Source organism: Notamacropus eugenii, chromosome 5 (genome assembly GCF_028372415.1).
Source record: "Notamacropus eugenii isolate mMacEug1 chromosome 5, mMacEug1.pri_v2, whole genome shotgun sequence".
NCBI classification, from domain to species: Eukaryota; Metazoa; Chordata; class Mammalia; order Diprotodontia; family Macropodidae; genus Notamacropus; species Notamacropus eugenii.
In genome coordinates this window covers 78648141-78770036 of record NC_092876.1, presented here as the reverse complement: position 1 = coordinate 78770036, position 121896 = coordinate 78648141, and the positions used below count along the sequence as shown (strand labels likewise).

At 43.5% G+C, this 121896-nt stretch overlaps 2 protein-coding genes across 4 annotated transcripts; one reads left to right on the top strand and one right to left on the bottom strand.

Annotated features, from left to right (window-relative positions):
• The first annotated feature begins 7607 nt into the window (after nt 1-7607).
• On the top strand, nt 7608-63154 carry ZMPSTE24 (zinc metallopeptidase STE24). Of its 3 annotated transcripts, none has more exons than XM_072609930.1 (10): nt 7608-8216; nt 12482-12628; nt 27151-27237; nt 30890-31006; nt 31856-32008; nt 36499-36640; nt 45289-45473; nt 53303-53407; nt 57796-57939; nt 61345-63154. In XM_072609930.1, exons 1-10 carry the CDS (start codon nt 8097-8099, stop codon nt 61567-61569), a joined length of 1425 nt encoding a protein of 474 aa, XP_072466031.1. In that variant the 5' UTR covers nt 7608-8096; the 3' UTR covers nt 61570-63154. The 3 variants fall into 3 exon arrangements, with proteins under 3 accessions (XP_072466031.1, XP_072466032.1, XP_072466033.1); XM_072609931.1 differs by lacking the exon at nt 7608-8216 and adding an exon at nt 8673-8865; XM_072609932.1 differs by lacking the exons at nt 7608-8216; nt 12482-12628 and adding an exon at nt 15200-15293.
• Nucleotides 63155-72432: 9278 nt separating this feature from the next.
• COL9A2 (collagen type IX alpha 2 chain) lies at nt 72433-100239 on the bottom strand. The gene is made up of 32 exons (XM_072609929.1): nt 100052-100239; nt 97301-97375; nt 95462-95497; nt 95299-95361; nt 91756-91809; nt 91488-91523; nt 91242-91265; nt 88337-88390; nt 87607-87660; nt 86847-86894; nt 86416-86472; nt 86214-86267; nt 85839-85892; nt 85289-85342; nt 83897-83950; nt 83533-83586; nt 82278-82331; nt 81889-81942; nt 81634-81687; nt 79903-79947; nt 79659-79712; nt 78875-78928; nt 78359-78412; nt 78057-78128; nt 77756-77791; nt 77024-77068; nt 76813-76845; nt 75981-76127; nt 75394-75448; nt 74851-75039; nt 73855-73932; nt 72433-73407 (listed from the first exon to the last, which is right to left on the bottom strand). The coding sequence occupies exons 1-32, from the start codon at nt 100121-100123 to the stop codon at nt 73208-73210; spliced, it is 2067 nt and encodes a 688-aa protein (XP_072466030.1). The 5' UTR covers nt 100124-100239; the 3' UTR covers nt 72433-73207.
• Nucleotides 100240-121896: the final 21657 nt, after the last annotated feature.

Below are 121896 nucleotides of genomic sequence, written 5' to 3'. Positions count from 1 at the left end.
CTGCTATGCAATTTATGTGTTTAACTGTTTCATTGACTGTGTTATAGTTTCTGTGTTTGTTTCTCTTCTTGGCATCTATGTTTGCTTTTGCCTTACTTGAAATCATAGTTAAAATTTCTGTTTTTAAGATTCAGCTGGCACATAATAGAATTTATTTGCACTATTAATTTTGAATCTGCACTATGTTTTATTTACTTTTGTCAATGGCAACAAATTGGAGTGGTTTTTGTTGTTTTTTCCTAATCTATTCTGTTGTTAAAAGTGGATTTTTAAGAGCTAAGAGTGGTGTGTTGAGTTGATATAATTAACTCCATTTTGTTTTATATTCACCATCTTGCTGCGCTTTGCCTCAGCACATAATAGCAAGATCAGTGTACAACAAAATGAATCCCTTCTGTCTCTCCTTTCAGCCTCTTTTAGCTAGGTAACCCAATGGATAGAGTGTTGGCGATGGAGTCAGGAAGACTCATCTTCCAGGGTTCAAATCTGTTCTCAGATACTTACTACCTTTGTGACAATGGGCACAAAGTCACTTAACCCTGTTTGCCTCAGTTTCCTCATTTGTAAAATGAGCTAAAGAAGGAAATGGCAAATCACTCCAGTATCTTTGCCAAGAAAACGTGGTCACAAAGAGTCAGACATGACTGAACAGCAGCAGCAAATTGCAAAGGAAAACTTTGACAGCCTTAGGAAGTCTGCTCCTTTTTCATTATGTAGTCTCAGAAAGGATGTTTGGTTCCCTCTCACCTATGCTACGCTATTGAGCTATGTGTACAAGGATACATTCCTGCTTGCTTTTGTAATGAGTGATAAGCATTCTCTTCTGTTGGAACAAGTAGGCCTTTCCTCCCTAGTGACCAAAACTGCTTTATAACAAGTACCCTCTTTGCTTTACTCACTGATCAGTAGCATAGTATAGATATTACTAGCTGAATTATGAGACACACCTGTCCATCAATTTCTAGTTCCATGTGTCTTGCTCTGAGTGAGTTAACTGCAGTTGTCCTGTTTCTATCTTATACTAATTTATTGACTGGGGCTAGCCAATAAAAAGAAAGCTCATGCCACACTATAATTTGATTTATTTTTATTTGTAAATTCATTTCTTTCACATTCAAGGTTATACTTAAGTTTATTTCCCTCCATTAGCTCCTATCATGTTATTTTTTTCTTTTTATCAGCACAAAATACATGATGCCTGTTTAGTAAGATTTAGCCCATCTTTACTCTCCAAGTTAACACAGTTCTCCACCCTCACCTCCTATTCATGCCAAGCACAGAAAAAGACATCCAATATTAATCACCCTATTCTCTACTTTCCATGGAGCACCACAGACAGGTGGTAAGATCCTATTTTTACTAGTATGTGTTTTATTATGAGCTATAAAATCATTAATAAGGGAGGCCAAGTCATCGGTCAACTAACATTTATTGAGTGGCTACCACTTTCCAGGCACTGTGCTAAGGGCAGGGATACAAAGAAAGGCAAAAAACAATAGCCTCCACAACAACAGTTTTTGCCTTTAAGTAGCTCACAGTCTAACGGGGGAGACAACACGCAGGCAACTATGTAAAAAACAAGCTGTGTACAGGATAAATTGGAAATAATCGACAGAGAAAAAGCATTAGAATTAAGGACTGAGAAAGGCTTCCTATGTAAGGTGAGAAGTCAGGAGGTGGAGATGAGGAGAGAGAGCCTTCCAGACATGGGGGATAGCCAATGAAAATACTCAGAGTCAGGACATGGTGGCATTTCTTGTTTCAGGAGCAGCAAGAAGGCCTGTGTCACTGGATCTCACAGTGTGTGTGTGTGTGGCAGGGGCGGGGACAGATATCACATGTCTAAAGTCCAGAAAGTTAGAGGCACCAAGTTATAAGGGACTTTGAATGCCAAAGACGGATTTACTTTTGATCCTAGAGACAATATGGATAGCTGTGCTCCTTCTTAGGAGGGCATTGCCTACTCTAATGCAGGTCTTTATCATCACTCACTGGAGCTATTGCAATAGACCCTTAATTGGCCATCTCAGCCAAACTGATATCCCTAAAGGAGCTCTGATCTGCATACGGAAGAATCTTCACTGATTCCCTGTTGTTTCTGGGATAGAATGCAATCTCCTCAATTTGTCCTTTAAAGCCCTTTTTAATCTGGCTTCAGTTTACCTTTTCAGATTTACTTGACATCATTTCTCCATGTATTTCAGCCAAATTGGCCTACTCACTATGCCTAGTTCCTCCAATTGTCAGGATGTTTCTAGTCTTGGAGGTAGCCTCCTGAATTCAAGTGGTCAGGAGTTCCTGTGTTCCTCAAATAGAGCTGTCAGCTAGAGAAGCTTTCACCAAATATGCTTTTTATGCAAAAGAAAACCACTCACAGGAAGATAAGTCCAAGTCCTGGCCTGACTTGACACAAGACATGGATCTTGAGAGAGCTGGGTTTTTTTAAGATCAAGGGCCATCTGAGTTTGTTGGTCATGGGGAAGGTTCTAACAGATCAGGAGAGAGCAGGAATACTAAATGGAGCAAGCTCTTAAAGAGATCTGATGAGAGGGGATCCCAAGTGGAGGCATTAACTTTGGCAAGAAGGATAACCTCATCCTCAGAGACTGAAGTCAAGAACAGGAGGATAGATAGAGATATAGAGGTCAAGGTGTTGAAGAGCAGAGATAAGGGAAATCAGGAGGACTGGTTTCACTTTTCTCACTAAAATAGGACATCTGCTAGGATGAGGCATGAAGGTAGAGGTAGGGGATTGAAGAAAAAGGGGGCTTTGCAGTAAAACTGAGTATAATACTTCAGGGGAAAAAATGGTCTTTCAATGAAATAGAGGACTTTCAAGCATTCTTGATGAAAAGACCAGAGCTGAAAAGAAAATTTGACTTTCAAACACAAGAATGAAGAGAAGCATGAAAAGGTAAACAGCAAAGAGAAGTCATAAGGGACTTATAAAAGTTGAACTGTTTACATCCCTACATGGAAAGACAATATTAGTAACTCTTGAAACTATTCCGTATCTGGGTACTTGGTGGGATTACACACACACACATACACACACACACACTCATAGAGACAGAGTGCGCAGAGTGAATTGAATAGGATTTGATCATAGCTTAAAAAAAAAAATGAAATCAAGCAGTGAGAGAGAAATATATGGGAGGAGAAAGGGAGAAATGGAATGGGGCAAATTATCGCTCATAAAAGAGGCAAGCAAAAGACTTTTTAGTGAAGGGAAAAAGAGGGGAGGTGAGAGAAAAACATGAAGTTTACTCTCATCACATTCCACTAAAGGAAGGAATAAAATGCACAGTCATTTTGGTATGAAAACCTATCTTACAATACAGGAAAGTGGGGGATAAGGGGATAAGCAGGGTGGGGGGGATGATGGAAGGGAGGGCACGGGGAGGAGGGAGCAATTTGAGGTCAACACTCATGGGGAGGGACAGGATCAAAAGAGAGAACAGAAGTAATGGGGGACAGGATAGGATGGAGGGAAATATAATTAGTTCTTACACAACACTACTATTATGGAAGTCATTTGCAAAACTACACAGATCTGGCCTATATTGAATTGCTTGCCTTCCAAAGGGAAGGGGTGGGGAGGGAGGGAGGGCAGATTGGCAGACAGGGGCAATTAGAATTCTCGGTGTTTTGGGGAGGGGGGAGGGGACAAAAGGGGAGAAAATGTGGAACCCAAAATTTTGTGAAAATGAATGTTAAAAGTTAAATAAATTAATAAAAAAAAAAAAGAAAGAAATAACGAAAAAGGGGGCTATGGAAGAACACAACTATGAAAAATATGATAGAACAGAATAATGGAAGAATTGATTTTTGAACAGGAAAGGACCCAGCTGGGGTCCAAATGAATGTGTGGCGAGATGCCCTCATCTGTAAGATTTTACGTCTTCCCCAGCAGCATTTAGTAGCTCAAGATGAGTGCCATTGTTCCCTGCTGATTTGGTTAACTATGAAGACACAACTGGAAACAAAAGGAAGTGGGACTAATGCCTGGGAGAATGGGTACTTGGGCTCTTGGTGAGGCCTTGAGCACTGGATTTGAATTCAGAAGACCTTGACTCAAAACCTATTGAAAGTTATGCAGACGCAACGACCCACGGTTCATCAGGCATGTCAATCAATGTTGGAGGAGGTGTCAGTCTGTAGCTTTTTATTGCCTGCTACTAGTCACATAGGAAATCACCCCTTACCTGTTTGTATCTGGCCAATTGTTATGCACTTGCTACCCCTTTTATTGATGTGGACCTATCCAAAGTGTCTTTATCTCATTATTAAAGCTGGCTCCATCTTAAAACCATTACTGATCCCTAGTGATCAGTCCATCAACATGTTGCTTGTATTGTTCAGTCACGTCCAACTCTTTGTGACCCCATTGGGGGTTTTCTTGGCAAGGATACTGAATTGGTTTTATCCTTTCCTTCTCCAGCTTATTTTACAGATAAGGAAACTGAGGCAAGCAGGGTTAAGTGACTTGTCCAGAGTTACATAGCTAGTAAGTCTCTGAGGCAAGATTTGAACTTAGGAAGATGAAATCTTCTTGACTCCAGGGCCAAGTTCTATCCAATGCGCCAACATGTTGCTACCTTGACATATTTAATAAACTCCTTTTAATTCTCTTTGTCCTGAATTTTGCCTCATTAATCAGGATAAACAATTCCCCTTTTAACACTACTTTCTTTCCATGTGACCGCGAGCAAGACGTTCTCCTAATTTCACTCTTTGGACTTCACTTCCTGTTCCTCCTCTGCCTTCTTACCCTGGAGAAACCTCCACTGTCCTGATTGGTGACTTCTTGCTTAGACTTCTATTTCAGGAAAAGCCACTGTCATGGCTCACTTTACTCCCAACTCAGCTTTCAGGATTTCACCTCCTTATCATCTGCCAAACTCCAAAGGAAAGTACCCTTCCCTTCCACTTTTTCAGCTACCCTTTCTGTGTGGTCTTCCTGCATTAGAATATAAGCTCCTTGAGGGTGGACACTGTCTTTCTTACTTGTATTTGTACAATGCCTGGCACATAGCAAGCACTGAATAAATTCTCTGTGTCTCTCATTTATTTATGTCAAATGAAGTCAAGAAGCATTTATTAAGTGATTAGGCTATGTACCTGGATACAAATACAAGCAGAAAGATTGTTCCTGCCCTCAAGGATCTTACACTTGGATGGTAAAAGACAACATCTAAAAAGTAACTGAAAGGGGGGCGGGAGGTGGAACAGGGAAGGCAGAAAGGAAGGGAAGGAAGACATGGTTCATGTGGACATCCTCCTTAGATTTGGTGAGATTTGGTGAGAAACCAACCAACCAATTAGAGGGCAAGATTTCAGGCGTGGTGAGTACTTGAATGTTTGAAATCCAGGGGTCAAGTGAGCTTCTGGAGTGAAGAGGATTCTGTAGCATGGTAGAGAAAGTTTACAGAACCAGGAGTGAAGCCTGGAGAGGAATTCAACTATATATTACCCTTAGAGCCTTACTCAGTCCCCTTCAGGACTCTTCAAGTGATGGTCCCCTTAGGGATTCTTTGAGTCCCAGCCTCTTCTGGCTTCCAGTTTGAGAAGGAAGATGGAAAAGGTCAAGCCCATTTAGATGGCTGAAGGAAAAGACATGAAAAGACATGTGGGAAGACATGAGAGGAGCCAGCAGTTTCCATCATATCCCTATCCCCAGCTTGCTACACTAAAGACTTTGAAGAGTTTCCCATTAGGTGACATCTCTTTGTTGAGCTATCTTCCTCCCTATGAGAGAGCTCCTTCACTTTGTATTTTTTGGTATATATGCTCCTATGTATGCCTTCTCTGATTTCTGTTTTGCTATGGTTTGAATAAATGGATTTCTTTGTTATTTGCTACATGTTAATTGTTGAATTGATGTTTGGTAGGAAAGGGGGTTAAGCCTTGGGTATAGAGCTTGGGGTCCTCCCCCATGACAAAATGATCAGATGTTAGATTGAACCTGATCATATTCTCTAGACTAATAATATTGAAGGGAGAAGACAGATATACTTCTAGTTTAGTACGCCTTTCTCTCTAAGGAGATCAGAGTAGTCTCCTGCCCAACCTTCTGTTCCCTGCCTTCCCCCCACCAGTCTCCCTTGGAGCAAGGTGAGGGATACACTAGAGATGTCTATTCTCCTTCCCTTTGAGTCACATAAAGACAGGTTTTTTATACTTAGAGTTCTTTCCTTACATACTTGAGACCCCCTCTCCTTCATTACCTTTCTATCTAGAATGTATGAAGTGTTTAGAAGAATTTGCACCTCTGATGTGATGGCTCGCTGATCCCTTTTTAGGCCTGCTCATCTACCTTTGGTGTCCACCTGATTCACCTACCTGTAGCTCCAAGAAGTATCCACAGTGGCCACACCCTGGTAAACCTTCTCAGCAGACAGGCTAAAGCAGGTTGAGGGTAACAAACCTCAAACCTGTCAGTGAGTTAGCAAAATGTGAAGACTTCCCCTGGTAGAAGAGGGAAATAAGAACAATTCATTCTAACAGCCATGAAGGCAGCTGAAGCAGAAACTGTGGAGCACTTAGAGCTTGGTTACACAAGGAAATCCACTGGATCCCAGGCCATCAACAGTCATCTTTTTTGTCCTGCCAATGGACTTTGAGGACTCTAGAAGAGTGAGGATGACGACATGGAGCAATTCTGCCTCACTTAAATTCAAATCAACCATGGCTTGTGATGTCATGGGTTCTCTTCAAAAACAAAGGATAACAACAGTATCTATTTATCTCTATCTAGATCTCCATATCTATTCCTATCTATCTATCACTCCATTTCTCTCTCTCTGTCCATCCTACCTGTCCATCCTGTGTAACCTCTGGGAGCCTCAGCTAACTTGTCTTTAAAGAGACTGGACTTGATGACTTCTACAGTTTGCCCAGCTCTAAATCTGTGACCTGTGATGTACAAGAGGCTCAGGAGGAATGAACCCATTCCAATGAATTCAACAAGGATTCACTTGCTTACCGGTGCGGAGCCCTGTAAAACGGAGGGAGAGAAGGAAGGGGAGGAGATTGGGTGCTGGAGGCCAGTCATGGAGGTGGCAGAACTTGGGGTAAGAATGAGCTGTCTAAGGCCACCCACCCGCGGGTGGAGGATGGACAGAGATCTTTGTCGTGGCTGAGATGGAGTAGTTGGGCCGAGGGAGATGAAGGGGGCCAACTGCAGGCGTGCCTGGGTATGAGGACATGGGTTGGGCTAGAGAGGGAGACTGAGGCAGGGCTCCTGGTGCGGGGGGAGCAGACGAATGAATGAATGGATGGATGGATGGATGCAGAGTGTAATGAAAGGAAGGAGTGAGGACGTGAGCCAAGGTCCCCGCCTGGAAGAACACCCGGGCTCCGGGACGCGGGAGAGAAGCAGAGCATCCACTTCCATACGTCCAGGTGCTAGACCTGGAATCGACCCCTGCAGGGAAATTGACTGGGGGGGAGGGGAACAGAGGAGGGACCGCGAGCGCGCTCAGGGCGCTGCAGGTGTCGGGGGCGCGCGGAGCAGGGGCAGGCGCAGGCGCAGGAGCAGCTTTGCAGAAAAGACCGGCGTCCCGAAGGCGCGCAGGCGCAGCTCCGCTTAGAACGAGGGCCAGGGAGGGGCTGAGCGGAAGTCGAGGGGCTATCCACGCTTTCTCTGCTCGGCTTCCGGACCTTTTCCTAACCGACGGGGAAGGTATTGGATTGACCCCGGAAGCTCGGAGTGGAAGGAGCTGGGCTAGCGACACAGCCAGCGAGCTGGGGTGGCGAGGGGGATGTCCTTCTAGACCCTGAGGTGGCCCTTGTGGGTGCGTGACGCAGCCGGGTGCAGGGAACGGATGTGAAGGTGCCGTCTCGGCTTGGCCAGAGGCCGGGACCGTTTGGGTGCAACACCGTGGGCACGCGGCCGCGGAGACGGATGTGGGCGTAGCGCCGGAGGCTGAGGCGACGGGGACCGATAAGCTTGTAACACCGCGCGCCCCTGAGGAGCCGGGGACTGCTGTGGCGGTGACACCTCGGAGCCGGGACGGATGTGGGTGTGACTCCGCCCGTCTTTCCCCGGCGGGCGCGCTCGCGGAGGGGACGGAGGAGGCCGGGAGGCCGCCGGGATGTGGGCGCCGCTGCCGGACGCGCTGTGGGCGCTGCCGCTGGAGAAGCTCATCTTCGGCGCGGTGCTGCTCTTCTCCTGGACCGTCTACCTGTGGGAGACCTTCCTGGCCCAGCGGCAGGTGAGCGCAGCCGAGGGGGGAGGAAGGCCGCACCCCCCTCCCTGTCCACGTGGGCCGAGGATCCGGCCGCGCCCGGCCTGGGGCCCCTAGCGCTAGGCCCCGTCGCAGTCACCCCCCGGCCCCAAATAGCCCCCCACCAAAACGGCGTCTCAGGCTTCTGCCACCGCCCCGCCCCAGTCCTTGGCATGCTGTGGACGCGTAATAAACGTGTGATGGATGCTTGGATTGAGTGGCTCCCCCCGAGGCTGGCTTTGGGGACAAGACCCTCTGCTCACGCCTCCTGAAGTGACCTTGCCCAGTCTCACCTCCGAGCTTGTTTTCTTACCTGTAAGATGAGAACCTTGGGCCGGACGCCCCCTGGGATCCCTTCCAGCTGCGGGCCTGGGACCCTGCACGCCCCGGGCGGCCCCTCCCCCGCCTCCGGGTGGCACGTGGCTCTGGAGCGTCGTCATCCTTCCCTAGCGACGGGCATTGAAAGGGAGGATGGGCACACTCTGCTGGCCCCAAGCCCGGGGTTCTTCACGCCGGATCAGGGGGATTTTCCCCCCAAAATGGTTCTTTCCCCATAACATCTCCATGAGTTCGGTAGAATCAGGAATAGCAGACCCATTTTGCTGATGAGGAAACAGGGCTGAAAATGATCTTTGGCGTAAGGCCGAAAGCCTCCTCGGACCTGAAGGCTACCCTGCCCCAACCGCGGGGTCCCTGCAAGACCTGGAGCCCTGACTTGGGAGCTGGCTTTGAATCCTTTCCCTGCCTCTTACCTGCTCTTGACCTTGAACGCTTAGCTTCCTCTCTCTGTCAGAGGAGGAAATACAGAACCGTATGGTCATTGATTTAGAGTTCGAAAAACGCCTTGTTAGGTCTAGTCTGCCCACCTCATTTTTGTGCAAAAAAACCACTCCTCTGAAAGATTGAATGGCTTGTCCAAGATCACTCAGATACTAAATTGAAGAACCAGCATCTGAGACCAGGGACTCTAATGCCAAGTCTTTCTGCTGGGCAGGCCTGAGGGTTGTGATTGGATGATCTCTGAGGTCCCTTCTAGCTCGACATCTTATATACCTGTCATTTCTGTTGCTTTTCATCTCATTGGACCATCACATTTTGTGGTTGTTAGTGTGAATCCCTAACATTAGAAAATTATTTCCTGAAGCTTGATGCAGTTCAGTTCTATTCAGCTTACTTTCTAAGCATCAGTACTTAAGGAATCCAGAATTTCCTTGGTGTGGGCACTTTTCTCCACCTACACTGATTATAACCCTTCTGTGACAATATCTTAGAGTTGTTGTGACTGAAAAACTCATAAACCCTGCCCGGTGAGGCACCTCTCAGAGCTGCTAGTCTGGGCCTCAGATGACAGCTGTCAGTGGCTCACTGGGACCTGTCTTGGAAATCCTTTCATTCTGCTAGAATAGTCCAGAGTTTGTGCCTTGCTGTCTGAGTCTTTGAGGGTTACCTTTGAGCCAGGTTGGAGGAAGGACTTTAGATGTCAGGAACTTGAGAGGATCTATAAAGGTCAGGCAAGATATGCACCACTTTCTTGAAAGGCTTATGTGAGCCATTATTGAACAGTGGCAGCCCTTTCCATGATATTTAGAAAATTCCTCTTCAAAATGCAAAACCAGTTAATATTCCCTGATGTTTTCTTCTTTTGTCCCCACCTCTTTTTTTTACTCCTCTCAATTTCTCCCTCCATTTCTGCCTTGTACCTACAGATCCTCTTTTACCATAAGTATTGCTACCTTGCCGTGTTTTTATGTGTGAGGGAGTATGTAGACATACAAAAAATAGATTTTTTATCTGGAAAAGCAAAGAATTAGGTGCTAAACGTAGTGTAGTGGAAAGAGTATGAGTCAGTAGACTTGAATTTGATTCCTGGCTCTGCCACACCCTATAACTTTAGACAGTTCCTCAGTTGTCTTTCATTTTCTTCTGTAAATACCCCTGACTCTAGCTACTTCACAATTCAGGTCAATTTAGCCAACATTTACTAACAGTTACAATGTGCAAGGTACTGTAGATACAAAGGCAGAACTTAAATAATCCCTGCCCTTAAAGAGTTTACATTTTACAGGGGAGGTGTAGAGTACTGTATGTGTAAAGATAATTTGAGAAAGTAGGTAATGCTAACAGCTGGAAATATTGGGAAGGATTTCATGGAAGAGATAATACCTTGAATTCATCCTTAAAAGAAAATGAGAATTCTGAGTTGCAGAGATGAAGAGGGAAATATGTTCTAGTCCTAGTGAACAGCTTAGTGAATAGGAGATGGAATGCGAGTTGGCTGGAATTTAGAGTTTATGCAAAAGGACTTTATGAAGTTAGGATGGAAAGGTAGGCTTGAGCCAGGCAATAGAGGCCCAATACATTAAATAGATGTCTCTAAGATTAGGTAGTGCAATGGATATAGCACTGGGCCTGTAGTCAGAGTTCAGATCCTTCTTCATACACTTCTGAACAGTGTAAACCCTGGGCAAGTCACTTAACTGTTCTTTGCCTCAGTTTCTTCATCTGTAAAATGGGGATTACAACAGTTCCTACATCCAGTGTTGTTGTGAGGATCAAATGAGATATTTGTAAAGCACTTAGCACAAATGCTTATTCCCTTCCTTTTAGAGTGGTAATAGACCTTATAGATCATTTAGTCCAACCCCCTTGTTTTGTTTTTTCCAGATGAGGAATTTAAGGCTTAAAGGAATTAAATGACTTGCCCAAGGTTACTTGGGTAATAAGTGGCAAAGTTAGTGTCCACTGGCATCAGGCCAACAGTCAGTACACTGTATTTATGCTGGCAGTTTGTAAACTATACAGTGCTCTGTATTAGTAAGGTTCTTTGTTGAAGCCTTGTCTCATACGAGATCTTTTTCTCATCAAATAAGTTTTCCAAGAGTAGGCCATATTTCCAGAAGTCCATGTATGAGTCTATTACAGTTACTATATAAGTTCAGGCTTGCTTACATAATTCCTGGTGACAAGTCTGTTACCCAACAGTGCAGTGGTATGCAGGAGTTTTGCCATGCTGGCGTAACAGTAGACATGAATATGTAGGAACAATTTTAAGGAGGAAAAATTTTCACCAAACATCACATACTGTGCCACAATCCTGAGATCAATCACGCTACGTTTCACTAGCATGTCACATTCTGGATATAAGGATATATTTTAATTAAATCATATTAAATTACATAATTTAATATAATGTATTATATAATAGTATATGTAAATATATTTATATAAATTATTATAGAATCTTAGGTCTAACAGAGCTTTTGTGCAAAGTATTGAGAGATATTTTTAGTGATAGACACATTTTTCTTGCTGTTAGACTAGTCTGTGAGGGACAGCTAACTGTGTTCCAAAAATTTCTTCCCCATTCACATAGTTCTGGGTTATTTGTGTGAATTGATGTCTATAATAACCATATTTTGATTCGACTGTCCCCAAACTCTTTGTATCTGCTCATTTCTGGTAGAATGTAAGCTCTAGCAAGGCAGGGACTGTTTCACTTTTTGTCCCACTTCCATGCATTAGGTGTACCCTAAGGCTCTGTCCTAGTATAAGAAAAAAATGACAGTACTGTGAAAAGTTAGTTTATGGTCCTTGTTCTATTGCTCTACCAGTTAGATCAAAGGAATACTTTACAAAACTTTATAAAATAATAACAAAAGTCATTTGGAGGAACAAAAGACATAGAGTATCAAGGGAGATAATAGGGGAAAAAGAAGACTGAAGAGTATTTCCAGACCTCAAACTATATTATAAAAGCAGCAGTCATCAAAACTGTTTTGATATTATTAAGAAAATAGAGAAGTAGATTAGTGTAACAGACTAGACAAGGGATAATATAGTGAAATTCAATAACCCATTGTTCATAAATCAGAAAACAAATTATTTGGGAAAGAACTCTTTGATTGACTAAAAACTGCAGGAAAAACCAGAAAGTAGTCTGGTAGAAATTAGACTTAGCCCAATATCTTTTATCATAATTCACAAAAAATTCTAAATGGATTATACCAAAAAAAAAAAAAAGAAGAAGAAAAGCAGATCGTATACTTTTCACAAGGGCTATTGGTAATGAGACTATGTACTATTATCAGTATGCCATACTTATGTGTTTTCATATAGACTAGATTAAGCAGATACAATTGATTGGACTTAGTCTTGCTGTAAAGATAGGACTCTTAAAAGATTATTTTAAAGTAAGCAAGTAAACTGAGATTTGAACGTTTATTAAAGTATTTTTGTTGCTACTTTTATTTCAGAGACGTGTCTACAGAACCACTACCCATGTACCAAAAGAATTAGGACAAATCATGGATTCGGAAACCTTTGAAAAATCTCGACTGTATCAGCTGGACAAAAGTACTTTCAGCTTTTGGTCAGGATTGTATTCAGAAACTGAAGGCACTGTGAGTATTCTTTTTTTAAAATATAATTTATTTTTCAGTTCTTAACATTCACTTCCACAAGAATTTGAATTCAAAATTTTCTCCCCATGTCTCTCCACCCCCCACCCCAGGACAGCATGTACCCCATCCACCCCTTTCTCCAGTCTGTTCTCCCTTCTATTACCCACCCTTCTTCCATCTCCCTTCCCTTCTGTTTTCCTGTAGGGCAAAATAGATTTCTATATTCCGTTGCCTGTATAGCTTAATTTCCAGTTGCATGCCAAAACAATTTTTGACATTCATTCTTAAAGCTTTGAGTTCCATATTATCTCCCTCCCTCCCTACCCATCCTCATTGAGAAAACAAGCAATTCATTATAGGTCATACATGTGTAACAATGCAAAGCACTTCCATAATAGTTATGTTGTAAAAGACTAACCACATTTGCTAGGTAGGTGATTCTTGGTTTTAATCCTATCTCCTTTGACCTCTGGAGGTCATATTCCAAGCACTTTGATCCCTTAGTGTAGAAGTAGTGTAGAAGCTGCTAAATCCTGTGTTACCATGATTGTATTTCCACCATACTTGAATTGTCTCTTTCTGGCTGCTTGTAATATTTTCTCCTTGACCTGGGACCTTTAGAATTTGGCTACAATATTCCTAGGAGTTTTCCTTTTGGGATCTCTTTCAAGAGGCCATCGGTGGATTCTTTCACTGGCTATTTTACCCTCTGGTTCTAGAATATCAGGGCAGTTTTCCTTGATAATGTCTTGAAAGATGATGTCTAAGCTCTTTTTTTGATTATGGCTTTCAGATAGTCCAATATTTTAAAATTGTCTCTCCTGGATTTATTTTCCAGGTCAGTTGTTTTTCCAATAAGATATTTCATATTGTCTGCTATTTTTTCATTCCTTTGGCTTTGTTGTCTTGATTTTTCATAAAGTCATTAGCTTCCATCTGCTCTATTCTAATTTTTAAAGAATTATTTTCTTCAGTGAGCTTTTGGACCTCTTTTTCCATCTGGTCAGTTCTGCTTTTTAGGGCATTCTCCTCCTCATTGGCTTTTTGGATCTCTTTTGCCATTTGGGTTAGTCTATTTTTAAAAGTGTTATTTCCTTCAGCATTTTTTTGGATCTCCTTAAGCAAGCTGTTGACTCCTTTTCATGATTTTTTTGCAGCAGTCTCATTTCTCTTCCCAGTTTTTCCTCTACCTCTCTTACTTGATTTTCAAATTCCTTTTTGAGCTCTTCCTTGACCTGAGACCATTGCATATATTTTGTGGAGGTTTTGGATGTAGAAGCCTTGACTTTGATGTCTTCCTCTGATGGTATGCTTTGTTCTTCCTCATCTGAAAGGATGGAAGAAAATACTTTTTCACCAAGAAAGTAACCTTATATAATGTAATTTTTTTCCCCTTTTTTGGGCGTTTTCCCAGCCAGTTGCTTGACTTTTGAGTCCTTTGTCAAGAGGAGGGTATATACTCTAGGGACCTGTATACCCTCTAGGGACCTGTAAATTCTCAGTTCATCCAAGGTGACGCAGTCAAGAGAGAGAAGTTTATTCCTCTCATGGCCTGTGCTCTGGTCTGTGAGCAACCACAAGCATTCTTTTCTGCCCTGGACCTGTGAGTAGGATTCTCTCTTCACAGTTACCACCAGCCCTACCACACCAGCACTCTTCCTCACCCCAAAACTGCCATTGAGAACTGAAACCCAGATAAGCCAAGTCCAAGACCAGTGCTGCTGCAGTGGCTGTTGCCACCCTGGGGCCAGGCCAAATTTCACTCCCCTCTCACCCAGGTGAAAGAGCCTTCTTACTGACCTTTGAAGCTGTCTTTGATCTTTGTGGGTTGAGAAATCTGGGAACTACAGCTGCTGCCCGTGATTCTGTGCCTTGAAGCCTCCTCCAGTCCTGTCTTTGCTGCGACCCAGGCTGGGCTGTGCTCTGTTCTGAGCCCAGTAGGATAGACCTTTCCTGTCAGCCTTCCGGGCTGTCTTGTGCTAGAAATCTCTTTCACTCTATCATTTTATGACTTCTGCTGCTCTGGAATTTGTTTAGTCATTTTTTACAGGTATTTTATTGGCTATGGCTGGAGAGCTAGAGCAGGTTTATCTTTCTGCTCTGTCATCTTGGCTCCTGAGTATTCTTTTAAGAAAAGATCTTAATGATTTTAGCCTAATTATCACGTTTGATTTCACATTTATATGGCACAAATGCAAATATGAGTTTACAGATGAGAAAGTGTTCAGTGCTAGCTCCTGAGCTGGTTTGGTTTGTGTTTCCCCTGGACGGTCAGAAACTCTGCAGGATTCACCAGAAGTGTATTCACCCTATTTGTCTGCCCTCACATCCTCTCCAAATGTAGCCTTTGGAAAAATTTTCCTGTAGTACCCAGAAGTCAGTTTGCCAATGATTTTGTGTATAAACATTTTCAGTTACTTTTTAACTTATTTGATTGATTGGTTAATTAGGAATTCTGGGAGTTTTCCTATCAGGATTACTGGACCATTTATCCTCTTGCCCCTAAAATTGCCACATCAGATAAGTAACATAGCTAGGGAGATTAGAAATGTGACTTAAAAAAATTATCTAAGTAGTGCATCGGGAGTGAGGAAAGCAGAAACATGATAGTTCAATGAAAGAAGAGACTTGGAAAAGTTTACACATTTCCTGTTGGAATCAAGGCGTGAGTAAAAGAGAGAAAGGGCATGTGAATTGTGTAGTCATCTGTGAGTTGATCTTGAGAACCTACCAAACAGAAGAACCTGGCAGTGCTAAAGTACCTTCTGATGGATTTGAGAAAGATGAGAGCGAGAGGGTTCAGGGCACACTTGCCATGGAAAAAGTTAGTCCTTACTGGATATCTGATGTAGGCTTATTCCACTTCAGGGGAAAGGGAACAAAAATGGAATTTATGCTAACTCCCATCTGTCCCCAAACTATATAGAAATGGTGGAGGGGAAAAAGAAGGCACATGGAGATTTATGATGGTTCTCAGGGACAGTGTGGTAAACTAGGAAAACCTGAGAGCCCTTGCTCCGCCACTGTGACTTTGTGGTAGTAGAGACACAGACCATGATTTCTCTTTAGTATATTGAAATTGAATAGAAATTCCTAGTAATGTGATATTTCTTTAGATGAATTTTCAAGAGCAAACTCATTAATTAGGACAGTTGAAAAGTGTAGTTTGGGGGAGTATTGACTATTGTGTTAAAGAGATATTTTCAGATATACTAGATTTTCTCCATCTTGCCCTTAGTAAGTCAACCAAAGTGCCTCTGTTATCTGAGCTGGTAGTTAAGGAATAACAGGAATGTAAATAATACTAAGTGGTGATTCATTTATTTGGTTTAAGAGAATGGTGGTGTGCTCACTCAAGAGGAAAAGCTGGGATCATCAGGTTTAGAACTAGAGGAGCTTCCTTTGGGGTTATCCAATCCACCCTCTCATTACACAGGTGGAGAAACTGAGACCCACAGAGGTTGAGTAAGTTGCCTAAGGTCCTTCATTCAGACTGTTAAGGCAGCAGACCCAGGATTCAAGTCCAACTCTTCTGATTCTATATTGAGAAACATTTTGGGATGCCAGATTCAGATATTTTCATGTGCTCCTTGGATATGGAGTCAGAGGATTTGGCTTCCCAGTAGCAGTCAGTCCACAAGCATTTTGAAGTACTAATAAGCATCAGGTCCTGTGCTCAAAGCACAAACCTACTCCCAGGGAATTTGTTTTCTAGTAGAGGAGACAAGACCATATATAATTATATACAGAATCAATAAAAATGAATGTTAAGTAGTTAAAAGCCAGGTTCTTTGGGAAGGTGAGCATTAGCACTTAGGGGACTTGGGAGGGGCTTCACATAGAAGGCAGTGCTTGAGGTGTCTGTGGTCATACGACTGGCACACAGTCCAGCTTTATATTTGCTGTGCCACAGTGCTTGTCACATGACGTGTTACCTCTCACAAATAGCTGAGGACACATTACAGCTGTTCCACTTGAGCACTTCTCTGGCAATTAGAATTAGAATCAACAATTTGTGTTGATTAAATAGCTGTGACTTTGTTGTTTTTTGTGGGGGGGTTGGGTTGGGTTTTTTTTTTTGGTAAAAATACTACAGAAGTAGTATTTGGAATATCTATGCCTCTCTTTAGTGCTAGATCTGTTGATATTGAAATTAAGGTAAACGGAGGCACAAAATTCCAACCACATTCAGTCTATTGGTAAAGCTAGCAGTTCTTCGAGTTATCAAAAAAACGCACCAAAAAACAGATGGGCCATAGTTTTCCAACCCCTAGATAAGATGATCAGGCAAGTCTTCCAGCTAAGGTATCTTTTAGTTCTAAATCATAGATTTGTGAGCCCTAGCAGGTGGATAATCAAAAGTTAACTTTATTTCGTCCTTCATCTCTTAGTGCTCTTAGAATGAGACTTTTGGCATTTAGAACATTGAGATTTATAATATTCTGGTTTCTAAACATATTCCTTCATAAAATAACATTCACATTAAACTCCCCATGATGGTTGTTTAAAATGCTTGGATTTTAACAATAGAATAGTAGTTTTGCTTAGCCCAACAAACTGTAAGGCACCATGCTTGGCCCTGAAAATGAAAAACACTGTAGTCCTTCCCCTCAAGGAGCTTACAGTTTAGTGGAGAGAGTTGACATTTACACAAGTAATTATACTATAAGAGAAATTAATTGGGCCAAAGTGGATCGAGTTCTCTCGGAGAAGCTAAGGAAAAGATCACTTTCAGTTTAGGGGGATTGGAAAGGAAGAAGTCAAAGAGACAACATACATGGGAGCCAGGGAAGGTAGAATAATGGCTCTCTGGCTGCCTGATGCTGGATCTACACACCCATAGACAGTACTCCAAGGGGGATGTGCTCTCAATGGAACCACCTCTGCAGACTGTCATCCATCTCTCTTGGTTGGAGACCTTTCTAGAGCAGGAATGTTAAATCTGATTGAATGACCTGAATTGTCAGAACTGGCTGGATTCTTTTTTTTTTTTTAATTCAATTAATTTGTTTTTAGTTTTCATCAATCACTTCCATAAGTCTTAAATTTTCTTCCCCTCCATCTTCCTTACCTTCCTGAGACAGCATGCAATCTTATATGGGTTCTACACATTCTTATTAAGTTCTTATTAAACGCATTTTCACATTAGTCATGGATTCTTCTAAGATGAAGTTCCACCTGGCAGTCCTCTCCTCTGCACCCTTGGGTTGACCAAGAGGCTTCAGATGCCTTCTAGTGCAGTCCTCTCATTCACAGGTGAGGATTCTGCTGCTTAGAGGCGAAGAGCCTGGTGGTGTGGAGTAGAATGAAATGAGAACCTAGGATTCCAGGCCCAGCCCTTTTTCTCCTATACTTGTACACTTCTCTGTCAGTGTCAGAGGCCTTACTCTGCAGGACTGATTCCTAGGAGGCACTGCTTATGACCCCAAGTGCCCATTTGTGTTCACCACTGGTGAGTTGCTGACCTCTGGTTCCTCTTCCTTCTCCACATTCTGGGTCACAGAGTGAGTCTCTTTGCCATTCTTTGTTTAGCTCTACCTCCCACAGCTAAGCAAATAGCTTGGTACCTTTCCTGGAATAAGACATGACTTTCTGTGGAATACATGATTTTAAGAGTCTTGGATCATAGTCTCTCACTGCATTTAGAATCAGAGGACCCAGCTTTGAATCAGCACTGTTATGTACTTGCTGTGTGACCTCAGATAAGTCACCTAACCTCTCTGGACCTCACATTTGTAAAATAAAGGATGGACTAAGGAACTAATGTCTATCAGTATGTAAACATTCATTAAGTAAGCACCTAGAAATACAGATACAGTAAGTGAAAGAATCTCCACCTAAAAAGAGCCCCTGTTCTAATAGGGGAGACAGCCAGGACATAGGTGAGAACATACAGAGTAAATGGGAATGTGTTTAAATAAATCAACCTAGTTAAATACAACTAGCAGTTGCGGAGATCAATAAAGCCTTCACATAGAAGGTAGTACTTGAGATACATCTTAAAGGAAGATGGTGATTCTGTGAGATGGAGTCAGGAGACAGTAAACATTTATTAAGCACCTTCCTTATGCCAAGCCACTATGCTAAGCTGAGGATACAAATAGGAAAGAAGGAGTGAGTACCAAAGACTTCTGGATTATGCAAGCTCATCCCAAGGTTGAGATTCCTGGGGCTGAGTGAAGAAGTGTAGCAGGAGGAGATGAGGAGCGTTTGCATTCCAGGTTTGGAGAAGGTGAGTGTTTGGGAACAAGGCCAGGATCAGCTGGATCTCAGAGGGCAGGAGGGAGGAGTATGAGGTTGGAAAGTCAAGTTGGGTTCAGGTAGTGAAGGGCTTTAAAAGCTTTTATTCCATATTAGAGGCCAGAGGCATCCACTGGAGTTCATTGATTAGAGGAGTGACATGGTCAGAATTGTGCTTAATTGTAGCAGAGTAGAGAATGGACTTGAATAAGAAGAGGCTTGAGTCAGAGAGACCAATTTGGAAGCTGTTGTTATAATCTAGGCAAGAGTTTATGAGGGCCTGCACTAAGGTGCTAGCTGGGTAAGTAGAGAGAAGAGAATGAATTTAAGAGGTGCAAATGTAGAAATGGCAGGGTTTGGCCATTGATGAGTTAATGTTGGGGCACGGGACAGAAAAGATTCAAGGAAAATGGCACTGCTGCGAATCCAGGGAACTGAAAAAATGGTGGTAATCTGAGTAGAAATAAGGAAAGATGTTTGTAAGAGGCTGGGTTCTACTTTTAAATCCTGTCTTTTTTTTTTAATAGGCACTTAGATTTATTAGCCTATTCCTTTGATAGATAGTAGGCCTCACCTGGCTTTGGTCATTTTAGTTGATTTTTATAAAGCTTATCTAGTTCCATTTTTTAAAAGAATTTTTATTTTTTGGTGTGACATCTGGATTCACCCATAGTGGTAGAAGTTCCAGATAGAGTGTTTTTTCTTTTATGGTTATTATCATTTTTAAAGGTGCTTAGTATTTGCTTGGGCTTTCCCTGCCAGCTAGCATTCTATCTCTTCCCCCATTGGACTAAACTCTTTGAGAAAGTTATTTACACTAAGTGCTTCTTCTTTGCTAATCTTCTTTTGTAAACCCCTTTAATTTGGCTTTCATAAATTTCATTATTCAGTGGAAACTGCTCTTTCCAAAGTTATCAGTGATCTCTTGCCAAATCTAGTGGCCTTTTCTCAGTCCTGATCCTTCTTGACCTTTCTATAGCATTTGATGCTCCTTTTGGATTACTCTCTTCTTTTAGGCTTTTGTGACACCATTGAATCTCCTGATTCTGTCTGACTGCTCCTCAGTATTTTTTGCTGGTTCTTCTTCCATGTCACAACCAGTGACTATGGGCATCCCCCAAGGCTCTGCCTTGGGTCCTCTTTTCTCTCTACACAGTCTTACTTGGTAAGGTTGTGGGTTCCATGACCATTTTTGTGCAGATGATTCTCAGGTCTATAAAATTCAGCCCTTGCCTCTCCCCTGAGTTACAGTCACACATTTTCAACTGCCTCTTGAACATATTGAACTTGCGCATCACAAACGCAAGATATCCAATGTAGACCCGACTATATTTCTCTCAAATCTTCCTTTTTTTTTTTTTAATAAATTAGTTTATTTATTTTTAGTTTTCAGCATTCACTTCCACAAGATTATGAGTTGCACATTTTCTCTCCATCTCTACTCTTCACCCACCTCAGGACAGCATGCATTTTGATTACTCCTTCTCCCAATCTGCCCTCTTTCAGTCATACCTTTTCCTTTCGCTTATCCTTTTCCCCTCTATTTTCTTGTAGGGCAAAATAGATTTCTGTACCCCATTGCCTGTATGTCTTATTTCCCAGTTGCATGTAAAAACAATTTTTAATATTTAGCATTCATTTTCAAAGCTTTGAGTTCCAACTTTTCTCCCTTCCTGTCTCCCCACCCACTCCCATTGAGAAGGCAAACAATACAGGTTATACATGTGTAGTCATGCAAAACACTTCCATAACAGTCACATTGTGAAAGACTAACTATATTTTCCCTCCATCCTATCCTGCCTCCCATTTATTCTATTCTCCTTTGACCCTATCCCTCCTCAAAAGTGTTTACTTCTAATTACACCCTCCTCCCATTTGTCCTCCCTTCTGTCATCTCCCCACCTCCTGCTTATCCCCTTCCCCTCAACTTTCCTGTAGTGTAAGATAGATTATCATACCTAAATGAGTGTACATGTTATTCCCTCCTTAAGCCAAATCCAATGAGAGTAAGGTTCATTCTTTCCCTCTCACCTGCCCCCTCTTCCCCTCCATTGAAAAAGCTTTTTCTTGCCTCTTTTATGTGAGATAATTTGCCCCATTCTATTTCTCCCTTTCTCCTCTGAACATATTCCTCTCACCCCTTTATTTTTTTAGATATCGTCCTTTCATATTCAACTCATCCTGTGCCCTCTCTCTCTCTTAAAATTTGTGTCCTCTCCAACTACCCTAATACCGAGAAAAGTCTCAAGAGTTACGAATATAAACATTTCAACTTTATTAAGTACCTTATGAATTCTCTTTCCTGTTTACCTTTTCATGCTTCTCTTAATTCTTGTGTTTGAAAGTCACATTTTCTATTCTGATGTGGTCTTTTTATCAAGAATGCTTGAAAGTCCTCTATTTCACTGAATGACCATTTTTGCCCATGAAGTATTATACTCAGTTTTGCTGGGTAGGTGATTCTTGGTTTTAATCCTTGCTCCTTTGACCTCTGGAATATCATATTCCATGCGCTTCAATCCCTTAGTGTAGAGGTTGCTACCTTATCTTGTGTTATCCTGATTGTGTTTCTACAATACTCAAATTGCTTCTTTCTGGCTGCTTACAATGTTTTCTCCTTGACCTGGGAGCTCTGGAATTTGGCTACAATATACCTAGGAGTTTTCCTTTTGGGATCTCTTTAAGGAGGTGATCAGTGGATTCTTTTAATATCTATTTTACTTTCTGGTTCTAGAATATCAGGGCAGTTTTTCTTGATAATTTTTTTTCTTTTTTTTCATATATTTTTTTATTTTTAATGTTCTACAATCACTACCATAAAACTTAGATTTCTTTCCCCTCTATCTACCCCCCACTACCCCCCTCCCTCCCCAAGACAGCATGCAATTCTATGTAGGATCTACACATACTTTCCTGTTGAATACATATTCACTATAGTCATGCTGTGTAGATAAACTAAAGTAAATGGAAGAAGTAATATAACAAATCAAAACATAGTACACACACACACACATGCACACAAATGATCTGCTACATTCTGTGAATGAATTGCATTTTTCTTTCTCTGAGTGTGGAAGACATTTTGCCTTAGAAGACCATTGGGAATTTTTTTTTTAAGTTCCTGCGTTGTTACAAAGTTCCAAGTCTACCAGAAAAAACTCTTGTACACTGTGGTCATTGCTGTGCACAAAGTTCTCCTGGCTCTGCTCTTTGCACTCAGCATCAGATCATATAAATCCTTCCAGGCCTCTCTGAAGTCTTCTTGTTCATCATTTCTTAAGACGCAGTAGTACTCCATTACATTCATATACCATAATTTATTCAGCCATTCTCCAATTGATGGGCATCCCCTTGATTTCCAGTTTTTGGCAACTACAAAGAGTGCTGCTGTAAATATTTTTGTACATGTGGGACCCTTTCCCATTTTTATGATCTCTTGGGGATGCAGTCCTAGTAGCAATATTGCTGGGTCAAAGAGTATGCACAATTTTGTAGCCCTTTGGGCACAGTTCCAAACCACTCTTCAGAATGGTTGGATGAACTCACAGTTCCACCAACAATGAATTAGTGTTCCACCTCTCCCACATCCTCTCCAACATTTATCATTTTCCTGTTCTGTCATGTTAGCCAATCTAATAGGTGTGATGAGGTACCTCAGAGTTGTTTTGTTTTGCATCTCTCTAATCAAAAGTGATTTAGAGCATTTTTTTGTATGATTATAGGTATCTTTAATTTCTTCCTTTGAAAATTGCCTGTTCATATCCTTTGACCCTTTATCAATTGGGGAATGAGATAATTTCTTGAAAGATGATATCTAGGCTTTTTTTTTTTTATCATGGCTTTCAGGTAATCCAATAATTTTTAATTTCTTGATTTTTCTTAAAGTCATTAGCTTCCATTTGCTTCATTCTAATTTTTAAGGAATTATTTTCTTCAGTGAGCTTTTGGACCTCCTTTTCCATCTGGCCCATTGGCTTTTTCGATCTCTTGCCATTTGGGTTAGTCTGCTTTTTAAGGTGTTATTTTCTTCAGCATTTTTTTGGGTCCTCTTTAGCCAGCTATGATTTTCTTGCATCACTCCCATTTCTGTTCTCAATTTTTCCTCTACTCGTCTTACTTGATTTTCAAATTCCTTTTTGAGCTCTTGCATGGGCTGAGACCAATTCATATTTTTCTTGGAAGCTCTGGATGTAGGAGTTTTGATTTTGTTGTCTCCTTCTGGTTGTGTGTTTTGATCTTCCCTGTCACCAAAGTAACACTCTGTAGTCTGATTTTTTTCCCCCACAATCTATGGGCCTAGAGCTCCAGAAACAACAACCACTGCTTCTACCCCTGCTGCTGCTGCTGTGGTGGCTGCTGAGGACTCCTCTGCCTCTGCTGCCCTGGGGTTGGGGCAGGACCACTCTACTCTTTCTTTTCCACTGACTTTCCAATTTGTCCTTGTCATTTTGGGGTTGTGAAGTCTGGAAATCACCACAGGTGCTAATGATTCAATCCTCTGAGGCCTGCACAGGTGCCTCTGTGTTGGCACAGCTCACATTGGACTACACTCTGCTCCCAGCCCGGCACAATAGACACTTCCCATTGATCTTCCAGGCTTCCTTGGGCTGGAGATTTGCTTCACTCCATCATTCTGTGGGTTCTGCAGCTCCAGAATTTGTTTAGAGTCATTTTTTACAGGTATTTGACTGAGTTTGGGAGGAAACTAGCAAGTCCCTGCTTTTACTCCGCCATCTTGGCTCTACCTTCTCTCTCCCAAAATCTTTCTTCTTTCAGAATTTCACTATTAGTATTGAAGGCACCAGTAGTCCAGACTCACAAGTGCAGTATCATTCTTGACAGCCCCCTTACCCCACAAGTCTTCTTTAACTTCAGTTATATGTCCCCTTTTCTACCCCCATACCACCATAACCCTAGTTTGGGTAGGCTCTCATCTCTTGCCTTCATTACTGAAAAAGCCTTCTTATCTCCTTGCTTCAAGTTTTTCCCCCACTCCAGATCAATCTTCCACTAAGCTGCCAAACTGATATTTCTAAAGCACAGATCTGACCATGTATTCCACTTTACTGCTGTGCCCCTACTGGCTGTGAGCTCTAGGGACTCCTGTCACTTTCAGGGTCAAATCTAAAATCCTTTTTGGTATTTAAAGGTCGTTGTAATTTGACTTCTTCCTGGCTTTTCAGCCTTTTTATACTTTATTATCTACTGTGCACTCTACAGTCTAGTTATATGTGTCAATCTGCTGTTTTGCAAACAACTCTTTATCTCTTATCTCTGGCTTTCACTGGTCCCCATTCCTGGAATGTTCTACCTTCCACCCTGCCTCTTAGTTTCTCTGATCTCCTTCAAGATTCAGGTTCAGAGCTCATCTTCTGTGACCTTTTCTGGTCCCATCTAGCTGGCTTCCCTTTTCAAATTACCTTCCATCTGCTCTGTATATATCTTGTATGTGCCTAATTCTCTCCCCCATTAGAATATATATTATTTGAGAGCAGGTAATGGGTTTTTTTTGCCTTTTTTTGTATTCCCTGCACTTGGCATAGTACACAGCACATAGTATATGGTTAATAAATGCTTGTCAATGGATGTGTAAAAGTAATATCCTAACAGTGATTCTTAGGCTCTTTCTATGGACTCTGTTAAAAGTGTATTGTGAGCCATTGTACACATGGCCAGGTCCATTTAGTGGTTCACTAAGGCAAGATCCTTGCCCTTTTGAAGTTTTGTGTCTGACAGACAGATATGACACACAGACATCTGCAAAACAGAACAAGACAATCAGGATTTTGTCTGGGAAGGGAAAGAATGAGTCAGAAGACTTCCTGGTGGAAGTAGTTAGTTTTTAAAGTGTGGATAAGGATTCAGTGAGCCCAAGGGGGTGGAGTTGAACGTGGGGTGTAGTAGAACGTGGGGTGTAGTATACTCTAAGGGAGCATACAGCATGAATAAAGGGAAAGTACCAAGAGCATATGTCCAGGGACCATGCATAATTGGTTAGCTAGAACTTCTAGTACACAGGGAAATAGCAGCAATCAGCAAAGTAGGATGGCAGCAGATTATGGATGCTCTTGAATATCAGAGGAGTTTTAACTTGGTATAGAATTTCAGAGTTGGAAAGGGCCTCAGCCCCTATCCAACCTGTACCCTCAGACAGATTGCCATTATAACATATCCAATAATTGGTCATTCAACTTTTGCTCTCCTGAGGGAAGGAATTCACTGTTTCTGGAGGGTCACTCATTCCAATATTGGATAGCTTTAATTGTTGGAAGTTTTTCCTTTCATCAAACCTAAATCCCAGTCTTGGCAACTTTTACACATTATTCCTAGTTCTGTCTTCTGGGGCCAGACGGAACAGATCTAACCCTCACCTTTTCACATGACTCATTTTCAAGTACTTGGAGACAGTGATTATACTCTGTTAGGGTCTTCTCTTCTCCAAGCTGAATATCTCCACAACCATGAAGATCTTTTCCTCATATATCACATGAACTTGAGGCCCTTTGCCATTCTAATTGTGTTCCTCTGGATGCTCTCCAGTTTATTAGTGCCCTACCTAAAATATTGAACCCAGAACTGAACGCAAAACTTCCTATGTGGTTTGCACAGGTCCACGCACAGATCCTAGGGACATTCTGTTAGAGAGCTCTTTTTAAGCTGATATGGAACTATTAATGGACTCCTCTTCAAGTCTGACCATTCAATCAATTCCAAATCCATCTAACTGTGCTATTGTATAGCCCACATTACTGCATATTTCCCAAAAGAGTAGCATGAGATATTTTGCCAAAATATGGACAAGCCATAGCTACAATGTTTCCCTGATCTACCACTTAAGAAAAGGAAATTAAGTTATTCTGGCACGCCATGTTCTTGATGAAACCATGCTTGTGTGTTATCTTTACTTCCTTTTCTAGATGTAGGCAATTGAGAGCCCCTGAAGATTTTTGAATTAATGTGAATTATGACTAGCTTTATGTATCAAGATTAGTTTGATATTGGTATGAAGGGCTGATCGGTGGGAGAAGACAGCTGGACTTGGAAGGGCTGTTGTGAGGCAACTGAGCTAGCCCCAGCAGCTGGGACTGAGGGTCTGTTCTAGGGTGGTGAGTGGACCATTAAACAGGTGGAAACAACTGATAATGTTTCAGAACACAACATTCTCTATAATTTGGATTTTTTTCTAACTACATTGCATTGTACTTGCCCACACTGAAACTCATCTGCCATTTTCTGCCCACTCATATAACTTTAAATAGTCTCTGCAGTTTTTCCCCCTATTTCTGGCTTATATTACCTAGAATGTCATCAGTGATCTTGTACATTTTACTGCATAATCCCTTTCCCAGAACGTTTCAGAGGATACTAAATAAGTCTGCTTATTCTTGGAGATGTCTTTTTACCCCATTCTGTTTTGTATATCTGAGCTAACTCTCAGTCTCTTAAAATTAAAAGTCCCATAAGGATTATAGGGATTGATAGTACTGGATGCATTTACCTCCCAGTACTATTTCTCTGGATGTACTTCCTGGACAGCACCTATGTGAGTCTCCTTATAAGCTCTGTTTGACAAACCTGTCACTATCCTCTCTGTCCTTATCAGCATGGTTTTGAAAAACATTCCTGCTTTTGAAAAGTTTGTGCTTTTGTGCATGTGCACGCACACAGAGATCAACTCCCTTGTTCAGCACTTTGTCCTCTACCATCACACCATCCACCCCATGCACAAACTCCTCTTCTCTTAGGGACTGACTGCCTAGCCTACTGTCACGTGAGAAGCCTTCCCTGGTGCACCTAGTCTGTAACAAGGTTCACTCTTAGCACTTGCATTGTACTTTGTACTTCTCAAATGCAGCTGTTGTCTAATGTGGTTTATGATAGTGATCAGTGTTTGTATTTGCCTTACACTAGAATGACCATGGAGGCAGAAGCTACATTGCTAAGCACAGTGTATTATATGGTGTAGAGAATAGAAGCCCCTTGTAAGTAGGAAATGCTTCGTTTGTTGTAACCATCCTCAGTGCTTAGCACAGTGCCTGCCACATAGTAGTTGTTTAATCAGGGCTTGAACAGTTGATCCTCGTCAAAGATATTTTAAAATTAAATGTGTTGTCCACTGATTTGATATTAGTTTGCATGTAAATTTATTCCCTTGGTCAATTTGATAGGTAAGATTTCCCCTTATGAAAGCCAAGTCATCTTCTCTCCATGAGTGGTTTATACTATTGAATGAGAGTTTCATATGCTTTTGAAAAATAGCTAAGATATGTTTTCTTTTATAGGTTATTCTTCTTTTTGGAGGAATTCCATATCTCTGGAATCTTTCTGGAGTATTTTGTAGGCGTGCTGGATTTGGGCCAGAGTATGAGGTACTTTTTCTTATGTCTAAAAAATATTCCCCCCCCCCTTTGTTAACTTGTTAGTAATTAAATCATTCATTATTTATAGTTAGGACCTTGCATGAATTGACAGTGGCATGTAGAGCATTTTGCCATGAAGTAACTATTTGAATTAGCTCTGTGCCGTAGCTGTGCAGGGATGTGGAATATCACTCTAGAGGAGAATGGCAAGAATTCTTGGAGAAAGGAGCCTTTAGGAAGGGGAGCAAACTACTTCCTAGCAGAACCACGTTGGGTTTCAGGAAGCATGGAGAAGTGAGCAGTAACTCAAGAAATGATTTGGAGGCCCAGCCTTGTGGGATGGCAGTAGTCAAATGTCCTCCCACTTTCTCCTTAATTTATAACAAAAGTCATAGGACCATAGGGTCATAGACCTAATGCTATGGGCCCTCAGAGGTCATCTACTCAGACCCCAGTTGAGGAAACTGAGGGACAGAAAGGTTAAGTGATTTGCCTGAGGTCACATAGGCGGTAAGTGGCAGCACCAGGTTTTGAACTCAGATCCTTAGACTTCAAATTTCCACTGCATCATGCAGCCTTCCTGTGCCAGTCCTTAGGAAGTCCCATGCGGGACAGAGGCTGCTGTTTCTTATCAATTTTTGTCACTTTCAGAAGCTAGACTTTATTGGCTTTGGGTCAGAGGACATACTTAAACTTAGGAATCCAGGGGCAGTGAAAACAAAGAGAAGTGGTATTAGTAACATTGTTCTGCAAGCAGTTTGTAATTCTGCTTTGATTCCAGTTAAAAGAACTACAGAGGTTTGTCCATTTGGCATCTTGGGTAGCTTTTTCTGTCTACCGTAGCCATTCCTTTGCATCACTGTCTGGGTTCAGATGGGAGCACATGCCCTTTCCCTGATCCTGTCAGAATGACTATACCAGGAGAGAGGACAGTGGCAGGGGAGGGGAGGGAAGAGAAGAAACTCTTCAACAGGAATGAGTAAAATCACCATTAACTTCGTAGAAAGAAGTTACAGTGTGCATATATACTTAAGTATAGAGATAAGCATACACAAATATGAGGAGATAGCGATAATATTCATGTTTTCTGTGTAACATAGATGTCTATAATGTTATTTTATTTTTGAAAAATAAAGAAGTAATCTTGCAGAATCTTTCTTGTGGGCAAGGTTTTGTTTTTTGGGTTTTTTTTATTCTCCCTAAGTAGGTGTCTTCAAGCCACTTTCTCAGAAGGGAAAAGCAGCAATATTTTAATAAATAAAGAGGTTTTGAAATACTTGTTCCCTTGCTGATAAATCTAGGCTTTCAGTAAGGGTGGCTACTGACAATAATGTTTCACATTTCTATTTTGAGTAGTAATTGATAGAAGGAACATTTGGAGAGGACTGCCTTCTCTCTCAGCAAGGTCACAGCTACAGAAACAAAGGCTTTTCAAAGCAAGAAAGGATATTAGAAATTAGTGAGCAATAAGGTGTGCAGTTTTTGCACCTTTTTTAACAGAATCACAAGGAGTCTACATAGATGGATGGGGCTGTCCATTTGCATTACTTGATGTAAGATATCAGGGGGTATGTGTCCATCTGTCCAGGACTGACTGCTGCAATAAGATTTTAAGTAACGTGATCTCTTGAGGTTCATTGATCACTTTTTTTGAATCACTTTCTTAATCAGTCTAATTACCTTTAACCTGAGTTTCTCCTAAGCTAACTTCAGTTAAGCTAACTACTGTTGAGGCATGTGGAAATAGGCTTTATAAGTACTGTGAAGTATAAATTTTCATAAAAAAGCACCGTGAAGCATATCTATATCAATCTATATGTATATGTTATATGTATGCATGTTTGTATATATGTATATGTATGAATGTATTTCAGGGGTCAAATATGTAGCAAGAATTTATTAAGCACCTACTGTGTATATTTCAGGCACTTTATAAATATCTTATTTGATCCCCACAACAACCATGCAAGTGCTATTATAAGTACTATTATTATCCTCCTTTCACAGAGGAGACAGCTGAGGCAAATAGAAATTAAATGGTTTGCCAGGGTTACCCAACTAGTGTCTGAGGCATCTGAGGCTGGATTTTAACTCAGGTCCTTATCATTCTAGGCCTGTTGCTGTATCCACTAGAACAGCCAACTGCATGGGCTTTTTCAGATCCTACAGCACTGTGTATTTGCAGGCTGTTAGTGGAGAATGTGATGCCACAGAAGGCACCATGATATGAGATGGGGGTGTGCAGCTAGAACTAGACCCTCAATCTGTGTGTCCCTTCTTTGGTTTCAGAGAGAGAGAGAGAGAGATTTTTCTTCTTTAACGTTAGGTGTAGTCTTAACTCTCATGACTTTTTGCCTCTTGTACTTGCTTTTTCCACTCTGGCCTACTCTTTTCAGCTCCCTTTGCCAGTTTCTTTTCTTCCTCACCTTCCCCAGGAATGGCATTCCTCAGAGATCTACCCTCAGTCCTTTTCATGCACTCCTTTGGCAGTCTCATCCACTTCCTTTTGCTTTAATATGTTACCTTCCATACCATTATCTCCAGCCTGAACGAAGCCCTGTAGAAAGAGGATTCTGAAGGGCAGAGATGAGGAGAGAGGGCATTCCAGGCATCGAGGACACTATTAACCATAGTCCAAGAGAAAAGAATGGAGGCCTGAACAAGAGTTAGAGTGTTGTGGGTGAATGGAAAGAAGAGGACAGATTGCAGGAGGCATTATGGAACTAAAATCAGTTGTACTTGGCAACTGATTGGATGGTGGGGGCAGAATATTGACGGGTGATGATTCCAAGGTTTGGGCCCTGGTAACAAGTAGGACCGTACTGCCCTCAGCAGGAATAGGGAAGTTGGGAGGAAGTCACTAGCTTAGTGGAGCATGAGAGTTTGAAGTGACAGTGGCACATAGAGGAGGAAGTGCACAGCAGACAGTTTGAAATGAAAGACTGACACTCAGGGGAGCATTTAAGGCCACATAGATAGATTTGGACTTCCTCTGTGTAGACATATCATGAACACATGGGACAGGGGAGCATAAAGAGAGGAGAGAATGGGGCCAGGGTCCATTGCTTTAGTTAGACACCCTCATGTAGGATGAACTAGCAGAAGATACCAAGATGACCAGTCAAAGGAGAAGGAGAAAAGGGAAGCCCAGGGAGAAGAGGGTCAGCGCTGTTGAATATGGCAGAGAACTTAAAGGAGAATGAGGACAGAAAGGAACATACGATTTAGTACTGACCTTGATGTCATCAGTGAGCAGGAAGTCAAGTTGCAGGAGCTTGATGAGAAGCAGAATGGCTCATGAGATGGTAGAGTGAGTGGGAAGAGATGATTGTTTTCTGGGCTGTTGGCATTGAAAAGGAGGAGAAAGAGAATTTAGCTTTGAGGAGATGGGATCGAGGGAAGTCTTTCTAAGAACTGAGGAGGCTGGGACATGTTTTAGGCATCAGAGAGAGAGCCAGTCATAGGAGAGAGTACAGTTTAGCAGGGACAGGAAATGATTGTTAGGGTAAGTTCCCTATGGAGAAGGGAGGGGAAAGGCTTTAGGAAATGAGTGAAGGGAGTTAACTGGAACAAGAAAATAAAGGCTATCTTGGTTCTGAGACTTAGGGAATTGTGATGTTACTTTGTAGAAATAGTCATTGTCTTTTCCTGTTGTCCTTAGATCACTCAGTCCTTGGTGTTCCTGTTTTTGGCCACACTCTTCAGTGCCCTCACTGGCTTGCCTTGGAGTCTTTACAACACATTTGTCATAGAAGAAAAGCATGGTTTCAACCAACAGGTATTGTAGAATGCACGGACGGTGTTCATTGTCCCGTAGAGATGACCTTCCTTCTTTTCCATTGTGCCAGGGGTCTCCACTTTTACTTATACATACATCACTTCACTTACACATGTGACTTGACTTCTGTTGCCTGAATTATTGGAGAAAGTGTATTTTTCTCTGTAAAAACTTTCTGCATTAATAAGTTCAACTATTTCTCAGGTGATGAATTTCAAACCAGTTCTTTTAAGGGTGTGAGGAACAAGTGCAAAAATAAATGACCTGAGGCAGGAAAGAAGACTTGCCCTCTAGACTCAGCCCCACTTAATGAGCCTGCCCCCAGAACTGCTGGGGTGGCATTACCTCTGATGACACCTCTGATCTCAAGAAAGAAGAGCGCTCAGAGCTGATTGCTTTACCATTATTCCAGTTATTGTAGAGAAAGTAGAGAAAAGGGATTACTACCCAAGAGGTGGCTAAACAGAATCATTGCATGCTAATGCTTCATATTCTTTTCAGTACTGCAAGGATTCTGGATTTCATTGGTGGGGGATTACTTGTAGAAGATTTTAAAGAGTTGCTGTTAGCAAAAATACTCAGTATCTGGTGGTCAATATTCTGCCTAAGCTAGGCTGCCCTTCAGATGAGGGTGGTCCTTCTCTGGGCCACAATCCCCTGCAGGCTGGTAGGACCTTCCAGAGATTGTGCTTTCTTGCCATAGCCTTAGAAACTTAGGGGTATTTAACAGTACATTGAGCCATCAGAGTAGAACTTGAGTGGGAAAGGCGTCAGCAGCATTCTAAATAATAGTTGTATTCAGTTGGTTGTTTAAAGGAGCAGCTTTCTGTCATGATCTCTTTTTTTCAGACTTTAGGGTTCTTCATGAAAGATGCAATCAAGAAATTTGTTGTGACTCAGTGCATTTTGTTGCCTGTTACTTCACTTCTGCTTTATATCATTAAAATTGGAGGTGACTACTTTTTCATCTATGCCTGGCTGTTCACATTAGTTGTTTCTTTGGTGAGTAAAGTCTCTCTCTCTCTCTGCCTCTCAGCTTTAAGCGAAATAGTTGCTTTAATTTTAATTAGCATGAAAACAGTTTTATTTTGAAAGTAATCTTTAATGTGATTTCGCTAAGTTAAAATTTAAAATTTTGTTTTTTACTCTGAATTTGACAGAGATCTCCTTAGAGAGAACATTTCCATATGTGAAATCACAAATACTTACTATGTGTAACTTGCTTCAAAAAAAGTGTATATAGTAGATTATTTTTTAAAGTGTTGTTTTCTCAATTACATGTAAAAACAGTTTTTTATTTTTTATAATTTTTGAGTTCCAAATTCCCTCCTTTACCCATCCTTAAGTTGATGTAAATTATACGTGTGCAGTTTTGCAAAACCTTTCCATAGCCAAACTACTCTTAAGCAACAGGTGAATTTTGAGGTGAATGCTCATTAAGCTGCCCTGTTGACTCGGGCTTGTGTGGGGCACTTGGGTTACTGCGGCTCATCAGAGAATCGGGAAAAGTTTCTTTTGGCTTGTATGTTAGTTCTTTCCTCTCTAGCTAGGAAGGCAAGCCAGCAAAAGAGAACAATGACATGGGGGCTGAGGAAGGGGAGAGTGCCAGGGAGGGGTGGTCAGTGCTGACACGTGCTGCCAGGGGTCACCTGGAAAGAAGAGGGGTGAGAAAAGGCCACTAACAGGTCATTGATGCCTTCAGGGAAAGCTGTTGTAGTGGGGTGGTGAAGAAAAGCCTGCTCTTGCAGGACTGGGGTGTGCAGCAGTGGTGAGGCAATGTTCTCCATGCTGGAGCAAGGAGGATCACTTCAGACCTTCTTACTGGCCCTCTGTACCTAGGATCCACAGATAGGCTGAGAGGAGGACAGGAGGGTTGGGGAGGAGAGTGCAGAAGTAATCAATACATATTTATATAGTGTGTACACACACACACTCATACACACGCATAAAACCACGCAACTACACACTTTGCGACCTTATTTCTCACTAGTACTCATCTATTCTGTTTTAGTCCAACTGACCTATTTATTGTTCTCCTGATACACCATGTAGAGTTTCCTCCTGTGCGGGTCCTAACTGCTCTTCAAATCACAAGTCAGATTTATCCTCCGTGAAGCCTTGCTTCCTGCTGTGACACATCATCCTCTGTGTCATGTAATCACACATTGCAGTACAACATCTCTCCTGTTACATCATTTTTATTCAGAATCATAAAACAGTAGAGCTGTGGAAGTGATCTTAGCCATTACAATGATGGGTTTTTAGCATTTATAAAAATTAAGAAACATCAGAGGTCATCTAGTCCAGATGAGGAAGCTGAGACAGAGAGGGAGAGAGATTTGACCAGTCACACAACTGTTACATGGCAGAACTGGATTTTTAAACCTAGATTTTCTGACTCTTAGGTCTGTTGCTTTTTCCACTGTGTTATGCTCTTTTTCAACACTGAAATATATTTCTCACCTACCTCACCAGTGTCCTTAGGAATTCTATAGCCTATACTTATCTTCTCCCCCTGCTCAGTTCCTGGTATAGTGTAGTGTACATGAATATTTTGTAAATGAAAGTGAGTAGAGTAGAGAAGCATTTGTTTTCTCTGCCATCACGTCTCTTTCCATCTGTTTTCATCCTTTCCCCTATACATCTGAGAAGCACTTCTCATTCACTAGGCTTAGAAATATCTGCAGCGCCTAAGCAATAGGAAAGATGTTTCTGCATGGTGATTTTCTTGAAGGACAGACACAAGTCATTGATCATGATATTTTGCACAATAGGTGCATTGTTTAAAGTCTGGTTAAATCTGAAAACAGTGGAGGCCCTGAACTAGTCTGCATAAGGGATAACTCTTAAGAGCTGCCAAAAACTTTAATTATCAGTGCATCACTAAAAGCAGGTGATGAGTTTCCCTCAACTAACATACTGCAGTGTTCAGAGACACACCAGGGATGTGATCCCCAAAGTCCAGCTTGACCCTTGATAAGTGGACATGCAGTACATTTCAGCTTCTGCTTGGGCTCTCATTAGGAGAGCACAGTCAGGTAGGCAGGTCACATCTTGGGGCCACTGCTAGCTCTGCTGCACTCCCATCCTATACTCATGTCCTAGATGGCGGCCTGCTTTTTGGTACACGTTGTGGTCCATCTCTTGACTTCTGAACACTGCTCTTTCCCTCTCTGTCCCAGACTTACTTAACCTAGAGGCTAGCCATGTCCCTCCTCTATTGTTACTGCTCCACCCAATGGCAGCCACTATTGGAGCTTGGCTATGAACACTAAAGAACCACAAAGCCATGAAGCTTGAGTTTAAACAGATGCCAAATCTTAATTTTGGAGCAGCTTTATCATTGTCGCTTATGGCCCCTAGTAAACATAGTGGGTTCACCAGTGATGTAATTCCAGGTTGACTGGACGTGGCCAGAATTTCTATTCCCTCCAGGATGAAACATGAACTATCCTGCTTGGCATTTAAAACCACCAACAGTCTGGCTCTCACCTTTCTGGACATTTTCATTTATTTCCCCCCCCAACATCCTTCATTGTGGTAAGATTATTAGTTAGTCCACATTCATTTTTTCAGCCCTATCTCAAGGCTGCAAACTAATCTATAGCATTTCATTGTGAGTGTCATATACGAACATACTAGTTTTACATGTATCATTGTACACATTTACTTACCTAAAAAAGAGTTAGGGATGTCAGAACCCTAGAGCCCTGCACTAGCAAGTACTAACTCATTTGTTTTTGTCAAGAGAAGATGGACCCTGATGAAATACCTGGCTGTTGGGCAGAACCTGTTCGGGCTGTTTGAACTCTTAAGGAGTAATATGTCATTTATTCACTTGGGCTTCTTTGCAGTCAAAGTGCAAAGAAGGAAGCCTGGACAGGTGAAATTCACTTCACTTCATGTGGAAAGAGTAGTGGGTCAGGAGGGAGGAAACCTAGTTTAACAGCCTAACTCTTATTTATTGGCTATTAATTTCAGCAAATCTTTTTAAACCCTTGGTTCTCCAGATTCTCCATTTGTAAAGTTGGGAGGTTAGACTTGATCTCTAAGATTCCTTTTCTTTCTGATAATCTTATTATGAATCATTTTATTAAGTGCTTACTACATTTACAGAGGTAGGCACTAAAGATAAAAATTTAGCTATCAATGCATTATTCTCCAGGAGTTTACAGTCTAATTCTGAGAAGGCATATGCATATGTTACTGTGATACCACAAAGAATGTGATAAATGCAAAGGAGAGAGCCTTGATCTCCCCCTCAAGCATCATGCCTGCATTGCCAGCTGTCTGGTGAATATACCAAACGCTCCTCAAATACAGTGTGTCCAAAACAGAACCCATTTCTTCTCTATTAAAACCCACCTTCTTCGCAGCTTCCCTTTTTCTGGTTTTTAAAGGCACTGTCATCTTTTCCATTCGTAACTTTAGAGTCATCTCTTATTTTTTTCCTCTTCCTTACTCGTCCCGCCCCTCCATATCCAGTCAGTTGTCTGTTTTATGTAGTCTGCATCTCTGTAATGATCTCCTTTTCTCTGCTCAGGCAGCTATCACCCTAGTTCCAGCACTCCTCTGTAGTCTGATTCCCTCCTCCTTTTTCATCCTGATTTCCTATGCACACCTTTGCCAAGTCTGCATTTCAGTTAAACTGGAGGACTGTTTTCTAAATTTAGCATTCCATCTCTACTTGCCTTTTCATGAACTGTGCTACCCTTGTCTAGAATATAATTTCCCCTCATCTCTGCCCCTCAGAATCAGTTTCCCCTCAGGGACCAGTAGTTTTCTTGGATCATTCTATGCACCCTAGGTTTTAGTGTTCTCTCCCTCCCTTGGATTCCCTTGTCTTTTACTCATTTGTGTACTCTTCTTTTTGTTCCCCATTTCAAATTCAGGGAGTATTTCTTTTTATCCTCATAGCTAGCACACTAGGTAGCAGGTGTTTAAAATTTATTCAACTATATATTATAGCACAAAGTATAATGAAAACTTTGAGGAGGGAAAGATTCTTTCAAGTTAGGGCTGCCGAGGTCACGTCATGGAAGAGGGTATTCCTGAGATGGACCTTGAAGGAAGGGAGGGGCTTCAGCAATTGTAATGGGAGGCAAACCATTCCAGGCCTGGGATGAACTAAGCACTGTGATGGGAGAGGTTAAGGTGGTGAGAGAATGAGAGGAATGTAAGAAGGGAAGGTGGAGGAGATAAAGTCAGAAAGGCAGATTGGAGACTGTTGTGGGGGCTTACACTTTGTTCAGTAGGCAGTGGGGAGTCACTTACAGGTTTAGGGGAGAGGAGGGCCATGATCAGACTTGCCCATTAGGAAGAGTCTTCAGGTCATGTGAAAAGGGTGACCTGGAGAGATAAGGAATAGATCCATCACAGAGCTCTGGTCAGAGGGGCTTTTCTGCTGGGAACCTACCACACTTTGTAAACCTGTGTGTGTATTTCCTTCTTCCAGAGACTTCTTAGAGGTTATTTTCACTTTTACATTTCAGGTGCTTGTCACTATCTATGCTGACTACATCGCCCCTTTGTTTGATAAATTCATTCCTTTGCCTGAGGGAACCCTCAAAGAAGAAATTGAAGTAATGGCAAAGAATATTGACTTTCCTCTGACTAAAGTGTATGTTGTGGAAGGTAAGGCTTTACTGAGGGTAAGAAGCTCTTACCTTTGAACCTTGTCATTGAAGTTCAAAGATGTGAATGAAGGAAACTTCAGCATTTAATTTTAGAGTTCATCTCTAAATTTTGGAATCTTGAATTTTCTAAGAATCAGGGATACAGCAGAATCCTAATGTTATTGGGAAGTAAGAACAAGATTTCCCTTGTTGTAATGAAAAATATAAACAGAATATGATTTAACCTTCAGCTTGTAAAGATAGTAATAATTAGCTAAGTCCGAAGCACTGTATTCACTACATCCCATAAAATGGGTAGGAGAAGCTCTTTATTCACTACATCCCATAAAATGGGTAGGAGAAGCATTTTTAATCCCCACTTTACGGATGAGGAAAGTATGTTTTAAATTGGCATTGACTTGCCCAGTCACACAACTCCTAGTATTGGTATCAAGTCTTTTGTTTGACTCCAAGACCTCTTTCTACTCTATCACACTCTCTCAATTCCCCCAAAACAACAAATATCTCATTTGGTTCTCAAAATAATCCTCTAAGGTTGCGAATACAGGTATTATCCTCATTGTATAGAAGGGGAAACTGAGGTCCAGAGAAGTTGTCACTTAATAAGGATTACACAGCATATATAGCACATTTTGTGCCTGTTTTTGTCTCCCAAATGGAAAGAGTGACTTGCCTGGTGATGACTTGACTGCCTTAACTACCCTGAAACCAAAAGTCACTTGAAGAAAGAACTGAAGGCATGCACACTGTAAAAGATGCATTGGGATCTGTCAGTTCACTAGCCAGAGCAGCAGGGTGAGCACTGGACTGGCAATCAGAAGAACTGGCTTCACATTCTCATTCAGCCTTAGTAGCTGCGCAAGTGGCTTAACTTCTCTGAGCCTCAGTTTTTTCACCTAGAAAGTGAGAGAGTTGGACTCTTGACTGCAGAAGCCCCTTCTAGCTCTAAATCTATGATCCTATAATCTCTGTGGGGCAGTGACTAAGAAAACCAAGCCCCTTATATCAAAGTTGAGTGTGCAGGAGGAACCACGGCTCCCACACATCTGCTGAATACACCTCTGACCACGTCAGATCTGTTCAGTCATTCCAGTGGCTCCTTGTGACCATCATCTAATGTCCAGCACAACCTGGCCTCCTCCTACCCCTTCACACACCCTACAGTACAGCCCAATTAGCCTTTTTACTGTTCCTCCGATGTGGGATGCAATCTCTTATTGGCATGCCTTTGTACCAGCTGGCCTCCAGCCGTGGAATACATCCCAATCTTGCCATTACCTCTTAAAGTCTCAATCTTCCTCCAAAACTCAGCTCAAGTAGTTGCTGCTTGAAGCCTTTCCTGATCCTCCAGCTGCTATGATCAGGTGTTGTGTTCCTCTTCCCCTCCCCCAAATTATCTTGCATCTACTTTGTGTATACATATGTGTGTGTGTGTGTGTGTGTGATCTCCCCTTACTAGCTTGTGTGTATGTATATAGGTATGCACACACACAAACACACATGCACACCCTCACCCTCTCACCCTCAATTGCTCTCAAGGGCTGTATTTTGCTTATCAAGATCACATCCAAACCGTAGTACTTTGCAGTTGTTCATTCAAAGGGTAAACCAAGTCACACTATGTTCTTCCTTGTGCTGCCATGCTGAAGGAGCACGGTCTTCACATGCATAATGAGCATCATAGTGCTTGCTTTCTCTATGGGGGGCACAGGGCTGGAGGGAGGAAGAACATTTGGAGCTCACAAGAGCATTTTTAAAAATAATCGCTTAAAAAAAGAATGTAGTCTAATGATTCTGAGAAGAGTGGGGAAGCCTACTCACTTCAGTACTTATTGTTCACTGAATATCTGTTGAATGTCTACTGTGCGTTCATCGTTGTGAGAGAAACAAAAACATAGGACATAGTTTCAATCTTCAAGAGGTTTACAGTATAATTGAGAAGAAACTAGCATGAAAACATGAGTAAATATTGGGCGAAGTGAAGCAATCACAAAACACTACAAGAAGAATGTAGTTATGTATTAAATTATAGGAGGGCTGTAGGAATTCAGAGAAGGGTGGGCTGTCACACCTGGGGAATCTGGACAGAAAACTTCATAGAGCAGGAAAGCCTTGTCTTGAAGGTTGGGCAGGATTGAATGAAAAAGAGATTTCATCAAAGAAAACAACGCAAGTGAAGTCATGGATGTAGGATAGAGGGTGGTGCTTCCTGTGATCCATCCATCCTTGCTAGCTGTCATCCTAGTTCTTGTTTCTCTTTTGTGACTAAACCCTTTGAGAAGGTTTCTTTTCCTCACAACTCTGTAGTCTGGATTCCAATTAAATCTACTGCTCTACAAAGTTACCAGTGATCTCTTAATTTCTTATCTATTGACCTCTTTTCAATTCTCATCCTTCTTGACCTTCATGAAGTTTCTGACACTGTCAATCACTCTCATCTCTTGAGGATTTCATGGCAGTCCTCTCTATTTCTTATTCTAGCTGTCCAATAGCTTCTTTTCTCTTTTGATGGTTCTTCACCCAGATCATTTCTGTTAACTGTGGATGTCTCTCACCTCTTTGTCCTGGGCACTTTTCTCTCTCTAAACTATTTTGCTTAGTGATCTCATCCACTCTCATAGATTCTGGTAGCTTCTCTAGATGATCCTCAGATTTATTTGCGTAGCTCACACCTTTCTGTTGAACTCCAGTATCACATTTCTTTTTCCTCCTGTGTTTTAGACATCTGGAACTGTATCTCTCATAGACGTCTTAAGTTCAACATATCTAAAACTGAAGTCATTATCTTTTCTCCCAAATTCTCCCCTCTTCCTAAATTACCTATTATTGTTGAGTTCCCTAGTCCCTCCATCTTGTGACGTAGGTGTCATCTTTGACTCCTTATTCGCTTAGCTCCCACATGTAGTTGGTTGCCGAGTTAGATCATTTGTAGCATCTCTTGAATGTACCCTCTCTGACATTGCCGTCACCCTGGTGCAGGTCCTCATCACCTCATGGCTAGACTATTGCAACAGTTGCTAGTGCAGGCCTGCACAACCTGCGACCTGCCAAAGGATTTCAGGAGGCCTGTGAATGATACAGAAGATGTAAAACAAGCCTGTACAACATGCCGCCTTCGGGCCATAGATTGTGCAGGTTTGTGCTAGAGGGTTTGCCTGCTGCAGGCTTTTCCTACTTCATTCAGCCATCAAAGTGATCTTCCTAACTCTCAGTTCTGATCTTGTCATCTTCCTACTCAGTCAGTGCTAGTGGCTTCATATTTCCTCCAGGATCAAATAGAAAATCCTCTGTTTGGCTTATAAATCTGACCCATCTCCCTTTCCAGCCTTCTTATACCTTACTGCCCTCCACATACTTCATGATCGAGTGACACTGACCTCCTAGCTGTTCCTCACATGAGATCCTCTATTGAAGTTTTCACTGGCTTTCCCCTCTACCTAGAATTCCTTCCTTCCTCTCCACCTCTTTGTTTCCTTCAAGTCTTGGCTAAAGTTTTACCTTCTGCCACAAGCCTTTCTGAATCCTTCTTAATGCTAGTGTCTTCCGTCTGCTTATTGTCTCCAGTTATCCTGTCTATAACTTGTTTGTACAGAGTTGTTTGTGTATTGTTCTCTCATGTCATACCATGAGCTCCTAGGGGGAAGGGATTGTCTTTTACCTTTCTTTGTATCCCCAGCACAGTGCCTGCCTGGCATGTAGTATTTGCTTAGTTAATGCTGATTGACTGACAGGGTAAATGTGAGAAATAACTCATTCAGGCTCAGGACGGGTGAAGATAAAATAAAAGTTTATTAACGCGACTACAGTGGTGAGTGCCCCATAGAAGTGCCCCATAGAAGAGACACACTCTCCAGAAACAAATGTAGGCCTTAAAAACCTATGCCCAACCACAAAGTCTCTCCCCTGTTTCCCCGTTGACTGGGTAATACAGGGTGTACAACTTTCTGGTACACTTACCACCCTGACATGTTTCTCCCTCCCACTACATATATTGTATGACCATTAAAATGAAACTTTAACCCTCCCAGAGAAGTTAATATTCATAAACTTATTATGCATGAGTTTTCCAAGCAAGATTTAACTTTTACTCTGTTTAGCTGACTTCTAACATCAAAAAAGTAAAAACCAGTTGGATTCTTGCTTTGCCTGTTATCTTCTGCGTGAGATACAACTTCATTATGTCTCCCATTCTGCTGATTGTTGTTCTGAATTTATGGAAACAAATTTCTCCATTATATCTTGCTATTTTCCCTCTTTTTCTGCTAATTTTTCCACAATCCGTTTATTTTCCTGCATTTTCTGCAGATCAAAAGACTTTCTGATATATATGGGTCCCCTGGATTTCATAAGTCATATATTACATAATTTCTGTGGAAACAAAAGTTTTAATCACTCCTCACAGTAAATACCTTGAAAATAGTAAGAACTTTAAGGTTTGTTGAATCGAATTGTCCTGTTTTTCAGGATAATTTCATCCATTCTTTCACATAGTAAAAAAGTAAAAGTTTCCAGAAAGTAGCCTAGGGAGGCCCTGGTAGGGTAATGGCATACTTGGCCATAATAGAATATATCCTGTGATACAATATTGTAGTCTGTGCCTACATTAGGACTTTAAAAAGTCCATGATTTCATCATTATGGGTACTCTTCCACCAATATGGATCACAGCCCCATAATCAGTGGTTTCTTGACACGTGGCCTAGAGAAGTCAGCATCTGGTAGTCAGTTTCTGGTGGTGAACTTTGTGGCTGTGATTTAGATGCATCCCTAGACAAAGAGAGACAAGTCCACCACCAAGTTTTGCCAGACTGAAAGTCTGCGTACCCCTGGCCTGTTGTCTGGAAACCCAGAATATCAATAAAGCCTATCCTTTTTTTGCTGTGGGGAACTCTGGGAGAGGAAATTCCCTCTACAAATGCAGGTTCTTAGAGCGTTGCCTGGGGAACTGAGGAGTTGAGTGGCTAGCTTGGGTCGTGCTAGTGTGTGTGTTCGCGGTGAGACCTGCAGTCTTCCTGACCAGGCTAGCCCAGCGCCTCCACATGAGGACATGGTTTGGGGATTCATGGAACAGCTCCTCCCATGTGTGTGATACTTTATGATCCTCACGGCAGCCTGGAGGGCAGCTCTTCTGCCTCTTTGCTCCTCTTTTTCCCTCCAACTTCCACCCCTTCTGAGATTTGTTCGACTTCAGATTGTTACAGAACATTTATCTGCTCTTACCTGCCTGTGTCTTTTTCAGATTTGTGTTTGTCAGAGAGTTTCCTGTGTATCCACATTGATTGTTTTTGTCTGACTTCACTTTTTTATATTAATATCCCTTGTTCATCTTGCTTGGCGCTATTACTCGGAACATTTGTCTATAAACATTTGAGTTGGTGAGTTTGGTGTCTGTCATTTCTTACATTTTCTTCTGTGAATTTGGGAGCATTTGTATTGTGTTTCTTACATAGTAGTAAGAATTCCAACTTCCAACTTGGTAGCTGTGTATAGGTAATGGTTTTTTTTTTTTAATTTTCTTTTTTTTAGTTTAAAATCTATTTGATTAGATTTGTAGTATTCTAGGAAAATATATTTTTATGAACCTTTGCTAGGTATATCCTGGGCCAAGAATCCATAATGCCTGTATTTTAAAATTCTCTTCTGTGTCTCTCTTTATCATATTGTGCTTTACAGTTTTAAAGCACGTATCTCACATTATCTCATTTGATTGTCTTTGAAGCATCCAGCTGAAGACCAGAGCTAGGTGTGCTATAGAGGCCCCTGTGCTGTGCATTGTCTGCTGCCTCTGGGGAAGAAAAGAGCGAGAGAGACTAGGAGAGTTCTGTAAGCTAATACATATGAGGAAATCACATGGGATTTGCATTTCACAGTTAGGATTAGAAAATCAGATCTGCTCAGTGATACAATCACCAGGAAGGGAACCTGTAAACAGTTTGGTTTTTTCCCAAAGGAAATAGAGCTTGTAGTCCAGAGGCCGTGCTGCCCTGAGTGTCAGGTCCTCACTTGCCACTTCCTTGCAGTGTGACCGACCAGGAGCCGGTGGTGCAATTTCTCAGCATTTCTGTTTCTTCATTTGTAAAAATGGGCATACTAATGCTTGTGTTAGTTTTCTTGTGATGTTTTTGGTTTTCACAGGATCAAATGAGATAAAGTTCATAAAAGTACCTGACAGTCATAAAGGTAACCTAGTAGTAATGGAGCCTTTGATGAAATTGGTCTGTTTTTTTGATGTCCCTATCTGAATTGCCTAGTACTTACTGTGTCTGTGTGTGTCTGTCTGTCTGTCTGTCTGTGTGTCAGTGTGTGTGTGTCTGTGTGTGCTGATATGAATGCTGCCCGTATCTGAATTGTCTAGTGCTTACTGGGGATGTGGGTATGGGTGTGTGGGTGTGTACATGTGTACACAAATGAGGGAGGGCTGTGCAGGGTCACCAACGTCACTCACTTCTCCTGAGCCATCTGGGTCCAGTGGCCTGCTGTTCGTCAGGACAACTGGAGATGGCTCACGATGCAGTGGGAGACTCTGGTCCTTTCAGTGTAAGGTCATATCACATTATCACTCTTGAGTGAGATACACCCATTCAATGAATAGGCTTCTTTAAGTAGTTACTCAAGAGATCACCCCTTTAATTTAAAAAAAAAAAAGTCAGACTGGGAGGGGAAGACTATTAGGGTTCCTGGGTAAAGGAGAAACAGTTACTATTTAGTAATTACATTCCATCTCTGCTAGGTGAATGGAGACGACTTGTCAAGTCAATGAGCTCAAGTGAATTGGGTTTAAGGCTTCATCTTTGAGCAAGAAACCTAGCCAGTAAACCCAAAGGAAAAAAGGCAACTTTGACATTTTCTTGTTGCTTTACAAAATATGAGCCAATTCATGAGCCAATCTTTTGTTTTTTCTTTTTAGTTATTGGTTCCAGCATATTTATGTATCTGTTGGCAAGGGGCGCTTCAGAGCCATAGGCTTACCTGAAGTCAGCAATATTGTTTTGCTAAATAGTTGTAGAGTTTAACTTAAGAAAGTAGTTAGTGTATAATTTTATATTTTATGATTTCCCTGCCTTCCGGTGTCAGGTCATAGATTTAATTATAGAGAAGAATATCTCAATTTATGTTCACCTACTTAGATCTTCATTACCTTTTGTATCTCCCTACTTGCACAGATGTTCTAGACTCTTCCCTACCTATATCAGTCTTACTTCCCTTCATGCATTAAGTAGCCCTCTGGCCTCAACCTCTTACATGAATCTATAGTATTAACTGGAATGTTTAAGGAGGAGAAATGCTGTTACTGGTTCTCAGAAAATAATTAGGCTAGAACCACATAAGTAGGCAGCTAGAGGGCACAGAGGATAGAACTCCAGGCGTGGTGTCAAAAAGACCTGTGTTTAGATCAGGTCTCAAATACTAGTTGTATGAGATCCTGGGCAAGTCATCTGTGTCTGCCTTAGTTTCCATATCTGTAAAATGAGAATAGCAAACACCCTCGTTGCATGGTTGTTGTGAGGAACAAATGAGATGATAGATGTAAAGTGCTTTGCGGACCTTAAAGTACAGCTATATAGAAGCACCAGTTAATAGCAGCTGGGCTGCCTATGTTGATTGCCATTTACATAACAACTTAGCATGGAGTGTTCCTTGGAATCAACCCAGTGACCCATACCTTCTTCATCTATAGCAGAAATGTAAAATCTAATGTTCAAAATGATGACCTTGAGTCATTGATTAAGGGTTAAATTATGTTGTATGTATATTCTTTTTTTCTAGGATCAAAAATTGTTACAAATTTTCACAAAAATTGTCTAAATCTAGAAAATATTTCTAGTAACTTCTATGTAGCTCTGCTTGAAACATCTAAATATTAAGCAGTACAAGTCAAAGAATATTAAGTGCTTTAATATTCTCTGGTGATAGGACTTTTTTAAAGTCTTAGCATGGTACAGTGCTAAAGAGTGCTGTTCCTAGAGGTGACCAGCCTGGGCTGTTGTGCCCTCTCCCATCTTGCCCTGGCCTGCCCCATCTTGTCCCATCCTGAGCTGGCCTGACTTGTCTCATCCTGGCTCCAATGCTTAACCTGTCATGGGGCCTCACTGGGCTTCAGTTGCCCTCTAGAAAACAGAGAGGACACATCTACTGCCTCTGTTGGAATGCTTAAGGGTCATGCTTTGTAACCTAAAGGCAACCATATGTCTCCTAAGTTATCACTTTTAAAGATCATTATTCTATCAGAGTGGGTTCCCTCCACTTAACGCAGAACACAGCTTCTCCACTATTCTTTGTGATTTGCTGTGGCCAGAGTATTGACCACCTGGTGACTGATGGTCCAGGGCTGAGCCTCTTTGCTTCTCTCCTGTCACTGGGCCTGTCTGCCAGGCCTCTTAGCTTGACCCAGCTTCCTGGAGCTCATGGCTCTCTAATACACTGATTTCTGCACTGAAGATGTTTTGGTGTCCAAGACAATAAAGTAATGCCAAAGGTGTGGCATGTTGACAGTAATTTTAGGTCGTTGACTGAATCCTCTTAGGCAGAGGACTAACATGATAGAAAGATTTTTTTTGTCCATTCTTCTCTTAATGACACTGAGTAGAACCGGGCAGTTTCAGGCCCCAAAAGTTTAGTTTCTCTCTCCCTTGAACTCTCCCAACAGGATCAAAGCGCTCCTCCCACAGCAATGCTTACTTCTATGGCTTCTTCAAGAACAAGCGGATAGTTTTGTTTGACACGTTGCTGGAAGAGTACTCAATGTTGAATAAAGAGCCACCAGAAGAGTGTTCCTCAGAATCTCCCAAGAGTGAAGATGGGGAAAGCCCAGAAACAAAGACCAAAGTGAGAGTGAGTTTGACTTAACTCTTATCCTCTGTTTCAGTATCTGCAACTGCTGTTGGCAGCCTCAGGTATGCAGCCCCTGTTTAGAGAACATGGAATATCCTAAGACCCGTCCACTGCTTATCTAATTGCCTCATCCCTCTCGTTCTGGGGTTAGAGGCTGCTGGGACATGGGGGCTTTGCTTGCCACAGGGAACAAGATCTATTTGTGACACAGCCACAGCCCCTTACTAGCAAGTTAGGCTTCAAATAGAGGTCCTATGTTTTGGAGTGATGCCTTTGTCTTTGACAAAGATGCACCTCATTTTCTGGGATAAGGGAATTCTGGAAAACCCCAAGAAGATGAGATAAGTAATTGAAACTCTGTCAGCACACCAGGTCTGGAAAGGGCAGTAGAAATGGTACATTTAGCCTAATCCTCAAGCCCATAGTAGCTGGACTGCCATCATTAGCATGTAGAGGCAGTATTAACTGGAATGTTTAAGGAGGAGAAATGCTGTTACTGGTTCTCAGAAAATAATTAGGCTAGAACCACGTAAGACACCTGGTGGAGCGTTGGATAGAGTGCCAGGCCTGGAGTCAGGAAGACGTGAATTCAGATCTGCCCTCAGACACTAACTAGCCAAGTAACCTATATCTGTTCACTCAGCCTCAGTTTCCTCAGCTTCAAATGGTGATAATAAGAGGGATGTTGTGAGAGGCGAATGACATAGTGTTTGTAAAACTCTTAGTGCAGTGCCTAGCCCAGGGCAGGCTCTACATTAATGCTTATTTTCTTCCCTTCCCCCTACTATGGCCCAGGCACTATTTTAGCACTAGGAACACAAATACAAGCCTCTCAGGCCTGCATTGTTTGGGGGTCCAGAGGCCCAGCTGACTTTTCTCCTCAGTGTACTGAGAAGCAGGGTGTTGTGTTTTTATGGCAGAGCTTGGCACCTTGTCTATGTTGGGGGGGGCGGGGGGACAGTGTTCCAGGAAGGGCTAAGTCCAAGATAAGACCATTGGAAAGCAGGCTGGCCAGTGCCTGAGTCTCCAGTGTGTGTTTGGGTGGAAGGCAGAGTCCCAGATTAACTCTGTGTTAGCAGTGAGTTGAGACCAGGCTGCTCAGCAGTGCTCAGGGTGCTCATGGAGGGATGACGTACTTTACAGAGTCACTGCCTTTCTTTGCCTTTTCCTCCCCTGGCCCCACATGTCCTGGGAGAGAATCAAATTTTTTTTCTACATACTTTTTTTTCCTGCTATTGTCATCAAGGCAAACAAAGGGTGAAATTAAAGTTTCATCTAAAATATTGTCAGGGTAAGACCTAAGGACAGGTTTGTAAACAGTCATAAGATCATAGGATTTAGGGTGGGAAGAGGCCTCAGAGATCATGTAGTTTGAACTTGTCCTATTATATAGGGGGCGTCTTTCTCTCCACGCTGGCGAAAAGACTTGTCCAAGGCCGTGTGTGATAATTAATGGAGCTCAGATCCAGATTTAGGTCCTCTGGCTGGTTACAGGGCTCTTTATGTTACATCTTGCAGTTGCAGTCCTCTGCACCTACCCATCTGCCTCAATCTTCATTCTCCCTGCTGTAAAGAGGTACATTCCCATGAAAAGGTACAGAAAATGCTGGGTCCTCTTTTCCCACAATTTTGTGGTCTTTAGACCTTTCTCTAAAATGTTAAAGAAAAACTAAATACCTAATTGGTTTTTTTTATTATTTGTTTTCAGTTTTCTACAATAACTTCCATGAGTCTTAGATTTTCTCCCTCTCCTTCCCTGAGACGGCATGTAATCTTATTAAGCACATTTTCACATTAGTCATGTTGCATGGAGAAATTAAAATGAATAAGAAAAAGACAAACCAAAACAGCACAAGAGAAAATAGCCTGCTTAATTCTGTGTTCTGGTTCCATAGTTCTTTCTCTGGATGTGGATGGCATTTTTCCTCAAGAGTCCTTTGGGAATGTGTCAGGCCCTTGCGTTGTGGAAATTAACTTTAAATTTTATCCTGAGGTTAGCAAGCATCAAGTAAAATTAAGCTTTTCCATAGAGATATAACACAAAAGGAGGATTATAGGTGAAATGGCAGGCCTCAGCTATGTACAGTTTGCTTTCCTTTTTAGGTGTGTCATAATATCAGCCTCTTGCTTTCAAAGCTGTCTGGCTGGTCTGTCTTTTCTGTGCTTCTGGGTTTGTTTTTTTTCTCGTCATTTAGGAATTTTACATTCACACTTTTGTGATTTATCTGTTTTTTGCACATGTGTACGCACACACGTATGCACGTACGCAGAACCTTCCCTTAGTATCTTTAACTCTGAAGCAAGGACTTGTTAAGAGGGGGAAATATTAGTTGCTCTAGATTCTGTTTGGCTTAGCTCAGTGCCTGGACAACATAGTAGGTGCTACGTAAATGCTTCTTCTCTTCCCTTTCCCTTTATTTATTGCTGTCAACTTTACCACTGCACTGTGCTGCTGCCTATCGCAGAACATCTTTTCTGTCTTTTTAGAGTACAATAGAGACCAGGATCACAATAATTTCTGGCTTCTTTCAGCTACTCCCCTGCGTTAATCTTTGGGGGCTGGCTCAGCTAGACAGCTTCTGGAGAGCTGTTCTCTGATCACTTCTTTTACCTATGTTTTGGGGCCCAGACCCCCCTTTCTGCGTGCTGAGTGTCCATAGTCCTGTCTGTTCTACTGCTTGACCTGGTTGTTAAGTAAAGGAGATTGTTTCCAGTAGCCTCCCCCTCTCCCCAACTCCTTTTGGGGACCTCTTCTCTTTTTTTTTTTTTTAATTTAACTTTTAACATTCATTTTCACAAAATTTTGGGTTACAAATTTTCTCCCCTTTTATCCCCCCCCCTCCAAACAGCAAGCTTCTAATTGCCCCTGTGACCAATCTACTCTCTCTTCTATCATCCCTCTCTGCCCTTGTCTCTGTCTTCTCTTTTGTCCTGTAGGGCCAGATAGCTTTCTATACCCCTTTATCTGTATTTCTTATTTCCTAGTGGTAAGAACATTACAGTTTATCCTCACACTTTGAGTTCCAACTTCTTTACCTCCCTCCCTCTCCACCCCTTCCCTTTGGAAGGCAAGCAATTCAATATAGGCCAAATCTGTGTAGTTTTGCAAATGACTTCCATAATAGTTGTGTTGTATAGGACTAACTATATTTCCCTCCATCCTATCCTGTCCCCCATGACTTCTATTCTCTTTTGATCCTATCCCTCCCCATGAGTGTCGACCTCGAATTGCACTCTCCTCCCCATGCCCTCCCTTCTTTCATCCCCCCCACCCTGCTTGTCCCCTTGTCCCCCACTTTCCTGTATTGTGAGATAGGTTTTCCTACCAAAATGAGTGTGCATTTTATTCTTTCCTTTAGTGGAATGTGATGAGAGTAGACTTCATGTTTTTCTGTCACCTCCCCTCTTTATCCCTCCACTAATAAGTCTTTTGCTTGCCTCTTTTATGAGAGATAATTTGCCCCATTCAATTTCTCCCTTTCTCCTCCCAATATATTTCTCTCACTGCTTGATTTCATTTTTTTTTTTTAAGATATGATCCCATCCTCTTCAATTCACTCTGTGCACTCTGCCTCTATGTATGTGTGTGTGTGTGCATGTGTGTGTGTGTGTACTCCCACTCAGTACCCAGATACTGAAATGTTTCAAGAGTTACAAATATTGTCTTTCCATGTAGGAATGTAAACAGTTCAACTTTAGTAAGTCCCTTATGACTTCTCTTTGCTGTTCACCTTTTCATGCTTCTCTTCATTCTTGTGTTTGAAAGTCAAATTTTCTTTTCAGCTCTGGTCTTTTCATCAAGAATGCTTGAAAATCCTCTATTTCATTGAAAGACCATTTTTTCCCCTGAAGTATTATACTCAGTTTTGCTGAAGTGTAGGTGATTCTTGGTTTTAGTCCTAGTTCCTTTGACTTCTGAAATATCCTATTCCATGCCCTTCGATCCCTTAATGTAGAGGCTGCTAGATCTTGTGTTATCCTGATTGTATTTCCACAATACTTGAATTGTTTCTTTCTAGCTGCTTGCAATATTTTCTCTTTGACCTGGGAACTCTGGAATTTGGCCACAATGTTCCTAGGAGTTTCTCTTTTTGGATCTCTTTCAGGTGGTGTTCTGTGGATTCCTTGAATATTTATTTTGCCCTCTGGTTCTAGAATCTCAGGGCAGTTTTCCTTGATAATTTCATGAAAGATGATGTCTAGGCTCTTCTTTTGATCATGGCTTTCAGGTAGTCCCAAAATTTTTAAATTGTCTCTCCTGAATCTATTTTCCAGGTCTGTTGTTTTTCCAATGAGGTATTTCACATTATCTTCCATTTTTCCATTCTTCTCTCTTTGTTCTGTGATATCATGCTTTCTCGCAAAGTCCTTAGCCTCCATCTGTGCCATTCTAGTTTTGAAAGAACTATTTTCTTCAGTGTGCTTTTGAATCTCCTTTTCCATTTGGCTAATTCTGCTTTTGAAAGCATTCTTCTCCTCATTGGCTTTTTGAGCCTCTTTTGCCAATTGAGTTAGGCTAGTTTTCAAGGTGTTAATTTCTTCAACATTTTTTTGGGTCTCCTTTAGCAGGGAGCTGATCTGCTTTTCATGCTTCTCTTTCATCCCTCTCATTTCTCTTCCCAGTTTTTCCTCCACCTCTCTAACTTGATTTTCAAAATTCTTTTTGAGCTCTTCCATGGCCTGAGCCCATTGGGTGGGCTGGGACACAGAATCCTTGATTTCTGTGTCTTTGCCTGATGGTAAGCATTGTTCTTCCTCATCAGAAAGGAAGGGAGGAAATGTCTGTTCTCCAAGAAAGTAACCTTCTATTGTCTTATTTCTTTTCCCTTTTCTGGGCATTTTCCCAGCCAGTGACTTGACCTCTGAATATTCTCCTCACACCCACCTCGCCTCCTCTCGACCCGCCAAAGAGACTCTCTCACTGACCCCCGTCACCTGTGGGCGGAGGGACTTGTGCGGCTGCTGGAGATCCCGTCCCTGAAGCCTACTCGGGTCTGTTTCTCTTGGTGCCGTGGCCGCAGCAGGTCTGGGCTGGGCTGGGCTCCGCTCCGCGTCTGCAGCGCGACGGACCTTTTGCGAGAGGTTTGCAGGTCCCTCTGTGGGTGGAGGGACCCGCATGGCCGCTGGAGATCCCGTCCCCGAAGCCCGCTTGGATCTTTTCCTCTCGGTGCCGCGGCCGCAGCAGGGCTGCCCTCAGCTCCCAGTCCCGGCGCCTAGTCCACAGCGCTAAGGACCCCCCGCGAGAGGTTTGCAGGTCTCTCCGGAACAGAAATCTCCCTCACTCCAATGTTCCGTGTCCTCTGGGTGCAGAATTCGCCGTGAGTTACTCCCCTGTAGCCGTTCTGTGGGTTGTGGGTTCGGAGCTATGTGTATGTGCGTCTTTCTACTCCGCCATCTTGGCTCCGTCCCCCAACCTCTTCTCTTCTTAGTGGAGTCTTCAGAGCTTATGCATCTGAGGACTAAGCACCAGTGTGCCAGGAGGAAGGTTGAAGAGATTTTCTCCATTGGAAAAATTTAAGGAGTGGTCTGAATTTGCTGTTGCACACTCCGCCCCAGCTTTGTGATGATCCTCTTGGTAACTTCTGGATCATTCCCCTGACATCTCATGATTTCAGGGCAGACCTTTGTCACACATCCATTGAATGCCATAGGGCATCCCTTCTCCAAAGACACAGAGTTGGGATGACAGCTGGTATAATTCAGACAGACAGTTATAGGATCCTCTTCTCCAGTTCTAGGAATGTTGTATATGGTCTTGGGCAGCAGGGACCATAACCAGGATCAGTGACAGCAAAGAAGAGACCCAGACTCCACACCAGGGGCACAATAACCACACTGCCCCGTCAGCCTCAGCCCTTCTTTCCTGTGCTCACTCTTACCACCTGCCTCTCCCATGTACCTGAGGTATGCCCAGGCTTTTCTTCATCATCTGGCTTTCTTAAATCCCCTGAAAGGTGTCTAGTTCAACTGTTCCCAAAGCCTGCTATAGCAGGGATATCCTGGGGATGCCCCTCATCATGAGCTGGGGGCCAGTTTTTCCTTTCCTTCTTCCAAGCCCTGTTAGGGTTACTGCATTTTCTGTCCTCACCAGTCAGCACATATTTATTGAGTGCCTACCCTGTGCTAGGTACAGTGGATACATATGCAGAAATGAATTGGTCCCTGTCACCTCTCTAGTCTAGATATGAGACCAGTTCTAATTCAGCAGAAGATTTAATGAGGGGTTTTTGGCTATCATATCACATCATTGATTAATATGATGCTTAAAATCTACTAAAAGCTCAGTCTTTCAAAATAAACAACACTGTATCCATGGCTCCTTCTTTCTTACTTTTGAGTGATTGATTTTTTGGATGTCAGGGATATATTTATCCCTGTTAATTTCATCTTATTAGAAAACTCAGTTGATGTTCTAAGCAGCAGCCATTTTTTTAGATTCACATTCTATCATCTAAATCAGATTTTTCCTATCTGCTCTCTGTGGAGAGACAGGCAGAAGAAACTAGCCTCAGAGCCAGGAAGCTGCCCATAGTCCCACTGGTCCTGTGACCCTGAGCCAGTAAGTCCTTCCTCTCTCTGGACAACTCATCAAGACGAATTCTCAAAGAAGGTACCCGTCTGTTCCAGCAGAGAGAAGTTCCCTGTGCCAAAGAAATCATAGATGAATCCATGGTAGCTGTTCTTCCCCACTTGGGGTCATTTGCAGGTTTGATCATTGCTCTTTATGCCTTCCTGAGGCATTAATGAAAAATGCTAGCTGAGCTACCGCAGAGTCAAGAGCGATCTCCCTAGGGCATGTGGATAGAGACCCCATTTGGAGTTGACAAACCAATGGCCTCTCTTTGGGTCCTGTCTTCTATTTCCACATATACCTATCTGTACTCTTGTACAGCCCGTATGCCGTATAGTATCCAAAAATAACATGAGAAACTTCAAGTGCTTAAAAATATAGATAAGCAGTTTCTGTAGCATTCCCTTAATCTCCCAAATTAGTCACCCTCCAAGACAGGAAATGAAGTTGATCTTGTATGATCTGTTCTTGATAGGGCTTTGTTGTCTCTTGGTGGTGATTGCGTCTCTTTTTAGATGTTCACTAATTCCTTGCCATCTTTGAAGTCTCACCTCAAATGCCTGCCCTTCAGCTGCCTTCCAAGATGCCTGTGATCTGTAACAGATGTTTTCCTTTAGACTTCCCCCTCTGGTGCCTGATCGGGAGTCATGGGGAGGAAGCTCTTCCTGGAGCAGTGTCTGACTTCACTTGTTAGTAGCTGTGTAATCATGAGCAAGTTTCTCTGAGCCTCAATTTCCTTATCTGCAAAATAAGGGTAACAATATCTATCGCTGCATGCCATATGGGATTAAATCTGATCTGACCTTATAAACAAATGTTAAATCTTTATATGTGGATTGCAGCTGTTATGATGATGGTATCTTATAATTCTCTGTGTATCTTATTCTTCTGCCAGACTCTAAGTTCTGCAAAGGCAGTGACTTGTCTCTCTCACCCTTGCATTTCTCTCCTCCCCAGGTGCCCCTTTGTGTAGATTAGGCACTCAGTAACAGCAGCTATTTCTTACAGGAAAGACACTGTGCTAGGCTCCTTCAATAAGCCTACATCGAACAAAGGAATGACTGTTGGCTGAACAAACGTTGCTGAGGGTGACACCCCTCCTCGCCTGCCTCTTAGGAATACAAAGAGAAAAAACCCCGGGCTTATCATGAGCATGAGCTGAGCTTGATGAGGCTCTCTTAGCCATATTCTTACTGTTGATTCAAGAGATGTTCCTTAAAATAGATTCCTATGCTGATTGTTATTTTTTTTTACTCAGAATAAGAAACAAGGCTGCAAAAATGAAGAAGTTCTTGCTGTTCTTGGCCATGAACTGGGCCACTGGAAGTTAGGCCACACTGTCAAAAATATTGTTATCAGTCAGGTGAGTGTGTGCGCTTTCTGGTTTGCTTAGAGGGCCTGCTCTTCCAACTTCTCTGCTCTAAGTCAAATGTATACTTGTGCTTTCTCCTTTCCTGGAGAGGATAGCCAGGAATCACTATTTTGCTGCACTTCTCCAGATTCCTTTTCAGTTACTGGCATTGTGGAAGTCATTGACTTCCAAAGGCAGAGGTGAGGAACCTGCAGCCTTGAGGCCCCATGTGGCCCTCTAGGTCCTCAAGTGCAGCTCTTTGACTGAATCCAAACTTCACAGAAGAAATTCCCTTAATAAAAGTATTTATTCTGTAAAACTTGGACTCAGTCAAAAGATCACACCTAAAGGGCCACAGGTTCCACAGGCCTCAAGGCTGCAGGTTCCCTACCCCTGACCAAGACTTTGACAAATGTAGCCATTGAGGGGAAGGAAGACAGAGGAGAGAAGATCAATGTATGGAGTGGGAATTCTTTTTTTGCAGAGTAGGTGTCCTTAATCTTCCCCAGGCTGTAAGTGCAGCAGCCTCTCATGGACCCACTCCTCATACTGATCTCTACAAAAGCTTTAAGGTTAAAACTTTTTTTTCTTCTGACTTGGACTGATTAACCCCTCTTTGGACAGCCTGGTAGTCTTCTCTTCTGGGAACTCACTATATTGTTACTAGAATTAATGTCTCTCGACTTTATCCTGTTGCAACTCAGAACTCCTGAACTCAGGCAATCCCCAGCCTCAGCCTCCAGAGTAGCAGGGATTTATAGGCGTGTGTTACCACTCCTCACTAACCCTGGAGTGGGAATTCTTGCAGGGTTTGGGTCTTTATCCCAAAGTTGGGTTTATAAAATTTAGAGTTGGAATGGATTTTAGAGATCACCTAGTCTAGAGAGTCTTAGCCTGGGGTCTAGGAATTTTAAAAATATTTTCATAACTATTTCATTATTATTCATTTTGCTTGTAACCTATAGGGCATTTTATTTTATCCATTGTTTTAGAAAACCTCACTATTCTAAGGAAGGCTCTGGACTGCCCATGGGGTCATGACACAAATAAGTCTGAGAAGCCTCTGATTTTACAGATATGGAGAGGGAAGCCCAAAGAGCTTGGCCAAGGTCACAGAGCCAGGATGTGAATCCAGGTTCAAAATCCATCATTGTCTGCACACCTTGCTTTAAAAAAAAAAAAAAGTTATTATTATTCTTCATCTTGATAAAAGAAACACACATGCTACAAATTCACCAGACTGTTTGTGCAGCTCCAGAACATCTTGATATTCAGGCAGAAGATTAGTATAGGCATGCTTCACTTTATTGCAGTTTTTTACAACTTGAAGGTTTGTGGCAATTCTGTGTGAAATCTACAGGTGCCATTTTTTCAGCAGCATGTGCTCACATTATGTCTTTGTATGATCTTTTGATAATTCTCACAATATTTCATACTTTTTTATTATTTTATTATATTCCGATCAGTGATCTTTGATATTACTGTTGTCATTGTTTTGGGACTTTATCAACCATGCCTGTCTAGATATATATAAGCCGACAAACTTAATCAGTAAATGTGTATGTTCTGACTGTTCAACAACCAATTGCCTATTCCCCAATCTCTCTCCCTTCCCTTGGGCTTCCCTATGAGGCAAAATCATATTGAAACTAGGCCTCTAAGTGTTCAAGTGAAAGAGTCAGTTGATGTGGCAGCTTATGCCCTCATCAGTCAGCAGCCATCAACATCAAGGCAGGACCCTCCACCAGCAGAATGATTCAGACTCACTGAAGGCTTAGATGATGGTTAGCATTTTGTAGTGATAAAATATTTTAAATTTAAGGTATATACAATGTAGGGTTTGGGTTTTTTTTGACAGAATACTAGTGCACACTTAGTAGACTACAGTACTGTGTAAAGATAGCCTTTATATGCAAACCTCAGAATTCATGTGACTCACTTTATTGCGATAATCACTTTGTCGCAGGGGACCAAACCTGCAATAACTTGGTCTGTGCCTGTACCTTGAGAGCAGCACATTCTTGTCCTTGTCCTCATCACTCCTGATATGTCATTTTGTTGGCTTCCAGGCATGAGGAGGAAAGCCGCATGAAATGAGGCACTGACGGATTTTGTCATTTTTCCAGCCAGCATTTCACAGCAAAATTTTCTTTTCCACCATCATTTTTACCAGTTTTGCCCCTAACCACAAGACGATTTTGATCCATTTTTATAACATTTTTATTGCTATCTTGCTTTTGTATCTCCTTTTTCCCTTTCTTTCCCACAAAGCCATCCCATACGGCAAAGAACTTAAAAAGGTGGGGGGGAAAGCAGCCTAGCAAAACTAACTCATTACTCAAGTTTGTCGTTATATTCATCATTCTGACTCCCTAGTTCCCCCTCTACTTAAAAAGGGAGTGGGGTATATTCGAATGTCCTGTTGGAGTCACTTTGGTCATTGTAATTACAGAATGGTCAGATTTGATTGTTACTAGCCTTTCCATTACATGTGTATGTATAATAATATACATATATACATATGCATACATATTTATATGTATGTGAAATCACAGGACCAAACAAAAAAAATAAATTCTCTGTCCCCTCCTCTCTTTCTCACTTTCTGTCCCCTCTTCTTTCATCCACCCTTCTGTCCTCTCCCTCTTCTTCCCTCCTCACCTCTACTACTCTCTGTTTCCCCCTATGTCTCTATATATGTGTATAAATAAAAAATACATATGCACATTATATATAGTCACATTTTATGTATATATTATCTCATAGATGCAGATATCTTTACTTAGAGAGAAGCAGGTAACTTCTGCAACTTCAGGGTCTTGAGAGAGTTGCTTAGGCTCATGAGACGTGGTGACTTGTCCAAGATTGTCTGACCTACCTGTCAGAGACAAAACTTGAACCCAAGTCTTCCTGACTCCAGAGCTCAATTCTTTCTTCACTTCACCATGCTGCCTCTGTGTATGTTCTTTCCTTGTTCTGCTTTACTTTTTATCAGTTGTCTTCTCATACTTCTCATATTTCATTACAACGCAGTAGTGTTCTACTGTATTTATATGTACTACAATTTGTTTAGTAGTTTCTGGTCCCTTTTTGTTTGAATTCCATTAAAACCTGTGTCATAGGCAGCTCCATTTCATCATTTAGTGACAGGATTCAGAGATGCAAGGGATCTTAGAGATAATATAGATCATTCATTACTAGACAAAAAGCCAATTTTTTTGAGTCCAGCAACATGGGAGGCAGTAGAAAAACAGACATGAAAATATTGGTAATTGTGGGTGAACTAAATATACATTGAGTGGGATAATATTTCTTTACAAATGAGCTAAAGGCTGTATGAGACAGAAAGTGAGAACTAAAAAAGTCACCCAGAGAAGAGAGTTAGGCTTTGAATAAGGATCAAGAGGTCATATGAATGAAGAGGCCCTAGGGAAACAGCATCTGCCATTGAGGCCACACGGCTGCTGCTGGAACAAGGCTCAGATTTGAAATTTGAATGATAACATGTAAGTTGGCAGCCAGAGAAGTTAACGTGGTCTTAGGCTCCATAGCAGCTGGTTTTGTATAAACAGAATTAATGTGGTTGGGATAAGATGGAAAACTGTCAATTGGGAAAAAATTTTTGTATTAGAAAACTTTGATAATGGTCTGATATTCAAGAACCATTCTCTAATGGACGAGTGGTTAAAACATGTAGAAATGGAAAATTAGTAACCATCATATGAAAGATAGCTTGAGATCGCTAATAAGAAGTTGCTTTGACAACTTAGAGATTTCACTTCACACCCAAAAAATTAGCAAAGCTGACAAAAGATCAGACTGACAGTGTTGAGAGTTGTTGAAACACAAGGTCCCCTTTTACATTGTTGGTGAAATTGTGAATTGGTTCAGTTTGCCCTCATGCATACTTGAAAGAGATAGCATAGGGAAGTGGGGAGAGCCCTGGGCATAGAATAGGCAGACCTCAGTTCAAGCGTTGGCTTTGTGATTGTTTTCTCTGAATTTTGGAAATTACCTTATTTTGCTCTGTGTTCGTTTCCTCTCCTGTAAAGGGAGAATACGAATACTTAGGTTAGCTTTCTCATTGAGTCATTGTGTAGGGATCAGGTAGAATCATGGTCTTAAAACACTTTTATCCTTGAAGTGCTATGAACATTTTAAGTTAAGAATATCTCCAAGCACAGGACTGGGAACCCTAAATACTTGCAAGCTTTTTTTTCCCTTGCTGTCTGGGGCAGAAGTGAAACTAAGCACATGGCCTTTTCTGTGATCACATTTAATGTCATTCTTAAAATGAGAGTATGTGTTAGAATTTAAAAATGAAATCCAGGCCATTGAATGTCACCCTGTGCTGAGATCATTCTAACCATAATTTGGTATATCTGTCTCTTCCATTTTAGATGAATTCTTTCCTTTGTTTTTTCTTATTTGCCGTATTAATTGGTCAAAAAGAACTCTTTGCTGCATTTGGTTTTTATGATTCTCAACCCACTCTGATTGGACTAATGATCATCTTCCAGTTTATTTTTTCACCTTACAATGAGGTAAAGTATGACCTTTTAAATGTGTTTACATAATTTACTGAATCCTGGACCTCTAGGACAGTCTTTGAAATACTACACCATTCCCCATGAAAGGCCTTGAAAGATCAGCAAATCTGTTTATTCAACATGTACACTAAGTGATGGGACATGGGAGGGTGATTTTAGGTGGTCAGGTGCTCAAGGGACTCTTTTTCATTGTAGGTGGAGTGACTACGCTGTGAGTAGAACAGGCTGTTGCCTAGACCAAAGTAGTAACTAGATGCTGGTATTAAACATGAAAAAGACAACGGAACGATGGTTAAATTTGAGAAAAGACAAAGTTTGCCAAGAGATACTAGAATGGCCAAGGGCCCTACCATAGTGGTCAAGAAAGAAACTCTTAATAATACCTCTCAAGCCCTTGGAAAGTGGACAAGGAGACCTTTAGCAACTGGGAGGAAGTTATGAGAGGCAGGCCTGTACCTAGCTTTTGGCCTTCTGGAAGTAGGAGAAAAGCTTCCCCAAAAGAAGATCTGAGGAAACAGGGAAGCAGCTTGGCTAAAGAGGGTCAAATTAGGATCATAGATGACCTCAGCAGCCAACCAACTAACTGAGACCTTCCCCCTTCAGAGACGATTAGTGACCTGCCCATGGTCACAGAGACAGTGAGCAGCAAGGCCAGCATTCAGACCCAGGCCCTCTGGCTTCAGGCCTGTTGCTATTTTCACTATGCCACATGGCCTATAATGGGTGCAATTTAAAGAGAAGCAAATTCCAACACAATATAAGGAGAATGTTCTAATGGAAATTCTCTGAGGTTTTGAGAGCTTTTTTTTTGGAGGCTGGATGATCCCTCATTAGGGGGCGGGGGTGAGGTTATCGTTCAGCAGTGAGTTGGACAAGATGCTCTTGGAAATCCTTTGTGGCTCTGACATTGTACTGTTCTCTAAGGGTATTCTATGCTTGACCATGGTGAGAGTAGTGAAATCTGCCTTTGGAATCAGCAGTTAACTCAGCAGAAGAGTGGAGCCAGTGCAGACAAGACCCCAGCTTAGAAACCTGCTAGAACAAATCAGGAGACATTCATTGACTACAGATCCTGATGTAACTGGTATCCCAGTCACTATGAGAATAGCACTGGCAAGGTATAAACTACACAAAGGAGGAGATTGATGAGGTTCTATTGAATGTGAGGTTCAGTACAAACAAAGAACAGTCATCTAGAATTTATTGGGTATGGGCAGTACTATGGGATGAACACAAAAGTAGGGTGTCCTTCAGCCAGTTTTCTCAGAGTGAGCACTACCTCTACCAGCACAGGCCCCAGTGTTAGAGGGTACACTCTTCATAAGAATGGTGGGCAACCTTTTAGTGATGAGCCTCTTTGCACTTAGTGAGGCTGGTCCTCAGAGGTCAGACACACAAGCTTAGCTTACAGCCTTTCCAACCTGACAGGAACCTGCCACAACTTCGACTCTCCTGGCACAGCCTGCAGGAGCCAGGCTTACAGTCACACCCTGATTGAGCAGCATTGCATAACTCCCTACTTAGTAATAAATGGGATCATTAAACTAAGCAAGACTATGATGATCAGAATGATAAGCTGAAAATGTTAAAAAGAAAGAATTTCAAAGCTAGGCTAAGTAATAGTGAGGTGTTTCATTGATCTCTGCATAGATTGGCAGAACTTGAAACAAGGCACAAACAGGGGGTTCCTAAATAACTCAAAGAGCATTGTTTGCATTAAAGCAGTTGTGTTGGGAGGCCATACATTTTCCTCAGTTATGCTGTTTCAAAATACATTTGGATTTCAGTGGTAATGAGTCTTTAATCTTTGAAAATGTATTTGATTTTTAGAAATGGCCAGGCTTGGAGCTAAATCTGATGTGTAAAAGTATACGATGAATGAATTGAGTAGATTTCATTTGAATGGAAAAAAAAGCTTCAAAATAACAGAGTAGATTTTCTAACTTTACTTATGAGTGGAGTCTGGGATCATTTCCCAAAGAGAAGTTCCAACAGTCTTTTGAGCTTGGAATACTAGTGGGCCCCATCATAGTTTTCTATAAAATTATTAATTTAGATCTTTAAAGTCTGCTAATGAAAGAAAAAGTCCTTGGTATTTGAGAGAATTATTCATGCACAAAAAGGGAGAGATGTAACTAGAGGGGCAGTTTTTGTGAGAAGGATATAGAGAGCTTGGGGACCTGGGAGCTCAGCCTGGGACAGCAGTGACAGGGCAGCCAAAGAGCTAACTTAATGTTCAACTCAGCAAACATTTATTAAGCATTGACTGTATGCAAGATGTTACACTGGCACTTGGGAGACAATGACAGAAATGACATCCCCTGCCCTTCAGGATCTTAGATTCTCTGTGACTGGAGGACCTCTTCTCAGAAAAATTCTTTGAATTCAAAGTGAAGAAAATGCTAGAGGTTAGGGAAAATATATATATATATGTAAATTTCTTCCTTCTAGACTCACAGACACCAACCACCCTCCCTCCACCCAAAATCAGTGCATAAGAAAAGTGTAGGCACAGAACTGCTGTGGGACTTTTAGATGTTGGGAGCATCATAGGAACCCCTTGTCTCCCAGGGGTGGAGGGGAGGTCAGGGTGAACTCTGGAAAAGGTGGGTGAGCTTTGTGGAGGATGTTGAATTTCCCATCACTGAAGGTCTTCATACAGGTTAGGTGACCAAGGAGAGTTGTAGAGGATTTGTGTGCTTCCTTTAGGTGGCAGAGTAGGTGCCCTCCCATTATCCTTTCTAGCACAGAAATGCTGTTGTTTTCTTGTTTTTAAAACATTATTTTCCTTACTTTAGCTGACATTTATGATCACTGTCTTCACAATTTATTATGATGCCCGTGTTATAAATGAGAAAGCTGAGGCTTAGAGAGGGTGAATGTCAGAGGTAGGATTCCCGACTCCATGTCCAACGTTCTTTCCATTATACTCAACTGCCTCATTATTTTTGAAGGGTATTTAAATATTTTGTTGCGACCCTAGTATTTGACATCAATCAGTACGATCGTCATTGTCACTTCAGAGCTGGAGTGACTTACCCTGAGGAAAGACTCTTCTTTTTGAAGAGAGTAAGATACAGTGAAAGGGGCCTGAACTTGGGGCCCAGTCCTGCTGCTCACCACTTCTGTGACCCCAGGCAAGTCATTTAGCTGTGTAGGCCCTTCTTCTCCCATCTGAAAAATGATGGGTTAGAGATGTGTTCTCAGACATGTGGACCCGAATAGGACCACCTTGTTACTTTGTAGAGATGCCCACTCCTGTTCCGTATCCTTGAACTTCACTGTATTCACCAGGCCCTACTTTGTCACTTCCTTCATGATCTCAACATCACTACATCTTCAGTGAGAATCAAAGCCCTGCTCTCCCAGTAACCCTTTCTTTCCCTTCCCTTCCTTCAGGTCCTTTCTTTTTGTCTCACAGTTCTGAGCCGAAGATTTGAGTTCCAGGCAGATGCATTTGCCAAGAAACTTGGAAAAGCTAAAGACTTATACTCAGCCCTGATCAAACTAAACAAAGACAACTTGGGATTTCCTGTTTCTGACTGGTTATTTTCAATGTGGCATTATTCCCATCCTCCACTGCTAGAGAGACTTCAAGCTTTGCAGGATTCAAAACAAGACTGAGATGCCCAGGGCCTGTGCTTGAAGACAAGTTTCCGAAAGTTTCTGTCCTGGCAGCATGTTCTAGCTCTTAATGTTTTTACCTTTTTTTAAGACAGATTAAGTGCAGGTGGGTGCCCCAATTTAAATGCATTTAATATCCCATTCTTAAGTTGATTGGAATAATCATTTTTTTAAAAAAAGGAAAATACCAGATGGGCTTTAAAAACATTGTACATAAAGTTATTTTTACTTTACTGTTGATGATATAATTTATCCCCATCTTATTTGAACAAACATAAAAGTATTCATTTTCATGCCTGTAATTGAATCTGCCCACTGGATACTTCAGGCACATCTTTGGAGGGGTTATCTCTTCCTCTGAAACCTTTCTACAAGGCTGAGACCATGGTCCTAAATCATTGTGCTCATACCAAATTTGCATCTTTGAATTTAAATAGTTCAAATTGTTCATGTTTAATCTGATCAACCAATCAGTGTTTTAAATAATGAGGAAGGTACTTGTCATTACAGCTGGCATTATTCTGATGAAATATGGTTATAAATATGTTTTTGAGTTCCACCCCTGTATTCACACTGAGGTGGGCAATTCTAAGACATTTTTGTTACTTGTTGTTTTATAGGATTTTATTCATCAGGATCTATTCTACAGTATATAGGATATCACAATTGACTGAAGACTTAATGTCATTTGGGCAAAGCCATGTGCTTCCAGTGACATGTTAGGCAAATCAGTAGTGTTTTTCAAAATACCCTTTAACTTTTTTGCATTTATAATCCCTTCCTAAAATCCCTGACTTTAACCAGGCCCCAATAAGGAAAGTTATGTGTTCCTCTTTTGGGCAGAAACAACCATATTATGCAAGCTTCCATATTTAAAAAGGGACAAAATTTGGAGAAAGGACAGAATGGAATTTTTACAGACCTCCAAGATGACAAGTTTCTTTTTGTGCTTAGGTGAAGCCCTATGAAATCAGTAAAAACTACAAAAGTATTACCTGTTTGGAGAAAACCTCCTCTGTTTACACTCTCTTCCCCACCCTCCCCACCCCCCTTTCCTCAGGAAGTGACCAGAGCTATGAATCAAGCCTAGCATCCACTTAGACCAGTTGTAGTAGTTGTCAATGGTCAAGCTATTTTTATTTCAGAACAGCCTTCCACCCTGAGGTTCTTTTTGACATTTTAAAAGAAATGTGTATGTGACTACCTGATAATTGTGTACAAATGCCTGAGGAAGCCCTAAATTTTTGTGTCTGAAGTCATCCCCTTGGTACATGTGCTTTCTGGGTATCTGCTCCAAATGGGAATGGAACCAGCCTTTAGATTTCTGTCAGTAAAATTTTGCACAGCTGAGGTTTGGGATGATTTCTTCACATGAAAATATGATCAAAGTCAGTATCACTGTTTTAATGCATTGTTTATTTCCTTAGGCAGAATGCGAGTGGGGAGGGGGGGTTCCTACAGTTTTATTCTTCCAGCCTCCCTTGTTCCTTATCTCTTCCTTCTCAGTGACATTCCCTTCCTCCTGTGCCTTTAAACTCACAGTTGAATCCAGCACAAGTCAAACATTAAAAATTGCCAATGGAAAGTTGTATATTCTATTTTTAATTTGTTGGGGAGACTCTTTGTTTTATCCACTTCCCAGGCTCATGCTCTGCCCACCAGAGCAGCCTGCTGGTGCCATGTGAAGAGGTGGCCCCCAGGGTTTACACCCTTGAGGCTGTGTCTGAACCATGTTCCCTGGCCTAGTCTTGTAGTCGTGTGTAGCTTCTTTTTACTCCCCTCTGATTGTATTATCTCAGGTTTGAGGCAGCTCAAAGATCATGAGCCTAACTGCTTTCAACATCAAACTTACTAATTGGAGCCTCCACTCAGAACCACTTCAGTCTGCCCTCCTGGAAGTCAAATTAAACTTCCTTAGATGTTTTGATCATGTTCCCCTGCTGTCATACAGTGAGAATTGAGTTGGTCAAGACTTGTGGAAGGGGGTCTAGCAGACAGCAGAAGTCTAAGCAGCTTAGGGATGCAGTCTGGGGAATTAACCTAATTCAACTAAATGTTTATTAAGTACCTACTGTACAAACATTTACTAAAGCATTTTGGTAGCTGCTAGGAATACAAAAGATTTTTAAAATAATCTACCTTCAAGAAGCCTATTTGTTACTATACCAGATACAAGTAATATAAATAAAATACAGGTTAATATGTGGTGAGTGCAAAAGAGAGACCCGAAATACTCTAAGATGACTTGAGGAGGAAAAGAACACTTGCACCTGGGGTGGGGAAGGGGGAAATCAGAGGAGGCTTCATGGTGAAGCTGTTCTATGAGCTGAGTCTTGAAGGAATAGCCTTCTGAAAGCAAGAAATGAAGATGAAATGCAATGGGGCCAGCCTCCATGGAGGTTGAAGGTGGCGTGTGACATTCAGAGAACAGCTAGGTCACTGGACGAAGCTGTGCTGTAGACTGTGAAGGGCATTTATGTCCTAAGTCTGCGAGAGAAAACAGGTTGGAGTCAGACTGCTGGGCTGAAAGTGTCAGGCCTAGTGAAGACAGGAAGGTTCTAAAGGATTTTGAGGTCTGTGGTTCATGGATGGTGAATAATGGTGGCTACAACTACTGTGGTGACTGTTCATGGAGAGACAAAGAAGCTGAGTTCACACAGAGATTAGGACTAGATATGTAGTTTTCTTAACTCAGGAGCAACGAGACCACCAAAGGATAGATGCAGAGGGGTTATTACCCTGGGATCTCCTGCCCTGAGGATAGATTTCAGGAGGTCTTAGAAGTTAGATGAAGAAAAAAATTCCTCTTTATTTTCTCTGACCTCAAAGTGAAATTTAGCATTTCCTTTCATTACGAGTAGACATAACGCATTCTGACAAGAGGCTCATTGGTCTCATCAGACTTCCAAAAGCAAAAAGTAGACAAGCAAAGAAAGCCTAGGACAGAGCCATGTAGAACACTAGTGCATAGGGTTGGACTATGGATGATAATTAAGGAGAGGAAGTGAAAGAGTGGTCAGGTAAGTAGAAAGAACCTGGAAAAAGCAATCTTAAAAAACCAGCTAGAAATAAAGACTGTGAGACAGTCCAAAGTCTTCAGTTTGGCCGATGTCACTAGCAACATTTGAAAAAGCAGTTTCAGTTGAATCAGGTTGCAAAGGGTTCAAGGAGTGATGGGTGGAGAGGAAGCTGCTCTAGGAGTCTAGCAAGGAAAAGTCATCAGGGTCAAGGCCACCATGTAGGACACATTATAGTGAGCTCAACATCAAAAAGCTTACTGCTCAGAAGTGACTTCAGCACCACCATAGGTACTCTACAAGGGGGAGTGTTCAGACCCAGCCTTTCCAGGGCCTTGTGACAGACAGTGCTTCCTCAACTGCGACATTATTACCACAGCCTCCTTCATGTCTGCTGAGGCAGCTTTTCACCTGCTGTAGACATTTCTAATCCATCCTGTTCCAGTTCATTCAGTCCATTGCCCCTTACCTGGCCTTTACAGTCAACTACTTAAGCATAATCATCATTCCATTAAGTTTGTGCTGTGTCTTGCCCCTAAGAGTTCCCCACCACCCACCACGCCTGAGTCCTATCCCTGGACTGTGCAGTATAACTGTATGTGAAATCCCTTTTTTAAAAAAAATTTATTTTTAGTTTGCAACATTGAGTCTCATAGGCTTTTGAGTTTTAAATTTTCAATCCCTCCCCAAGAAGGTGTGCAATCTGATATAGGCTCTACATATGCATTCATATTCAACATTTTTACATTAATCATGTTGTAAAGAAGAATTAGAACCAATGAAATGAACCACGAGAAAAAAGAAACAGCAAAAAAGAGAACAAATAGTCTGCTTTGATCTGCATTCAGATTCCATAATTCTTTCTCTGGACGTGGACAGCATTTTCCATCATAAGCCTTTTGGAGTTGTCTTAGAACCTTGAATTACTGAGAAGAGCCAAGTCTATCAAAGTCATTGCACACTGTGTCTGTAACTGTGTACAATGTTCTCCTCATTCTGCTCCCCTCACTCAGCATCAGTTCATGTAAGTTTTTCCAGGCTTTTGTGAAGTCTGCTTGCTCATCATTTCTTACAGCGCAGTAGTATTCCATTACATTCACATGCCACAACTTGTTCAATCATTCCCCAGATGATGGGTGTCCCCTCAATTTCCAATTCTTTGCTATCACAAAAAGAGCTGTTATAAACATTTTTGTACATGTATGTCCTCTCCCCATTTGTATGCTCTGTTTGGGATACAGCCCTAGAAGTGGTATTGCTGGGTCAAAGGGTATGTACGTTTTTATAGCCCTTTGGGCATAGTTCCAAATTATTCTCCAAAATGGTTGCCTCAGTTCGCAACTCCACCAGCAATGCATTAGTGTTCCAATTTTCCTACATCTTCTCCAGCATTTATAATTTTCCTGTTTTGTCATATTAGCCAATCAGACAGGTGTGATTGTTTTGATCTGTGTTTCTCTATTCAATAGTGATTTAAAGCATTTTTTTATATGACTGTAGATATCTTTAATTTCTTCCTCTGCAGACTGCTTGGCATGAAATCTCTTTCAAGACTCCAGCCAAGTCCCATCTCTGTAGGAGCTTCTCTTAAATTTTCTTACAGAATTTATATCTTACCTCATATGCGTGTACCTATTCTCTTGTGTACCTGTGTATGTGTGTCTTCTCTTACGGTCTCCCCATTTGATTGTAAAGTCTTGGATGGTAAAGACCCATTTTTCCATCTTTGTATCCTGACTGTCTAAAATGGGGCCCTATATTGAAGTCATCACTTCAAAAAATGTTAAATTGAATATAAAGTCATGAAACTTTTGATCCAAAGCTCACTCAATTCAACAAATACTTTATGCAGAGAACACCTCTTGAGAAAATGCAGACTTTAAATAAGACCATCTTCAAGGAGCTCACAGTCTAGGAGGGAGTTGGGATGCAAGCACAACTACAATAAACAGTACCGAATGATGAAGGCATGAGAGAGTTTCCCAAGCTCTGCCATTATCAAGGGAATCCAGTGAGATGTACTAAAGGAACTAATATTTGAGTTGGGCTTTCGTGGACACCAAATAGACAGTAAAGGGGTTCCAGGCTGAGGAGCATGTTTAGTGGGGTCATAGGAGATGGAGAGCTAAGTGGCCTCTCTACCTCAGTGTCCTCTGTAGGACAGGAATAAGAACAGTAATAGCACCTTCCTTCCAGTTGTTAAATCAAATGTAATAAATGTAAAGCGTTTTGCAAACAAAATTGCTGTGTAAATACTGGCTATCTTTAGCATCTAGTTTTAAATTTCTGAGGTTGTGCATTCGTTTGACTGGAGCATAGAGTCTGAGTAATGTGAGACAGAACTGGAAAGTTAGGGTAGCACCAGGTAGTGGAGGTGAATGTCAGACAAAAAAGTTTGAAGGGAGTGGGGAGTCACTGAAGGTTTTTGAGTTAAGGCATAACATAACCAGATGTAGTTTTAAAAAAAAAATCCTGGTAGTAGGACAAACTTTGAATCGTAGAGGGAAGACTTAGGGGAGCTGCTTCAGTAGTTCTAAGGAAGACATGACCAGTGGCAATGAGAATAGGGGTGGATATGGCTTTAGATTTGGGAGTGATCTCTATGGAGGGAGTGATTGAAACTGGGAGTTAATGAGATTGCTGAAGAAGACCAGTGAAGGCCAGGGACAGAACCTTATTAGCGGCCTGTGAAGAGGAAGAGGAGCTGGCCAGGAAGACAGGAGTGATGAAAATAGTGGGAGAAGAGCCAGAAGATTGTGCCATCTCTCATGCCAATATCCAGAGGGAGAGCATGATTATAGGTGTCCAAAACTGAGGGGAGCAGTGAGGTGGTGCATTAAATAGAGCGTCGGCCCTCAAGGCAGGAGGACCGGAGTTCAAATGCAACCTCAGATAATGTACTAGCTGTGTGACCCCAAATTGCCGCCAAAAAATACAACAGGAGAAGCCAAGCAATCTGTGGGTTGATTAAAAAGTCTTTGCATCTGGCAGTCAAGTGATCATCAGTGACCTTAGTAATTTCGGTGGTGTCATGAGAGCAGAATTCCAATTCCAAGGCTTGAGAAGACTATAGGAAGTGAAGAAGAAAAAGCATTGATTGCAGGCTACATTCTCAGTAGGTTGAGCAGTCAAGGAAGGAATGCATTGGGATCTTAGCTGCATAGTTAGGATCAAGGGAAGACTATTATTTGTGATTCAGCTAAGACTACAGCCCATAGGATGGAGCCGGTAATGAGGGAGAGATTAAAGATCGATGAGACAGAGAGGAGGTGACCGTTGGAGCAGAGCCTTGGGAAGGAGGTGGTCGCAGGGACGTGACATTAGCTTTGGTGTGTAGGAGAAATGTCCTGTGAAGGGAGGAGAGAATTGATGATGTTATGGCTTAAGGAATGGGGGAGGGGGGTTGAGAAAGCTAATATCACGTGTTATATCACTTCAACTGAGTATTAGCTCTTCTGCCTTTTTTATGTCTTTAACTTTGCTCATCAACCCAACATCTTTATCTTTCCCTCCATCCAGGACAAAGTTAATCTCTAGGTTTTTGACCTCCTTTGGCACATGATTAACAGCTTTGGGCACGGAGCTGCCCACACCAAGCAAGGCATTTAAAACTGGGCCATTCTTACCTGGGTCACTGACCCCTTTGTGATGCTTTCAGTCTACAAACATTTATTAAGTGCCTACTATGTACCAGGAACCATGTTAGGCTATAGAGACACAAAGACAAAAATTTAACATTTTCTCCTCTTAAATAATTTGCATTTTATAAGAGGAGACAAGAAGTATGGTTTTATAAACATGGAAGCAAATGCCAACGCACCAAGTGCAAGGTGATTTTTATGGAGAAGGAAGCAGAAGCTGTTTATGGGATCAGGAAAGGTCTCAGTGGAAGGTGGTGTCTGAGCTGAGCTTTGAAGGAAACAGGATTTTAAGAGTGCACAGTAAGCATGAGGAACAGCTAGTGCAAAGACTTGGATGTGGGAGATGCAGTCTTGTGTGTAAAGAACAGTGGTGAGGAGCAGGAAGGCTGGACCAAAGAGTGTGTGAAGGACAGCAGTGTATAATAAGGTTAGTAAGATAGATTGGAACAGATTTTGAGAGGGCTGAGATCACAGCTCAAGCCTGAGGTCCCACATCCACTATTCTTTCCAGTGTGCCGCTTCATCTACCTAAAGGTAATCCTAGAATAGCAGAGCTGAGAGGGAGAATCTAGTCCAAACTCCTCATCTCATAGTCAGGGAAATACAACAGGGAGATGGGTCAGGATTTACACAAAGTCACACAACAGGTGAATGCACAACTGATTCCCAACCTAATATGGTTGGAGTTTTTTTAAAAAATTAATTCATTTCTGAGCTAGGAGGAACTTTGATTAGAGAACTCACTTGACAGGTGATTAGAGAGTTGCCCAAATTAGACTATTAAGAAGATTCCTGAAGACTAGTTCACAGCTCTCCTCTGTCCTCTCCATCTTAGCATTGGGACCTCGCAGTTTTTCAGCTTCCTCTTTCTGTACTTCTCTGGCCACACGTAGTGTCATTTCTTTGACCTTGCCCTTGAAATTGCAATTCAGCCTCCTTTTCTCTTACCTCTTCCACTTTCACTCTCATGAATACACCTGTTCACCCTCATTGCTAAAACTAAATACAGAATCACAGAATTTCAAAGTTGAAAAAACTCAGCAACCATCTAGTTAAATCTGTCCTTCTAAAAGAATTCTGGCTACCTCAGACCTGGCAAGTGGTCATCCTTTGCTTGAAGACTTCTATGAAGGGAAGCCCACTACAGATGGAGACAGCTCCTTTTGGACAGCTCTGATTGCTAGAAAGTTTTTGGAGTTTTTTTCCCTGACATTAAACCTAAATACATCTCTTTGCAGCAATGAATAGGAGTCCATTGCCCCTGGTTCAGTCTCCTGGGGCCCAAACAGAATAAGTTGAATCCCTCTTTTATTTAATAAATTTCAGAACTGCCCTAAATGTTTTCTTTTCTAGGCTAAATTCTTTCAACCAGTCCAATGAGACCCTTCGCTATTCCAGTTACCTGAAGTTTGTCAATGTCCTCCCTATACTGTGGTGCTCAGAAGTGAACACAGATGTGGTCTGACTGGGACAGAGTACAGAGGGACTATTAGTAAGCATGTAGCTGCCTACCGTGTGCAAAGCACTGTGCTGAATGCTGGCAATACAAAGACAAAATTTGGCAGTCTCTTCTCTCCAGGAATTCATAGTTTAATGGGGAAACAACATGTAAAGAACTATGTACAGACAAGCTATAGATAGGGTAAATAGGAGATAATCAAAAGAAGAAAGGTGCTAGAATTAAGAGGTGCTGAGGTGAGATTTTATCTGGAATTTGAAGGAAGGTAGAAGGCAGAGGTGAAGGAGAACATTCCAGGCATGGAAGATGACGAGTGAAAATGCCTGGAGTCACTTGTTGACAGTATATAGTGGGATGTATGGTAGAAGAAGACTGGAAAGGCAGAAAGGACTTGGAATACCAAAGAGAGGATTTTATATTCGATCCTGGAGGGGTCTCAAATAGCCTCCTCTTGCTCCAGTGGTAACCATGTCTCCAGTCACCATATTTATAGTGGTTGATTGGAGAATATTGGAGAGAATATTCTCTTGCTTCACTGAAAAGATGAGACCTCTAAAGTGAGGTCTCATATCTTCAGCCTTCCCTTCAATGGTTCCTTCCTTATGTGGAAAAACGCCCTCAATTCTAAAAATGCCTTTCCCCAGCCCTTCTACTATTGCTCAACTTCTGTCCTCTCATAGACTGATAACTAATATTTTAAACTTTATTTTCTTATTTAACATTTAATTTTCCCCCCAATTACATGTAAAAACATTTTTTAACAATTTTTAACCTTGAAAGATTTAAATGAACTGATACAAAGTGAAGTGAGCAAAACCAGGAGAACATTGTACACAGTATTGCAACATTATGTAGTGATCAGCTATGGTAGACTTAGTGCTTCCTCAGCAGAAGATCCAAGACAAGTCCCAAAGACTCTTGATGGAAAATGCTATCCACCTCCAGAGAAAGAACGGATGGGAGTCTGAATACAAATCAAAGCATACTATTTTTGCTTATTTTTCATGTTTTTTCCCTTTTGTTCTTTCTTCTTTCATAACATGACATATGTAAATGTGTTTTACATGGTTGCATGTATATAACCTATATCAAATCGCTTACTGTCTAAAGGAAAGGGGAGGTGAAGGAGGGAGAAAATTTGGAACTCAAAATTTTATATGAAAAAATGAATCTTAAAAACTGTCTTCACATGTAATTGGAAAAAATAAAATACTATTTAAAAGAAAAAAGTCTTCTTTAAACATTTTTTTAAGTTCCAAATTCTCTCCCTGTCTTCCTCCCCTCCCCGCCTCATGGAGAAGGCAATTTGGTATAGGTTATACACATTGATAACTTCTTGAAAAAAGTTATCTGTCCATGATGCCTCCTCGACCTTTTCAGCTACTCTCTCCCTCTACCACTAAGACCACACTGTCTAATGCATTGTTTTCAGTCTTCAGCCTTCTTGACTACTCTCCTGCACTTGATACTGTTGAGCACCCTGCCTACGAGATTCTCTCTCTTAACCTGGCTTTCGAGATGTAGAACCACAGAATTTGAACTTTGAAAGGGACGTCAGTGGCCATCTGGCCCCATACCCCATTCTTTGGATTTCTCCAGTCAAATCTAACTCCTCTCTATTCCCCTCCCTCCCAATCCAACATATCCCATCTTGCCTTTTCCTTGGTTTTCCTTACTCCTATTCCTTTTCCTGGAATGTCTTCTCTTTCTCTTTTACCTGCTGACTTATTCTCTCCAAGTCTCAGTTTCCTCATTTGAAAAATGGAAATAACCTAATATGTTATAATGGTGACTCTTTTTGTGTATAGTAACACCTGATGCAGATAAGTAAAATTAGTACCCCGGAAATGTAATTGAGAAATTACTTTTAACAAAATCAAATTAAATTTTGTTAATTAAATTTAACAAAATAAAAATACAATACAACATAGATGATTTCAATTTGTGATTTTCTGAGTCAGTATACAGCCCACAGGGATGCATTTGACCCCACTGCGTAATAGTACCTACTTCATAGGACTAGCAAATAAGGGTGTGCATAAGTGCTCTGTACACCTTTAAGAATAAACCTAGAAATATCAGGTGCTTGCTTTCACCTTTGGTCTAGACCTGCGATGTCCTTGGTAGAGAAAAAAAACCCTTTTCACCAGTGAAGACCAATGTCTGCTCTGCTGTTATAGAGCCAAAAGTTGCTGAAGGCCTTGAGAGGGTAAATGACTTGGCCAGCATGTGTCAGAGGCCAGACTTGAACCCAGGCCATCCTGACTGTGAAACCAGCTCTCTCTCCACTCTTCTGCCATACTGTCTCTCTAGACATTATAACAGTAGTTCCTCTTCAGCCTTTAAAACCCAGCTCCAAAGCCCCTTCCTCCAGAAGTCTTCCCTGATCTGTGCCTGAAACACTCTCTCCCCTTTTCTCCATCGCCCACCTTCCAGTCCCAGCTAAAATCCTCCCTTTTACAGGAAGCCTTCCCTGATTGCTCTTTTTCCTAGTGCTTCCCTTCTCTGGATCCTCTTCCCCTTATCTTGTGTATAGCTTGTTTGTACACAGTTGTTTGTAGGCTATCTGCCCCCTGAAAGTGTGAGCTCCCCAAGGTTGGGGAATGTTATCAGCACTTGGCACATAGTAATGAATGCTTGTACATACACACAGACACACACACACACACACACACACACAACACACACATACACACACACACACACACACACCCATTACTGCTGAACAGATCGGAGACATCAGTTGGGCTCCAGCTCGGTGGGCAGGGTGGGGAGTTTATTGTACAGTATTACAGATGCACAAGTAAGTGTCCAGAGATGACTGCATTCCCTTCAGTTTTCCAATGGCTCAGGGACTCTCTCCTCAGCCATGGCACCATCCTTCTCCCCACCCCCTGATTACAGGCCCTGCCCCTGCCCTTGACCCAAGAGCCCTAGCCCTCTCCTGTCTCATCCCTGTCTGGGAAAGGGAGCCATGGATCTGGACAGCTCTGGCCCGGGGATTCCCAGCTCTGGATGGGGAAGGAGGGGGTATATTTAAATATTCACACAGAGCTGAGGAGGGAGAAGCCTGAACTGCTTGCTTGAGTGGACATTTGTATCCCAGAATGTCGGTGAGGAAGAGCAGGGTGACTCGTCTGTCCTGTAAAAGGGACCAAGACTAGGAACCTCCCTCCCTCCATCTGATGTATCCAGAGGATGGAGAGTTGAGAGGAGAACAAGAGTGGGTGAAGGAGATATTTATCTGGATGTTTATCAGGGGGGAAATGTCTGAGATCCAAGGTAAGAAATAGGCCTTCAAATCTTTTGGTCCTGGGGTCTACCTGATTCTTCTTCCCCCTCGTGGCTCCTTCTTTTGGAATTTCCCAAGATGTTTGATGTAGACTACCAGCCCACTGAACCCCTGGGTCCTCAGCTTTAATCAGTGTCCTCTGGGCCAGGGGGCTGGGTATCCATCAGAGGGGGTGGGATGACCACTGGGTAAGGGAAGCAGGGCCCACCCCCTGTTGCTCTGGCCTGACTCAGGGCCCCTTGATGGACCCTGGTTCTGTGAGGCGGGCAGAAGCATAGGCTGATGCCCCAAGGCAAGCAGCAGGATCACAGTAGCCTGGGAGCCCCACAGGACCTGGCAGGCCTGGTCGACCTGCCTCTCCTGGGGCACCTGGTGATCCACGGTCTCCATCTTTGCCGTTGATGGCCTGGCCTGGCCGTCCAGGAAGTCCTAATTTTGGGGAAGGAAGGAGAAGAGCTAGGACCCCATCAAACCCCAATTCAATCTTCTATCCTTTGTCCCCAGATTTCCAACCACTTTTAGGAGATCCCATTGCTCAGAGGGGGAAAACAGGCTGTGGACACCACACAAGAACAGGACCCTTCCCAGGTAAACTGCTTGGCTAGAAATTTCTCCAGGATTCAGTAGGAGTCTCCTGAAATTTTCTAAGAGGCTCCTTACTCCTGGGCTGAGACAGAGGTGGTCATGAAAGGAAAAAAAAAAAACTACCTCCCCTGCCCCTTAGACCTCCTCCGCAGCTGCTGTGTCTCCATTGGTCCCATCTCTTCCCACTTGATCCCACTCTAAGGCAGAGAGGGAAGCCTGGCATCTTGTTCCCAGTCCTTTGATCAGAGATGGGGGAAAGGAAAGGAATGAGAGGGAGCACTTGGCACTCACCTGGGATTCCTGGAGGCCCCGGCTGTCCAGGATGCCCCCGACCCTCATCACCCCGTTCTCCTTTCTCTCCACGTTTCCCTGCCGAGAGGAGAGGAGGCTGTCTGAGCTCAGGGGCAACAGGGAAAAACTAGGAAGGAACAAGGCCCAGACCAGGGCCCTGTTTCCTGATCAGATGACGTTTCTCCCAAGCAAGAAGCCCCAAATGAGTCTGGGAGGATAGAGAAAGAGCAGGCAGCTGTGGGAGGCAAGGGAAGGGAAAGAGGGGGCCAGAGCACCTCCATCCAGGCCCACCCAGCTCACCACTCCCACTTTTACTACTTACTGTTGGTGGTCGTTGTTATTCCCTTTGTGTGATGGTATTCAGGCCAAAATGGCCCTAGAGCACTTTGCTATACTGTACTATTATTATATATTCTGTACTGTTAGGAATAATCTTCACTGTCTTATTGTCACTGTTCTTTTTAGTATTTACTAAGCCCCTACTATGTACTGAGTATGCGTGTGTGTATAAGACTGTGCTGTGCTATATGTAGTAATACAGATGCAGAAATGAGACAATTCCCGCCCTCAGCTTATACTGCAGCATGCTTACAGATAGTAAATATAGAATATATACAAATGAATACGCTGGGATTTGGGTGGGTAGGCATTAACACCTGGGGAAATCAGAAAAGACTACTTGACCACGTTTCTTTAGGTTCTAAGGTTTACAGAATGCTTTCTCCACAATAAACTTTGAGAGAGGGAGAGTAAGGACTATTATCCTTATTTTACAGATGAGGAAACTGAGGCCCCAAAAGGTCATGTGGTAAAACCAAGACTGGAACAATCCAGATCCTCTAGTTCCCTCAGTTAGCACAGTGCCTGCCACAAAGTGGGTTGTTGACTGACTAGCTCCAAGTCCAGGGCCCTTTCCAACACATCTGCCCCTACCTGTGTCCCTTGGAAACCAGCCCCAGCTTCCAGTCTCTTTGCAGGGCCCGTTTCTTTACTTACCCTTGGGTCCTGTGTTGCCAATCTGTCCCACAGCTCCAATGATGCCAGGGATGCCTCGGGGGCCTGGGTGTCCATGTAGACCTTGCTTGCCTGGGTACCCAGGAGGGCCTGGGGGGCCTGGGGGACCCATTCCCCCTATACCACCCAGGGCCTCTCGCTTGGCACTCACTGCCACCTCAGCCAGTTGTTCTGGAAAGCAAGGAGAAGAGGAGGGTGGGGAAGTTGGTGCCTGACCTATCTTGGTATGGGTGATACCCCCAGAAACTCATGGATTAGACAGAGAAAAAAACTGAGGCCAAGAGAGGGGCAGAGACTGCCAAACAAGGCCTGTGCCCAGAGGCACCCATACAAATCCTTCTGGAAGGGGTCCTGTAGACTCTCATGGGGGAAGATGATAGGGATGCCTGTTTGTCTTAAGGGTCTCAAGATCCCGCTCAGTCACCCCAGGATCAAATTCAATATTGGTAAAATTGCTAGCACCCTGCTAGGCACACAATGAGTGCCTGATACATGCATGTTCCACTCCCTTTCCCTCTCACTCACCTTGCAACATCTTTAGTACCACATCTACTATGTGTTGGTCACTGGCATCCCGGCCCTGGAAACCAAGAACAAATACATGGGAATGAGCTGCCCCCTGGTTCTGGGCATCCTCCCCATACCCAGCTTCAGGAGTCCTGGCAGCCCTTACAGCCTGGCCTCCTGGAGGTCACAGGAACAACCTGTACCTCCCGCTTACTGGTCCAGCCCCACTTGATCCATCAGACTCTAAGTTTCTTGATAGCAGGGACTTTTTTTTCATATTTGTATCACCAGTGCTTAGCACAGTGAGGGGCACATTTAATAAATGTCTGTTGACCAACTGACTTCAATTCCTCATGCTGTAGCTCAAACCCATTCTGGGTGTGTTATAGACACTGCGAAAGTGGAGATCAACTGGGATGCAGTATCTCCCCCAAGATGGGCTTGCAGGATCTAACTGAGTCTCTCCAGTGATCTCTAAACACCTCAGAGACAAGCTCTGCCTGGTCTCCTCTAACACTCTCTAAGTGAGGTCTTAGAGAAGGAATATTGGCTTTGGCCTCTGTTTCTCTTCTCCTTCCCAGCCCAAAGATGAGGGGGAAACTCACCGCCACGCCTTGTCTTCCAGGAAGACCCGGGATGCCCCTTTCTCCAGTGATCCCCCGAGGCCCTGGAGGTCCTGGGTAACCCTGTACTCCAGGGGCTCCTGCATCCCCTGTGGGACCTGGAAAGCCTGTCTCCCCACGGATGCCTTGCTGTGATGGGGAGAAGAGGGTATGGACCACGGAGGGGACCGTGTAATCAGAGTAAGCATCAGTGTATCCCTGGACCTCTCATTCCCATCCCTAAGACTTGGGGGAAATGAGGGAGAGAGAAGAGACAAAAAGAGGGAAATGGAGAGGATGAGAAAGCTAAAGAAACTGAGGCCTAGAAGTGAAGCAATTGCTCAAGGTCATCCTTACTCTCTGTGACCTTGGGCAGGTCACTTACCTCTCTAAACCTTAGTTTTCTTATCTGATGTTCTCCAATGCCCCTTCTAGCTCTAAATTCTGTAATGGTAGGGGGAGAGAGGCAGAAGAAGAACATGAAGCAGAAAGGTGCTTGTAAATATTTAACAACCAGCTCCCTGGGGGTGTGGAGGGCAGATACACATCACACACTTTTAAGTTTAATTTGCTCTATTATTTTCTTAAGTCTAGATAATCAGCCAAACGAATCAAGTCCAGATTTGTAGTGTTTGCCCATTTCTGATGCAGCACTGTTCACACTGAACAGCACTGGCTCCAATAAGCCATTTTGAGCTGGTTCCAGCATAGCCTTCTATCCAGCCAAAGGCTATTGAGCGGAAGAGGAAAGAAATGAGAGGAGGGCACAAGGAAAGGGAAGAGACGGAAAGGGAAGAGACAGAGAGGGAGGGAGGGATGGTCTGATTGCCCCCACCTGTCCCTTAGGGCCTGGTTCTCCGGACTCTCCCTAGAGGGAAACAAAAAAAGGCACTTTTCAGTGGGATCTGTAGGGTCCCCTTTGTGGGGCCACTTCCCCAGTCCCCACCCCATCACACTCCTGGCACCACTTTTGACATTGGAGACCGAGGTCTTTGCCTGCTCGTGGGGATGTCTCTGGGACGGGCCACATGCTCCAGCCTGCTCACCTTCTCTCCTTTCTCACCAGGGAGTCCTTCCACACCTGGATCACCCTGTAGAGGAAAGACCCAATCAGGTGGCAGGCAGGACAGGACAGGAGGAGAGGGGCATAGTGGGAATTGGAGCCAAGCTCAGCCCTACTACTGCCTCTGCTAATGGCATCATTCTCTGGGGAGTCCCTCTCTCCCTCACTGTCACCAGCCTTGGGATTGCCCTATCTGAAAGTGAGGGTGAAGCAGGGGCCTGCCTTGGGGCTGCATGCTTCTCCTGGTGGCAGCTGGAAATATTGCAGTGAAAGGAACTGGGAGAAAACCACCCTTCTAGAGGCATCAGGGCCCTCTGGGTCCCACGCTAGGGGCTATTCAGCTAGCTCCAATCTCTCCTCCTCTTTATAATTCACAAAACATTTTCTTCATGAGCCATATGAAGTAGACAGTGCAAGTATCTCCATAAGTAAATGGTTCAAAGTCAAATAATGAACAAATGAGAAGTACAATATGAAACTCTCAGGTCAGGGAGGGATTTTCCCTTTGTACCATGCTACTTCTCAGCTGTCATGGTGGCAGACTGGGTATCCCAGGCACCCGGGACAGCCAGGGTGCAAGAGGGGCAGCTCTCACAGTTCGTAAGAGTAGAGCTGGGCTGTTAGTGCCTGATGTTGACCAGGGAGTCCCTGAGAAAAGGCCCAGCCTGGCCCAGTCCTGCTACCCCCGCCTCTCCTGTCCTCAGCAGATACTCACACCGCTGCCTCTGGAGCCGATCTTCCCCGGGAAGCCCTGTTGGCAAAGGAAAGTGGGGAGGGTGAGCCTGGATCTCTGGGCCCTATGAATCACCCCAGCTTCCCCTGCTTGGTGCTTTCTCCAGCACACATCATCTGGGGGGCTTCTAGAGTCTCCTGAGAAGTTCAGGGCCCCCCTTCTGTTCCCTGTCTCCTGACCTGGATCCTGATTCCATCCCTGCCCTTCCACTCTGTGCCCCATCTCTGCATTCCTGACCTCTGGCTTCCCAATTGTGTCCCCATGTACTTGGACCATTGGTTACCTTATTTCCTTTGATGCCTGGCAGGCCTTGGGGCCCTGGGATCCCTGGAGGCCCCTGTTCCCCCTTGGCACCCTGAAGAAAGAAACAATGACGGGAATGGGGGAGTTGCAGGCCTAGAGACCCTGGAGAGGCCCATGGTAAGAAGGCCTGGGGTGAGAATGGAAATGAAGTCTGGAAGACACCCCAAAGGCCAGGTGAGCTCCCCTCCCTCCTCCTCTCTCCACCCTGGGCTACTGCCCATGACTGGATGCCAGCCTTCCCTTCTCCATCCTTTGGCCCAGGCAGGATTCACACACACTTACCACTCTCCCTTGTAGGCCTGGCTGCCCCACGGGCCCTCTCTCTCCTTGATCACCCTGAGACAGTGGAACAGAAAGGGTGATTAAGGAAGCCAGAGAAACCCAGCACCACCCCCACCTGCCCTTCCCCAGCCCCAGAAGCAGATGTGGCTCAGCGTGGCTGGGCACAGGGAGCCTGCCCATGCTCGGCTCATCTTTATTCTTGTAGCCGATAATGGCCGTTCTCTTTTCTATTGGGCATTGAAGCTTACTGAACCCTTTATGTATAGTACATCACCTGCTCCTCTACACAACCGTGGGTGATAAGCAGCACACATGATATTATCCCAGTTTTATGAGTGAGAAAATAAACCCAGAGAGGTTAAGTACTTTAGCCATGTGACTACTAAGGAGATGGGCCTGAACTTGAACCCAGATCCTCCAAGGCCCCTCCCAGCACTCTGCTAGGGAGCCTCACTCCAAGAAAGTGTAGAGAGAGAAAGCACCCTCCCAAGGGGAATTTAACCACTGCCCTCTTACCTTCAGCCCTGGGATGCCCTGAGGGCCAATTTCTCCTCGAGGCCCAGGTTCACCCTGGGGGACAGAGGTGGGGTGCAGTTAGTACCACCAGGGCTGCAGCCCTGCCCACATGCCTGGGATACCCACCTCTGCCTGATGACAGAATCCTGTTGGAGCTGGAAGGGACCTTACAAGCTATGTGGTCCAAGTCCCTTATTTTGCAGATGAGGAAAGTGAGGTACATGCAGATTAAGTGACATGCCCAGGGATCCACAACTAGTAAGTAGGTGAGGTAAGATTCAAACTCAGGTCTTCCTGTCTCTAAGTTCATCATTCTGTCCATCTCCTCTAGAAAGCCTTCCTGGATTAGTGTGCCCTGACTGGCTCCTATCTGGACTCAGAGCTCTCAGGGCTGATCTCCCTCCCTAGTTGTGCTTAGCCAGGATATTAACACTCCCCATCTTGGTCATCTACTTATTAATCCTCTACTGGTTTATATGTTGGCACATATGTTTTAGTACAAAATGTTAGAAAGGAACCCAGAAATCGTCAAATCCAATCATGTTTTTACAGAAGAAGAAATTAGAAGGTGAAGGATTTATCTGATCGAGGTCCCAGAGACCACATGTGGTGGAGCTGAGACTTTAACGCAAGTCTTCTAAGTCCCTGGCCCTGGCACAGCCCACCTTTTATTCACTAGCTCATTGCATGTTAAGGACAGGCAGAGGCTGGGGGGTGTGATCTCTTCTGTTCAGGTGTCTTATCTGCTTTTGCTGGAGACAATTACATGGGCAGCTGTACTCACCGGCTTCCCGGGTGGGCCAGACAATCCTGGGAAGCCCCTTTGGCCAGGATCACCCTATGGAAAAACCGAGCAGGGGCAGCTCAGCTCCAGACTGCACTGCACAACCCCACCTCTCCATTAATCCCACAGCATCCGCTCAGAGAAGCCTGGGGTGTCTCCACACCTCCAGAGCCCTGCTTATAAGTGGGACAAGCCAGGCTTTCCCTTCCAGGCCCAGAATGTCCCCAGTGGGAAATCCCCTCACCTTGTCTCCTGGCTCCCCTTTGGTCCCTGGCTGACCTGGCAAACCCTGTAGAGAGAAAAGAGCATGAAGATCCTCCTGACAGAATCTTGGGAGCCTCCAGGCCATCCCCAGAGGCCCAGACACAACTTTGGGGCAGCCATCAGAAAGAGGAGAGAAGCCGGGGAGACAGACCAGAATCATAGGATCACAGACTGAAGGCTATTAAGGGACTGGAGAGGCATCAAGAGCAACTGCCTCATTTTACAGATGCAGAAACTGAGTCTCAGAGAGCTTAAGCAATAGTAAGTGTCCAAGTTAGGCTTTGAACTCAGGTCTTTCTAACTCTAAGTCCAGCACACTAGCCACTACGCTACCAGGGCTGTAAATAGTGGATCTCCACTAGTCCAGGGGTTCTTAACCTGTTTTGCATCATGAACCTGTAGTGTAGTGAAACCTATGGGCCCCTTCTCAGAATAATAGTTTTAAATGCACAAAATAAAATATGTAAGACTGCAAAAGGAAACTGATATACTGAAATAAAGATGTAATTTTCCCCCATCCAAGTTCACTAACCCTCTGAAATCTATCCACAAACTCCATGGTTCCCAGGTTAAGAATCTCTGAATTCATCCAGTTTTCTCATTGTGCCCATGCAAAATGCAAATGCCAGGGTGGAGAAACCCAGATAGGGTAAGAGATTCACCTAGGAAATAACAGAGAGACCATCCCTAGCTAGCCAAAGAAGGACTCCTGAGAGTGGGATTTGGTCACCATCCAGAAGCCCCATAATGACTGGGAATGAACCTAAATCTAGTAGCTCATGACCATGCCCACTGGAGAAGGAGAGGCTTCCATGGTCCATCTCACTCCCACAAAACAACTATGGTCATCAACCACCTGATCTGGGGGAGAAGGGGGAGAGGGGACTGAAAAGGTCAGGAGGAGTCACCCTGGGTGAGGTGTGCCAGAATTCATAGGAGCATTGAGCTTAGCCCCAGTGTCTGGCAAGCTGGTTCAGAATAAATCCTGGTTGACTGACTGACTAGACCCAAACTAATGGTTGTCTTGCCCCTGTTCAAAGACTTCCAGAGATGGAACTTGCCATTTCCCAAGGCAACTCATTTGACTTAGGGACAGCTCTAATGGCTGGGATTTGTTTCCTTATACTGAACCAAAATATGTTTATCTATGACTTCCACCTGTTGCTTCTAATTTCATTCATTAGAACGGTCAGGGGATCCTCGCTGAGATATGCATTGGACTAAATACCCTCTAAGGTCTCTAGAGCTGCAGAAGGATGGCAGAGGTCAGCTAGTCACATTTCCTCATTTTACTGAAGAGGAAACTGAAGACAGAGAAGTTGACTGCCTGAACCCACACAAATAGTGGGACCTGGATTTGAACCCATATCCTCTGACCCAAATTCATTGCTCTATCCACAGCTTCCCACCATGCTTCTGATATTATCTGTGATTCTATGAGGATGTCTGGGTCATGTGATTTAGGGCTAGAAAGATTTTTGGAGCCTGGAATGCCCGAGTGGGAGTGTCAGAGTGGGGAGGGGCCTTTGAACAGAGAACGTCAAGGCTGGGAAGGACTCTAGAACTTAGAACGACAGAACCTGGAGGTACCTTAGGGGCAAGAGATGATCTTGACCATACCACCCCCATTTTCCAGAGGAAAAACTTAAGCCCAGAGAGTAAGTGAGCCTTGAGGCTCAAGCTAGAATGAGGCCCTGGCACTGATACTCACCGCCAATCCTTGGTGGCCTGGGTTTCCAGGCCGCCCAGGCTGTCCAGCACTCCCCTGTGGAATGGAATAGCCAGATATTACTCTTCTGTCTGTGGGCCCAGGCCTAGGGACCCTCCAGGGAGGGGAGGACTGTTTGGTGTGACTGGCCCTGGGCCCCCTCACATCAGTCTCACAAAGATCTTGCTGCACCTAGCCAAGGGGCTGGCCCAGGCCAGAGACCCTCCCTCTCCAGATCATGTGCCACCCCTCCTTTACCTTCACTCCAGGAATTCCGGGAGTCCCATCCTTGCCATCAATACCAGGGAGGCCCTGCAGAGGAAGGAATAGAAATCACAGCCTACAAAGATGCATGTCTTAGAGCTTCAGGGCCAGAAGAGACCTGTTAGTCCAGCCCCCTCATTTTACAGATGGGGAGACCAAGAGAAAGTGTGAAGGAACTTGCCCCAAAGTCCCACAGAGAAACAGGGGCAAACTTGGACTGAATGCAGGTCATCTGATTACCTTCTCCATTTGGCTGAGCCTGAGCCAAGTTCCCCCAGATCTGAGTTAGGATTCACTAGGATCTTGTTCTTGCCCCCCACTCCCTGCCCAGAATTAAGCACAGGTTCCAAGAAGCCAGGACCTCCCCCAACTGAAGTACTTACGTTCTCACCCTTGGGTCCTCCATTTCCCTGGGGACCTTGAACACCTTGACCACCCTACAAAAACCAAGCAGGAAAGTATAAATTACACCATCCCTTCTCTTTCCCCCAACACACACCCTGGAGACTCCATGTCCAAAGATGGAGGTCTGGGGCCACTGACAACCATGTGTATATCCCCCACAACACAGCTTGGGCATGATCCCAGACAAATCAAGAGGATGGATGGCCTGAGGGAGCCAGGTCCACCCCAGGAATTAGGCTGTGACTGTGGGAAGTAGAAGAAAGTCAGGCTTCAGATCTGCTTGAACCATGTCTGTGACATCCTCTCCCCTTGGCCCCAACCCCCCATCTACCTCTCCTCAGCCTTGGAACCTTTAAAGTCTGTAATCCTGTTAGCTCTGATATGGTTTGATGGCATCTGGGGAAAGGAGTGGGGCACGAGGAGCCCCTGGCAGGAGGTTGGCACTGGAGTCATCTGGTCTGAGCATGGAGAAACTCAGAAAAGGAGAGCTACCACAGGGGAATAGCCCTTTTGACCTCTCAAGGTCCATTCCAGCCTGAGCCTGGTTCTTCCTTAGCCCAGCTCAGGCCGTCCTTGGTACTACTGATGGTGCTGCCCAAGGGTCAGGCAGTGATGCATACAGAACACACACATATATATGTAGAGGTATGTGCATATGTTTATGTACTGTGTGTAACCACCCACATAGAATCCACTTGTATTCAGTGATCCATATAGAACGTGTCCATGTGCATGTATGTATGTGTAATCACCCACACAGAACCCACTTATATATAGCATTCTATACATAGCATACCAGCATGTGGGATCCAAGATCTACAGCTGGAAGAAACCTCAGAGGTCACCCCATCATTTTATAGAGGAGGAAACTGGGATTCATTAAAGTGACTTGCTTAAGACTTGACAGGGGCAGAATTCGCACTCAGGTTGTCAGGGTCTAGCGTCAGTGGCTTTTTTCACATAGAATGCATGTGCATACTCCATCATCCACATTGAACTCAGGTGTCCACATGTAACATGTGCACATAGACAGCCAAGCATGTACAGTGAGTCATTCCCATCTTTTTCCTCACCATACAACATATGAACACACACACACATACTTCCGGGATGGGGATGGAGGAGAATCCAGACTGGCCCAGACCTCCTCCCTCCTCCCCACCTTCAGGATTTCAGCCCTCCCAGTTTGGGCTCCCACCAGAGCAAGGGACACGTGCAATACCATTAACTTACCACATCTCCCTTCTCCCCAGCTCGGCCTGGTGGCCCCCGGGGTCCCTCCTCACCCTGAAACCAGAGAAGAGCAAACAGATTTTCAGGAGAGGTGCCCTGGGGATTCGGCCTTCAGAGAAGAGGCTCTGAATGGGCAGTGCTGGCAGTACACCCACCTCAGTTCCCTGAGCTGGGTCCCCATATCCCCAACCCCTCAGTATGGAAGGTCTAAGTGCCTGGACCAGGCCTCTGAAATGGGGACACCCTGAACAAAGCCTTTCCAAGCCAAGCACAGGAGTGAGCGTGGGGAATCTCAGAATGCACATCCCCAAGGACAAGAGGGCAAAGGCCAAGAGGCTGAGGGGTGGGAGTGGGGATGACTTACAGGCTTCCCAGCAGCACCAATGGATCCAAGCATCCCCTTGTAGCCTTGGGGACCCTGAGAAGGGAGGGAAAGTATCACTACCATCATCAGCGTTATTATAAACACCATCATTACCATCGCTGTCACAAACATAGAACCATAAATTTAGAGCTGGAAGGGACCAGGTGTAATTCAGTCCAATTGGTCCCTCATTTTACAGACAAAAAGATCAAGTCCTACCTAGGCATATTAAGTGAATGTCCCAAGTTCAAATGAGTGACTGAGCTGGGATTTGAACTTGGTTCTTCTGACTTCAACCCCAGCATTATCTCCATGATCAACTATATGGTCAGTATGATGGTGAGTATGAATAGTTTCTTTATTATTGATGATATTACCACCACTGCTAACATTACTGGCATTAGGGTTTTAATGGACATGGTCACTGTCATTGTTGGTACTATAGACCATCACCCCCTAGTTTCATCAGGTGGGGGACTCCCAGGCTTCCCACCAGTGTAGATGCGCAGGTCCCAACCTGTCTGATTTAGGGAGGCCTAGCAAGTTTGGATTCAGTCAAAGGGCTGCATCTGAGGACCTAGAGGGCCACATGTGACCTTGAAGCCACAGGTTCCCCACTTCTGGTAGGAAGTTGCCAGAGGGGCAACTTAATACTTTTTTGTGCCAAATACATAGTTAAGAATTTAACAAATGCTTGTTGATTCTTATAATAACTACTTGTTCGGTCATTTTCAGTCATGTACAACCCTTCATGACCCCATTTGGGGTTTTCTTAGAAGAGATAGAGTGTTTTGCCGTTTCCTTCTCCATTTTACAGATGAGGAAAATGAGCAAACAGGGTGAAGTGACTTGCCCAGAGTCACACAGCCAGTAAGTGTCTGAGGCCAGATTTGAACTCAGGTTTTCCTGACTCCAGGCCTGGCACTCTATCCACTGAGCCACCTAGCTGCCCCATAATAACCATATTTGATATAATATTGTAATCCTCTCTCTGGTTCTTCTCATCAGCATGTTCCCTAAGACTGTGAGCTGCAGAACAGCTGATTAGCAGCCATGGTGCAGTGTGTTTCCTCATCAGGAGCTCTTAACACCAAAGAAGTCCCCGGTGGATCCAGACCAAAAAAAAACCAGAACCAGATTATTTTCTGTGACGTTATCACCGTTATCATTATTGACGATGCTGATGCTCTGGCATTTTCTGTATTAGTCTCATGGAACCTCCAGGCTGAACTGGACCAGACCAGACTTGAGGCTAAGGGCCTGTGGTCTCACTGGATAATTACCATCTCAATTTAATTAAATAAATATTAAGTGCCTACTCTGTGCTAAGTCCTGGGAATACAAAAAAACAAAAAAAAGCAAAAGATGGTCTGGGGCTCTTTGAAGACTCACCGTCTCTCCTTTGGGTCCAGCCATGCCTGGGTAGCCCCTGATGCCCTGGGGACCCTATTGAGACAAAAGGACACAAAGGTTGGTCTCAGCATAACCCCTTCTGAGGGTAGCATTTGCTTCCCCCAAACTGCCCTTCACTATCTCATACCATCTCCCTGGTTTCATTCCCCAGAAGAAAGTCACTGGTTCCTGCCCTGGGCATATGCCCCTTCCCAACCAGGTGGGCACGGATGTGCTGAACTGAGAGCCTAGTGAAAATTCCCAAGGGTTATCCTCCAGAATCATGGGATAGTAAGGGTTAGTGATGGAAGGACCATGGGAATAATCCAGTTCAACTCCTATTTTATAGAAGGAGAAGCTGAAGCTAAGAACTTTTGAGTTGCCCAAGGTCATGCAGCCAATACACGAGCATTCAATCCAGGGAGAGAAGCCAGGCCCCTTTCCTCCCAGGCAGGCACTGACTCTATGGTCTCTAGGCATGGGAACAGCCAGGAGGGTCCCACCAGTGCCCCTCAGCAAAAGGAAGAGATAAACAGAAGGAATACATTACCGGGGGACCAGGAATTCCCTGCTCACCAGAGGCACCCATGTCTCCTTTGGGACCCTAGAGGATAGAATGTAAATGTCAGGGTCTGATGTCCATCAGTCCATCAGTCCAGGAAAAGAAGAGACACAGGTCTCAGAGACCACTCTCAGGGAGCTCAGGAGTCAGGGGAGAGACGGAGAAGAGCCTTCTACATTCATCCCCCTCAGTCTACTCTCCCCTCCCCTCTCTGGCCTCTTCCTCCCAGCCTGTGGCCGCCATCTCTGTCCTTATCCCCTTACTCTCTCCATCAGTTCCCTTGGCACAAACTCTTCCCCAAACCCTGACAAGGGACAAGGGACAGGGGGAACCCAAGGGCTAGAGGCACTCTGTCAAACTTACCGGTTTCCCTTGTCTGCCTGGCTCCCCCAGGGGTCCCCGACGGCCTGGATGTCCCTAAAAGAAGAGAAGGAAGTTTGAGCTGCATTCTCTAATACAGGACCCTATCCCCCAGTCCCCAGGCCCCAAACAGGACTGAATTTCCATCTCCTCCAACCCCCAAGCCCCATGTCCCCAAACCCAGCTTAGCCCCTTCAGGACTCACCTTCACCCCTTGCAGCCCCTGTGGCCCCTTCACACCAGCTGGGCAGTTGGTTGGACACTGAAATGTAAACGCGGGGTGAAGATGGTTATCCAAGGCCAGATTCAAATCCCAGCTTTGCATTTGGTCGGGATGAGGGTGGGGGTAGGGGCAGCTTATAAGTATGGAATATGGTTCTCCTCTTCCAAGGCCCCTCACTTTTATCCCCTCTTTTGGAGTACTCTTGGCCCAGGGCTAGCCTGTCCCTACCCTCCTTTCCCTGGACACAGCCACAGCCCCCACCCCCTTAGCACAGGCACACAGTACCTCCTATGGCCAAAGGTAACTGGTTCCCTGACCTCCATGCAGCCCCTTTCCCCCTGCCCACTGTCCTAATACAGACCCATTCCATAGAGGGTCCTTAAATGACCTGGGTAGCTGGATCCAGCACTTACCAGGAAATCAGCACTGCCTTCAAGGCCCTGGATGGTCCCGGGACGGCCCTGAAAGGGGAATCTGAGGTGAAGTCTGGGAAGGCTATATCATCAGGAACAGAGCTTCCTAGGTTTTGAGGCAGACTGGGTCCCCCTGTACCCCTTGTCTCGTAGAGATGGCTAGTCCTCCATGAGGGGCTTTGAGCAGAGACTGTGGGAGCCCAGACCAAATACCATGGCAGAGAGCTCAGATCACACTATGAAGGGTTAATACTCTAAAGTTACCTATTTCCTGCTTCCAGGAAATGCAACTGTGGGAGAGGATCCCTCCACCCCTAGTTTTCTGGGATTGAGGCCTCCCCAGTCTTATCCTGAACCCTCCTCAGCCCCCACCTCCCACTTGGTGGGTGGGCTTTCTCACCATGTTCCTGGCTAATGACTCAGCCTTGGGACAAGGGGCTGATGAGTGAACCCCATTTACCATACTGAAGTTCCAAGGAGCCAAACCTGAGCCTCTGTAGTCCCCAAACCTGGTACTGGGAACCTCCACCTCTCCTGGAAACCCTCATTTCACATCCAAGATGGTGATACATCTAAAATGATCACTAACCTGGCTCTAGGACAAGATAACCAGAGAAGGGGGCCAACCTAGCTTCCCCTCACAATGGGACATGAGAATATATAGTCAGGGCTGACTGCTGCCCCAGAATCAGTGTTCCAGGGCCATGTTTCTCTGTCCTCCACCACCACCTCACCAAGGAAGCAGAGGAAGGATACTCACGGGTTTTCCTGGGGGCCCAGGAGGTCCTGATGGTCCCTCAGGTCCAGGGTCCCCCTGAAAAGAGATGTCAATGCTAAGTGAAATAGAGGCCACCCTGGGAGCCCCAACATCAACCTTTGGAGCAGGGGCACAGATGTGACAGCAGATGGGGAAGAGCAGGAACTGCAGGAAGAGAAACTCCAGTCTAACTCAAGGAAGGACTTCCCAGCTGGTCCTGGGAGACCCACCACAGAGGCTGAGGACTCTGCCCTATTCCAAAGGACCATGGTCATTGCACTTCATGGATCTGAGACAGGAAACTGGCTACAATAATGCCTCCTGCCCCAGAAGGAGCATGGGCTGCAGCAGAATCACAAGGAATCTCAGAGTGCGGAGACTCTGGCCAAGTCCAGGCTCTGCCTGAACAAACCTGCCATTTCTAGCATCTCCAAGCAATTGCCCAGCTAATGGAGGGGAGACTCCCCACTTCCTGAGGCAGCCCACTCCACTTGGGGATAACATAGTCGGGGGTTTGCTTGACATCTAGCCTCCCCCCACTACCCCCTGGGTCTACCCTCTGGGGCCAAACCAAACATGCCCCACTCCCTCCTTTGAGTGGTGACCCTTCACATATTACAGCCTTCTCTTCTCCACGCTTAATATTCTCGATTCCTTCAACTGATCTAAGGCTGTTCTCCCTCCTCTGTACTAGGAGGAGGTGTAAGGCCCCCAGGGCAGCTCAGAGCCTCACCTTGGGGCCAGGGATACCGATCTCTCCTGGGAGTCCGACTGGTCCTGGAGGTCCCTTGAGGGAGCAGAGGAAGAAGGATCATAGAGGTGGCCCCATTATTTTAGAGTTTAGAATGTCAGAGCTCTATGAGGCCTTGGACATTATTCTAATCCTCCCATTTTATAGAGCAGGAAACTGAGCCCCAGCAGGTCAGTGGCAGAGCTGGAATCACATTCTATTCTAAAAGCCTATGTCTTTTCTGACCTCCCTCCCCATGAGACTTTCTATGACCAATCCTGTCATCCCCAGGCTCATGGAAGAAAGGAAATAAGCATTTATTAAGCACCTACTGTGTGCTAAAAGCTTTGTAAATATTATCTCATTTGATTCTCACAACAACTCTATGAGGCAGATGCTGTTATTATCCCCATTTTACAGGTAAGGAAAGTGAGGTGACAAAGGTTAAGTGACTTGTCCAGGGTCACACAGCTAGTAAGTACTTGAAGTAGAATTTTAATTCAGTTCATCCTGCCTCCAGGCCCAGCTCTCTACCCAATGCACCTCCCAGTGCCCCATAGGAGAAGATGTTGGGAATCATCTGAACATGTGAATTGACTGTACCCCAAAGTCCTCTTGTGGTTGTCCAAACCAAATAGAAATGTGCTTTTGTGTTATCTACAGCACTGCTCCTTTTGATTTGGACAGAAGACTGAGTAAAGTTAGCTCACACTCACCCATCTTGACCCCAGCTTAACTCCTTGCTGCACTCGGCCTCCCCCCACCCCCCAGTCTGAGCTGGGCCTGGACAGCATCACCTCCGGGTCTGAGTCAAGGTGTGTTGTTCGAACGAGCCAAGGAAGGGCAGGTGGGTTAAGTTCCCTCCTTGGAGGCGGGAGCTGTGTTTTCTCTCTGGATGTCTCCCAGCACCATGTGAAGCCCAGGGAGAGCTCAGTCAATATCTGATCAATGAAACGTTTGAAGGCTTTCCCTGCTAGGAGTCTAGTGATGTCAGCAGGACAAATCAGAAGTGGTGTGTGGGTAGAGAGCTATCAGTCTACATGGAAGCAAAATGTTCCAGATTGATCCTATTTCCCTTAACAGGGAGGGGAATTCCTGCTGTCACAGAAGCCCCTAGTAAAGGGCTCATCCCCTTCCAATCCCCACCCTGCCCCCACTCCATAACCCTCCCCACCCTCTAGAGCCACACTAGATTCTAATGCAGGTTGCCCCCTCCACCCCTGTTCTGACAGTATCTCTCTCCTTCCTTTCTCCACCAGACAGTAAAGCCATCTACACTCAGTGATTTCCTTTCTCCTCTCCTCCCCCATTCTGCTTATCCTTCCACAGTCCTAAACTGAAAGTGTTCTCTGCAAAGTTATCAGCAGTCTCTTAATGGCTAATGTCCTCTTCTTAAATCCTCATTCTTCTTGACTGCTCTGGGGCATTGACACTGACCACCCACTTGTCCAAGTGACTATTGTTTCCCCTCTGGGTTTTCAGTATTGGTACCACTCTCTCCTGATTCTCCTGCTGTCTATCCCGCCACTCCTCAGTCTCCTTTGTGGATTCATCATTCATGGCGGCTCAATGGATGTGGCTATACCCCAGAGCTCTTTCCTGGCCTTCTTATTCTCTCTATACTATTTCTCTGGGTGACTTCTGCTCTCATGGGTTCAATGACTATCTCCATTAAGATTATCTCCCAGATCTAAGTATTCATCCTTGGTCTCTTCCCTGCCAGCTTGACCTTTCACACTGGGTATCCCATAGGCATCTCATGTTCAACATGTCCAAAACAGGGCTCATCATCTCTCCTCCACCCAAAACTTGTCTTCTCAACTTCTTTCTAATATATTATTGAGGGTACCATCATCCTTCTAGTCACTGAGGGGGTCTCCACCTCAGTATTACTCCTCATTCTCACTCACCCTCCCCCCCAACCAAATAGTTACTGACCTTTATGTCTAACTTCACAATATCATGCCCTGTCCTTTCCACTCTCACAGCCGCTATGCTAGGTCAGACCCTCAATACTCCTCACCTAGACTGATGAACAGCCTCTGACCTCATCCCTCCCCACTACAACCCATCCTCTACTCAACTCCCAAAGGATTGAGTGTCAGGCCTGGGGTCAAGAAGACCTGAGCTCCAATCCAGCCTCAGATACTTCCTAGCTGTGTGACTCTGGGCAAAGAAAACCCCAAATGGGGTCACAGAGAGTCAGACATGACTGAGATAACTCAATAATCAAAGTGGACTCTCCAAGTTTTTGATGATCTGGTCCCTTCTCAGCTTTCCAGTCTTACATTTTCCTCCTCTCTCCTCCTCACACTCTGCAATCCAGCCATACTATTCCGCTTGCTGTTCTGCACACAAGAGGATAGTCCATCTCCTGACTCCAAGTCTTTGCATAGACTGTGCGCTATGCCCTATGCCTCATTCCCTCCTCAAGTCTGCCACTTGGGATACCTGGTTTCCTTCAAGCTCAGCTTAAGCACCACCTTTGTCAAAAGGTCTTCCTGATTCTCCTTCCCCCACCAAAAAAAAGCTGCTAAGGCCTCCCTGCCTAAAATTACTCCATATTCATTCTGTATATATTCTGAATATGCTTGTATGTATACAACTTGGCTCTCCCACGTAAGCTCCTTGAAGGCAGACTGTTTTACTTTTGCCCTTTTATCTGTGGATCTTGCCTTAGTACCTGGCACATTGTGGTACTTCATAAATGGTTGGGGATTCATTGCAGCCTGCTTTAGCAGGAATTAAGATTGGGGGACAGGGAGAGAGATGGTGGCCTGGGAGACCTTCAGATAACTATGCAGGGCTGGGCTGGGAGAGGGCAAATGGCTTCTGGTCTGGCCTGGGATTCCTTTCTCTCTCCCCTTTCCTCCTCCTCCCGCTTCCATCCCTTCCTCTAAGGACTCACCTGAGGTCCTGCAAAGCCTGGGCCCTGTGAGAGAGAAGAGAGAGACTGGGAACCTGCTTCCCCACCCTCCCTAGTGCCCTGCCCGCCTCACCCCCCATCTCCCAGAGCTGCCTCCCTTCAGAGCCCCTTTCTCCAGCATCCCCTCCTTTACAATCTTCTCCTCCTCAAGTGCTCTCACCTCCCCCCACCAGAGGCCCTGAAAAAGTAGGGTGAGGGGGATGGAACCCAGCCAGCCAAAATACTCACTGGTAGACCTGGAGGGCCGGGTAGGCCTGGTTGGCCCTAAAAACCCAGAGAGATAGAATATTAGTGATAAAAGGAGCTAACTGTGTGTGTCTTCAGAACAGGAAGCCATCTTGCACCCCCAGGCCTACCCAAACTCCACCTCTCTTGACCCCAAATATCAAGACCTCTCCCCATCTCCACAACCCCCCACCCAATCCTGGGCAGGTAGACATTGATTAACCTAGCAAAATGAGAACCAAGGACTGCAGGGTAGATAGCCCCAGCTCACCTTGACTCCAGGGGGCCCCTGGGGGCCTGGCTCTCCCTTAGCTCCTGTTAAACCCTGGAGGAAGAAGACAAAAGGGTCAGTTCAACAAGGCCCCCACTGAGACCCACACCCCACCCTGGGATTTCTACACAGCAACCCTTTTTTATAAGGAAGGAAAGGAAGTAAGAGGGGATCTGACATTTTTAAGATACACTGGGAAGATTAGATAGAGATACATACATCTTATATTCACACACACACACACACCACACACACATGCTTCATTTCATTCAAGCTTCACAACAACTCTGTGAGGGAGGGTGGATATCAATTCCCATTTTACAGATGAGGAAACTGAGGCTCAGATTTGCCTTCTTTGAGGTGGCATAATCAATTAGTGTCACGGGAGGGACGTGAACTGAGGCTTCCTGAATTTAGCTTAGCAGAGCGCCTGGTGCATAGGAGACATTTAATAAATGATCCCTGAATGGACCTCAGGTATAGCACCCTCTCCTCTCTAGAGGAAATGTATTTCTAATTTAGGCCAACTCTTAGCCTTGGGTCTGAGCCACCTGGGACAGATGAGGAGTCATCCTGCTATTTCCTTAAGCAATGCCATTGTTTAACAGACCACAATGCTTTGGATTAGTCACTTTTTGCCCTCTGCAATTTGGTGTTTTTCAGTTCTGATTTTGCTTATTGCTGGATTATCCTCTGTTTGAGATTATTTCTTATTTTAGCTTAGCTATTGCTTTGGGTTTGTCGCTCTGTCATGCCGGGCTCTTCATGACTCCATGGAGTGGCTTGCCATTTCCTTCTCCAGCGAATTTAGGCAAACAGGGTTAAGTGACTTTCCCAGGGTCACACAACTGGTAAGTATCTGAGGCTGGATTTGAACTCAGGTCTTCCTGACTCCAGCTCAGGTGTTCTATCCACTGAGCCACCTAGGTGTCATTGCTTTGGACTATCCTCTCTTAATTAGCTTGGTATAATGCAAAAAGCATGGGCTTTGGAGTCCCAGGACCTGGGTTCAAGTTCTGTTTCTGTCACTTACCACCTGCGTGACTTTGGATAAGTCTCCGAACCTCTCTGGGCCTAACAAAATAATTTTGTATGGGAGGTGTAACTCCTCTTCTGTCTCCTTCCCCAAATGAAAAGTCTCCCAAGAAGGCAGTGGTAACATCACCCTTTGCATTCCAAGGATGTGCCAAGCATGACTCTACGTGGCCTGAAAGACTGGTGTCTCCAGTCCAGAGCTCCTCTCCATAGCCTCCTGGACTCTATAGTATAGCTAGCTGTGCCCACATCCACTCTCATCCAGGGCCCAAACCTTCCATCCAACCCCACTGAAAACCAACCTGCTGGTCCCCCAGAGTCTTGCCCCCTCTGCCCCCTAGAGACTCCAGCCCAGGATCCCAGGCAATGTCAGGGCAAAAGGACCAGTATCATTGGGTTAATAGTAAGTCCAACATGCTGTCCAGTCACAGCCCAGTCACATTGGTGATTTCCTTTAATCCTCATAAAAGGCCCTGTGAGACAGGCAGGATAAGTTTTATTCTCCCCATTTCACAGATGTGAAAACTGAATTCAGGGAGGAATGATTTGCCCAAGGTACTGCACCTGGTAAATGACAGGACTGGAACCTAGGACTCCTGGGTCTAATTTCTTTTTGTTGCTGTTGGTGGTGGTGGTGTTCTTTAAAATAAATTCTGAACTTAGAACACCAAATAAAATAGAAATTTCCATAGACGTAGTATAACAGAAAAAGAGGATTATTTATAAGACTGAAGATCTCTTATGGACAGCTTGCTTTTCTTTTTAATGTAAACTAAACTTTGAATCCAGTTTCTATGTCATAAACTCATAAAGACAGAGCATAGAAGGTTGGTTAAGACCTCAGAGTTTGTGGAGGATCTAGTCCAACTGCCTTCATTATCACATTATCAGGTTCAATGCTGGGGTCTCCTGACCCTAGCCCAGGGCCTCTTCACTGTCCTCTCCTCCCTTACCTGGTTTTTCCCCCTTTACTAGAAACATCCTGAGTGGATGGGATAGGGTAAGGGGGGTGGGTGCAGGATTCACAATCTCCAAACCTCAAAGTCATCACTTTGGAGGTTGTTAGGGAGGCAGAATTAAAAAAAGTGGAAGAGCCTGAGACCAGTTCTAAATCCTCTGTTTTAAGTTCCCTCCCAGCTCTGACATCCTGTGTTCTAAAGCCTCTCTCAGCTCTGACATTTTGTGTTCCTAGGGCCCTCCCAGCCCTGACATCCTGTGTTCTAAGGCCCTTCTCAGTTCTGACATTCTGTGTTCTAAGAATTCTTGCAGCTCAGAATTCTTATGATTTGGAAAAAATGGGTTTGAAAATGTTTTTAAGCTGCCAAGCACTGTTCAGAAATGTAAGGAACTATTATTTTTATTAATAAACTGAGACACATACCAGTGTATGCATCAAAAATGATAAAAGTCTTCACCTACCTGCATGGCAATTGCCTGTGGGATATTTTTAATCTCTAAATTGCTTCCTCCCACGGCCCACCTCCCTGCCCCAGAATGGTCTCCCAGAGGCCTTCCTCACGGTTAATCAGCATGTGCTGGGAGAGCTGCCAGCACCCATCATATTAGACAGAATTCTGAAGGCAGTGCTCTCTCCATCATCACCTCTCCCTCCAATTGTAGACTCTGTCATCGTCACAGCTTCTCAGACCTGCAAGGGACCTTAGTGTTTTCCTCACTGAACTGTACCCACCGGAACATTCCTGATAAATGGTCAGTCATCCAGCCTCTACCTGTGCTGGAGCGGTCCCTTCCTTCCCGGGTTACTTTTGGATGGTTCAAATGGTCAGAACATTTTTCCTGATAATGATATTAAATTTTCCTCTCTACAGCTTCTACCCATAGCTCAAATTCTCCTCAATCAGTACAAGGGGAACATCTTTGTAAAGGCTTGAAGATGATTCCTATGGATGGCTTCCCCTCCCCCCATATCCTCAATGGTCTCTTCCCCAGGCTAAACATCCCTAGCTCTTTCAACCCATTCTTGCATGGTATGGTCTACAGACCTTACACCATCCTGGTTGTGTTTTCTGAGGTTGCTCCTGCTTGACAACATCCCTTCTGAAATGTGGAGTCAGAATGAGACACAGTATTCCAGAAATGATCTGACTCAGGCAGAGGACCCCAGAGCTATCATTTCCTGGTCCTGATCTCTACAGTTCTCCTAATGCAGCCTAAGGTCATTGGAACATTTGGGGCCACCATGTTGTACCAGCTGCCATCTTGTACTGGCACCACATTGTACTACCAACTCAGCTACTGTTGAACTATTGTCCACTAGGGATTGCCAACCCTAAAACTCAGGAGAAGATATTATTTGGATTATCTGCACCACTGATTCCCTTCATTATCACAGATAAATGAGACATAACTGCATAGGAGTTAAGGCTCACACTCTGGGTTTGCCCCCTTGCAGAGAACACACAAAGGGGCATTAGGTCTGCTCCTAATCCCTTATCTGGCTGTCCAGCCCCTGCTCCAACCACTGAAGCTTTTCTGGCCGGTACTCACATCAATCCCTGGTTTTCCATCTGGTCCATTTGGGCCCGGTTTCCCTGGGTCACCTTTTAGTCCCTGATGAATAGACAAGGAGAAAACAATGGAGTCAGGATATGATGGGAAGCAAACATACGGAACCTCCAAGGCCAAAGGTGTTGGGGGAGGATGCACTCACCGGAAATCCAGGTTTTCCAGGGGGTCCCTTGTCACCCTATAAGACAAAAACAGATGGCATTCCCTCAGCAGAAATCTGGGGGGTAACATGATGTGTTTGTAAAGCTGACTCTGAGGGAGCCCAAGATGCCTCACAGAGCTAAGGAAGAATCATGGTATCAGAGGACCTGGATTCACATTTTGGTCTGGTCCTCATTATCTGGTGACGTTTAGTAAGTCACTCTCTGGGTCTCAGTTTCCTGATGTATATAAACTGAGGAGTTAGACCAGACAAACATTTGAGGTGTCTTGCAACTCAATTTATGATTCTATGAAATAGGTCTGTCATTCCAACGTGCAATATCTGTTATTAACAACAACAAAAAATGACCCATCCCACCCATCACAGAATCAGCCTGGGTGGAGCCAGAGTAATCAAAATAAAATTGGGTTTTAGCTGTGTTAGTATCTGCGCTGTTCTGTGTGAGAAGATGATGGATTTGGAAATGTAGGTGTGAGATCTGTGTTACAAAAGTAGGCTGGTAGATCTCAAGGGTGGTAGAGGAACTTGGGGCTTTGGGGGGAAACTGAGTTCCAACAGTATGGCGTTGAGTTCAGTAAGGAATCAAGAGACTTCTCTTTTGGATAATCCAGTAAACATTAAGTGACTACTACATGTCACACTGTACTAGGCACTGGGGACACATGAACAAGAGAGAAAAAAAATCCAAACCAGTCTTTACTCGCAAGGACTTTATATTCTACTGGTGGTCTTCTCCGCCAACAAAGGATGAATACACCTGCAATTCTACTGGTTGTTTATACTGAGCTATGTCCCGGGGAAAGGAGAAATATATTCAGTTAAAATCTGTGACAGAATCCAGGGAAACTGTTTCATCTTTCAGGTCAGGAGTTCCCGGAGAGCAGGGGCTGCTCTTTACATTCTGGGGGTCTAGGACTGTGGTGGAGGAGAAAAAGGGGTACTGGCTGACAGGAGGTGTAAGCAGAAAAGACCCCAGGAGGGGCAAATGTTTTCTGATCTCTCTCAGCACAATAATAACAATTCTCACTTTGCTTAGAGGTTTATAAGCTCCTTCCTCAGAAAAAGCGGGGAATAAGCTCATACAATAATTGTTAGTTCCATTTCAAAGGGGAGAAAATGGAGACTTGGAGAGATGGAGGGGCTTTCCTGAGGTCACACAAGCCCAAGTCAGAATTAGAAGCAGTCTCTGGTTCCAGGCTCCTTCTTCTCTCTCAGACCTTCCTAGATCCCAGAAGCCACAAAGTCTCTGCCTCATTCCCAGCCTCCTGGAGGGAGCCAGCTACTGAATGGGCTTGTGTCCTGAATCTAGCTCTATAAATAACCCCCCTAACCATCCCCACCAGCAGCAGCCACAGTGGGAGGGATGATGGGGAATGTCTGGGACCCCAGCCATTTCATTCTCAGCCAGCTGGGGACCACAGAAGCAAGACAGCTCTGTCTCTAACCCAGAGAGGAGTGGGTTGCTCCCTGCTAGCCCTAGAACTGATCCTCCAGCCCCATGATATCTTATTGAATAAATGGTCCTCCTGTGGAGGCCAGGGAAGGGGGCCGGTACGTGGCATCCTTAGAAGGGGTTTTATGGGAAAGGTGGGGTGGGGAAGGACGCTTATGCCATTCCCCTGCTGCCCCACCTTTGCTGGACACTGGAGCTTTGATAAAATCGAAGAGGGTTGTGGTCCAGACTGGCGCCCTCTTCTGGTGGGCGCCCCCCAATCCCCAGGGCCCCCCCAGACAAAGTGCTTCTTTGTTCACCTACTCCGCCCCCTTGCTATCCCCCTCCCCCTCCAGCTCCTGCCCCATCCCAGGCTTCCGACTCACGTCAAGGCCATCTGAGCCTGGCACTCCTGGCGGGCCCGGGGGACCAGGGGGCCCCGGTTCTCCTGGCGGGCCTCTCTGGAAACAAGCACGCATGAAAACTAGTCAGCAAGAGGCTGGGAAAGGCAGAGGAAGAGTGGGCAGGAGCCTCAGGCCCAGTCAAGGTACCAGCTCCCACTGAATATGCCCCAGAAGACCCCAGTCCTGGGAGAGCCTGGAGGGGACCTGGGCAGTCTGCAAGGACCCCTTCCCAGGGGCTCGGGGGCTCTTGCAGCAGGGGCTGGACAACCTCTTGTCAGGTACATTATAGTGAGAGTCTCCCAGGTCACTTCTACCTCTCGGGATATTTGAGCCTGTGCTCCTGGGTGCCTTCCATAGTCTTGTATAAAAGCAGGGTGCCACTGAAAAGGTTAAGATGAATGGGTCATAGAGTGAGGTGGAAAAGCATGGCAAAGACTAAAATAGCCTATGATAGATTACAGTAAGAGATAGAAGAGAGGGTACAGTTTGAGATGAAACAGGTTAGGTTAGGATGGAGTATAGTCATCCAATACCAGTCTGGTAAGTGACCTGAAAGACCACCATTCAAATGAAAGGGTTCAACTTCATGGTCTCTTGAGAACTTTCCAGCTCTCTGCCCCTCTATGGTCCATACAAAGGAGGATTCTGAGACCCAGGTGATTGTTCAGGGTCCCAAAGCCAGAAGGAGGAAGATTCACATGTCCCAATTTCTAACCTTCAGTCCTTTGAACCTCATTGCCTCCCAGAAGGGGCAGGCAGATCATAGAATCACAGACTGTCTGATCTGGAAGGGGCTGGAGGAGCCATCTAATTCAATCTTCTGATTTTACAGAAGGCGAAATTGAGGCTTGAAGAAGTAAATGTCTTGCTAGCAAAAAGTAGAGTTGAACCCAGTTCCAAATCCAGTTATCTTTTGTCTTCATTAGGTTGAGGGAAGTCTGGGGAAACCTAGAATGTCCACCTCAGATAGGTCCCAGATAGGACTGGACATTTTTATTTTCTGTTCTTACTCCCCCGATCCCTCTCCCCAATTTTACCTGAAGCTCCAGGGTCATCATTTATGGCTGTGGCAACTTCAACTCCCCCTGCCTCCACCAAATCTCCCACACAAGGAGGACTTTGCCCCCTAGTCCCATGTGTCTTCCCCCCCACCCCCACCCCAGAACTGCCACATCCTCACATACACTAGGGCCCAAAAGGCCAGAGCAGATGAAAGACTCTATTGCCCATGACTGATTTCATGACTCCAGAGTACCCCACCTTTCCACACTCCCAACATACTCTCCTCAGCCTGGGCACTGAAATCTTTTGGCTTCTACAGCCTGAAAAATAGCTGGGTAGTTTCTTTCAGACCAGAAAGAACCATCCCCTTGATTGCAGGAGGCAATGTAAAAACATCCCAGCCTGGATATGGAGTCAGAAGACCTGAGCTTGGACAAATCCAGGACATGCCACTGACTCTCTGTGTGATGTTAAGCAAGTCTCTTTCCCTCTCTGGGTTTCAATGTCGCCATCGATAAAATGAGGCTGTTGAGCTGAATGGTTTCTATGTTCCCTTCCCTTTCTAATGTCTCTGTTCTAAAATTCCTTCCTGAGAGGTCAGATAGTAGAGTGACCAGAAAGCCAGACTTGGAATCAAGACCTGGTTCAAATCCTGTCTCTGAGACATACTGGCCCATTGACCCTGGGCAAGCTATTCAACCTAACTTTTTGCTCAGGCAGCTCTCTAAGACAGTGAGTCATGGATCTTCATTGGTGAAAGGAGTTTCCACACTGGGAATTCATTTCACTGATGAAATCACAGCTCCTGGTCACCAAAAAAGGAGCCTCCCCCCCTCCCCCGACTTAAAATTTTTCAAAGCGCTTTCCTCACAACTGCTCTGTGAGGTGAGTATAGGTAACATTAGACCCATTTTTCTGATGGAGAAATTGAGTGGCACTTCTACTTGGTAAGTTCCCTACATTCTAGACATCCAAAAATCCAGAGACTTAAATTAACTGTGGCTTCTAAACCTGAGACTCCAGACTCACAGAGAGGAAGGGAGGGTTCCGGAGAGATCCATGAATGGGGGCTATTGTACTGTCCCAGCTCTGCCCAGACATCTTTTCTCCACTTTCTAGACGCCTGCCTCTGGGGGCCCCAGATCTGGGACTCCTTTCCTGGACAAGCCTCCACCCACCCAGAATCGGGCTTAAACCGTGTGGGATATCTCCACCTTCACCCCCAATCCCCAACCATGAACTACAGGGAGTTAATTTGCTTCTACAACCTTGTGTGTAGAGGATGGTCCACAAACATTTGTGGGTTCTCCACATGCCCTGTACCCTTCTTACCCCATAGTAGCCCCAACATTACCTAGCAGAGTTTTTTGGGGTAGAGAGCTCATAAGAAAGAGGATAAGGGAAACCCCCTCCCCTGCAGGCAGAAAGAAGCCCCTCATATCCACAAGATTCGATCCCATCCTATGGAAAAGAATACCATATTTTCAGTCCAGCTCTAAAGCAAGTCCTCAGGTGCCCCAGTGAGGAATTGGGAGGGCCCTGAGAATTCCATGTTGGGAAATTTTCAGGGGGGACCCTTCCTTCTGATGTCCAACCTGCGCTCCCCAAGTCTGAGGACTGAACTACAAGATCTGCATGAGAACAGAGCTCCCCTGGATTGCAGTGGGGACTAAAGGGAGGGCTGAGGATCCCTCCCCCTTCAAAGGACCCCAAAGCTGGGGGGACACTTACAATCTGGGCCAGGGAGAGGCTGAGCACCTGGAAGAGGACAAACAGTCGGAGACTCCAAACCATCTCAGCCATGGCTGGGGCTTCGGGTTCCCCAAAGTGTTCCGGTACCCTGATGCCCGTTCCTAACTAGGCGAAGGCTCTGGTGCTCGAATGGGGCCGGGGAAAGAGGCTCACTCCTCGGGTCTGCCTCTCTCACTGCCCTGAGCCAGCCCAGAAGGCGGGGCTGGGCTCTGTGAACTTGGAGCAGGAGGGGATTGGCTGAGGTGGGGTCAGTGTCACTTGAGAGGACTGGGAAGAGGGGGTCCTTGTTTGACCAGCAGGGTGGGAACCCTGGCTTGGGGGTTTCCTCAGCGGGATCCCAGAAAACTGGAGAAGGCACACAGGCTCAGATGAGAGGAAACTAGGTTAAGAATCTAGCCCAAGTGACAATCTGGCAAGGCGATCCATCCCTCTGTTCCTCAGTTTCCTCATCCTTAAACAGACAGAACTGATCCTGTCTGAAAGAACCTTTCAGAAAGAGCTCCTGGTTGGCACCAGAAGGTCTGCATTTGAATTCTAATTGAAACTTATTACTGGCATGACCTTGGGCAAGTCACTTACTTAATTTCTTGGAGCCTTGATGAGTCACTCAGTCAATCAGCAAGCATTTAAATGCTTATTTCACTGTGCTAAACACCAGAAATACAAAGGAAGGCACAACCAGTCCCTGTCCTCAAGTAGCTCATATCCTAGCGGGCAAGACAACTTGTGAAAAATTGTATAGACAAGATTTATACAGAGTAAATGGAAGGGAATCTCAGAAGGGAGGACCAAGCAATCGGAAGACCTTGAAAACTCTGTTCAAGAAGGTGGGATTTGAATTGAGTCTTTATATATATATATAATACATACATACATACATACATACATACATACATACATACATACATATATATATTAAAATTTATTTATTTTCAGTGTTCCACAATCACTACCATACAGCCGGGATTTTTTTCTTTCCCTTCCTCACTTTCCCTCCCTCCCTCCCCCCTCCCTCCCCGAAACAGCATATAATTTTATATAGGCTCTACACATGCATTCCTATTAAATACATTTTCACCATAGTCATGTTGTATAGAAGAATTGAAATGAATGGGAGAAATCATATAACAAACCAAAACGTAATACAAAAGAAAATGATCTGCTACAATCTGTGATCCAATTTCATAGTTCTTTCTCTGGATGTGGAAGGCATTTTGCCTTAAAAGGCCATTGAGAAGTTTTTAAGTCCTTGCATTGCAATGAAGCTCTAAGTCTTACAGAAAAATTCCTCTCACACTGTGGTTGTTGCTGTGTACAAAGTTCTCCTGGTTCTGCTCCTTTCACTCAGCATCAGTTCATATAAGTCTTTCCAGGCCTCTCTGAAGTCTTCCTGTTCATCATTTCTTACAGTAGTATTTCATTACATTCATATACCACAATTTATTTAGCCATTCCCCAATTGATGGGCATCCCCTTGATTTCCAGTTTTTGGCCACCACAAAGAGTGCGGCTATAAATATTTTTGTATACATGGGATCCTTTTCCATTTTTATGATCTCTTTGGGATACAGTTCTAGAAGTGATATTGCTGGGTCAAAAGGTATGCACATTTTTGTAGCCCTTTGGGCATAGTTCCAAATTGCTCTCCAGAATGATTGGATCAGCTCACAGCTCCACCAACAATGAATTAGTGTTCTAACTCTCCCACGTCTTCTCCAACATTTATCATCTTCCTGTTCTGTCATGTTAGCCAATATGATAGGTGTGATGTGGTATCTCAGAGTTGTTTTGATTTGCATCTCTCTAATCAATAGTGATTTACTACTGGCATGACCTTGGGCATTTTTTTTCATATGACTATAGATATCTTTTTTTCACATGACTATAGATATTTTTTTCATATGACTATAGATAACTTTTTTCATATGACTATATATATCTTTAATTTCTTCCTCTGAAAACTGCCTCTTCATATCCTTTGGCCATTTATCATTTGGGGAATGACTTGTATTCTTGTACATTTGACTCAGTTCTCTATATATTTTAGATCACAGACACTAATTGCAAAAACTCTTTCCCAGTTTTCTGCTTCCCTCCTAATCTTGGTTGCACTGGATTTGGTTGTGCAAAAACTTTTCAGTTTAATGTAATCAAAATTATCCATTTTGCACTTCATAATGGTTTCTATCTCTTCTTTACTCAAAAATTCTTCTCTTCTCCATAAATCTGATAAATACACTATTCCTTGCTTCACTAATTTGTTTATAGTATCTCTATACCTAGATCATATATCCATTTGGACTTTTTTCTAGTGTACGGTGTCAGGCATTGGTCTATGCCTAGTTTTTGCCACACTTTTATCCAGTTTTCCCAGCAGTTTTTGTTGAACAGTGAGTTCTTCTCCCAGAAGCTGGGGTTCTTGGGTTTTATCAAACAGTAGATTGCTGTATTCATTGCCTACTATGTCTTGAGCACCTAGCATATTCCACTTGTCTACCCTTCTGTTCCTTAGCCAGTAGCAAGTGGTTTTGACAACTGCTGCTTTATAATATAATTTGAGATCTGGTAGAGCTAGGCCACCTTCCCTAGCATTTCTTTTGAATTGAGTCTTAAGAGAGGCCAGGGAAGACAGGAGGTGGAGATAAGGAGAACCTTCCAGGTATAGGGTCAGGATACGGAGTGTCCTATATGAAGAATAAGACCAGTGTTGGTTCAAGTGTGAGACAGAAAAGGAAAAAGGAAGCCAGGTTGTGAAGGGTTTAAAAAGCCAAACTGAACATTTTGTATTTGGAGGTAGTAGGGAGCCACAGGAGTTTATGGAGGGAAGAAGGTGCTGTGGTTTTAGGAAGATTGATTTGACAACTGAAGGGAGGGTGGATTGGAGTGGGGAGAAACTTGAAGTAGAAAGACCAACTGGGAAGTAATTGTCCTAGTCCAGGAATGAAATGATGAAGGCTCAGGGTGGTAGCAGTGCCAAGGGAGAGGGAGGGCACATATAGGAGAGATGTTATGTGGGGGCGGGGAGAGAAATGTGAGAGAAGATGAGAAGTGGAGGATGACAACAAGGTTTTGGGCATAGATGACTGGGAGGATAGTGGTGCCCTTGAGAGTAGTTAGGAAGAAGGGAGGGCTTGGTGGGAAAAGATGATGAATTCATTTGTGAAATCAGAAGGTTGGATTTTAGGATTTCAGAGGTCTTTTCCAACCCCATTATCAATGGTCCCAGTGGTTCATGGACACAGATTGAGGAGGCTGAAAGTCTACGTTTTCCCTATGCCTAAACTTGCTGGGTAAACTGGGATGTCTCTGGGCTTCAATTTCCCACTTCATAAAGTGAGACAATTGAATCAGATGACTTCTAAGTTCCTTTGCAATTGTAGTGTTCTGTGATCCCAGGAACCTGGCCCAGGATCCCTCCTCCCAGGACCAGAACTGTAACCCGGCTGTTTGGCCAGGGGGCTCTGCCTGCTGCTCTGACAGGGTGGGGCAGTGCAGCCTTAGTTACACCCTCTGTGGGATTTGGAGGCCATGGATCCCATCCCACATGCAGGGTAGGCAGAGAGATAGCTGCCTGGCTTTGACTCAAGCCCATCCATAGCTGGACCAAGATCACAGAGGACCTAAAATCTACAGCCACCTGTGCAGTCCCAGACCAGGGCCAGCCAAGGCTCAAGGTGAAGCAGGTTAGGACTATGGTGATGACAATGAGTCACTGCCAGCAATTTTGGCCCAAGCTTTGGGAAGTCTTGGGCAGGGGAGCAGGGATTCAGAAAATAGCTGCAGAAGTGGAAAAGTTAAGGGGATTCTCCAGGCCCATCTAAAAAGAAGTCTGAGGTGACTGTAGGTGGTACAGTTGATCGAGTGCTGTACTTGAGTTCAGGAAGACCTGAGTTCCAGTCCTACCTCTGACACTAGCTGTGGGCAAGTCACTTCACCTTTCTCTCAGCCTTTCTCATCTATAAAATAGGGATTTTATAATAATAAATATAAATAAATATAATAAATCACAGCACCAACCTCCCAGAACTGAGGACCAAAATGAGATAACTCATGTAAAAGCCCCACACATCTTAAAGCACTACATAAGTGCTAGCTATTATTATTATTTTCATTATTTATTATGGACCCTGAGGGCAGGGAGTTTCACTTTTATATTTATATCTCCTGTGCTTATCAAATGCTTGACGCGTAGTAGGCACTTAATAGCTACTTGTGGATTTATGATTAACCAGCCTTAGACAAGAGAATAATTTGCAGAATGACTGAGATAACGTAACTGAAAGCAGCATTAAAAAGATGTTAGAACTGGATCAATTTATTTATGTTAGAATCCATTTATGTTAGAACTGGACCTTTTATTCTTTAGAGCCTTGACTGTGAAACCTGGTTTCCTCCTCTTAGCAGAGAGGTGGGGGATGGGAGGGGGCTACGGCTGGGAAATGAGCATATGTTGTCAGAAACGGTCACTGCATGGGTGTGTCTTGTTTAGACTTCTTTGTTATAAAGGAGGACTCTTTCTGAGTGGGTGGTTTTTGAGAAGAGGTACAAATAAAGCATTGACAAAATGTTGTACAGTGGGAAAAACACTAGAATCGGGAGTCAGAGGACCTGGATTCAAATCCCAGCGTTACCATTTGCAACTTAGGTGACCTCAGACAAATCGATTTCTGAACTCCACTCTCTGGTGCTCAGTTTCCTCATCTGTGAAATTAGGAGGCTAAACTGGACAGTCTCCAGTGCTTGAGTGACTCATTACCACTAGGTGGCACTAGTGAGTAGGACAGGTTGAGCAGTCAATCATCCCTTGAGGCAGAGGACCAATTAGGATACCTAGAAACTATCCTTCTTCCCTTCTTTTGCAGGGGTGGACCTTCCCTGTAGACTCAGTATCCCTCCATTCTAGGAGGCGTGACTTTCTTTTCAAACCCAGCACCCCAGCTCAGAATGCTCACTACTTTGGGCTTTTTAGCTTTGTTTTGTTTTGTTTTGTTAGAAATCTGCTCCACAGAAGGGTCCTGGTGTCAGTTTCTTTCCCAAGTATGGAAAATAAAGACTGGCCTCTTCATTTCCCCACCACCTATTTCCCTTGTTGTAAAATATGACTCCAAGCCCCAAGCTCAACCCATTTAGCAGAATATCTCCTCCAAAACAAGGACTCCCCCCTCTCTCTCATCTACAAAACCTAAAAACAAATGTTTCTGCAGAGAGGCAATTCCACTCCCCTCTTCTTAGGAATTCTGAATTGAGGAAGATTTTTTTTTCAACATTGTAATGTTATTCTTTTCAAATGGCAATGTAACATATATATTCGCTATTGTTTCCAAAAGGACTGTTACTTACAACAGATCACTCTTCCTAGCTTCAACAGTTTGAAACACTAGCAAACATTGTGAAAACTCATCACATCAATTATTTTTGGGAGGGAATGATTTTTCAAGTTTATTGATATATTGTCTTTAAATCTGGTCATTCTCAGATTCATACCCATTGAGCAGTTCCCTACAAAGATCCATTAATATATGCACACAAACGCACACTTCATGAATAAACAGTTCAACCACACCTGCCAACATACCTGCATCTGACAGAATAGACAAGCTTCTGCCTCTGTAGACCACAGCCTCTCTGTCGAGTGGAGGGAACTTCATCTGAATATCCATTTTTTTAGGTGAGGGCTAGGATTTTTAAATACAACTAGTAAGAGATGGGCGATCTTTAGATAAAATCATCACAGACAATTTGGGTTGACCAACAGTTCCATCATATTTACCTAATTAAGAAACAAAATAAACATTTAGAATTGTTCCTGTCTGAGATAGAGAGTGTATTGCCCCAAGGTAGGAATTTTCCTGTCCCTGATTTTGCAGTTTGTCCTTCTTGGGGTCATTTTTCTTCATTTACCTTGACCTCTCCTCCCTGAGCCCTTGATCTCTTACTCTTGGGTATCAGCTCCCCTTAAGGAACTCTGATTTCTCTCCTGCTAGGGAAGGATTTCTTATCTTTGAAAGCACCAAATCCCTGAAGATCATGCCCATCGTAAGGACCTCATCTCTGTATTATTCTTTTCCTCAATGACACGCAAAGACAATTTTTAACATTAATTTTAAAAAATTTTGAGTTCCAAATGTTCTCCCTCCCTGTGCGATCATCTAAAACATTTCCATGTTACTCATGTTGTAAAAAAAAAAAGAAAGAAAGAAAGAAAAGAAAAAGAAACAGACCAAAAGAAAAAAAATGAAAAAAGTAAAGAAGGTGAAAAATAGTATGCGTATATCTGCATTCAGACTTCATCAATTCTTTCTCTGGATGTAGACAGCACTTTTCATCATGAGTCCTTTGGAATTGTCTTGGATCATTGTACTGCTGAGAAGAGCTAAATCATTTACAATTCATCATTGCACAGTGTTGCTGTAATTATGAAAAATGGTCTCCTGGTTCTGCTCACTTCATGTTTGTATCACATGTGAATCTTTGCAGGTTTTTCTGAAATCAGCTTGCTTGTCATTTTTTATAGCACAGTAATATTCCATTACAGTAATATGCTACAACTTGTTCAACCATTCCCCAATTGATGGACATCAATTTCTAATTCTTTGCCATGATAGAAAGAGCTGCTATAAATATTTTTGTACAAATGGGTCCCTCTCCTCCCCCCTCTTTTTAATCCCTTTGGGATACAGACCTAGTAGTGGTATTGCTGAATCAAAGGGTATTCACAATTTGGTTTGCTTTGGGCATAGTTCCAATTTGCTTTCCAGAATAGTTGGATCAGTTCACAACTCCACCAGTGTCCTAATTTTCCCCCATTTCCTCCAACATTTACTATTTTCCTTTTCTGTCATATTAACATGTCTGATAGGTGTGAGATGGTGCCTGAGAGATGGTTTACTTTGCATTTCTCTAAGCAAAAGTGATTTAGAGCATTTTTTCATATGACTATAGATAGCTTTAATTTCTTTTTCTGAAAATTGGCTGTTCATATCCTTTGATCATTTATCAATTGGAGAATGACTTGTGTTCTTATAATTTTGACCCAGTTCTCTATATATTTGAGAAACAAGACCTTTATCAGAGACTTTTGCTGTAAAATTTGTTTCCCAGGTTTCTACTTTCCTTCTAATCTTGGTTGCATTGGTTTTGTTTGTGCAAAACTTTTTCAATTTGCTATAGTCAAAATTATCTATTTTACATCTTGTAATGCTCTCTATCTCATAAATTCTTCCTCCCTCTCAACTACCTCCCAAATCAGACAGCTTGTAAGTATATGAGTCTATAGAGAGCTGAAGAGAGAACCAAGTCAAGATTCTGCCACATAAAAAGGTTGCTCTTAAAATCCACCCAAGGAGAAACCACAGGACTAGATGCTGGAACCAGTCTGGAAGCCAATGAATTCTGTTGCCCTCCTTGTCCCTGGCTGTGCACTGTTTATTTTCCATAATTACATCCCTTTCATCTTGGTTGCCATTGTGAGATACTTGGTCCCCAAAATCTACCATCTCCTTCCTCCTTTGCCCTTCTGCAAATGTAACCATCAAGCTCTATCTCAAAACTATTTGAAACCAGGTTTTAAGAGGCAAGATTTGAACCCAAGAGCAGTTTTGAAGTCATGGAAAAGAACGTTGGCTCTGGAGTCAACAAAGTATAAATTATCTCTCTTTCCCCACAGGACAATCATCAGTGGTACTTCTACCACTGAAACAAGACTTCTTTTTCCCCCTTATTTCAATCCCTCCTTTTGCCTTCTCCACTATTTTCCCATAGGCTTTCTTTTTCCTTAGAGAATATAGGGGCTATTTTCCTTTCATTGTTAACCTTTGGCTTGATTAGGGTACATCACATATCCTCCCTTATCTTCCTCATTCCCTCTCTTTTTTTCATATACCTTTCCTTCTCTAGTTTAATTCCACAAAGAGCCATAGATTCACACTGGTAGATAAGTGTTGTGAGGTTTAATCTAAGATGTTGTAGACCTGTTTCTCCACCATCATTTCTATTTGCCTTCCTCTTTCACCCTTATCTCTTTGTATACTTTTAGAAAGAAATCTCTAATGTTCTGTTGTTATTTTGTTATCTGTGAGTGCTGTATTTGTTTACTTTTCCTATATTTCTATTGTCTGAGGTGTTTGAGATGCAAATAATTTGTTCAGGCCTGGCTTTCTTTCTAGTAATACTTCCAGTGCCTCTTTCCCCCCTGAACATCCATCTTTTTTTCTTTAATGGTTAGCTCGGGTTTGCACGGTGCAACACCTTGGGTTGTATCCTCAGCTCCTTTGCTCTTCCAACCTCATTATTCCATTACCGTCTGCAGTTTCTGGTTGGTGCAAAATATTCATGTGTAATTAGAATTTCCTTTCCCTTATATCCGAAGTTTTTCCTCCTGGTCACTTTCAAAAAAAATTTTTCTTAATTGGAATTATTTAACCACTGTGTGTCTCAGGAATTTTCAGCATACGGTTTTTATCTGGAAGTAATCTGTGGGTTCTTTGGAGTGGCATTTTGTTTTCAGTGTTTCTAAACTTCTGGGCAGTTTTCTTATCCGTATCTTTTATTCCATTATGCTATTCAAAATGATATATTTTTTTAACTTCTTGTATTCTTCTGAGAAACCTGCTTAAGTTGTCTCTAGGCCTGTTTTCCAGATCAATGTTTTCCTTGTATGGATATCATGTTTTATTTTAACATTATTGCTTTATACTTTTCTTCTTCCAGTTTGTCCTTAACTTCTGTATTCTCTCTTTTGTTCCTTTGGTGATGTTTGATGAAATTGCTTTAATTTGTGCATAATTCCCATAATTCTCCATAATTGGAGAGGTTGGAAAGATTTGAGAGGTTGTAAAGATCAGCTAAAATGTCTAGTTTTCAAGTCACATGACCTGGAAGTTTCTATAAACATTTAAGATAAAAACTTATTACTCCAAAGCCAATGCTCTTTTCCATGACATCAAAGCTGATCTTGAATTCAAATCCTGCCTCGGAAAATCTAGTTTCAAATAGATGGGATCTGAGCAATTGAGATGGAGCTTGGGAGTTATATTAGAAGAAGGGCAAAAATGGAAGGAGGTGGTAGATTTTGAGCACTATGAGTATCTCACAATGGCAGCCAAGATGAAAGGGATGGAATTGCAGAAAGTAAAGAGGGCAGAGTCAGAGACCAGGAGGGCAGCAGAGTCCCAAGACTGTTCAGAGCACCTGGTCCTGTGCTTTTTCCTTGGCTTGGTTTGAAGAGAGGCAGTGAGATGACGCAGTGGATACAGTGTTGGACCTGAAGTCAGGAAGATGAGTCTTCCTGAGTTCAAATCTGACTTCAGACACTTATTAGCTGTGTGACCCTAGGCAAGTCACTTAAGCTTGGTTGCCTCAATTTCTTCATCTATCAAATGAGCTGGAGAAGGAAATGGCAAACCACTCTAGCATCTCTACCAAGAAAACTTCAAATGAGGTCACAAAGAGTCAGACACAACTGAAAAGACTGAACAACAACGAAGTTTGAAGAGTGATCTATTTCTGTGACAGGATCTCGGCTTGGTTCTCACTCTGTTCACCTCTCATTAACAGACTCATAGACTCCCAGAATGCACCAGTTGGAAGGGACCTTAGAACATAGCATGTTGGATCTGGGAAAGAACCTTGCAACCTAGAATGTCAAAGCTGGGCAAGACCTTAGCGCATCAAATGTCAGAGCTGGGAGAGAATTTAGAGCACAGAATGTTAGAGTTGGTAGGGAACTTAGAACCCAAAATGGCCAAACATAGAATGACCTCTAGGTCAGAGGAGGCTCAGAACATAAAAACATTAGAGCCTAGAATGAGAATCCTGTGTCTTGAGGGCAGCCTCTACATGATTGTGTCATATTCCTGGCACCTAGTTCAGAGTTCATGTGTAGTATACACCTCTCCCATTAAGAGGTCCCAGGTTTGGGTCCACATGTTTTGGACAGTCCTGGGGAAGGCTAACCTCTCCAGAGCAGAGAGTTGGACTCTGTTTTCTGACTGTTCCACCACTACCCAGGAGCCCCTAAGGAAAAATCTGGTAAAGCTTATGATATGTGAATATAAAGAGATATTTATTGTATTGTAATAAATAATGAAAAGGTTTCAGAGAAATCTGCAAAGATCTTTCTTTGTTTCCTTAGCACTTAGCCTGGTGCTTGGCATAGAGTAGGCTCTTACAAAAGGTTTATGAATGGACTGATGAGCAAAGTGAGCAGAATTATATTTGAACAATATAACAACAGCTTTGGAATGCTTTGAATTCTGACCACTGCAGGGACCAATGAGCACTCTGTCTGCCTCCTGAGAGAGACAGGATGATTTCAAAATACAGAATGAGACATACAGTTTTAACTACCATCAATGCTGGGATTTGTTTTCCTTGAGTACACATATTTGTTACCGAATTTCTTTTTCTTTTCCTTTTAAATTGTTTTTGATGATTGTGGGAATGAGAGAAAAGAAATCCTTGGTAATTGAGGGAAAATCAGATGAAAGTTAAAAAAAAAAAAGAAATAGTGCAAGAAGACAAATCAGTAATTAGCTTCAATTTATCCTGTGTATACATTCTGTTTGTGTATCGTATTGGTATGTGGTCTCCTCCATATTCTGTGAGCTCCATGAGGGCAGGGACTATGCTCGCCTCTCTTTGCCTCCCTAGCACTTAGGACAATACCTTGGCACATAGTAGGTGATTAATAAATGCTTGTCAACTTGACTTAATGAAATTTCTACCTGGTATTGGTGGATCAGGTGCTTATTTTTCTGCCCAATGCTCTTGAGGTTTGAACTCTTCCTGTACTGACATGCAAGCTAGTGGCCATTGACACTGGCAATCAGGAACGCCAGGTCCCTGTGCTTGAGAAACTTCCTGCCGTGTGTGAGCACAAGTCAGTTTTAGATACCAGCTTCCTTAGGTTGCTGGAAGCACAGTCCAAGCCTGTTGCTTCTAGAGCAGCAGGCAAGAAAACTGAGCTCCGGCCTTGGGATGGAGATGAATACTATAGACTGAGATCAGTGAGAGCTTTGTGGCCAATTACAGAGTGCCGGGAATCATCAGCCATCACAGAGCACAGAGGGGTGAGCCACTCTTCCCTCCCATTTAACCTCCATTAGGGGTTGGGGTCCAAGAAGGGAGGAGCATGCGCTGTGCACACACCCACAACATACACAAGTGCACAAAGACTCACCCCTCTTTCCATGACCTGAGAGACATGGGGGGAACTGTGGGAGAAAATTAGAGGGAGGCAAGCATCTAGTTAGCTTTTTTTCCACTTTCTTCCCACATACAATAAAGCAAGTGGCCCGAGTCTTATTAGATGGCTGGTGGAGAAGTACCCTAGATGGGATACTTATTTTATACACACACACACACACACACACATACATACACACATACATGTATATATAAATTATATATATATATACTATAAATACAAAGTGATTAGGGAAGGGGAGCATCAGAAATTGGAGGAAATCAGGAAAGGTGTCGTGTAGAAGGTGAAAACTGATCTGGTTTTGAAGGAAGAAAGGGATACTATGAGTGGCAGAAGAGAAAGGAGTAGATCCATAGGCATGAGCAAGAACAGGGCAAAGGCATGGAGAGAGAAGGCTAGGATGGCTGGACCATAGCACACAGAGCATACAGGAAAGGAAGAAATATATAAGGGGGCTGGAGATATCTGCTGGAGCCAGGGCATAAGGATTTTAAAAGCCAAAGAGAGGAGTTTTTATTTGATCTAGAGGCAGTTGGTTGGTTGGTTGTCCTTCATGCTTGAAGAGGACCAAAATGACATCACTATGTCGGGGTCAAGGTACAATGTGTCAGATTGTGGTTGATCAGACCAATAGAGCTCTGCATGCTCTACCACAGGTTGGGCACAAGTAGTCCACGTGAACATTTGGAGTGGATTTTCTAGATTTGTGCATCTCACCTCTTTTTGGAACTACTTCAATTCTGCTTTGCTCATAGAGCACAGTACCCTTTTCTGATGAAGGCACACTGTGCTGAACAATCTTGTGCCAGTGTCTCCCATGTTTCACAATAGATTCCAAAGTTCTTCAAAGAGACCTCTAGAGCATCTTTGTATTGATTCTTCTGACCTCCATTCAAGCTTGCCTTGTGTCAGTTCTCCATAAAATAGTTTTTTAGGCATTCCATTTCAACAATGTGGCCAGCCCATTGGAGTTGCCCTCTCTGAAACCAAGTTTGATTGCTTGATGGTTTATTTAGCCTGAGAAAGGACCTCAGTGTCCGGTGTCTTATCCTACCAGGTGATCTTCAGAATCTTCTTAAGACAATTCAAATACAAGTGATTCATTTTCCTTGCATGGTGCTGGTAGACCGTCCAGGTTTCACAGGCATACAACAATGAGGTCAGCACAACAGTTCTTGTAGAACTTCAGTTTGGTAGGCAACCTAATACCTCTTCTCTCCCATACTTTCCCTCAGAGCCTCCCAAACATTGAGCTAGTTCTGGCAATGTGAGTGTTAACCTCATCATCTATGTGTACATCCTGGGAAAGCCAAGGTAAATGAACTTATCCATAACATTTAAAGTCTCTCCATTTACTGTAACTGAGATGGTGTGGCACTGGATGGTGGAGAATCTGTTTTCTTAGTGTTAATTGTCAGGCCAAAATTAGCAAAGTGGCAGAGAATTGATTCATATTTTGTCACATTTCAACTTCAGAGGCTGCACTGAGTGCACAATTATCTATGAACAAAAAGTCACACACCAACTCTTCCTCCAGTTTAGTCTTGGCTTGTAGCCTTTTCAAGTTAAATAATTTGCCATCAGTGAAGTAGCTGATCTTAAAGCCATTTTACTCATTGAAAGCATCTGACAACATTGATAGGAGCAAGCACATAACCTTATTTCACTTCACTGGTGACTAGGAAAGCTCAAGCGCATCGTCCATTTTCCAGAACCCGTGCAAGTACACCATTGTGAAACTGGTGTACCATACTGATGAACTTCTCTAGGCAACCATATTTTGCCATGATCTTCCACAAACCCTCGTGACTGATGGTATCAAAGGCCTTGGTTATATCGACAAACATGTATAGACTTCTGTTCTGCTCCTGGCATTTCTCCTGGAGTTGTCGGGCAGCAATCACCATATTGACCATTCCTTGGCTCCTTCTGAAGCCACACACTGACTCTTGGGTAGATGACCATCTTCTAGGTGAAGGATTAGCCTGTTAAGGAAGATTCTGGCAAGATAACTAAAAAAGAAACCCCACCCCTTCACCACCATCACCTGTACTGCCACAGGATAACCTATTTCCTTTTCCTCTAGAGGCAATAGAGAGGCAAAGAAGTAGAAGAGTGACACGGTCAGATTTGTGTTATGTTGTTACTGTTTGTCCTTCATTCTCAAAGAGAACCAATGACAGCAGGAAGGTGATGTCTTGACTTGCAAGTGAATTGGATTTAAGTGAGACAGAGCTGTGCAAAGTCATCAGCACCATTCTCTCTTTTGGAGTCATGGGCGTCCAGAGGTAAGATACAGGAGGCAATTGAACTGGGACAAAATACCTGATGTTTTTAGAGCATCTTCAGGTTTACAAAGCATTTTACATGCATTATTTGATTGGAGCCACAACAATGCTATGCAAGAGTGCTAGAGGTATTATTCTCCCAGTGTTATAGATGAGGAAACTGAGGGTTAGGGAGATGAAAAAAAAGAACACTGGATAAGTTTCAAACATTATTGTTATTACTTACTTGACAGGCAATAGAGAATTACTAGAATGTGGCGGGCAGGGGAGTGTCATCATGGAATCCACTGAGAGATGCTGCCGAGAGCCTCAGGGCTTTCTTCCCACATAGTGTCACCATCATCTTTTTCTCTCTCCTCTTCCCCTCACTAGGATCAGCAGTGCTGCTTCAAGCTCTGCTTCTTCTTCTTAACTGCTGTGTGACACTGAGTAAGTGCTTTCCCCTCTCTGAGCCACTGCTTTTTTCATCTGTAAAGAAAGCAAGGGGATTGGAACAGATGACCTTTGAGGTTCCTTCTAGCTTAAAACTCATGACCCTGTCATCTGCTTTCTTGTCCTCCACCATCTCCTCCATCCCTCTTTACTGAGAGGATCATTGTCCTCTTTCCCACATAAGGACTGGTTGAAAGGGCCAGGGATGTTTAGTCTGGTGAAGACTCAGGAGAGCAGAGGGGTGGTGCCTGTCTTCAAATGCCTGCAGGGCTGTCTAGGGGGTGGGATGGGGGCTGGCTTTATTCCACTTGACTGCCCAGTGAACAGAACGTGGAGTAATGAATGGAAATTGCAGAGAGGCACATTTAGATTTGATGGGAGGAAAAGCTTCCTGACTCTTGGATGTAGCTTCCTCAGAAGAGGGAGGTCTTCAGGCAGAAGCTGGAGGACAATGTGTCAGGTATGTTGTACAGGGGGAAGAATGAGTATCTTCCAAGGTCTCTCATGTTTTAAGATACTGGGATGATTCTTCCACTTTCCTGTTTCTCACCTCCAGCTCCATTATTGGAATCACTTCGAGTTCTACCTCTGGAAGTTCCTCCCTCCTCCCCCATGTCCCAGGATCTTGAGGAGACCTCACGGGAAGAATCGTCAGGAATAAATGGAGAAGGGTCCCACAAGACAAGAAAACAGGGAGTGATTGCTATCTTTTAGCACTAGCAATAAGCGCCCCACATGCATGAGAACACAGTCATGTAAGTTATCAGGGTGAATGAGGACAGTCCCAAGAGAAGCCACCAGGGGGAAGCAGTGAGTCAAGAATAGACTCCTGCATCTGATGGGTCTCTGGGCAGAAAGATGCTGTCAGGACCCATAAGTGGACCAATCACACAGCAAGAGAAATTTAAGCTAGACATTGGGAAGAACTTGTCAGTGCACAGGCTGCTGGAGGGGGAGCAGCCCACCCTATGGCATCTCCCTCCTCCAGTAGGTTCATGCACCTCTGCATGGGAGAATGTAACCTCTCCTGTTCTCTCCTGTGGTCTCAGTTCTGCCCACATCCTATTCCCCAGCTCTAGCATGATGGAAACACTTCTGGATTTGGAGTTTGAAGACCATGTTTGAATTGACGGATTTACCTCTCTAAATCTCATATTCTTCATCTATAAATGGATTAAGGATCCCCAAGTCCCTTCCATCTTAAATCTTCTGATATCAGGGTGCAATGGAAAGAGTTCTGGATTTGGAATAGTCAAAAGATCAGAGTTCAACCCTGGCTGTGCCATGTACTTTGTGTGACCCTGGGCAGTTCACTGGAGCAATGTGGACTTTGGTCCAAAAATGAGGTGGTTAGGTAACTATGACTGACCAGATGACTTCTAAGATCTTTTGCTGCTTTAAATCAAATCAGTGATCTTGGGTTCACATGCAGGGTAAAACACAAGCAGCCTCTGCCACAGAGGACCTCACTTGACTCAATATCAAGCCAGTCTTGCCTTTCATCCCTACTGTTCAGTTCATTTCATTTCTTAGAGCATAATAGTATTTCATCACATGTTCAATTCCTATTCATTTCATGGAACATTCTTTTTAAAAAAGTTATCATTTATTTATGTTCAACATTCATTTTTAGGTGATTTAAAATTTTTTTGTAATTAATTTTCAGTTTTCAACATTCACTTCCATTAGATTTTGAGTTTTAAATTTTCTCCCTTCCTCTCCTCCCCATCTCCCTAAGACAGCATGCGATTTGATATAGGCTCTACTTATACATTCATATTAAACATATTTTCACATTAGTCATGATGTAAAGAATTAGAATGAATGGAAGGAACCACAAGAAAGAAGAAATAAAGCAAAACAACAAAAGAAAAGGAGAGCAAACATTATGCTTCCATCTGCATTCAGACTCCAAGGTTCTTTCTCTGGATGTGTATAGCATTTTCCACGGTGAGTTTTTGAAGTTGTCTTAGATCCTTGCATTGACAAGGAGAGCTAAGTCTATCAAAGTCAGTGATCTCACAACGTGGCTGTTGCTGTCTACAAGATTCTTCTGATTCTGTTCATTTCACTCAGCATCAGTTCATATAAGTGTTTCCAGGTTTTTCTGAAGTCCACCTGCTCATCATTTCTTATATCGCAATAGTATTCCATTACATTCATATAGCAAACTTATTCAGCCACTCCCTAATTGAAGGGCATCCTCTCAATTTCTAATTCTTTGCCACCACAAGAAAAGCTGCTATAAATATTTTTGTACATGTGGGACCTTTCTCCATTTTTATAATCTCTTTGGGATACAATCCTAGCAGTATCATTTTGCTGGGTCAAAGGGTATGCACAATTTTATTGCCCTTTGGACATAGTTCCAAATTGTTTTTCAGAATGTTTGGATCAGTTCACAATGCCACCAACAATGCATTAGCGTTCCAATTTTTACCACATCTTCTCCAGCATTTATCATTTTCCTGTTTTGTCATGTTAGCCTATCTGATAGGTGTGATGTGGTACCTCAGGGTTGCTTTGATTTACATGATTATAGATAGCTTTAATTTCTTCATCTGAAAACTGCCTTTTCTTATCCTTTAACCATTTATGAATTAGGAAATGACATTCTTATAAATTAGACTCAGTTCTCTATGTATTTTAGAAATGAGGTCTATGTCAGAGACACTAGCTGTAAAAAATTTTTTTCTCAGCTTTCTGCTTCCCTTCTAATCTTGGTTGCATTGACTTTGTGCAAAACCTTTTCAATTTAATGTAATCAAAATCATCCATTTTGCATTTCATAATGTTCTCTGTCTGGTCATAAATTCCTCCTTTCTCCATGGATCTTCAGGTAAACTATTCCCTGCTCTCCTAGTTTGCTTGTAGCATCAGCCTTTATATCTAAATCATGCACCCATTTTGATTTTATCTTGGTATAGGATGTAAGATGTTGGTCTGTGACCAGTTTCCACCACACTATTATCCAGTTTTCCCAGCAGTTTTTGTTAAATACTGAGTTCTTATCCCAGAAGCTGGAGTCTTTGCGTTTATCAAATAGTAGATTACTATAATCATTGACTGTTGTGTCTTGTGTGCCTAACCTATTCCACTGATCCACCACTCCATTTCTTAGCCAATACCAAGTAGTTTTGATGATTGCTGCTTTATAATACAATTTAAGATCTGGTTTAGCCAGGCCATCTTCCCTTGCATTTCTTTTCATTAATTCCTTTGATATTCTGTAACTTTTGTTCTTCCAGATGAATTTTGTTATTGTTTTTTCTAGCTCTATAAAGTAATTTTTTGGTAGTTTGATTGGTATGGCATCAACATTCATTTTTTTTAAAAATGGAGTTCTATATTCTGACCCTTCCTCCTTCCCCTCCCCCACCCACTAAAAAGCAAATGATGTGATATAAATTATACATGTGATACCCTTGCAAAACATATTTCCACATTAGCCATGTTGCAAAAAAAAGGAAGAAAAATAAAGTGAAAAAATTATACTTCAATCTACATTCAGCTTATTCGTTTTCTCTCTGGAGGTAAGTAGCATTGTTCATCGTGAGTCCTTTGGGATTATCATGGATCGTTGTACTGATCAGAGTAGCTAAGTCTTTCGCAGTTATACATTGTTACAGTGTTGCCGTTACTGAGTTACAATGTTCTCCTGGTTCTGCTCACTTCACTTTTCCTAAGTTCATGTAAGTCTTCCCAGGTTTTTCTGAAGCTATACTGCTCATCATTTCTTATAGCACTATAATATTCCATCACAATCATATACCACAACTTGTTCAGCCATTCCCCAATTAATGACCACATCCTCAATTTCCAATTCTTTGCCACCACAAAAAGAGCTGCTATAAATATTTTTGCACGTCCTTTTCCTCTTCCTTTGATCTCTTTGGGATACAGACTAGGTCAAAGGTATGTGCAGTTTGATAGCCCTTTGGGAATACTTCCAAACTGTTCTTCATGGATCATTCTGAGTCACTGTACTTAGCGACTTCAATTTGGGTCCCAGATATTCGGTTCTCTGCCTGATTTCCTATTCTTCTGTCCCACTCAGCCCTTTATCTAGGTCTCTGGTCCTTATTTCTAAATCTAATGCCTAATCTTGTAGGACCCCAGGCATCTATATCACTTCCTGGTGGATCCAGTGAGGCAGCTTCTACTTGCACTATCATCTCCCCTCTGGTGACTTGGTATCCTACCCTGAGTTCCTCAGCTCTGACAAAGTAACTTTTCCCTTATCTTTCTTCAACCCAGGACTCTCCATTACTTCCTGTCTGCTCCAGACTATACCACAGTCCAAGGATCCCATCTCTCTTCTCTGTCTTCTGTTTCCCCTTGCCTTCCCCCATTAGAATATTAGCTTCTTGAGGACAACTGACTGTCTTGTTGTATTCCAACCGCCAATACTTAGCACTATGCCTTGCAAGAAGTAAGCATTTCATAAATACTCTTTCTATCCATCTATCTCTTGGACTTTCAAATCTGCCTCCTCCCATTTGCCTAGATCCTTGACACCCTCAGACTCAACCTTCTACTGCTGCTTTCCTGGTCCTGGCCTCTGGACTTAATCAGGTCCATCAAACCTTCTCTCTCTACTCAACTCCTAGACTCCAAACTTGGCTAGTACCTTCTAAACCTGCCCCATCTATGCCTTTCTTTCAGTCTGAACTCCCTGGACCTTGAACCTGACCTCTATTCTCAGAATCTGTTTCCTGTCTGAATCACCTTCCCTGTTAGTAATGATGACCAGGATACTGGCGTCATTTTACTTTGATCTCACCTTTGAATTTACCTGCTCTGCACTTCACCTCAAAGCGCTTCTTGAGCCTCTTTCTAATGCCATGATTTCTCTTACTATGAAAAATAATGCATATGTGCATGGCAGTGAGGAAAGAGCATTGTATTTGAAGTCTAACACCTGGGTTCAAATTCTGGCTAATCCACTTACATACTAGCTAATGGCTAATATGTAAGGAAAGGCCATTACATGATGGCTAAGCTATTTGCAAACTAGACTTTGAGAGAGTTGTTTCATCTCCAGGGACTCTGGTTTCCTCTTCCATAAAATGAGATGATTAGACTAGATGACCTATAAGTTACCCATTGGTTCCAAATCCTGAGATCCTACATATTCATTTAAAGATAACAAAGCACTGTCCTAACAACAGCTTTGTGAAATGGAGAAACAAGTGTTGTTATCTCAACTTTTCAGATGAGGAAACCGAAGCTGGGGGACTTTATATGATTTGTCTAGTTTCTCATAGTAAATAACACAGGGAGGTCATTATTAGTGGGAAGAATTAATCCCCAGATACGGTGTTCTGTATTTTAATTCTCACTGTTCAGAATTATAATTATGCAAAATATGGTGATTGGTTCTGGCCCAATGGAAATATACAGTACAAATTTCAATGGGGACCACTTCAGGGGTTTCCCCATTTTCACCAATCCAGACTCCTAATAAAGGCTCATATGGATCTCTTAGCTCCAAGGTCCTTTCCCTGTTGCCTTTTGCCCATCTAAGATGCTGAACTCCTCAAAGTCCCAGGTGCAAAGCTGCACCCTGGTCCAGCTCCTCCCTTCCAACTTGTTCTGTCTTAACCCAAGCCCTGCCTCTGACTATTGATGAGCACTAGAATTAAGCACCAGGAGGACTCATGATATCTCTTCCCCAGACATGGTTAAGATGAGGATGAACTCATTTCTCTGTCTGTGAGGCTTGGAGGCTGGGAACTGGACAAGATGACCTTTCTCCTCATGCAGTGTTTGTCAGGAAGAGAATTTCTGCCCGACATTTGTGACCTTTCAACAAAGTCCATCCTCTGCATGTGGGGCCAGGGCGTGGTGCAGGTTTCCTTCCTATCAATGGAGTAGAGGCTCTGGGCTGTTTTCACTCCAGAGCGTGACAGCTTGTGTTGGAAGTGTCAGGCTGGGTCGAGCTTTCCTGGTTGGCTTCCTCGCTGCATACATTGCTGAGACCTAAAGTGGCCCTCCCTTCTCTCTTCAGGAGTGTGATCTTGTTAGCATCTCCTCCCTCATCCGGTTCTGAAACACTCTTGTTACCACAATGATAGTGATGTGGCATGACACCTCTGGTAAGGAATTAGAAACCTTCCCACTGCAGAGAGCCTGGAGGCAGACAATGGGGAGCTGGAGCTTTCTAGGCAAGGGCATTAAAAACCCTGGCTCGCTCACAGGGTGGCAGGTCAGATGAGGGTGGACAGAATCCTGAGAGTAGTTTGACCCACAGGTATGGGAAGATGGTCTGGAAAGTTCCCGGTAACAATAGGAGAGAGGTCAATAAAAGAATGTCACATTTGGAAGGGCCCTTAGAGCATAGAGTAGGGGGGCAGGGAAGGGCCTTAGCACACAGAATTCGAGAGCTGGAAAGAACCTTAGAACAAAGAATGACAGAATTGATAGGGACTTTTGAACACAGAATACAAGATATGGAAGTGACCTTAGAATATAGAATGTCATAGCTGAGAGAGATCTCAGAATACAGCATACAGATTGTCAAAGTTGATAGGGACTTTTGAATACAGATTAGGGCATAGATAATGACAGTTTTTGGAAGGTACCCTACAACACAGAATAACAGATCTGGAGGGCACCTTAAAACATAGACTATTAGGCAGAGACTTTAGCACATACAAGTGAATACCCAGAAGATATCTTAAGTATAGAATGTCAGAGTTGATGGGGATCTTAGAACAGAGAATGTTAGAATTAGCAAAGACTTTAAAACACAAAATGTCAGATCCATAAGGGATCACAGATATCATCTAATCCAATCCTTTTAATTTATAGATGAGGAAAGTGAGGTCTAAAGAAGGGATAAGATTTATCCAAGATGATACAGACAATGAAAGAGGTGGGGAGTAAGATGTAGGTTTCCTGACTCTTAGTCCAAGATACTTTCCACTATAGCTGATTGGAAGTCTGAAGGCAGACAGACAGACAAGGAAGTCAGAGAGGTCTGGCAGCTGGAACTGAGCTTCAGAGGCTGGGGTTCCAGTGAAGGCCTACAGTTCTGGAGAGGACTAGAATTAGGTTACCAGGAGGTTTTAGAGGATCTAGGGTACCAGCCAGAGAACTAAGGTGAGAATGTGGACACACAGAGGAATACAAAATGTGCCCAGCTATTACTGGATCTGGACACATGAGGGGTACCTTAGCTCATCCCATTTCCCTTGTGGGGAGACCCTTGATATGGGTCAATGTAATCTTAAAGTAATTTTCCCCTGGGGCTCCAGAGGAAGACTCCAAAGAATAGGAAAACAAAAGAGCCCAAGTCTCTCTTGGGAAGTCAAGCTCTTCCAGGTTTGAACCTAATCTATGGATAGGAGTCTTGAGCTGTGAGGACCCCCTTGGTGGAGAGGGAGAAGGCACAGGGCTCCAATCCCAAGGGGATCAGGGGCAGTTAGACATGCTGACATTGAGGTGCTGATGGACATTTATGGGAAGATGTCTAACACCAGAAAAGGGAGTCTGGAATACAAGGAGAAAGGTCATGGTTGAAGAAATAGATGTGGGTGTCATAAGATTTGAAGATGTGGTAAAGGATGAAATTAATGAGAGAGACAGAGAGACCAAGAAACAGAGACAGACACACAGAAAGGGTACAGAGAAGAGGAAGTAATGCTCCATCCTGAAGCTACTTAAGAAGTATTCTCACTTCAGGGCCCCAGAAAGAGGAAAGAGAAGGGAAGGGAATAAATATTTGTTAAACACTTACTATATGCCAGGCACTGTGCTATTTATTGAATCCCCTACATACCTATAGCAGGACTTTCCATGCTGCTGTCACCCAAGGGTCTGAGGACTCCTCCTTGAGGCTACAGACTAGACAGGGTTATACCCTTCCCTTATTGTTCCTAGTTCTTCTCTGCCTA

Excerpts from the sequence above, each read along its gene's own strand:
- ZMPSTE24 (XM_072609930.1), top strand. The coding sequence starts at position 8,097 with ATGTGGGCGCCGCTGCCGGACGCGCTGTGGGCGCTGCCGCTGGAGAAG. Across the intron at positions 12,629-27,150 it reads ATTCAGAAACTGAAGGCACT|GTTATTCTTCTTTTTGGAGG; the intron begins GTGAGTATTCTT and ends TTTCTTTTATAG. Across the intron at positions 53,408-57,795 it reads AAAATATTGTTATCAGTCAG|ATGAATTCTTTCCTTTGTTT; the intron begins GTGAGTGTGTGC and ends CTTCCATTTTAG.
- COL9A2 (XM_072609929.1), bottom strand. The coding sequence starts at position 100,123 with ATGGCTGAGATGGTTTGGAGTCTCCGACTGTTTGTCCTCTTCCAGGTG. Across the intron at positions 88,391-91,241 it reads CAGGCTTTGCAGGACCTCAG|GGACCTCCAGGACCAGTCGG; the intron begins GTGAGTCCTTAG and ends TGCTCCCTCAAG. Across the intron at positions 78,413-78,874 it reads AGGGCATCCCAGGGCTGAAG|GGTGATCAAGGAGAGAGAGG; the intron begins GTAAGAGGGCAG and ends CCACTGTCTCAG.